The sequence below is a fragment of the Podarcis pityusensis genome, assembly GCF_964106645.2.
Source record: "Podarcis pityusensis genome assembly, chromosome: 16".
Classification (NCBI taxonomy): Eukaryota; Metazoa; Chordata; class Lepidosauria; order Squamata; family Lacertidae; genus Podarcis; species Podarcis pityusensis.
In genome coordinates, this window is record NC_138041.1 from 14,834,773 (window position 1) to 14,972,589 (window position 137,817).

The following is a 137,817-nucleotide window of genomic DNA, read 5'->3' on the forward strand; positions in this document are numbered from 1 at the left end:
GCACTCTGCGTATGCCCAGGCACTCTCTTTTCCTTCTCATTAGCGCATTCTTCCACCACCAAGGGAATCCAGGACGGCGAAAGCGAAGGATTGGGACACCACCGTCCACCCCCCACTCCCTCTTCTGTCCTCTCCCTTTTCACCACCACGATTTCATTCCTTTCCTGCGGGCGCCTGGATGCACGAACAGGGCTGGACGGGACGGGATGAGCAGTGAGGCGGGCCCGCCTCCTCTCGCCTGATAGGCTCCGCGCCCTCCTCCCTCGGGCGCGATTGGCTGCTCCGGGATAGGGATAGGATGGGCAGAGGGTGGCGCCGCTGATGCTGGGCTGATGCGGGCGGGCAGGTGGCCGGGACAGGTGAGCGCCTCCCGCATCCAGGCGCCTCCAGGTAAGCCTTCCTCCGGTGTGTCCCCTCTCCCATGCCAGAGGATGCCGCCGCTGTTGCTGGCGGGATCTGGAGGGCCGGTGGGTGGGGCAGACATGCGCGGGTCCCTCTCGGGATGCACCCAAGCCAGGCAGGGGACTGTGGTCCCCGCGGGGGAGGGTGGATTTAGGGACCTTCCCGAAAGGGCCAGCCCAACCTGAGATTGGCATCCTCGCCAGCAACGCTTCCGCTGGGCTGGGAAAGGGCCCCGTCTGGAAGCGCAGCGCCGTCGGTGGATGCGGAGCTTAGGCGCAGCAAGGACCGGCGGAGAATGAGGCAGTTGCCTTTTCTACAGAAAAGACGAATTTTCTACAGAAACATGAGGACTAGGACATTGCTCCTTTCTTTTAGCGGAAAGGTGGCGGTAGCTCAAATGGGAGGGCGCATGTTTTGCACGGAAAATGTCCCCGCACCCACCCCGGCCAGGTTCAATCTCTCTCTCTTTCACACACATTTGAGGGTGGCTGCTGGGCAGGCAAGATGGGGACTGATCCAGTATGGCAGCTTCCTATGAGGGTTGGATCCTGCATCCAGACCTGCAAGGCATCTGACATCTCCCTCTTTTGAAATGTATTGAGGTCAGCAGCAGAACTGTCCTCCTCAGAAGCGCCACAAATTTTGACTGCCAAAGTACAGTGGTACCTCGGGTTAAGTACTTAATTCGTTCCGGAGGTCTGTTCTTAACCTGAAACTGTTCTTAACCTGAAGCACCACTTTAGCTAATGGGGCCTCCCGCTGCTGCCGCGCCGCCAGAGCAAAATTTCTGTTCTCATCCTGAAGCAAAGTTCTTAACCCGAGGTACTATTTCTGGGTTAGCGGCGTCTGTAACCTGAAGTGTATGTAAGCTGAAGTGTATGTAACCTGAGGTACCACTGTACCTTGAATTACCTCATAATGTTGTTGGCCTCAGTCTGTTTCAGGAAACAATGGGCGTGTGTGCCTTTTTTGGGGGTGGGTGAAGTCAAGCTGTTGGAAGATTATGGTGCCTGCTGTGGCTCTATTTGGGGGTGCAGACACTTTGGGGGTGATGCAAATGGCACAGATTTCAAGCATGCACCTTGTCAGGTTGTTTAATAGTTCTTGAAGATACACACAAAGGCCATGTTTTTCAAAATACATACAAAAGCCATGTATTTCAAACGTTGGCAGTTCTCTCGCTTATGAGGACAAATCTGCCACAGGCTGTTGGATCCGGAAGATTATTTGTTGGAGGGTTGCTTTCTCTGCTGGAGACAGGGAACTGGACTGAGAATTTGAGACAGAGACTACAAAGCAGTTAGCATGTTCTTAATGCTAAATTACGAAACTGACAGGACTCTAAAGGAGAGGAGGAGAAAGGCCGATTCCTTCTGGAAGCAGCAAATCAACCAACAATTTCACAGGGATGAGGCTTCAGTTGAGAACCAGTGTGTTGTAAGGCATTTAAAGACATCCCAACTAAGCTTGGAAATTGTAATTTGCTAAGGGTGCTGGGAATTGTAGCTCTGTGAGGGGCAAACTGCAGTTTCCGGGATCCTTGGGCAGGGATGCTTTAAATGTGTGGTGTGTTGGCAAACCTAGACCATGAAGGCCTAAATTCAAATCCCTAATTGGCCATGAAACTCTTTGGATGACCTTGGGCTAGTCACACACACAAAAATACCATAGTGGACTCCTAGGAGGAAAGGTGAGGAATAGGATGGGTGTGTGCTGGGGCTCACGTTTCCCTTGTTCTAACAATGTCCAGATGTGTCTGGAGGGCTTAGTGGTGAGAGAGCAAGCACTCCCAATATGCTCAGAGGCACTTGATCGTAACTTTGAGAGGTGTGCTTTGGTGCCAGAAATGGGTGGTGAAGCTCAACCTTGGCAAGCGCCAACTCCAATTTTGTGCAGCCGGAGACTTGAGGGGGGAGCTTGACACACTCTTGGGCTCATGACCCCAAGAGGTGGGGTAGGGGGTACACTTTGCACTTGTTGTTTGAAATAATTGCACCAAATATTTATCCTGAGTTGCAGGTTTTCTGGGAAAGTGAAGGTGGACTTGCCAAGCACTAGTTTAGAATACGAAACATCCTTCCCGGTTATGATGGTTGCCTGGGAAAGAGTCTGGAGAGATGCTGCCAGCCAGTGGAGGCAATACTGAACTCAATGGGACAACAGCCTGACTCTGCCAAAGGCAGCATCCTGTATTCCTATGAGAGGTGCTCACGAACCAGTAGCACTTTGTATCAACTGGAGGTCTGTTCCAAAGGGTTCAAAATGCTGCACATACCTTACAACAGCCCTGTGAGGTAGACTAGTGGCAGATGTCTAATGGGACAGACATGACAGTCTGACAAGCATGCCCTTCCTCTGGAATCCCAGCCTCCAGCTGGCCAGCTTTTGTTGGCTGTGCCCTCCTGGTGATTAATGTCTAAAAAAAGAAGGGGACCTGGGCGGAATTACTCCATGGCCAGGCAGCCTTGCATGTAAGGCACAGTCAGTTAGAAAGAATGTGGCTTCTGTTAACAGGCGATCCAAATCAGCTCGACCATCGAAACACACATGGGGGGATACTCAGAGGCTTGTCTCAAGGGACTCTGTTTGGTCTTCATGGATTCTTTCTCTAGGTCTGTGTGTGGTTGCTGAAGACCGGGGAAACTTGCAAGAGGAGGTTTGTGGCCCAGGACCTGCTCAAGAGGACAATGGATCGACTGAAGGTCCCCCGCACCAGAGAGCTGGAATTTGGAGGCGTCCTAGGTGAGGGGAGAAGGCTGAGCTCAGGGTGGGTGTGTGCAGGCAGAAGAATACTGTTATAGATCGGGTGCAGGGGCTAAACCTTAGAAATGAGTAAATGGTAGGATTTTTATTATTTGGGAATGCGATACAGGCTGTGGAAGAATTCCTGAGCTATACTATGCCAAACGACCTGACCAAGCTTTGGGCCGTTAAGAAACAATACAGGGTCATTGATGGCCATTATCAATGCAAGAGAACTGTCCTTCTCCCCGCCCCCCCCCTTGCCCTGAGTTGTGAACAGAGACTGGGAGTTCGGAAGGTTGCCAGGATAACTTGGTGTTGTATGACAAGAAAAGATAATTTTTAGCAAGGTGTGCTGGGATGAAGAAGGGGAGAGAAGAAAGACTGGGATCCATCTTGGGCAGGCTGGCTGAAGGCTGGCTGGGAGAGATGTCTTGGACTCCAGGGCTGCCCTGCTGTGGGGGACAAGCCCCTCTTGAGATGACCATGCTTTAAGATCTGGACTCCCTCCATGCTGACTGAAGGTGTAAATAGGTGAATAAACCATATTTCTTAAAGCTACAACAGTCTCCAAAGGGAGCCTGGGTGATGCCTGGAATCCCATGGACTCTGGCTACCGCTCGGCAGAGAGAGGGGGAGGCACTCAACCTTTGTAACAATACCTTTCTCTCATCCCTCCCCAGAAATCCTCTATTAGGGAGGCTTGGGAATGGTGTGAGCAGGGGATGCAGGACTCCTGGGTTCTGTCTCTTCCCCTTTCTGACCGCTCCATCTTTTTTCATCACAGGGGCTGCCCTCCTTATCGTCCTGATGCCCACCACTGTCTTCTACCTCCTGTTGACTTGCAGAACGGAGCAGGCCAGCCTGTTGAACATCCCCTATCCTTTGCCCACCCTCCGCTCCCTGTGGGACCCCCGGGACTTTGCCCTAGTCTTGGCCTGGGTTGGATTGCAAGCTTTCTTATATATGCTCCCGATGGGGAAGGTAAGGAGACCTCCACACTCTCAAGGGATTTTCCCTGGCTTCTGCCACGGACTCCTTCTTGCCTGCGCTGCAGTAAGGTTCTGCAGCCTGGCCTCAGTTTTCCTCATCTGAGCAATGGGGAGAAAGGCTAGCTGGTCCTACTAGTAAAATGGCAGAAATGGGGAAGTGACATCACAAAACAGCAGCTGCCCTTGGCGACAGAGGGACCCTTGAGTCGTGGGGAAAGGCCAAAGCAGCTCTCTGTCTTTTTATTTTCCCAAAGCACGTTTTGAGCATTCCTCTCCCACCAGAGAGGCTTCCTCCTGGCTCCATATAAAGCAGAGTTTCCCAAATGTGGGTCTCCAGCTGTTGTCGGACTACAACTCCCATCATCCCTAGCTGGCAGGACCAGTGGCCAGGGATGCTGGGAATTGTAGTCTGAACCGTTGGGAAACTGTGTACGTGCAGCTACTCACACAGAGTCAGTTAAGGTTTGGTAGACAGCCAGAAGGCAATCTGAAGGAGTAAGTCTGCCTGGTGATAACAGAGACATGGGGAGAGCTCCCTGATTGGTCAAGCTCTTTGTAGGGAGTGATAATTAATGGTTTACTAACTGGAATGTGTTAGTTCAGTATTCAGAGCTCAGTGTTCAGAGCTCTGTGTGTCAGTGTAGGAGTTGTGAGTCGTGTAAGAGAGAGCTAGAAAAAGATCTGTGTTCTGATCCTGTAAATAGTCCACTGCATATAATAAACACCTAACTACAAGTTCCTGGTTCCTGCTTCGTCTATCCTGTTTGCAGCCAAGTTGCCAATTGCTTCCGTGGATTCTGTATTTACTCTGCTAGGTCTGGCTAAGGTCCTGCAACTAGTCAGAAAGATAGTAAAGGACCCCTGACCATTGGTCCAGTCGTGGCCAACTCTGGGGTTGCGGCGCTCATCTCGCTTTATTGGCCGAGGGAGCCGGCGTACAGCTTCCGGGTCATGTGGCCAGCAGGACTAAGCCGCTTCTAGCAAACCAGAGCAGCGCACGAAAACGCCGTTTATCTTCCCGCCGGAGCAGTACCTATTTATCTACTTGCACTTGGACGTGCTTTCGAACTGCTAGGTTGGCAGGAGCAGGGACCGGCAACCAACCGCCAACCTTCTGATCGGCAAGTCCTAGGCTCTGTGGTTTAACCCACAACGCCACCCGCGTCCCAAGTCAGAAAGTTGCAAAATACCAAATAGGTTTTGCCAATATTAACAACAGCTGGAGACCCAAGTTTGGGAAACCCTGATATAAAGAAAGCACCCCGCTTTCAGGCAGCCCTGGCAACATAGACCCCACCACTGCTTTCTGCGTCTGTGTGTGTTTTCAACAGCTCACAGAAGGGACCCCCCTGCGAGACAAGACCCGGCTCCAGTACCGGATTAATGGTAAGTGCCCCCCACCCTTAGGAAAGGTCCCCCAGAGGTGAGAGAGCCGCCAGGGGTGCTGCTGGTGGCTCTCAGCAATGGGGAGGGGTGTGGTGCTAAGTGGCTTTTCAGCGTATCCCAGTGTTTCAAGACTGAGAACATTTTATTAAACGCCACCTTGTGATTCTCCCCAAGCTTAGCCATATCAGTATCGGCTTAGGAAGGCCGGGGGGGGGGGGAGGCAGGAGGGATGATAAATTGATGTCTGGTCATTGTTTGTTTGCCCCACCCTCTTTCTCCCCCTGCCCCACATTTCTCAGGGTGCCATGCCATGGTGGTCACAGCGCTGGTGGTTGGAGCTGGCCTGGCGGCTGGACTGCGCCTCAGCTACATCCACGACCATTTCCTGCAGTTGGCCTTCTCTGCCTCCCTTGTGGCCTTTGGACTCAGCGCCCTCCTGTACCTCAAGGCCTTGCTTGCCCCAGAGGCAGCCCTGGCCCCAGGCGGGAACTCAGGTGAGGTGCGAACCCTGACACTGGGCTCCTTCTGGCTTCCTTTGCCAACTCCACCTCGGCAGGGACTAGCGACTTGATGGGCATGGCCAAAACCCATCAAATGTCCCATGTCTGGTGCAAGCTGGTGGTGGGGTGGCAGGAAGGAAAAGGAAGGGGAGAAAGACTGAAGCCGTTATCTCCTCACGTGAATTGGCTCGCAAAATCGGATAAGGACCGTCTCCCGGGGATGATATGTCATTTAGCAAAAATAACAGAGAGGCCTGCAGTCCTTTTAAGGCTCATTCATTTCTAGAGGCAGGAGTTTTTGCGGAAAAACGTCTACCACATATGTAGTATTATTCTTGCTGGTATTATTATTATACGGCAACGGTATAAAAATCGCTACGTGTAAAAAATGATAAAATACCCAGGGGGCGCAAATTGTTATTCCCAGTTGGCAATTACCTCTTTGTACATGTAATTTGCATTGTTATGAACACACGGGAAAATGCGAATAGGCCGGAAAGGTCTTTGGGAATGCAAAGGGCTAAGATCACCCAGGGAGCTTCATGGCTGAGTGGGGATTTGAACCCTGGTCTCTCAGGTCCTAGTCTGGCTCTTTTACATTGAGACGTGGTGACTATAAGATCAGCTGCAGAGCATTCTGGGAGGCTGTGTGTTCTTCCTCTGGTTTCTGAGCATATACAGTGGTACCTCAGGTCACAGACTCCGCTAACCCAAAAATAGTACCTCAGGTTAAGAACTTTGCTTCAGGATCAGAACAGAAATCACATGGCGGCAGCAGGAGGCCCCATTAGCTAAGTGGTACCTCAGGTTAAGAACAGTTTCAGGTTAAGAATGGACCTCCAGAACGAATTAAGTTCTTAACCCGAGGTACCACTGTATGCTGAAAATTTGGGCACAACGTTCTGCCAACACTTCCCTGCTTCACGGGGGTGCAGCTGCCTAGAGGGGTGTGTCAGAACCACCTCCTCAAAGTGTTTTTGACGGCAATTTCTCCTGCTTGCCTCTTTCCCCATCCCACAGGAAACCCCATTTACGACTTCTTCATGGGCCACGAATTGAACCCACGGATCTATACCTTTGACCTGAAGTTCTTCTGTGAGCTGCGCCCGGGTCTCCTTGGATGGGTAGGCATCCCTGGGCTGGTAGCAGAAGGCAGGGTTGGGGAGCAACCCCTTTGTGTTGGTGTGGCAGCGCCAAGGAGCGCCCCTCCCCCCATACTGGAGGGTCCGGATCGCTGGGGATCAGGCAGCCAACACAACTGGGATCCAGTATGGTGTGGTTGGAGTGCTGGGTGCGGACTGCGGAGATGCGGGTTCAAATCCGCCTGTAGAGCAGGTGTGGGGAACCTTTGATCCTCCAGATGCTGCTGAACTACAACTCCCATCAGCCCCAGCAATGGCCAATGATGACAGGAGTTGTAGTTCAGCAATATCTAGAGGGCCGAAGGTTGCCCATCCCTGCCATAGAGCTGGCAGCAACCTTCCCTAACCGGGTGGCCTTCAGATTGTTTTCACGTCTTTTGGGGCCATGCTCTCGCAGGAGCTAAAATGGGACATCCCAGGAGCCAATCAGAAGCCAGAATTACAGAATTCTGGGGTGTCCTGCTTAAAACAGGACAGTTGAGGGGTACCGTATTCCACAAGCTGTAGCTAATGGTGATGAGGATAATACTGCTTTTCCCCCTCTGCCACCCGCTGCTTCCCTGCTCTCTCGTAGGCCCTGATTAACATGGCCATGTTGGTGAAGGAGACGGAGCTGAGAGGAAGCCCTTCCTTGGCAATGATCCTCGTTAATGGCTTCCAGCTTCTCTACGTGGTGGATGCCTTATGGCACGAGGCAAGTCTGGCAGAGGGTGGGATCTGAACTGGCTGGCCTGCCGGCCTGAGTTTTGCAAGGAGCCTTAATTCTTCAGTTTCTGCCACGGAGATGCATCACAGGAACTGCCAGGCTGAGTTTACAAATGACACCCATGTATGGGTTTTTTTGGTGATTTCCTGCACTTCCTTCCATAAGGACTAGAAACTTGCTTTTGTCTTTTAAAAAAGGAACAGAAGCAAAAGCAGTGGTTTCCAAACTGCTCCTCTTCCCTAGTGCTGATTTCAGTCAAGCCTCCCAGGGGCTCAATAAACCTTCTTTTGCCTGTTTGGCTGTTAACAAAGAACACAAAAAGAGAAACTGACACAACGTGTGCGTGTCGGGCTGTTTTCATCCTAGTGGACCTCAATTCTGCTCATGTTTCTCCTTCTGAATTTGGGGTGTGCCCCTGGGGGAGAGGAAGGCTTATTTTTCCTCCCTAGTACCTGCTTCCTCAAATCACCTGAACCTGTTTGACTGTAGCCACTTCTCTGAAATGCACCCGCTCCCCAGTGTGTGGCTCGCAGTGGGTTTGTTTAGTGGGGACTGAGAGCTGGTGGATTTTCCTGGGCCAGATTTAAAAAGGCAAATTTTCTTCCTTCCCAAAGGAGGCTGTTCTCACCACGATGGACATCGTCCATGACGGTTTCGGCTTCATGTTGGCTTTCGGGGACTTGACGTGGGTGCCCTTTTTGTACACCCTCCAGTCATATTTCCTCGTCACCCACCCGCAGAAGCTGAGCCTGCCCATGGCTGGGGGCATCACCCTGTTAAATGGTGAGTTGGGCGGCAAACAGGGCCTCTGAGCATGCACAGAATATATTTTCTTCCCCTCCAAGCTTCAGCAACTTTATTTTCTTTTCGTGTCAGGGGTCTAATAACGTAACCAACTTGCTCTTAACTAAGCTTCCAGAATGGTAAGGGATATAAAGCCTTAATTGATAGTAAACAGTGGGGACTTTGTACATTTAAAAACAAACAGGCAATATTCAAAATTTCCACTGTGTCAAAGATAGGTAGCCCCTCTTTGCAGAGTGCCCCTACCCAGTGCCTAAGCTGAGGTGTGGATGATGCCTGCTACCCAGAAACAATTATTTCCTGAGTTTGGGAGGGCCAAGGGAGAGGCTGTGCATAGTGCTAAGAGAAAGAAAAGCAAAATTAATGTGGCTTGAAACATATCTATGGAAATGTGCATGTGTTAATCATTTTTCTTCATAGCCCTGTCCCTTCAGTCACCCCAGAGCTCAAACTCTCTGTCTGTCCACCCACTCTTTCTCTCTAGCGTGCTCTGCCCATTCATGCCATCTGACTCTCCCCCCACCCCCTTCTCAACCCTGCAGGCCTGGGCTACTCCATTTTCCGTGGCGCCAACTCCCAGAAGAATGCCTTTCGCCGGAATCCTGCCGACCCCAAAGTTGCTGGTTTGTCCTCTTTTGTGGCTTGTGGCCTGTTTGGACCCTGCTGGGAGACACACAAGCTGTGCCCTGCGCCATCACAACCTTTGGCCTCTAATGTTCCTTTTCTTAAAATGTATAGCCGCGGCTCACGCGGGCAAGTGCCTCAGAGAAGCGCCTGCATTTAAAATCCAAATGTCATCGCTTCTGAAGAGGAGTGGGTGCATGGGTATCGTCTTTTGTCTGTGGGAGGGAGGTGGAAAATTGGGCATCCCTGTTTTCCTCCCTGTTGTGAAAACAGAGCGTGGCTGGCCTGCTTTTGCAGGACCTGCATGCCTTGTGAACCTCTTGTGAACCCCTTTGTTCTCACAAGAGAAATGTTGTTTCCTTTCAGGGCTGCGAACCATCCCCACGGCCACAGGACGGCGCCTGCTGGTGTCCGGCTGGTGGGGGTTTGTGCGGCACCCCAACTACTTAGGAGACCTCATCATGGCTTTTGCGTGGTCCTTGCCCTGCGGTAAGCGGGAGCCTCTCTCCCCCTCCGTCAGTATCCAGACCACACTCTGTAGGAAGAGAATCTCAGTGCCCGGCCCACTCACCAGGGTCACACAACACCATTACAAGCAATTACATTACCTTGCACATAGTGTGTGCCAAGTTGCCAAAGACACAGAAAGGAGGACGGGGAGACAGCATCCCCTCAGATAGACAGAGCTGCTGTGCTTGTTTAAAGAAAGAGAGAACCTATATATGTCAACGCAAATTCTGAGGGTGCAGAGTTAAGCAGTGTCCGTTTTCCAATGTCCATGACTCTCATGGCCTTTTGAGTAACCACTGGGAGGCTCTCAAAATCCTCACTTTGGAGAGAAACAAGCAAAACACGAAGAAAATTAAATATACCCCTTATAATTTCATGTTATGCCCTGCTAAATCCCAGAAAGAGCTTTCCCATCATCTTCCAGCCTTTCAAGGCTTAACCCAGGGAGTGGGAGCCTGCAGTTGGGCTCCCACATCCTCATTCCTGACCATTGGCTATGCTGGCTGCTGCCGGGGCAGATGGGAGTTGTAGTCCAGCGGTGCCCAGTGGGGACCCCTGCACTGGCCCCCATTCCTCGCAGTAACCCACCAGGCAAAGAATGGCATTTCATTTGAAACACTATATGTATGTTACACAGGAGTTAAAGGTAAAGCATTAAGATCCAGCAATTAAGATTACAGCAATACCTCTGTTAGGTAAAGGTAAAGGGACCCCTGACCATTAGGTCGAGTTGTGACCGACTCTGGGGTTGGGGCGCTGGCGTGCAGCTTCTGGGCCATGTGGCCAGCATGACTAAGCCGCTTCTGGCAAACCAGAGCAACGCATGGAAACGCCGTTTACCTTCCCGCCGGAGCGGTACCTATTTATCTACTTGCACTTTGACGTGCTTTCGAACTGCTAGGTTGGCAGGAGCAGGGACTGAGCAATGGGAGCTCACCCCGTTGCAGGGATTCGAACCGCCGACCTTCTGATCGGCAAGTCCTAGGCTCTGTGGTTTAACCCGCAGCGCCACCTCCGTTAGGCCAGTCTAAATATTACAAAATAGTTTGGAAGCTTTCAGGGTTTCCCCGCCCAAACTGATCAGGCTGGATCTTAGAAGCTGGGTTTGGGGTGAGGGGAAAGAGAGAGAAAAGGCTGCTGGTGCCGAGAGACCCCTTTTCTTTTTCTCTTCCCCACCCCTAAATGGGATTCTCTGTGCCTCCTTGCACTGAAATCTGAAGTGGTTCCTCTGTGTCCCAATAGCCCACCCTCCCCAATGGCTTCCCCATTCTGTTTCCTCTCCTCAGGCCTGACCCACATCCTGCCTTACTTCTATGTTCTCTACTTCACCATGCTTCTGATTCACCGGGAAGCCCGGGACGAGCACCAGTGCCTGAGGAAGTATGGCCTCGCTTGGCAGGAGTATTGCCGCCGCGTCCCTTACCGGATCTTCCCCTACCTCTACTGAGCCATCATTTGACAACTCAGCTCTCACCCTGCTCACCACAATGGAAACCACCCTTTCTGCCTGCCTGGAGAAGCCCATGCCCACACAGGCTCAACCAAGGAGAGGAATGGGTGCCACGACTGTCACTGTGGGGTCACAACCCCCCTCCCCACCTCCAGGAGCTGTGGGGAGGGGGGGTCCTCAGCCTGCTGCAGCTTTGTTTCCAAGACCCACTCAGACAACATGGCCTGCTTCTTTCAGGAAATGAGAGGCTCTCTTGCTTCCTATCTATTGCCCGTCAGGACATTTCGATCTAGAAATCGCCTTCTTTTGTCAAGCCTGAATTTGCAAAAATTTAACCCACAAAGTCACGTGGGCAAACTCTGTGTTGCTGGTTTTTAAAAAATCCTTTTTCTGTGCAGACAGCAAGAGCCCAGATTACACGACTGGAATTACTTTGTCGATCTTCACATATTTATTCTGTTTCTGCAATGCAGCAGACCATTGAGCTACATCAAAGACATTTGGCAAGCTGCAACCAACTGGAAGTGCTGCTCTGACCCTTTCTCTGGCCTCTGAGATTCCACCGCAACTCGTTTTGGAGCAATAAGGACTAGAAGCATTTTCAGTTAATTAAGGAAACTTTTTTTAAAAAAAAATCTGAGATCTTTGGCATGCACAATTTCTGTGACCAGTGCTACTAACCTGTGGAAAAGGCAGATTCCTGTTTATAGGAAGTTAAGGAAGCTGTACTGAGAAACCTGACATATTAAACAGAACTGAATTTATTTTGGGATGGGGAAAAATAGCTAACTCCGCTTTTTGACTATGGATGTCACTAGACATTCAGAAAGTGACATAAAAACTCTCAATCTGGATTTGGAATGATTTCTAATCAACCTTGGATTTTGGGGACTAGATTTTAGTAAGCACTGATTTTGGTAACACAGCAGAGGTTCAGGTTTATTAAAGCAGCTTTTGAAAGTCAAATGTTTCTTGAACAGCAAATTAACACCAGGGAACTTTCTGAGTTTTTGTCAGGTTTAACCATTTCGGCTAGGCTAGGGGAATGTTTGCAGTCAAGTCTGCAGAATTTCAAATTTATGCAGAATCTTAATTTAGGTCTAGTTGGGCGCTTCATGTGTGCATGGAACAGAGAGTAACCTTTTTTCTCTGTCGTTTACACACACACACACACACACACACACACACACACATACACACATACCATTTGCTAAAGAGTCAATGGAAGCATAACAGGGCAGTAGAAGGAATTGGAGCACACCAAAGTTGTCTGTAGATGCTGGTGGGTTAAGGATTAAACTGGATTTCCCTGGCTGGGTGGGAAATTAGGGGGGTTATTTCCTTCATTTTTGAAAGGGGTGGGAGAAATGAGCAAATGTAACTTATTTTAATAAATAATATATTCAAACCTCTGCGGGGTTTGGGATGTAATTTTGGCAAAGCTGCTGCTCCACACTTCTTTGAGGACATCAACAGTGAATGCAGAGTCCATACAACAGATATTACCAAGAGGGTATTTTCTCCGTATCATGGTTGGATACAAGAAAGTTGCCAAAATGCTGTAATTTCAGTAATGACAGTGATGGACGGCTAATTTCCCTCAAATCAACAGATCACATGTTCACTCATTATTTTACAACATGGAACACACCTTTGTGTTTTAATATGCTGACTCCAGATTATTAAACTCTAAACCCGTTGGCTGTTAATACTTCCGCTAGGTGTGCCTTAATCCTAAAGCATGTTCTCAGAAGTAAGGCTCGCTGAGTTCAATATCCATTCACACTTTGTAAGATTCTTCAATCAGGGCAGTCTGGAGGGTGGCTACTCAATGTATTTACTAGAATGTAAGCTCTACTAGATACAGTGGGACCATCCTTATCCCAACTAACCACACATAGGATTGGGCCACTGATTAAAAAATGGAACAAAAGCAGCAAGAAAGTTCACCAATTTATTACACAAGCAGCCCCCACAAGTGCCTCTTGAAACCCAAGCCTCGCTCCATTTCAAGGTGTTAACGTGAAGTGAGACAGAAAAGGGTCTAATCTTGTCTAATCCAATATGTGATCCAGTTTACAGAGTATTCAATTTCCTGCTCCAAAGCCTAATCTGGTTTCAGCAGGAGGACTCTCCCCCCAGCTCCCTCCCAGGCCAGCTGGTGAGCATCTGACAGCTGTCAAAGTTCCTGAATTCAGTCCAGTTCTTCTATCAGGGGCTTCTTAGGAGGAGGCACTTTGGCCCCCCACATCTGCTCCAGTTCCTGGCTGACAGCCCCCACCTCCTTGACCATGTCTAGGTGGGCGTGGTATTCCTGCTGCACCTCCAAGGCCAGGAGACTCAGAGTCACCTCATTCTCATTCACCCAGGAGAGCAAGAACTCACACTTCTTCTGGGCCCCAGAGATTCTGGCTCGGTCCTGGGCAGGCAGCCGCCTCTTCCCTTTGCTCAGCAGTCGGGCCATGTGGGCGAGGGCAGCCAGGCTGAACCCCTTTTGCTGGGCCTGGCACTCCCCCATTAAAATCTGGGCCACGGCCACCATCACCTTGGCATTGCCCAGCAGGCATTCCGGGTATTGCCCCATTGCCAGGGCCTGGAGGGCGGCTTGTAGGGCCTCGGCTGTAGAATGGAAAACCTGCTTGGCCCCTAGAGCCCCAGAAACGTCAAGGACCGTCTCGCAAAACTCAGGGAGCATCTCTGCCTCGTCTGCCTCTCCATTGTACAGCGCCAAGGCGTAGGCATAGGCATAGAGAACATTGGGCAGCTGGAAGCGGACCAGAGGTGAGGTAGGAGTACGAGTCAGGGAGGCCAGCGGAGGGATGGAGGACGGCAAAGTGGGCACTGCTTGCTGTCGAAGCCTCCGGGTGCCGGTGGGAGAAGCCTCTTCTGTGTGGGTGGTAAGTGGTGGGTGTTGCAAAGAAGCCTCTGGGTGCCAGTGGGGCTCCGGCTCCTGAGCATCCCTGGAGTCCCCCTGGAGCTCCTGGATCAGGGCAGTGCCATCGCATCTCCTGCCCCCCAGCCACCAAGGCTCCCAGGCAGGCAGGAGTCCCGAGATCTGTCCGCTGCTCAGCAGCCGCTGGAAGTGCTTCCTCTGGCCGGGGCTCAGCTGCTCCCACAGCGCCTCCTCTTGCTCCACGTCGGGGTTGAGGCCTAGCGAAAGGTCCTCATCCCCAGGCTCGCGTAGCTCCTGCAGCCGCAGGAGGGCCTCTCTCAGGCGGCGCTGGGAAGCTTTGTCCCCCCGAAGGCCCCGGAGGCTTAGCTCCAGCTCGCGGCTCTGGAAGTCCTGGGCGCAGGAGCCGTGGTCCCGGTAGCAGGGCACGGAGCAGAAGCGGAGGTGGCACCGCGGGCAAGTGTAAGGGGCTCGCCCGGCCTGGCAGTGCCCGCAGGGAAGGTCCGGCGCGGGACTCGAACCCGCGGAATCCATGTCGGAGAAGAGGCAGCCGAGGAACGCCGAGCGCGTTCGGGAATTTCCGGCAGCAGCCTGTGTAAAGGGTTTCCGCGTTAATACCTTGCTGCGAATCGGAAGTTTCCGTTCATTCTCGGGCCGGAGAGCGCCGAGCCCCAGAAGGCTGTGCGCGCGTTCCTTGAAAACTGGTTTCCGCGCAGACGCACGCACGTATGTAAATCTAGCCACAACAGTGCATTGTGGGAGGAAAACCGGAGAACATATCGGGGACTTTAGGGCATCTGAAGACATAAATCTACCGATATTGGATATGGAGGCATTGCTGTTCTACCAGAGCGGTTTATTGCACCTACTTTGAAGAGATCACCATATCGTACATAGCAGAGCCAAAGAGTGCCCAGGAGGTGCTTGAGCGTTCTTAACTCATACTTACCTGGCAGGGGAGACACCATGATCATGAAGGTGGTTTTCCCAGGGTGAGGCTCATCCATTGCACTGCGGGTGTGCTGACCCCTGCGATTTCCCCAAATGCGGGAAACTCGACTGCATAATTTGTGGTAGTGGGGGACTGCGTTCGCGCTTTCCCCTGATTTTTCAGTAATAAAAATAGTTGTAGTGTGTCGTGTCGCTTTTAAGCTTAGAAGTGCCTTTGAGCGCGGAGGCTGTGTAATATCCATTTAATATTTTTATAGCGCTCATATCCAGAATGGTTGGCGTTTAGTTGGCGCTGTGCTACACTGCTTTGAAATGCGGGAAGTTAGCCACGCTGGTTTGAGATACAAGCATACCTGTGGCTTGAGATATAAGCATACCTGACTTTTTAAGTGGGTCGTATATTGTTCTTAATGGTGGAGGCTGGTTCATAAGGCGAGTGGCATGTTGCCCCACCAAGCAGAACGTTCAGCATGCCCCATCTACTTAACTGCCTTCTGATTTACAACCAGGGTAAGGAGGGGGTCACTTATCAATTTCCTCCTCCTTAATGGGACTGTTGCTCCTTGTAGTAGATCTCTGCTGCAGGGAGGATGGGGGCAGGGGACACAAAACCTCCACCTGCAGTTTGGCCTCCCTGCCTTCTCCAATACCCAACAGGTATTGTGCAGGTGTGTGCCAAAATCCTGAGCTAGTTACAATATGCGAAGAGCAATTTTCACAGGGTCCAAAAATGTGAGCTGGGAGCAGGGGCTGGACAAGCTCTTGGGGGGGGGGGCGTGGCAGCTCCTTCAGCTCTTTGAACAATATAGAATAAAAATAATTGTGCACCAGTTAATTTGTTGTCAACAGTTCAGCTTAATGTTGCACTTGAATGTTTATGCCTGCAGACATGGAGCAGTAAGCAGAAGAATGTAACTTCCAGAGACCTCAAAGGAATGGGGGTAAAGTGTGGTAGTGAAGAATCAACACTGTAGAAATTTACAGAGAGAAATAGGCAACACCAGTGGGTGGGCAACAGGGACGACTGGAGCAATTGGGAGAGGGAGGAGCAGCTGGCAGCATTTCCAGGTCCAGCTTGAGCTTAATTGGCAACATGCGTTTCCTTGCAATTTCTGAACCCACCAACTCAAGCCCATCTTAAATAGCTAAACACATGCCATCAAGCAGAGGTAGTAGAGCAGGTAATGTAATCTGCGTTCCCCTTCTTCAAGAGCAGCATTTTTAGCACTACCATGCTACTACAGTGGTCAACCTGTGGCTGTCCACTTTGGACCATGGCCAGGTTCCTGTCTCCCCTCCAGTAAAACATCCCTTGGCAGGAAAAAAAAAGCATGGCAAGAACAAGCCAGAATCCTTCTCCATGATACTTGTGTTGGAAATATTTTCTGTATGAAAGCAGCCCATCCTGTGAGCCCTCTCCAATGACCGACTTAAAAATACATCACTGTGTTGGCCATTGGCCCTCCCCCTCCATTACTTTCTTGCTTTGTGAGCTCCTAGTGGAAGTGATTTGTCAAATAGTAGAGGCTAATGCGCTACATATAAAAACCAGCCGTGGAAATATGCCATCATGGAGGGGCAATGGAGAGCTTGCCCATTTTAAATGCATATATGCTTACTTCTTATTTTTATGAAGTGACAGTATTTCCCTCTAAAAACTCTGACCCTGAAAAAGGAACTTCCCTCTCCCAAGACTGATTTAGTAATCCCCGAGTGATTGGAAAGAGGACATTGAGCACTTTTCTACTTGCTTCGCAGTCCTCTCCACTCAGCTGTGCTGTGATGGGTGGGTTCTTGAATGTTTTTGAAGTGGGTAGACCACAATCTTGAACCCGATATACAAATTTTAAAAATAGCTAAACGGAGGCTTAGTTTGGTCAGAATGGAGTATATTTTCAGAGTTAATACTAAATACAATACTATTGGCTGAAAATTTGTGCCCTGAGATTTTTAGACTCATCTACCCGTGTACTAGGGGACGCGGGTGGTGCTGTGGTCTAAACCACAGAGCCTAGGGCTTGCCAATCAGAAGCTTGGCAATTCGAATCACCACAATGGGATGAGCTCCCATTGCTTGGTCCCTGCTCCTGCCAACCTAGCGGTTCGAAAGCATGTCAAAGTGCAAGTAGATAAATAGGTACCACTCTGGCAGGAAGGTAAATGGCGTTTCTGTGCGCTGCTCTGGTTCGCCAGAAGCGGATTAGTCATGTTGGCCACATGACCAGGAAGCTGCACAAGATGAGCGCTACAACTGCAGAGTCGTCCATGACTGGACCCAACGGTCAGGGGTCCCTTTACCTTTACCTATGTACTATCTGCAACCAAAGGGGCACATGGGTTGCCAGATGTGAAATACACTGGCATTATTTTCAGCTCTCCTACACCACTTTGCAACTTTGATTGCCCCACTTTCTCTGAATCGACTGCAGTCCTCGGGCTCAAGTGAAACAAAGCCCCTGTTCCCAATAAGCAAGAAAAACACCCACCAACACCAGGTCCAAGCTAAGATCAGATTTATTAGGTAACTGGGTGCTGCTTAGGAGTTGGCATTGGGGCCCTTCTTCTTGCCAAAGCCTGGCACAATGTTGACAAAGCGGCGGTTGTATTGCATGCGCCTCTTGGCACGGCCAGTCTTCTTCTTCTTCTTCTCTTGCTTAGCAACCTGGGAGAACAAAACCGAACAGGCATCAGTAAAAGATCCACCTGAATTTCAGCAAGGAATTCAGCCCACCGCCATTCACCCTGCCCTGCAGCCTCAATTTCCACTATGCAAAGTCTAGCCCCTGATACGTAACTCCCAGAACCACACCCTGAAAGCCGGGCAGTTGACAGCTCTCCACCCAGCCCAATCCTACCTGAAGACATTTGGGCACTTAAGTTATGGACTGGGCCAAATTCAGCAGCTGCTAGCTCAAGAGCATGCCGGGGTAAACTATACTTCATGGATTTCTGCCTGGACTGCAGTCCAGGCACTCTTATGCTGATGGGGCTTTGCGGCTCCGAGTCCTCCCACACAGCAGAAAACTAAAACAGGACTTACCTTTGGGGTCTGGCCTCTCACTTTGCCAGCACGAGCCAGGGAGCCATGGACCTTACCTGAAGAGGAGAGAAACACAAAAAGATATCAGGGAGGCCACTGGAGGCACCACCACAGCTGACAGAAGTGACCAGAGGCGTGTGGGCTAAAGAAAATCTTGTCAACCAGGACCTTTGTTGATGAGATTATATTTGGGTCCAGGGAGAAGAAGCTGGCACAGCCCTTCACAGGAGGGCTAAAACCCACCCGCTGGCTAGGCTATTGTTTGAAAGTTTACTCTCCACATTCTTTACACAGGGCAGAATCCTGACTTCTGATCACCTGCGGCAATGCAGTTGCTGGCCTTCTAGCAACCCAACAAGCCTCAACCCAACTGCCATCACTTTGGTACCTGCCCCCCCCCCGCCACAAATAGTTCTGGGGGCTCCATACTTACCACCCAGCATGCGTGCAGCAACCTCCAGTGTTGTGAGGTCACTGATACCACACTGCCCAATGACTGCATCATCTTCCAGGGGAGTTCCACCAAGGAGGATCACCTGATCCTCAGGAACAATGCCCTCCAAGGACTCGATGTGGGCCTGGGGAGGGGAAGGGAGAGATGAGTCACCGAAACACCCCACCGCTCTAACTGCAACAGCAGGGAGGATGACACAAAGGCCACGGACAAGGAAAACGGAATTGAGCTGGAAGGACCCATCGACAGCCAACTCCTCAGTAGCCCTTGTGTGTGAACTTTCCACTCCCTCAAGGAAAAGGCAGCAGAGATGGGGCAGGGTGTGTGCCCAACCCTTCCCTAAGAAAGCCCTGGTGAATTTTTGTAAGGGCATGTCTGAAACGAAGCAAGGGAAAAATAGCAGTAGAAAAAGCAGCAGGGAGGGGAAGGGTTAAGCACCACCACCACTCTGCTTCGCTTCTACCAACACTCCCAGCTGTATCAAGGTTCCGTTGAATGTGTTTGCAGGGGCCATGCTTTTTATTTGTTAGCTAACGAAGGACAGTCTCCAGGCAGCTTACAATCAACTATTAAAAGTATACAAAATGATTTAAAATGTCCACCAAAATGTAACATTGATTATGGGGGGCGGGGAGAGTAACAATAAAGCCCTGCTTGTCTCAGCCTCTTTCCCAAGCTGCAAGGAAGAGAAGCCACTACACACTGTGTCATCTGTGTCTTCAATGGACCTCAAGGTGTTCTCTCATCCAGGCACTGACCAGACCCAGATAGGCCTCACTCACTCAGCCTAGGGTTGCTGCCTTCAGACCACAGATCTGGTCCTAAGGCCACCCAAGCCTAGAATGAGCTGGAAGGACCTGAAAGTCTGACCCAAAATATCCCCTTCACCACCCCCAGCAACTGGTAACACAAGCAGATGGCTGCTGGGCCGCTAAGAAATAGCCAAAGCTCCAAGTGACTTCTGCAAACAAAGTTAAGCTATAATGAAAGGTGGCAAAACTATAGATACAAGTGTTAAGAGCCTCAGACCAATCTATACAGGGGGGTAATCCCTTCCCAACTCCAAATACAGCGACTAGAGAATAGCAGAAGCAACACTCACTATCGCTATGCAACAAACCAAGTACAGTGAACCTGGTGAGGTACAGCACTCTTCGCAAAGGCTGCTAAGGGGGGGGGGAGGTCTTTTCTTCTCCAGTAATAGGAAATTAGCCAGATTTTCTTCATATTTTTTTGAATATTGCTATTAGCTGCCTTGAACACCAATAGGTGGGAAAGTGGGAAAATAATTTAGTAAATGGCACAACAAGTTAACTGTTCCTTACCTTAAGGTGAGCTACTGTTTCCTGCCCGGACACCTCAAGGGTGTGCAGATTCTGAGCACGAATAAAGAGTTGCATGGTTCCACCTGTGCTGAGGAGAACAGCAATCAGATTAGGGCGCAAAAGTATAGCATTTCCTCCTGAGGATTAGACAAATTCATGAAAAAGAGGTCTATTGATGGCCACAAGCCACAACGGCTATGCTCTGCCCTCCACAGTTGGAGGCAGCAATGCTTCTGAATACCACTTGCTGGAAACCACAGAAGAGGAGACGGCTATTGTGCTCAAATCCTGCTTGCTCATTTCCCACAGGCATCTGGTGGGCCACGGAAAGAACAGGGTGCTGGACCAGATGAGTTATTGGCCGGATCCAGCAGGCTCTTCTTACTTCTTAAGCTAGTACCACTGGCATTTCCCCACCTATCTTTTAGACTAGGAAACTCTCTCTCCATTCTGTAAAGCAGACCTCAAGGTAATGCTGCTGTTCAGGAACAAACTCAGAACATGAGATGTGGCTCACAAGCCTCTCCATTCAGCCTGCTATTGGTGCTCATCCTGGCAACAACTTAGCTTCCATCAGGATACTGCTGGAAGGCCCCTAAATTCTTTGTTTCAGGGACTCACAAAATTGTCTGTGTGTATCCTTCCAAATATGGTGCAGGGAACAGAGTCCACTAGGAAATGCCAACCTGAACACAGTTCCTCTCAAAGATTATCGCCGCCCCCCATTTGAACAACACACAGTGCCATCTGCTGGGCCACAAACAGCTCCACACACAGAAACAGAGATGTCTTGACCTACCCATTGCAAAGTGAGAAGGTAGCCATCCCTAATTCTCTTTCAGAGAATCCTGGTCTCTCTCTCTCTCTCTCAGAGAATCCTGGTCTCTCTCTCTCTCTCTCTCTCTCTCTCTCTCTCACACACACACACACACACACACACACACACGGCACAGCATTGCCATGTTAACAACCATGCCTCCCCCTCTAAAGTCCTGGGAACTGCAGTATATTAACAGGAACTGTAAATCTACCGTTCCCATGTTTATTTGTGGGGAGCCATGTCTGTTAACGTGGCATAAATGTGCTTTAAATGTATAGCGGGGATGTGACCAAATATTACAGTTCTGAAATCATCTCTCTTGTATTCCTTCCCACACATTAGCAACCAGGCTTAACAATATGAATACCAGCATCCTGACCTACTCCCCACCCACCCACCCACCCACCCTTCTCCCTACAATTCCTATCTGCTTTCTACCTTATTAAGCTCTTTCATCTCTTCCCCACACCCTGCTACCCCTCCATTTATCTTTCTATCTTAAAACAGGACCCAGGAGGTTCAGACTCTTAATCCCATTCCTCCACTGCGTTCTCCAGGAATAGCCAGGAGTTCATTTAGACAGTGTGTTCCCCCAGTTACATAAAAAGCACTCAGGAGTCCTGGCTCTTATCACTCCCTTACAAAAAAAATACTAATACAAAAAACCCCAAGTACTGTATTTAATTACCCACGCCCAATCGTTATGTCCTTAACCTCGCTTACACATACCCCAACCCCACTCTACCTCCACGAGAAGAGGGATTACAACCGGTTATGCACTGCCTATGTTTTAGTTGTTTCTATTTTGTCTGTAAGATGCCTTGAGTCCCCTGTCAGGGGGGAGAGGCAGAATATAAATAAGTATAATGCCCAGGGAACGTTGATTATGGGGCAACAGGAAAATCTAGTCACTGCATAAATAAAGGTCTCCTGCGATGCCTCTGTACAGCAACCTTCCTTATCTCCTTAAAGCCTCCGGCAAAACTCATCTGGATCATTCCTAGTCCCTACTTTTTACTTCAGGCAAAGGATGTGCCATTCAAGTAACCTTCTCTCCTCGCTTCCATTCCCTCACCCCGTTTTTGCCTCGGTGACCTGTCATGCTCCTTCTTTAGGAAGCAGAATTCACACATAGGGGGTGATATAAGAATGGCAACAAGGCAAACCCACCCCCAGCTTCGTTTGCTCCTCAGGCTTTTAAAACTGGCTCCATGGCCTTTGCCTGCCTGCGCAGCCGGTCGCCTCTCAGTCTTAGCGTGAGAAGAGCGTTGCTGGCCGCGTTTTCCGTACGGACTGACACGGGGTGCTTCTCTACGGCCCCCGCGGAAGCCGAGGCTACGCTGGAACAAGCGTCCCGCTCCATCTCCACGTGCTTCACGGGGCCCTGCGAGCCGCGTGCAGCCAGGGCCAGTCCTGCTCCGAGTAGGCCCATTGGGCCAAGGGCCAGAAGTCAGCCGCGCTCATTCACTTCATGGAGTCTACTTCCGAGTAGGTCGCATGCGGGCTCCACTCCCTGCCCTTCCCCAATTCCCCCCTCTCCAAATAGTAGGCCTGGAATTGAGGGCCGTCTCAAGGGGACCCAGGAGTCCGGGGGACCCCACCCCCACCATTTTCCTTTTGATTACCCTCCCTTCCCGTCTCACCCTCAGTCGCCGATCCAAGATGGAGCCGGGAGAGCCGAAGAGTCGCCGCCGCTCCGCGCACGCAGACGAGGGAAAAGGAAAGAGGCAGGAAATGGGGCGGGACTACCAGGGCGCAGGCGCAGTGGGGTCGGGTGGGGGGTCGGTGTGGGCGTTGGCGTCTCTATGGTTGGTTCGGCTTAGTGTTCTCGCGCGGCCGGGCTGGCGCCGTCATTTTGTCTCTATGGTGGCGCCGTGCCCTCTCTATGGTAGAGTCGCGTTGACGTCATCAATCCGCGCTTCTCCTCCTCCTCTCAGGATGGCGACTTTGGCTTTCGCCTTAGCCAGAGTTGGGCTGCGGAAGGGGCCGTTGCTGGGAGGATGGCGGCAGCGACTCTTGGCGGCGGCTCACACGGTAAGGGGACTCGAGCACAACTTGAGGGAGGGAGGGGGCGGGGGGACAAGGAAGGAAGCGGCTAGGGATTGGGTTGCGAGACGGGCGCCGCCGCCGCCGCTGCTTCAGGGCACGGACAGAAATACAGCGGGTAGAGCTTCCTCTCCAAAAGAAAAGGGCATTTTCGGGCTTTGCAAATCCGTGTTTGCTGTGTATTGTGTAAAAAATGAGCGGTGAGGGTGAGGGTAGTGGTTTTTACTTTATTTGACATCATCTGGGATACTGAGTAGGGTCTTCGCAGTGGGAGCCCTGCTCTCCCAAATAGCTTGGCTATTAGAATGGACTAGTGGGAATTGTAAGCCAGCAACATCTGGTGGGGTGTAGGCTCCTGACCAATACTTCATAGACTATTATCCTTATTTGTTTACTCTACAAGGAGGTCAGGATGGTAGACGTGGACATCTTCCTATCTCTTCCTTGCCTCATTTTTTATTCTTCTGGGGTGCTTGTTAGGCAGAGTGGCTCAAGTTGAATTTTGTGATTGAACTCAGGTCAGTTGCATTTAGCAGAGTGACTGTGGAACCATTGGAAGTTTTTAAAATAATATGCTTCAAATGTATATAGTGATGGAGAGAAATAGCAAACACTAGCAGTACTAGCCCCCAGACAGAATCCATGCATGGCCCCACATCATATAAATTTGGAGTGTGCTGGGCTGATTCTCCCAAACCAGCTTCTAATTGACTGTTCCAAAATTAACCTTGTTTTTCCAGTCTCCATCTGCAGTGAGTGGCTGTAGCAATGTAAACTACCGGTATTGCCTAGAGGAGGGTCAGGTTTTGTTCAGCCAAGGGCAGGGTTCTTTCCGGATCTGGAGCCAATAAGCACGCCAGTGGATGAAGAATAAGCAATGCTTTATTTGCGTAAGGTTAACAGATAGCAGCAGGCATACAAAACACAAATTATAGCATACCAGACAGGAGTCACACACAATCTCCCCTTCAGCTGCCCAGAACTCCAGGTAGAGCAGCAAGAGAGACCCTGGCCGACACACTCACAGCATCTGGTACCTCAATCTGTGAAGAAGCTCACTGAGCCCCTTCAGCCTACAGCTTTTATAGCCAACTTTGATTTGATTGATTGCACCTGGTTAGCAGGCAGCACTCATGACCAGCCCGGGACACCGGGTGTGACTAATGTGGAGCAGCTGAGAGTCTCCAACTCAATTCACTGCAACTGGGTATCCTCCCCACTAGCCAATCAGCACTTAGAACACAGGGGACCCAGGAAACTCCTGACACAGGTGTGTGAAAAACAAATTATACTATCATGAATCAGCAAACCTTAAACCTTACAATGGTCTTCTGCATTTCCCCTACAGGGTGGGTGCTTCCTTGCTGAAGGTCTTCAAACAGAGGCTAGGAAGCCATCTTTTAGGGCAAGCTGTTGAGTGATGTTCTAGCTCTGGATTTCCCCATCAAGCAGGGGGTTGAATTAGGTGGCCTTGCAAGATCTCCTTCAAACATTGTGCCTATTCTGTCTGGTCAAAATGGTTCAATTAGACTTATAAAAAATGTTTTAGGAGCATTTAGTTTTAGTTCCCCCTGTTAGCATATGATTCTCATTCTCCATAGCTGAAGTGATTTCTCTCTGACAAATTTATCTCTGCCATTATTATAGCAGAAAAATAGTAACGATATTCCCAAGCAAAATTCTTGTAAGTTGACTAACGTTTTTCTGTTTCAGAGGCAAGCTTCAGCAGAAACCAGCTCTACAGAACAGAAATATCCAGGGATTATTGAATCTACCAATGAATATAGGTTTGTGGAGAGACTTATACCTCCCTCTCGAGTACCAGTACCCCCGAAACACGACAGTTATCCCACCCCTTCTGGATGGAGCCCACCTCAAGGTAAAATACAGGGGAAGGGGTAATTTGATTGCTCTAAGTAGTTCAGAGTCTTAGGTAAGGGCCCAATTAGACTCACGAGACCATTTTGGCCCAACCAGGTCTAACTGCCCTGTCCCTGGCATCATTTATGGCATCATGTGTGGGGTTGGTGAAGACCTGGCTAAGCTGAACGAGGGTTTGCAGGCACCACAGATCAGGCTGTTTGGTCTGGTTTGCAAAGGTCTCAGCAAGAACCGTGTGGTCAAAAGTCATCTTGATGTCAGAGAAAGGGTCAGAGCTCACTGGTAGAGCATCTTCTTTAACTGCAGACGGTTCAAGGTTCAATTCCCGGTGGTATCTCCAGGTAGGCCTGGGAGAGTTCTTACTGAAATCCCGGAGAGCAACTCAGTGTAGACAGTAGTGAACAAGATGGACTGACTTCATATACAGCAGCATCCACCTGCCAAACTTGACCTGTGATAGGTGAGGGAGATAGCGAGATGCAGTTGCCCACCCTTAGCTTTTGAAGGGAAGGGGTCCCTGAAAGAGTTTGTACATGTAGTATCCTTTCGGCACCCTAGGAAGTAAAGTTTGAACTAGATACAGAAGGCAGCAGAAAGCACATCACACCATTCTGTCACTGGAGATAAGCAAGTCTGGCACTAGTAGGTGCCTGTACGTGACAGTTCATTTATTGCACAAGGTATAAACCTTTTAAGTCAGTACTTCTACCTGCTTCTGATTCACATCACCCCTTTCCCTTATTCTCTTGCTAGAACCTCAAGATGTTTTGTGGCTTTAATTAATTACACAAATTAGGAATGTTTATAAAATTAGTGGAGGGTTGGAGGAGGAAGGGGGGCAAGTATACCCAGCTCTCTGCTTTGTGCTTTGATTTAGTTATATAAATGTGACCATCTGTAGATCCACACATTTTGCTTTCTCCTACACTAGACCCACCTCCTGACCTTCCTTATTTTGTAAGGAGGTCGCGAATGCACAATATCCCAGTTTACACAGATACTACCTTCAGAGGGTGCAGGAAGATGACGGTCATCAGAAAGATTGAAGGCGATATTTGGGTAGGTGTTATTCACATTGCATACTGCACCCCATTGGTTTTTCTTATACTAGGATGACAAAATAAGTGGATTATCTATGAATAAAAAGGTAAAGGGACCCCTGACCGTTAGGTCCAGTTATGGCCGACTCTTGGGGTTGCAGCGCTCATCTCGCTTTATTGGCCGAGAGAGCTGGCGTACAGCTTCTGGGTCATGTGGCCAGCATGACTAAGCCGCTTCTGGCGAACCAGAGCAACGCATGGAAACGCCGTTTACCTTCCCGCTGGAGCGGTACCTGTTTATCTACTTGCACTTTGACGTGCTTTCGAACTGCTAGGTTGGCAGGAGCATGGACCGAGCAACGGGAGCTCACCCCATCACGGGGATTCGAACTGCCGACCTTCTGATCAGCAAGTTCTAGGCTCTGTGGTTTAACCCACAGCGCCACTCGCGTCCCTATCTATGGATAGTTCCAGGTTAATCCGGAGCAAGTGGCTGTGATCTTATTGGTAGCAGAGAGTTGAGGATTGTTTAACAACTACAACAGTGGTGGCTGTACTGTTCTTAGCCAGTGATTAGGAAATTGAGGTGGGTTAATCATGCTACTTTCTGACCTTTTTTTCATTTCCCCCCAGGCCCTTGAAAATGAAGTGAAGGAATTCATCACACAGCTGTCTGGGCGGACAGCAGTCACCCAAGTGAATGAAGTTTCCTGCATGATTCGCGTCAAGGGATTTTTTGAGCAGGATTTAAAAAAGTGGCTGTTGGACAAAGGCTTTTAAATAAATGAGAGATATTCTCACTAGTTTATCTTCTTGTAAGGTCCACTTTTCTAATAATGTTGATCAGTAGGGTGGGAATAATGAGCGGGGGGGGGGAATTATTTAGGCCTAGAGGTTTGCATTTGTACTGCAGGAAACAAACGGCTCTTTCAAGTGTGCTGAGCAAGCATATCCTAAACATTTTCCACTTTCGGCCAAGTGGAACTTCTAGATGCCTGCCATAGAGTTCCTTGTTAGGGAAGAGCACTTTTGCTAAAGAACCTGATTTTGCTGGATTATTCTGCCTGGCTTTATTCTTCTAAGGTGAGCAAGTAGGTTTTAGAACCAATTGTCAAACTTAGTCTTCTTCCAGAGCAAATGATCCCTTGTACACAATTCCTGTTCCAAGGGGGGTTGTTGAATAAACAGTTCTAGCCCATCTAGTTGCAGAGTTGAGTTTGAATGAGAAGACTGCAGCAATCATTGCCTGTTCCTACACTGTTAAATAAAGTAACCAGGCAAGCAGAACTTGTATTACAAGTAGAAATAAAAGAAAAGCCACAAATTTGGCTAAGCACTATGCCAACCCATACTAGAATAACCCCCTGAGCACTCCCCTCTCGCAGGAAAATGGAGGATGGTAAAGACATGGTAATGAATTCCTGTTTATGTACAGTTAACAACACATGAAATGTACAGGAGAAAAAGTTTACAAAAAAAGGAGGACTCATTTTAACAGACACCAATTCTGCCTCGTAAAGCCTGCTAAGAGAATCCCGCGGCAGACAAGACGTAGTCCTTGGTCACTCCATCATCCAAAGGGTCTCCAAGGAGGACTGTGGCAACCTCCCTTGTGTGGTAAACAACAACAGCTCTGCATGGAATATGTGATTTCAGATCCTCCACATCTAAGAAGTGTCAACATATTCCCCTGAATCGTGGAAACACGAAAACTGTGGCTCGTAATAGGTGGTGGGCCAGCTCAGTACATACAAAGCTTTTGCGGGGAGGGAGAATCAGTTTTTCAGATGGAGACAGTTAAGTTTCTCTACAGCTGCTCAGAGAGGCGGCAGCAGCAGCAGCTAGAGGTCATGCCTGGACTTCATGTTGCTTCTATCTGTGGGCCAAAAAGCTGCAGCTGCCACTCAGTCTCATGGATGCTGTGGGCATCTTGGGCCAATCAGTTTCAGGTCTGTTGGTAATACTGATTGTAGTTCCATGTGTTCTGGTACCCATAGCCACTATAGTTCTGCAAACAGAGTAGATAAAAAAATGAAGCAAATAAATTTATTTATTTCAATTTTGCCAAGCGGCTTTAAATAAATTACATTATTTATTTTGTGGACAGCCTTCCTTCCGCCCCAACAGCAAAAAGTTCCATGGAAGGCTTGTTCACACAGAATGCTTGGCTCAACAGGCCTAAGCTAAGCTGCCTACTCAAACTGGCCCAAATTAACTCTGTTCAACTGGGTTGTGCAAACCACCTAGCTGGCTCAAATCAAAAAGCTACCTCAGTAATGTGTCAAGCTAACTAGGAACTGGTCCCAAGAGTCTGTTTCAGCCACCTCTGCTATGTCTATAAACTCATTCTAGAAGTCTCTTGCAACTCACCTGGTACCAAGTGTTATAGTTATAAGCTCCTGTTGTGCTGCTGTTGCTCACATCTGCTGCCATCAAAGGGGTGATGCCTGTTGTTGCAACTGCAAGGCTGCCGCCTCCTGCAGCAGCATCCTCAAGTCTCATCCTTTTTTCATCGGCCTCCTCAGCACTGCACGGAAGTTTAAAAAAGGGCAGTCAGCATCCTGGAAGGGAGTGGGCATCTCTGGCTGCCCTAGAGGCCTGGCTTAGCAGGGGCAGTCAGGAATGTAATACGTGCATTAGGGGACTGGTGTTCAGCTGGTATTTCAGGACCTCATGCTGGGTCACAGCAACATAACTAACACTAATGTCTATGATGCCACAGACACCCTCCCCCTAAGATCTTAAGGGGGGGGGGGAGAGAAATAACCAATGGCTTTTAAGACTGTAAAGAAGGTGCACAGAGAGATGTCTCAGCCAGGAAACATCACTAAATCCACTCGTTATGAGGGAGGGGCCCAAGTCTATAGAAAACCTTGGCGTGCCTTAAAGCAGTGGGAAGAAACCTTGAACAGTTAAACGGACAGTACAAAGCTCACACAATGGTGAGCTTCTATAAAGCCTGGGTTTTTATTTTGCAGAAGAGCAAGAAGGAAGTTTGAGGGAACAGAATTGGCAAATAAAGCTAAGTGGGGTGGGCCTGTGACAAAAACACAAATAAGATAAGATGCCCTGGTGCACAATCTCCACCCTGATCGCCTTCAACACTGCAGGGTTTTTTGTATGACGGTCAGGTTGTTTTTTTTAAGTTAACCATTTTAAAAAGGAAAGAAACCCTGAACCCCTGAGTGAGGGAAAGTGTCATGTAGGGAAAACACAGTACTTCTGAACCATTTAAATCATATGAATTATCGGCACAACAGAGCTCTAGGAGAGACCAGTACTGTTATCCCCATACTGCAAGTGAGGGAACCGAGGCAGAGAACTGTGGCTGGCCTTAGGTCATCTTGTGAGTTCAAGGCAGAGGTGAGATTGGAAGCAGGGTCCTGTGCCAGACTAGCTTTCACAGTAGACATGCAGCCCAAACTTAATCCATCGTACAAAGTACATTGCACCGATTTCAACAAAAGTCCCCCTAAAGTACACGTGCAGAGGTCCACAGCCTCAGTGAGGAAGACTGTGTTGGTCACCTCCTCCTCCTAAACAGACAACAGAGGCCAAACAAAGGCCAAGGACCTCAGTGGCCAAGGAGTTCCTCACCCATTCTCCAGGAGCCTCTTCCTCATCACTTGCTGGTTCAGTAGTTTCTGATGCTCGTCATACGATGTCAGTAAGCTGCCAATGCAAAAAGGAGAAGAAATATTGGGAGAGAAAAAAGCTCTGTTGGCACATGGCTGTCATGAACTGGACAGACAAAAGCCTGCAAGTCTGGCCCCCTTTCACTGTACTCCTCTCTTTGTTACCTGTTGATGCTGGACCCAAAGTCCTCAAGAAACTCCACCCTCCGCTGGGAGAATATAATCTTGGTCTCCAGAGGGAGACCGCTGGTCAGGGCTCGGTCGAAGCTACTCATGGTGTTGCCCTCATTTTGCCGGACGTCAGCACTGAACTCCATTTCTAACAGATTGGCGTAGAGCTTGGCATTGTCCTGCATCAAAGGAAAATGCAGCAGAAAACATCACTCAGAAAAGTTGGGGACAAAACTTGGAAGGAAAGAATCCAGGCCATCTCTGTCTTTGTGTTCAGCGCAAAGGAAAACCTGCAGCTCAAAATAAAGGGTTGGCAAAAATTGGCCAGCATTACGGTAAGTCTATCTAGGTGGTCCCAAGGAAAGAATTTGGGATCCTGTAGAAAATGCTTTTTTATTCCTCTTAAGACAGCCAGGATAGGCAAAGGCAAGCAGAACTGAGCTTTGCTTTGACCTTGAATTAATGTCAACTAAGGGACTGGCTCTTCTGGATAGAATCCAGAAGAGACCTGCAATTAGAACACCATGTTTTCCCCTTGGTATCCACTCTTGAGAACAGAGCATTTTAGAGCTAGCTATCTAACCAAACTCTCATCAGCTTCCTTAAGAAATGCCTTTATTGAGCTGCGTTTCCAAGTAATGCCTCCTGTAGGATGCAAGCAGTTCACTGCTGTTCAAAGGGATTGCTTTATTTCACACCTGAATGATGCAAGGAGGAAGCTTCAGCTACGAAGCTCCAGAACTTTGTGCATGACTGAGTGGGCTGAAACTTTTAACATTTTCAAGAAAGATTAGATACATTCAGGGCTGATCTGCACTTCCCACCTCAAAGAGGAATAATTGCAGGAAGAGGCAGCTGTTTACACATACAGCAGTGGCAGACATGCGGTAATAAGCCCCACCACACTTCTCTTGGTGGCTCTAGGAGGTGCCAGGGACCCCCAAGGAGGGTGCACACACATGACCGTGCGCAACACTGACAACCAGACTTCTAGAAAGCCACACTCAAATCTATCTCAAATCTCTGAAATGCTGTGCAAAGTGGAATCAGAGAAGTTGAAAACTATACCAGTCCCTCACTTTTGGATGCCGACCTTCAAGGTCCCCATCTCCCCACTCCCCCTTAGCAAACGCCCAGTATTTTTTACCGGATCCTTCTCCAGTGCCTCCAAGAGTATCTTCCGGGCTTTGATCAGGTTCTTCTGCACTTTCAAAACCTGCCGGGCTAGTTTGACAGAATAGAAGGAAGAGACAGGCATCCCCTCGTTCTCCCGGATGGCTTCCATCAGGAGGGCCTCCGCCGCTTCCATGTTCCCCAGCCGGCGCTCCAGGCTCACCCGCCGCAAACGCACCATGGCCAGCCCAGGCACACAGTCCTCAAAAGACTTCAAGATGCGCCGGGCTTCCTCCACCTCTCCTGCATGGGGGGTGGGGTGGGGGGGGTGGGCAGAGTGAAAACACCTGCATTCGCTGTGCTGAGAGCTTAGAAGAGCCGAGTTCAAATTACTATCCTCCAAGAATCCGTGACAACTTCAGCAAGGACAACGAGCAGGCATCCTCCTGGCCATTCGGAGATCTTCCCCACTGCCCTGGCCCCTCCTGGCCCAGTTCCCCTGGAGTTGAAGGGAGCGAACTGTGTACCATTCACCCCCCACCCTGCCTATGTCAGCTGCCTCTGGGAATCTCAACAAATATCCTACAATGGGTTGCATCCAAAGCAGTGTCCCACCAGCACAAAGATTTCCGCTTGTACAACAGGACTTCTCCCCACACCCCTTCCTTCTGTTCTAGGGGTTCCCCCAACTGCCTAGAGCAGATTTTGAGGGGAACATGTGTGCGAGGAGTCCTGTTGTGCAAGTGGAAATGTTTACACTTACAATGTCTCTTTCATGGCACACCATCTGGACATTGACAAAAAAATTAATCTTCCAATCTTTTCAAGTTCAGTAGAAATGTTTGGCTGGTGAAGAATTCTGTGAACCCTGAAAGGCAACCCCTGGCCTAGGCAGCTTATGGCTGATCAACAGAAGATTTTAGCAGCATGGGACGAGCAGCTCCTTGGGCTAGAAAACTGAGGGGGGTGGCAAGGCAGTGCACCTTATTCTCCTCACCTTGTTTCTCCTCAAAGGCTGCCCAGAGGAGGTGGATGTTGGGCTTCCGAGGGAGGTGATAGCAGCAAGCTCGCTGGAAGACGTTCCTGGCCCCAGCTACACTGTGGTTCTCGAGGTACCTTGTGTACTGGATGGAGGGGGAAAGGGAACAGAAGAAGCAGAGGGTGGTATGGAAAGCAGCTTGGATGCACACCTGCGATGGCAGCTCTGGTCAGAAGGAGCTTAACCCAAAGAGATCACGTTCTGTCACTGTGTTTCTGAAAAAGCCAGTGCTAATTTTTTGCCCCATCATGGCAAAGCTGTTGCTTGCCTCCTCCTCCTGTGTGGGGACCATTCTGTAATCTGGGCAGACACCAATATTTTATCCATCTAACTAGAGCCCACCATGGGGACACCCACAGCGAGACAATATGCACATTCTGGAGGAGGAGGCCTAACGAAACAAGAGGCTGTTCATAAAGGGAGGAGTTTAAACCACAGCCTCTGGGACTGCCTGAAGGGCAGAGAAGGAGCCGCTTCCCTCCTCTGCATGGGGCAGTCCAGGGGCATTCAGGGGAGGAAGCACATCTTGCCAACACACACCTTGATCCAGAACTCCTCATACAGGGCGCAGGCAATGACGCAGCGCTCAAAGAGCACGATGGTGCGCTCGTGCGAGCCGCTGGCAATCTCAAAGTCCAGGTAGTCCCGCCAGTTCCGCAGCTGGGCTCTCTCCAGTGGCTTTACGTGGAAGTAGGGCCTCTTGATCTAAAACAAAAGGAGGGGAGGGGGAAGGAGCTCAACGGGAGAGGCAAAAGGAAAGCAGGGAGATAAATTCCCCAATCCTGCTGGGGCTGAGGTCCAGAGAGAGGGGGACCTCGCACACTTTTTCTGGCTGACGCAAGACAGGCAAGGAATGGAGAGCACTGGCATCGGTGCACATCAGCACTTCAGCCTCAAAGTAAAAGCTGTATGTCACACTGGCAGGGCACAGGATCCATCCCCCAGCTCCGCCATATGCAGCCTATTTGGCAATTCAGGCCTACAGAAGCACTCTGCCATCCGTCACCCCTTTTGGCTTTGCATGAGCCCTGGACAACTTTTCCAAGCATAAACCTCAAAAGGCAGGGGGAGGAGCCTCACAGTGTCTGGCTGTCAAGCAAGTGAACCCCAAGCTAACAGGAGAAAGGCCCAAGGAGGCAACACAGGCAGGCCTGGCTTTTGAAGCTTCTCAGGCTCATTCCGCAGCCTTAAAGGCAAGAAGCCAAGTGGCTTGTTTTTTAGAAGCAGGGAAGAACTGAGCAGAGCTGCTTCTCCCACATAACCACAGCAGAGAGACTGACAGCTGCTAGCCAGGTTCTTAGAAAAAGTTAAAACCCTAAATAGAAAGCACTGACCAAACAGTGGTTCAGCTATACAAACCCCTTCTTCAAAATTCCAGCGCTTGCTGACTTCGCTCTCATTCTGGGTGTAGATATGCTGGCGAATAGAAATCACAAGCTCCCGGATCCTGTCCTGGTCCAGAGGTCCCTGAAATCCAAGAGCACAGCTCAGCCACTGGTCGCACAAGGCATGGAAGCACTCAAGAAAGAGCCTTAAGAGAGCCTAAATGCACATGGGCAGCTCACGAACAAGACGCGAGACGTGAACCACAGCAGCCATTTTGTTCCCAGCACCAGACACTTAAATGGTATACTGCCTCTAAGGATGGAAGCTCTCTTTCTACCCACTCTTTCTCTTTCACTGAATACTGTAATCAGTATGCAGAGCCCAGGAAGGCCCACCCAAGTACCAGAGAAAGCAGAGCAGCCAGCCACACTGGTACCCACCAGCACTTGGCTCCCTTCCACCATCTCCTGCTTGGCTTCTGTCTTCAGTGGGACGTCCTCTCCAGGCGGAGCCTCCTCGGCCTCCATTTCGGTGGCCTTGGCCACTGTCTCGGAGGCCATCTTCGACTGCAGCCACAGCAGCTCCTCCGTGGAGAGAATCTCTCTGGGGGGATGGCTGGTCACGTGCTCCTTGAACCTGCGTTAAGGGAAGAGAAAGACAATCCTGTTCTTTGAGAGAAAGGTGGAGCAGGCAAGGCAAGGCAGGGTGCCCACTCTGGAGCAAAGGGGGAGTTTGGATGCTGCAGAGAACTGGGGAGGGGACAGTGGTCTGGCACTGTGCCAACAACAGAATGGTGCCCCACAGCAGCTAATAATACTAAGCACTGATTCAAGACCTTAAGTTGACGATGCCATAGATGTTATCTCAGTAAAACCTTTACCACAAGACTGTTAAGGGAAGTCAGAAGGATTAGACCCCTAAGGCAGCGTTGGAAGGGGGAAGAGTGGGGAAGGGAAACAGAGCAACATACCTAAGCCCGTCACATGAATTACATTTTCAATATTTATTTACAACACAGTAGGAAACTTCCCTTACAAAGTATCAGAGATATCCAATCACATCCACAAATATCTAGTCTCTAAAGGACAGTCACGTCTGCAAGTCTTTTCACAACCTTTAACTGAATTTTGGGTGCACCCACTGCAGATAACACCACTTTATAAGCCAGCACCTTCATAGCTTTGCTCAGGAAAAAGCAGAGCCTGCAGATCATTCTCTCAGGCATTCCTGGCTGAGGGACTTCCTTATTCCCCCCACCTCAGTTACATGAGCTCTCTCAGGAGATGGGACCTGGGAGGCAGGAAGTGTCTGGGTGGCCTCTTGCCCTCCACCCCATTCCCTAATCTGTATTATGGGTATATTTTGGCAGTGCCAGCTGTGCATGTGGAAGACACACTCAGCCAATGAAGCTGAATGGGTGTGGCCACTGAGAAATCATTTCGCGGCACAACACAGCCTACCTCACAGGGCTACTGTGAAGACAGAGAATGAAAGTGCCATGTTGCATAGCGATTCCTAAGGTGTTTTCCGATTCTATGACTTCAAATGCTGATAAAAGTTTGAAATACATCCATCTTGGTGGACAGGTTGAGTTGTGCAAACTGTGAAGTGCCCACTTGGTGCAGTGGAGAGGGCTGGTACCAAGAGCGGTGAAAACCTGATTCAAATTCCTCAAAAGCCTCACAGGGTGACCTGGAGCCAGTTGCTCTCTCCCACGGCCTAGCCTACCTCATAGGGTTGTTCTGAGGATAAAAGTGGGCAGAGAAGCGGGGGAGAGAGAACCATGTCTGCTACTCTCAGCAAATTGAAAGGAAGAAGGACAAATGTATAAATCAAGGATGACTGTATCAATAGCAAAACATGGACAGGGTTCCTTCTTTGGAATTTCTCTCGTTGGGGTGTTATGCAGGTGGGGTGCATCGCTACATCCAGGGCTCCCCATCCTGAAGTGCTGCAGCTGCCCCTGCCTCCTGTGGGCATGTTTAGCCACCTTCCTTCTCACACAAACCAACACCTCACTTGGGAGCCTGAAGCTCTGACGCTCACACTGCAGCTCTTGAACAAAGTGTGGAAGCCCCCCCCCCGGTAGCCCCCCGCAAGACTTACTTTTCCCAGTGGTGGCTGTACAGCTGGGTGGGGGTGGCCAGCACTCGGTCATAGATGGCGGTGATGGCCTTCAGGTCCCCTTGCTCCCTCTGCCACTCCACGTACATCTCCCAAAGTTTGTCCGAACGGAAATCCACCCCTGCGGCCGCCACTGCCGACTCAAAGGTGCTGCGAGGACCAGAGCACAGGCACAGGGAGATGTGATCAGTATTTGCAAATAGGAGCCATGACAGAATATTGCAGAGTTGTCCTCTAGGAAACCCCATTCCACCCCCACCCATATTCTACTTTTCCAGCTAACAGAATATCATGAGTACCTTGCCTGCTCAGTTATGCTGGCCCTGGAGGTGCTCCTGGAACTCAGCATACAACCACGGTAAGGAGGCAAGGGCACAATTTGTTTGGCTAGTAAGATCTGGAGACCTGCTTGCTATGTATTTCTCAATATTGCACAAAAGGGGCCATGGCACTCAGCATCCTGAGTCTTGTAGGGAGAATCAGGCTTCCAAATTATCACTTCTCTCTCTCTCTTTCACACACAGGGTTACAATAGGAAGTCCCTTCCTCCCTCTGACACGACCTACCCGCAGATTTTCTGAGCTGAATCTGGAAGGTTCATATCCAAGCTGGACTGCAGAAAGGAGATGTAATGGATCCACAGGTCCATGCTGAGGGGAATGGACTGCAGGCCTCGCTGGAACACCTGAGGAGCAACAACAGTAGCAGAGAAATGATTTGTAAATACTTATTCATTTGTAGAGAACTGGGGGAGGAGAGGCCAGGAAGAGTTTTTATTCCCTCCTCCCCATCAACCCCTTGCCCCCAATCCTTCACCCTTAAGATCTTGGATTCCCTCCTTTCCTTTGAAGCACTAGGGGCTGACAAAACCAGGAACATCATGTTGAGGTAGGAGCTTTTGTCCTTCTGGAGAGAGTGAATGCAAAGCTTAATTCATCCCTGCAGAGTCCACCTACCCCAACTGAAGCTAAGAAGACACCAGACACGCAGGCTTTTTGCCTTATCCTGTTGTGTGAGGTGGCTTGGCTCACTTGCAGGAGATACCTGGAGCCTGCTTACTCTGCAGCACCTTTAGGGAGCGTGCAGCTCCCCTATGTCTGGCTAGCGGTGGTCTGAACTGGGTGTGTCCCAGGGACACACACACACACACACAAAAGGAACAGAAGGGGGGGCAGAGGTGCGGAATCCCCTCCGGCCCCTCCTCACCTCCTCAGTCTCCTTGATGAAGTCAAAGCGCCGCTCCATGTCTGCATATTTCTTCCAGTAGCCGTAGCAATAAGGGTACCGCAGGAAGAAGCTGTCAAAGGCTTTGCGGGCTGCATAGATGTGATTCTGCCCAAGTGGGAAAGAGGAAAGAGGTGAAGCTAGGCACACAAAACACAGCAGGCTACTGTAAATGTGAAGGAAAAGGAGGCACCTGCCTTATTAAAGCTGTTATCTTTCATCGGGTAAGCCTCACTCCAATTAGGGACAATTAACTTGCGCTTCAACAGTTAACCACACAATTCAATCCAAGCTTGCAGGTGGACCCCTCAGCTTACCTCTTGCTCTACATACTGCAGCAGCTCAGTCCACGCAGTGAAGTCTAGAGGGTTCTCTTGTGCCGCTCTCCAGTACCGCTCAAACTCCAGCGGATATGTGATGGAGAGCTCCTCCATGGGGGGGTTGATTGCCATGTGCATGACCACGTCGGGAGCAGAGGGCGGAGGGGCTTCCTCCTTGGCAGGCTCAGGTCGCAGGGCCAGAGCAGTGGATTCTACACTGACCCCGTTGCACTCTTGCGCTGGCGTTGCCTCATCTGGGTTTGGGGCCCCGTTACTCGCTGGCTTAGGAAGCACATCTTGGTCAGGACCTATTGGATTGAGGAACAACAAAAGGTAATGAGAATTCTTCCAGTTCTCTCTGAAACCTAGTTCTGTTGCCCCTCGCTTAACAACTGCTAACTGTGCTGTTCTGAAGATGGGCCATGGGAAGGGCAAGGAATGCCCCAACCACCCTGACATTTCCTGGCTAAGCAACAAACCTCCTGCCTTGATTCTGCAAGCAGCACTTTGCTCTCTCTGCTGTGCACATTAATTCTCTCTCCCTGCCAAATATTTTCAACAAATGCATATATGAATGGAAAATGCATTCTCCGATAGCCACTCCAACAGTTCCCTTTTGGACTTTTCTTCACTCAGGCTTGAAAATGAACAATTTTGCCTGTGGTAAGTCACCTCTAACCAAGAGACAGGGAAAAGCTTTTCTATTCAGGGGAGAATCCAGAGCAGGGCTCCCCAGTCTCAGTCCTGAAGATAAAGAAGGTCGTTGGGTAGGTGGGCCAGGAGAAACTTCCACCAAAACATTCAAGAGCCACTGCCTGCTAGTAGTGGACAATTCTAGGGCAGACAGACCAAAAGTCTGACTTGGCAGACGGCAGCAGGACATCTTATAGAAAGCAAATTGGGCTCCATTATTACATTCCTCCCTTAAAAGGATCTCACGTATCTCTCTATGCCCACGTGCGGTGGCTGCCAGGTCCACTCTCGCATGTCAGCCAGGAACGAAGCCTCCATGGACAGAAGCAGTGCACCTGCGAGGGGCAGCACACGCCATGTCGTGCATAGTGAACTTCCCAGGGGGAAACCGGAGTGCCCCCGTTGGAAACTGCGCGCTGGGGTAGAGAGGCACTTGGGGAAAAAGGACTTTGTGCGCGTGCTGGGTTTGGGGTTCTAGTACGTAGTGTCGACCCCCTCTCCGTCCACGCTTTGGAGCCCCGCCCTCCCCACCCCCGGCCGTGACCAACGCAGGCGTGACCAACGGACACCTCTCCGACCCGCCCCCCTCTCACCAGCCTCGGCCCCCGGGAGGCCCTCCCCGCCGGGACTGGCGGGAGCCTCGGGCCCTTCCGCCGCCATCCTCCCCGCCGCCGCCGAACTGAGCGTCTCTGCCTGGGGCCTCCCGTCTGCCCGTCGCCGCCGCCACCACTCCCGCTAGCCTGTACTGCGTCTGCGCCTCCAAAGGACCCGGATGAGATGGGCAGCCTGGCGCGGCCTATGAATTGCTGAGGAGCCTTGAAAGGAGAGCGAAGGCAACCATAGAGAAAGCAGTTCAGAGAGGAGAGGAGGAGGCGGTTCCAAGGGCTAACCATAGAGGGGGAAAGCGGAGGAAGGACCGCAAGCGCTTCTCCCATAGATTTGTAGTGGTAGACTAGCATAGGTGGTCTGATCTGCGGGTTTACTTCGGGCGCTTTCCCCCCCTCTCTTCCTCCCGCCCCGCCTGATGGAATTGAGAGCTGCAGATAGAGCACGGAAGGAAAAGCACAGAACTGCAGCAGCATTGTCGTAGCTAGGGCTTCGTTTTGCGCGAAAAGTGGTTGCTGCTTGTAGCTATTTAATTGCAGTGTTTCATCAGCCGGTGTATTGAGCAGCATCGTCTGGAGACGAAGGGCTAAAAACCGGCGCTGCTCTCCAAAATTATCTGGCTCCTTTTAACTTCGTATTTCAGTGGCGTTTTGCACTCACACACTGTTGAATGAACCCAAACCTTGCCTGTATTTTTTGATTGCCCCATGCCAAGGTTATTCTTTACTGTCGTACAGCTAAGACAAGTTTTGTAAGTTTTTCTCTCTCTTTGCACGTAGTTGTTCCATCTCTTTCGCAGGTAGCGGTAAATTGTCCTAAATGCACACTTGATATTGAATAGTTGAAAGGAAAGTGTATTAAAAAAAAGCAGAAAAACTTTCCCTCCTCAGTTTCATCAGTATCACTAGTATTTTTTTTAAAAAAATATTAAATTGTGTTTTGCCCCGATCTTCATTTTTCTGATAATTGAATTGTTATTGTTCCTGCTGCTTTTACTTGTTGATGGTTTGTTTTTTACGTCTACACAGCTTTGAATGCTATTTTCGTACAAAATTGTCATATACTGGTTTTTATTTTTAAAAAAGGAATGGCTCAATCTCTAGTGCTCTTCAACTCTGTTTTACCTGACACTGCCATCTTCTGGCTATTTCGTAGTACTGCCCCACAGTAGCCACTTCCTGCCCACAGCCAATTTTGGACTTTTAAACCAGACAGGCAGAAACCCAATGGATCTAGTTTTCTATGCCCAACGCTGTACGAAGACTGCAATACAGAAGGTCATTGCTGGGGCATTTTCTGCCTCTCTGCATCTAAGCAAAGATAAATGCAAGCCTTGTCTTACCAAAAACATCCTCCAATTTATAATAGGCCAAATAACCCCAGTTAACTGGCATGGGTGCACTTTGGTAATATGGTGCCTTGAGGTCAAAATTTGCCCTCCCTCCCATTTCTTATTTTCACATTACCAGAGCATAAATAACTCTAGCCAGAGGCAGATTTACAGCAGTGCGACCGGTTTCCCCACAATGGAGGCTGAGCCAAAGGGGGTGCCGCAGGACGTCACAACTACCACAGAACGGAAGGCAAGAGGCGGAGGGTGTGTGTGTGAATTTTGGCCTTGCACAGGGTGCCGCTGAAAATTGAAAGACCAAACTCTGTCCCTGCTCTGGTCTCTTGTGTGTGCTTCCTTATGAAAGCCCAGGGCTGGCACAGCAGCCCAAGCTGGTAAAATGCAAGGCATATGGGGAACAATTAGCCATCAGCCACCCATGCAGGTGGATCTAGACCATGGGTAGGCAAACTAAGACCCGGGGGCCGGATCCGGCCCAATTGCCTTCTAAATCCAACCCGCGGATGGTCCGGGAATCAGCGTGTTTTTAAATGAGTAGAATGTGTCCTTTTATTTAAAATGCATCTTTGGGTTATTTGTGGGGCCTGCCTGGTGTTTTTACATGAGTAGAATGTGTGCTTTTATTTAAAATGCATCTCTGGGTTATTTGTGGAGCATAGGAATTCATTCTTTTTTTAATTTTCAAAATATAGTCTGGCCCCCCACAAGGTCTGAGGGACAGTGGACTGACCCCCTGCTGAAAAAGTATGCTGACCCCTGATCTAGTTGCAAACCCATGCTACCATCCTGATCTTTGATGTGGGGGTCAACCCTGCCCAGAACAGGCTGAGTTCCCAGTTTGTCAGAAGAGCTGCAGATGGAAAGTGCTTGCTTGGAAGAGGACGCTTCTTCCCACATGCACCACGAAGAGATCTGAGTCTGTGGGCTGGCATCTTCACCATACAGAGCAGACCATGAGGAGGAGTCCATCTGTCACTGCTTCTGGAGGAAAGAGCCTGGAGTCTGGGCGGCCTGTGTCATCAACTGCCAGGGGCAAGAAAGGAGTGCCATAAACGCCTTTACATAGCTCCCTATGCCAGGAGCTGGAACCAGGCCTCTGAACACCCCCATTTTTCAAAAAGAATGGTCCAGTGCATAGAGAAACATGAAGTCTGGATAGCTGGACCTGCTAGAGCGACCCCTGAATCCTTCCACTATGTGTTTGCCCTGAACAGGGCTGGGCGATATCTGGTTTTCAACATTTCCACGTATCACCAGCTAAATACTGCTATATAGATCACGATGTCTGAAATAAGAACAGAGATGTGCAGAGGCAATGCCTGGCTTCATGTTTTCCCCGACATTGTGATTTTTGCATAGCACACACCCCATGGTTTGCAATATATTCCTAGGTCAAAATTTATGAAACTGATATCACAATATGGACTTCAAACGGGTTTTGGATGATATATCAATATATCACCGAGCCCTAGTTGCTGGTATTCAGTGTTCTCATTACAATGCAGGAGAATAGAACAAGGGGCGAGACCTTGGGGTTGTGATAGTTAGCTTTATGAAGATGCCAACCTTGAGTGCGGTGGCAGTGAGAAAGGCAGATTCCATGCAAGGGATTATTAGGAAAGGAATTGAAAATAAAATTCTGGGGATCATAATGGCCTTATACAAATCTATGGTTCAGCTGCGTTTGAGATACTGCGCACGGTCACCTCACTTCAAAAAAGGAAATTGTAGTGTTGGAAAATGTTCAGAACCCAAACCATCAAAGGGGTGCAGCCCCTGCCCTATGAGGAAAGGTTGCAGCATTTGACACCTTTTGGTTTAGAGGAAAGGCGGTAACATGATAAGAGGTTTATAAAATTATGCTTGCTTCGTTTTTTCTGTCAAAGCTATCTTAATTCATATGCAAATGAATGATAATTCCCCTGATGGATTGATTAAGCAGTCATAATTCATATGATCAGCTGGGCAAGATTTCCTTAAACAGGTGCCTGCAGCCGGAGAGGCTCCGCTGGGGCCCCGAAGGTCTATGTGCGCGCGGGTGTGTATTTACGGTATATAGTATAGCCTTTGCCAACTTGGCGCCCTTCAGAGGTTTCGGGCTCCCACCAGCAGCACCCTGTTGGCGAAGAGTGGTCTACAGTTTTGTTTTGTTTTGCTGAGGAGCAAGACCTCCCGGTGGCGCTCTGCACATGCCCCGAGGCGCCCGAGTCCGGGAGCGAGGGCGCCCCCTTGCCGCGACTCTGGGAAACGTCGTCGCGGGGGAAGCGGGCGGCGCCTCCTTCCTGCCCTCCCCAGAGGCCGCTTCTCCGCCCCGCCCCGAAGGCGGCGCCTTCTCCTCCTCCTCCTCCTCCGCTGCCGCCCGGCCAGCTCCTGCTCCCGCTGCTGCTGCTGCTGTTCCGCGCCGGCCCCGGCTCGGGCTCCGGCGGCCGGGCAGGGAGGGCGGGAGGATGAGCGGCGCCTTGCGCGACGTCTCCTTGCAGGACCCGCGCCGGCGCTACGAGCTGGTCCAGCGCATCGGCTCCGGCACCTACGGCGATGTCTACAAGGTGCGCCAGGCGGGGAAGGGGAAGGGGGAGGGGGGGAACCGGACGCCTGGGTTCCTTGGGAGGGAGAAAGCGCGCAGGGGTGCGCGGCGCCCGGGGCGGGGGGAGGCACCGGGACGCCTGGGTCGTCCTTCTCTCCCTGAGGGGGAGACTCCACCCCCAGCGTTGGGGACTTCTGGCCCGGGTGGGGGCCGCGGGACCCGGACGCCTGGGTTCCTGTCTGGGTGTCCCCCTCCAAACCCCCGAGAGCGGGGTACGCCCTTTTAGTGGGAGACTCGGCGTGCGGGGTTGACTTGGGGGGTCGGGGTCCGGTGTTCATGTCAGGTTCGTGGGTCGGAAGCCTGTAGGTGCGTCTTGGGTAGGATGTCAGCGGGGGGGGGGCGCTCCCTGTCGGGACGCCCCCCCCCTTTTGGAGCTCCTGTTGCACCTCCACCACCATCCTCAACCCCCCCCTTTGGCCGTTGCGGGACGCTGGCCTGACTGGACTGCCACCCAGCTGATGGCCTTGGGGTCCCAGAGGACCAAGCAGGCTGCTATTGGCTGGCAGGGAGACTGGCAAGATCAAGACGGAGAGATCAAGCTGGGTGCTCTTGGAGTAGAGAGTGAGCCTACCTTCCAAGGATGCTGTTGCTCCCCGGAGACACAGTCCCCTTCTAGATGCCGGCTCACCCAGTCGCCCCCCAAGTCAGAGGGTGATGTAAGGACAGGGAGCAGGAGTAAGCCTCCTGGGAGTTTTGGTGGCTCTTGCTGAGTGAGGCCCATCCAGGCCGGGTGTCTGTCCTCCTGCGTCTTTTGCACAGCACCCTTCAGCCAGGAGAGTGGGAGCTGGGCGCCTCCTTCCACCTAGTAGAATATTTATTCCGCTGCACATAACTGAGCGATGGGATTTCCCCCCATCGCCACTTCTGTGAGCTTTAAAAGGAAGGGACTTGGCCTAATCAGTGCTGATGGCAGAGGCACGTGCCTGGCGCTGGCTGCTGCTCAGGATTGGTGCTGCCCTGGCAGGAGATGGCTTGCTTGTTCCACTTCCCAGAGGGAGTTGGGGTGCTGGATTTGAGGTGCCCCCTTCGGTCTGATCCAGCACCCAGGCTTTTACTCCCTGCATGTCATCTGACTGTAAGCATCTCTTTGCATTCTGTACCCCTCCCATTTATACAATGGTTATAATTCAGTTTTTGTTGCAGTACAGATTGCTTTGGGATTGGGGGGGGAATGCTTCTCCTCCAGGTTGGTGGCTGTGTTGCAGCTGGCAGAGATTTGCTGCCTTCAGTGGTAGCATTGGGGCGGTCGCATGTCCAGCAATCCAGCAGACTTGAGAGACCTGCTTAAAACTGGGCTGCTCATGGACAGAAACCTTGCCAATAAGCTCCCGCAGGTTGCAAGACGTTGGTCACAACATTATGTTTGCTGACTGGGAACAGTTATGGACCACAGGTATGAAATTTACGGCATGTAATGCCCTAAGAGAGAATATTATGAAAATGATATACAGGTGGTACATAGCCCCAGTCAAGCTTGCAAAAATTTACCATTTGCCTGATAATAAATGTTGGAAATGTAAGGAAATTGAAGGTACATTTTTTCACCTTTGGTGGACGTGCCCAAAGATTAAGGCTTTCTGGGAAATGTTATATAATGAATTAAAAAAGGTATTTAAATATACCTTCTTGAAGAAACCAGAGGCCTTTCTCCTGGGCATAGTCGGCCAATCGGTGTTAAAAAAGGATAGAACTTTCTTTATGTATGCAACAACAGCAGCAAGAATACTCATCGCAAAGTATTGGAAGACACAAGAGCTACCCACACTGGAGGAATGGCAGATGAAACTGATGGACTATATGGAATTGGCGGAAATGACTGGCAGAATCCGTGACCAGGGAGAAGAGTCGGTGGAAGAAGATTGGAAGAAATTTAAAGATTACTTACAGAAATATTGCAAAATTAAAGAATGTTAGGGTGATGTTGGATTGAAATTAAGTGGCTTCTAGCTGTACAGGCTTTAAAGTTATATATAGATCAAGATTAAGGATTAGGATTAGAAAGGTTAAAAGAATGGAAAATTGGTTTTTAATAGGTAAAAATTTAATGTTATATTATATTAAGATTAAGGATTGGGATTAAAAAGGGAAAGGAATTGCTGGACAAACAAACTGAATTGGAATACAAAAGAGGGAGGTATGAGGAGGTCCAGAAAATAAGTAAATTCAAAAGTAGTGATGAAAAGATGGAATTGTTTTTAACTGTTTTTTCTTTCTTTCTTTTTTTGTATTTTGTATTGTGTATTTTTCTTTCTATTTTTAAATTCGTTTTTTATTGATGTGTATCTTTTTATCTGAAACTTTAATAAATATCATTTTTTTAAAAAAATAAGCTCCCGCAGGTTGCTAGTCCTCAAACCCTTTAGCTCTCATACTTTCCTGTTTAATTCCTATTAGTTATTTGACATATATATATATATATATCAGATTGTGTACAGTTTCTTTGCATAGCACCATGGAAGAGGTTATTGGACACTGCAAGGAGGACGGTGGGCTTCACTTCTGAGCTCTTGTGGGGCCCTCAAGGGATTGTTGGACTCCCATCACCCCAGATTGTTGGGCACGCAGGCTGATGGGAGTTGTAGTCCATAAAACATCTAGGGGGCGTCACATTGACTTGCCCGTGTTTTGGCAGTCCGTAGTATGCCCTAGCAGTCATAACAAAAATATTCTTTGGTGATGAGTCGGCTGCTGTTTTTAATGGCTGGTTGTTTTAGCTGTTGTTTATCTTGTTGTAAAGTTGGCTGTTGGTCTGCCTTTTGTGTGTGTGTCATGCTGATTTTATGTGAGCTGCCTTCTGTTCATTTGCAAAATAGTGAGTGGGATGATGAGGATGACATTATCAGTACAGTCATACCTCGAGTTGAATGCGCTTCGGGTTGAGCGCGTTACTTCCGGGTTTCGCCGCTCGCACATGCGCAGATGCTCAAAATGACATCGTGCACATGCGCGGTAGCAGCGAATACTACCACTGTAGTACAGTGGTACCTCAGGTTACATACGCTTCAGGTTACATACGCTTCAGGTTACAGACTCCGCTAACCCAGAAATAGTGCTTCAGGTTAAGAACTTTGCTTCAGGATGAGAACAGAAATTGTGTTCTGGTGGCGCGGCGGCAGCAGCAGGCCCCCAGCTAAAGTGGTGCTTCAGGTTAAGAACAGTTTCAGGTTAAGTACGGACCTCCGGAACAAATTAAGTACTTAACCCGGGGTCCCACTGTATTAACAAAAATTATCAGGACGTTGGGATGCCTCCTTCAAGCTCCTCACAGGTATTTGCGACAACAGGCCCTGACTGACCTGATGGTCTCCAGCTGTTTTGGACTACAACTCCCATCCCTGCTTGCTGGGGCTGATGGGGGTATAACTCCAAAACATCTGGAGTGGTGCCAGTTGTGTGAAGGCTGCCTTCCCCCCTCTCCCCACATGATGCCCTTCTTGTCCGGACATCCCATTGGATAATGTTGTGATCCCTTAATGGAGGTGGTGAGGGAGCCAGAGGTCATCTAGCTCAACCCCTTGCTGAGTGGCAGCATTGTTCGTCCACCTACTTACCCTTCTATGGGAACCAAGTCAGATAGATCTGGGTGGCAGCTGTAGAAAGGGTTTGTGGGACTAGACAGCTGTGGGTTACCACATGTCAAACCACATTCTAAACTCTGCAGAAATATTTTCCCCCCCTTTGATATGTATTGATGTGCCTATTACTATCATCGTTAATAAATTTGCATATCGCCCTATACCTGTAGATCTCTGGGAGGTTTGCAACATGAAATTACAATATAAAAAAGATAGAATACATAATAAAAATAAGAACAAAGACAGCCCAATAACCCCCTCTTCCACAACACATTTTAAAAGGGCATTGGACGTCAATCAGCCAAAGGCCTGGCTGAAGAGGAACGTTTTCTCCTGGCGCCTGAAGGGTGTACAATGAAGGTGCCAGGCGAACCTCCCTGGGGAGAGCATTCCACAAACGGGGAGCCACTGCAGAAAAGGCCCATTCTCATGTTGCCACCCTCCAAACTGCTTGTGAAGGAGGCACATGAAAAGGGCCTCAGATGATGATCTCAGGGTCCAGGTAGGTTCATGTGGAGAGAGACAGTACTTGAGGTATTGCTCCAGGTAGCTCCAGTCAGTACAGGATTCTTCCTTCCCCTGCTCCCTTCTTTTAATTTCCACAGCCCTGCTCTAAGGTAGGTCAGGATAAAAGATAGTGACTCGCCTGGGTGAGCGTGACTGTTGAGTTGGGACTTGAACCAGGACCTTTAGGAATCATACAATCGTAGTGTTAGAAGAGGGACCCAAGGGTCATCTAGTCCAACCCCCTACAATGCAGGAATCTAAGACGGTGCCACACTGGCTGTCCTCCTGCCCCAAACTCAGTTACCTTGGGCTGCAAGGGAGGGGGACGCCTGATCCTGAATGGGCCTAAGCCATTGTCCTAGGTTTGGTATTGCTGCACCCAGAGTCCCATTTCTGACCTTCACACTGGATTCCTGGTAGCCTGCCTCAGAAGCTGCTGTGGGCGGGAGGTGGGGTGTCTTTCCATTCCTGTAGGCCCCCAGGAGCCTGGAGAGAAGCAGCGCTCCTGCTACACTTCCCCTCCTGCCAAATTCAAGCCCTGCCTTGATCCAGCAGCCTGCCTTGCGCCCTGGAGTCAGGCACATTGTTCTGACCCCAGCATGGCATTTCCTGAGATTCTTGAAGCCAGAATGGCTTCCAGCTGGGAGCCAGGACTTCTTGGTTCTGTTTACAGCTCGGAGGTGGGCTGTAGGAACAGGCTAGGAGCCCTGGTGGGGATGCCTGAGCCCCATCCACAACTCTAATGCAACAAGGGGTCCTCTGAATGGTGTCCTGGAGAGATGGAAAGAAGGGTGGGAGTGGGCAGATTAGGAGAGGGAGAAGTAACCAGTGGTCAGGGATGATGGGAATTGTAGTCCACAAGCAGCTGGAGACCCAAGTTTGGGAAACCTTGCGATAGAGCCTGAGTTGTGGATTCGAGCCCCACATGGGGCAAAAGATTCCTGCATTGGACTAGATGACCCTTGTGGCCCCAGTTGTGGCGATCCTTGGTGGCAAAGGCGCTCTGCGCATGCACAGAGGATGCTGCGACTCTTAGTCTTTGTGTTTCGGGGCTGAGTTCAGATGTGGCCTCAGTGGTTCACGAGGGCAAGGCTGGCCAGCCCTGCCATTGGGCAAAGCGGGGCAGAGTGAGGCAGCCACCTCTGGCAGAGGACGCCAAGTTACACCCCAGCAATGTCCCCTGTCTTGTCTCACCTCTCTTTGTCAAGACTAGGCTGGCTTCTCTCTCAATGGTAGTTTTGTTTCAAAACTAAACAGACTAGGCAGAGGATGTGGAAATCCCAAAGAGTCTTTTAAGATCACGAGGGTCCCTTTAGAAACATGGCTTCCCGCCTCTCTTCCCAGTGGCTGATGGCTTTTTTTTTTTGCCACCTGTTTTGTGAGGAGGAAGCCGCCTTTGTCCAAGAGAGAGGGGGTCACCCTGTCTCTTTCCTCCCCGGCTTGTCACGAGGATTTTTGACGTGCGCCACTCCCTTTCTGCTAGGGGAGCCCAGCTCGGCCAGGATGGCAGGAAGTTGCCTCACTGCCAACAGGATGATTAAAAGGACTGAGCTCCTTCCGAAAGAGGGGGCTTTGGTGGGCATGCTCTTCTTGCCCTTTGACCTCCAGCCCATGACTCCTTAAATGGCTGTGGTTATTCAGTGTCAAGACATATGCACTCTGCACGTGGTCAGGAACCAGCTGGGCCTTGCTAGGAGTCTTAATAGAATTCTGTAATCATTCTAGCAGGGGCTTTAAGAGCTGATATTGTAATGATTAAAGGAACCTTGTAAAAATATACGGACTGGTTATATCTTCTGCAAATTGAAAGATCAGTCCGAGTGGCAGAAACAAGAGATGGGGTGTCATCCCGGCCTACTTTCTTTCGCTCCCACCAGTAAAGGTATCCTTAAAAGGTTTATAGCCCTGTTGGTGTGTCCTGTTCTAGGTAATTACGGAGTGTGGCTGGGGTGCTGTTTTCAATGGTGATCCTTCTTGGAACACACTATTATATTTTATTATTGTTTTACGCAGGCAGATCTCCAACCAGCCCTCACTTTTTGGCGTCATGACCGTGACAATGGGAATTTGGAAAACTGGGGTGGGCGGAGTGGGGGGGGGGAGGATTTCCTGTGAATTCTGTGTGGAAGAACAAAGCTGTTTGCGGGGTGGGGTGTCCCGCTTGTTCACACCAGGAGGTGCGCTAGCTATGACATGTTTGTGTGTCAGGCCACTAACTAGTGCAGCAGTTGGCGGGTGGCTCAGGAATTGCCTAAGGCTGTGGGCAAGGGCGAATGGCGCTTTTTGACTGATTATCCCCCCTCCTCTCCTTGCCCCCTGCAGGCCCGTGACACGGAGACTGGGGAACTGGCCGCCATTAAGATAGTGAAGCTTGATCCAGGTAAGCTGGGGTGGGGTGGGGTGGGCTGGCTGCTTCTTCAGCAAGGTGGGACTTCACAAGTCTTCTTTCAGAACTTGTTGGATGGTTTGGGAAATGTGCTGGGTCAGAGGCAGTGTGCAAGACTTATAGAAAAAATTGGGGTTGGCATTTAAGCGCCACTCTCTGTCAAGAGTCTCTGTGTCCCCTGCATCCATTATTGGTCACAGAAGAATGGATGGAGGCAGGATTCATTTTTCCTGTTGCAACAGAAGTCCCTCCCCGTTTTGTTAGGAGGTGACGCCCCAGAAAAAAGGTGTGTGAGAACTTTTGAAGACTTTAGAAATTGCCCAGCCCCTTAGCCAAGGACCACCCAAAAGCATCATACAGGTGTCGCAGAAAGAGGCGGTCTACAACAGAAATTTGGGGGATGTGGCATGTCTCCCGTCTGTCAAGATACCTGATAATGTTTTACCCCAGTCCACAAATACAAATACAGTGGTACCTCGGGTTACATACGCTTCAGGTTACATACGCTTCAGGTTACAGACTCCACTAACCCAGAAATATTACTTCAGGTTAAGAACTTTGCTTCAGGATAAGAACAGAAATCGTGCTCCGGCGGCGCGGCAGCAGCGGGAGGTCCCATTAGCTAAAGTGGTGCTTCAGGTTAAGAACAGTTTCAGGTTAAGAACAGACCTCCAGAACGAATTAAGTACTTAACCCGAGGTACCACTGTACAGGTACAAGATCCAAATTAACGTATAATATTTAAAAACAATTCAAAACAACTGCACCCACCAGTTAAAGCAAGTACAAGAACCATTAAATACATCCAGCAGTACGTCTAATTGTGCTACAGCAGGATGCTTATTAAAAAAGACATTTAATATACCTGCCATTAAAAAAAAGGTGTTAAAATTACACCTTAACATGCTTTTATTCATTTATTTTTAAATCTGACGTTACCTACCTGTAATGTCTGAAACAGAGGTACTGGTAGCCAGCTCCCCAGGTGTGTCACGCACACCACGTGGATTTTTAGAACACTTTGGAATTTGAAGCTGTCGGATAAAGGGCGGTAGTGACAGAGAGGCCCTTTTGGAGCAAAGGAAATGGTTTGTCCTTTTTCCTCTCCTCAGGGGATGACATCGGATCCATCCAGCAGGAGATCACCACGCTCCGGGATTGCCGCCACCCCAACGTGGTGGCCTATTTCGGCAGCTACCTCAGGTGAGAGGCTGGACCCTTTGGAAAAAGGACTGGAATCAGGATGGCAGGGCGGCTGAGGTGTAGTGATGTGGTTGCGAAAGCGTAGTCAGAATTGTGGGGTGGCAGGTTTGATGCTTGACACTTAGTCCCTGGTATTTGGCATGGATGGATTCAGACTTGGTGGGATGGAATTGCCTTCTTTCCAAATGAAGAATGCACCTGTGGAGGACTTTATTTTCCTAACTAGGGCTGTCAGAGGCAGAAAAATCAACCACGTATTTTATAGGATATGCTTGAGTTGAAATTAAGCAGGAGGCGGCCCTCAGAGTGTAGAAACTGAACTCATCCAGAATTCCTTGCCCAAAGAGAAATATTTCAGGCCTTGTGGATGGAATTAGCTGGCTCTGTGGTGACGTTTCATTTTTGTGTGTGTCTTGGGAATGGATGCTTATGGGATCTGAGTGGAATATTCCAGGGGAGCCCTTCAGGAGATCAGTTTTCTTGTTGCCTCAGGGCAAGATATTCCTTTGGGCGCCCCTTCAAAGGGTGGCAGGTGGGAGAAAGAGGGGCCGCTTTGGGAGCTGAGGAAGGGGGCCATTCCCACAAGCTTCTTTCTTCTCCCTTTAGGAATGAGCGCCTGTGGATCTGTATGGAATACTGTGGAGGGGGATCCCTTCAGGAGATCTACCACAGTGAGTTTCTACCTGTTTTGCTCCATTGTCCTCCTCTGAACTGGAGATGCCAGCAAGGCTTAAACTTGGGACCTTCTGCATGCAGAGTAGATGTTCTTGCCGCTGATACCTGGCCCCTCCCAGACTTGCATTGCCTTGCAGAACTGGAGATGGGCTGAAGGAAGGAAGGACACTGGCGAGGCACATGACCTGGGCATTTTGTCTTTATCTATCTTTTCCACACTTAGATGCCCTTCCCTTCGGACTCTCCCCCTCCCCCAACTTTTATTGTGTTCTTTGAAAGAGAGAGAGTTGAGCACCAACCCCAGGGTCTAGGAGAAGGGTCCTTGCTCAGTGACTGAGCACCAGCTTTGCTCACAAAATGCCCCAGGATGAATCCCCAGCAGCATCTCAAGGGAGGGCTGGCAAAGTAGCTCGGGCTCAGCCAGACTATAGCCCCAGGGATGGAGAAAATGCCAGTCTGTGGACTGTACATCAACCACTCCCTCTCTTGAATGGCGCCCCTCCCTGGCCACGCCCCCTTGCTTCCCCCTTCCTGGGTGGCTTTGGAGGCAGGGGAGTGTGTTCATGTGGCCCCTGGAAGGCTGCTTAGGAGGGAATGTGGCCCTCAGGTTGAAAAAGGCTCCCTGCACCTGGTGTGGACAATATTGTGCTCACAGTGTGGGTGTATTCCTGGAGCTTCACCGTTGGGAAAAATGGGTTGCATCCACACAGTTCTACTCAGAGCAGACATGTTGAAATGGACAGACCCAAGTTGGTCATTCGTTTCAACAGATCTACTCTGAGCAGAGCTGACGTTGGATCCAGCCCACCGTTTTTGCACAACTCTCTGGCTGGGCATGAGGACCCAAGTTGAGCAGAGGCTCAGGGTGTCCCTTGGCACTCCTCTTCTTTCATTTTCCTTGTCCCCCCCAAAAAAACCCCACCCCTGTGTCTTCCCCTGCTCCTCTCCCCTTGATAAAAATCAGCCCCCCTGCCATGAGGTCCAGAAGGAGAACTCCTGGAGGTGTTGGTGTCTGCATTAGGGTCCAGTTTGTCCCTCGGAAACCGGTCTCTGCTCCCCTTCCCCCCTGCTTTCTATTCTGCCTGCCGTTGTTGTCGTCACAGACATGAGGAGAACACACACACCCCCCTTGACAAAATAGGAAACCATCCTGCCGCCGGTCTGTCGTAACCGGTACTTTGCTTCTGGTGGGTTTTACTTCCCCTTTTGGCTCCCTGCAGTTAGTTTACTTACAAGGTGGAGAGCAGCCTCTGCTCAGCCTCCCGTCTCCACGTCCAGCAGAATTTTTAAGAGATGGCATAAAGCGTGGAAAGAAGCTCCTGATGGCTGATGTGAAGCCCAACGGCTCTGCCAGGCCTTCCAGGGAGGTTTGGCCTGAGGAGATTCTGAGAGGAAGTGGGGCCTAGGAAAACAATTAACACGGTGGGGGGAGTAGACAAACAGACAGACACAATAGCACCTGCTTCCTCCCCTCTCGGAGGAGGGCACTGTGGACTGTTTATTTCGCAGGGTTGGCACCTGGCATTCTTACCCTTCATCCTGCAAGAGTTTGAACCAAAGATGCCAACCCCACCCCCACACACTCTGGGGCCCAACCACTAACCAGACCCCTCCCAGGTCCTGAAGGCAGAGAGTGGTGAGCCCTGCTGGGCCGTCGCTTGAGACGGCTCATGAAAGGAAGCCAAGCCACGTGTTTCAGAGGCAGAAGCCCAAGCAGACAAGGCCATAAGCCCATCTCTCCTAAGCAGGGCTGTGTAATTGAGGAGCATCCCTGCGCCCCCCCCCCGAGTCAAAACAGCCATCTCCCTCATTCCCAGACACAATTCTCTCTCCTAGCTTTAAATTTCACCTTAATAAGCAAAGCCCGCCTGCTTTTTGCTCGGGGAAACCCAATTGCCAAGTCTACATAGGCAAAAACCCGCTTTTATTAGCGTTGGGGTGGCAGGCGACATGAGATGCAATTGACCCACCTTTTCTGCTTCTCGCCTCCAGCCACTGGTCCCCTCTCGGAGAAGCAGATCGCCTACGTCTGCCGGGAGACCCTCCAGGTGAGTGGGTGGGCGGGGCTGAGCTTGCAGCACGTTCAGACCCGTGCCAGGTGGGTGTGGGCAGCCTGCTTTCTTTTTATTCGGTGCCAACAAAAGCCAGAGTGAGCAGGTGCGTGTGACGTGTCAGAGTGCCCCGTGTCTGCACCCGGGGCAGGAGTCAGTCTCTGCCTGGTTATTCCGTCTCCCCTCCCAGCTCAGGTGTGGTTGCAAAAATGTAGGGTTGTCAAGAGAGGCGCCTTCAGAGCTTAATTGGAACTTGGTGCTAGGTTTGGATCTGCAGCATAAGAAACACGCATGGTGTAAGACATGGGTAGGCAAATTAAGGCCCGGGGGCCGGATCTGGCCCAATCGCCTTCTAAATCCGGCCTGCGGACGGTCTGGGAATCAGTGTGTTTTTACATGAGTAGAAGGTGTCCTTTTATTTAAAATGCATCTCTGGGTTATTTGTGGGGCATAGGAATTTGTTCTTTTTTCCCCTTCAAAATATAGTCTGGCCCCCCACAAGGTCTGAGGACAGTGGATCGGCCCCCTGCTGAAAAAGTTTGCTAACCCGTGATTTAAGAGGTCCCTTGAGCATGTACGGAGTGGTTTTTGTGTGTGTTCCCCCCCCCCATTTCTTCACTGTGTACACCACAGCTGGCTTTTCAGCAATCCAGGATTAGGAAGAGGCTTTCTGGGAAAGATCCCCCTCACAGGCTTTCCACTTCTCTTTATCCAAACCAAGTCCCGTGGCTTCTGCCCTCATTTCCCTCCTGCTCTGTGACTTTGCGGCATCATACAGACGGACGCTCCACACCTTTGACAGGAAGCCCCATTTTCCCGCTGGCTGCTCTGTTCTTTTCCTGCCTTCCTGCAGCTGAGAGAAACTGCTACAATGGCAGGGAGTGGAATGTAGGTCACTAGCTCTTTGTGTGTCTGGACTGAATCTCTACAACGAAAGGCTGCAACGTCTGGGGAGTTTTTAGTTTGGAAGAAAGAAGATGGGTGCAAAACATAGAACTGAGATTTACCAAATTATGCGTGTACCCGCCAACACTAATCCAATGAAAATAGGGATGTCCTATAGCGTAATGATAGGAATTTTATTATTTATACCCCGCCCATTTGACTGGGTTGTCCCAGACACTCTGGGTGGGCGGCTTCCAACATACTGTATATAAAAACATAACAAAACATTTAAAAACTTCCCTATACAGGGCTGCCTTCAGATTTCCTCTAAAGGTTGCATCGCTACTTATCTTCTTGGCTCAGGGGTTGCATAACTCCATACCCTCCAACATTTCTCCAATGAAACTAAGGGCATCCTAAGGAAAAGTGGGATATTCCGGGATCAAATCAGAAACCAGGGGAGTTCTTCTGTAAATCTGGGACTGTCCCTGGGAAACAGGGACACTTGGAGGGTCTGGCACGGTGCAGGGGCAGACTTTGGTACCCCCAAATGGACCTCCTCCATTAGGGATCTTCTCAATTTGGCACCCCTGGGCTCAGCACCCTGTGCAGGGGAACTACGCACACTGCCCTAAATCCTGCGCTGAATGGTGTGAAGGTGGATAGAGATAAGTCCCCCCACTCCTTCTCTCGAAATGTGAGAACCCAGCTTCCTCCAGTAGGCGGGGTACCCTCTGCCCACCCAGTGTAAATCTGAGCTTGCAGTTTGCGCCTTGGCTAACAGCAACACTTAGATCTTGCTTCGTCTTCAGCACAGCCAGGCCTAGCTTGACGCTTCTCTTTGCTGCCTCTTTTCAGGGCCTTCACCACCTGCACACCAAAGGGAAGATGCACAGGGACATAAAGGTATGATTTCCCTGCGGAATCCAGGGCTTGGCTAACCTAGGCTCAGTCACCTGGGCTCAGTCGCCCTTTGGGGTTGCTTTTGTCAGCCTCGGAGGAGGAAGGCAAGGCTGGGTGGGAAGGGAGGGGAGCAGTCTGTCTCCCCACCCCCACCCCATTCTGCTTTGGCAACAATAGCTGCACTTCTCTTTCCTTTCTTCTGTCTCTTTTCCAGGGGGCCAACATCCTGCTTACGGCCAGCGGAGACGTGAAACTCGGTCAGTTCCTCTTCTCGGCTTGCTTTCTTGTGGCAAGCCTTTCCTACTTCCAGCTGCCACTCCCAAAATCTTCCTCTAAATATCTTCATCTGTGGGTTCCCCTTCTCTAGACCATCCATAGTGACCATGCCTTGACTGGGTGTGCCCCAGGTTTCTGCACTTAGCGGGGACCTCCAGATTGGGGACTGCAGGGGTGGCTTTGGTCTACCTGTTCACATCCCTCTGGCTTTGCTCCAGATCGATTTACCTTATTTTTCTCTGTATAAGATGCCCCCATGTATAAGATGCCCCCGACTTTTGGGGACCCCAAATTTAGAAAATGGGCATATGCGCTATCTGTGTATAAGACACCCCCAGATTTTTAACCTTATTTCAAAGTAAAAAAAGCCCCTTCGTCTTATACATGGAAAAGTACGGTATTTATTTAAAACAGGGACTCTGGCTGTATCTCGCCATCTTTTCTAGGGGTGTGGCGGTGGCTCAGGAGCAGAGCTGGGGTGTGGCATGCCAGCTTCAACCCCCCAGTTTGGCATTTGTTAATATTGTATTTTGTTCGTTCGGTTTCTGTGAGATACCTGGAGAACGTAGGCTGCCGTGCAGCCTTACAAATGTAGGACATAAATCAATAAATGAAAATATTCTTGGTGGGTTGAGGGCTGCGGGCCCAGGGATATTTGAAGGGTTTTATTTGGGGGGGGTGTAGGGCCTGGCCCACAACCCTACTCCTGTGGAGCCTGGATCGCTCTGGCCCACCACCTGAGTAAGGAACGTTTGCCCTTCTCCTTTCTCAAACCACCTCCTTCCTTCCCACAGCGGATTTTGGGGTCTCTGCAGAGCTGACGGCGTCTGTGGCGAAGCGGAACTCCTTCATTGGGACCCCCTATTGGTAATGTGGGTGGGGGGCAGTGCTCTGTTCCTTCCTCTGCACCCTCTCTGTCTGGAGGGTGAGCTGTGGGGGCCATGTACCCACGTACCCAGTGGCCTTGAACACTCGCTGCCCCAGTCCTTCGGCCTGCAGCATGGGATGGTGGTTCTGACCATCCCTGCAGGCTTGGTGTATGTGAAGCGCCTTCATAGCCTTGGCTGGCGGAGGGGAGGTGTTGCCTAGTGGGCAGAGCTCTCCTCACAGGTCGGCAGTTGCAGGGAGGACCGCGGAAGACGGGCCCTTCTCTCCTTGGACAGCCGCAGCTTCAGGTCCGTGCAGGCCACCCTTTCCCAGGGTGGCTGTTTGGCTCAGCTGTGCCCCTTCTCGTCCTCCCAGGATGGCGCCAGAGGTGGCTGCAGTGGAGAAGAAAGGAGGCTACAACCACCTGTGCGATATCTGGGCCCTCGGCATCACGGCCATTGAGCTGGCGGAGCTGCAGCCGCCCCTCTTCGACCTGCACCCCATGAGGTGAACTCAAAAGTTAAGCCTCAGTTGAATGTGTGTAAATGGGGAGTTGCCTGTATTTACTGAAATCTTTCTATATGGCCGCATCATAAAATATCAGGGCAGCCAACAACAATAAGAGCCTTTTGACAGTGGAACGGACTCCCTTGGAAAGTGGTGGACTCACCTTCCTCGGAGGTATTGAAACAGAGGTTGGATGGCCACCTGTCAGGGATTCTTTAGCTGTTATCCCTGCATTGCCACAAGGCTGGACTAAATGACTCTTGGAGGACCCTCCCAACTGTACAGTATTGTGTTTCTGTGAATATGTATACAGTCGTACCTTGGAAGTTGAACGGAATCCGTTCCGGAAGTCCATTCGACTTCCAAAATGTTCAGAAACCAAGGCACGGCTTCCGATTGGCTGCAGGAAGCTCCTGCAGCCAATCGGAAGCTGCGGAACTTGCGTCGGATATTCGGGTTCCAAAGAACGTTCGCAAACAGTGGTACCTCGGGTTACATACGCTTCAGGTTACATACGCTTCAGGTTACAGACTCCGCTAACCCAGAAATAATACCTTGGGTTAAGAACTTTGCTTCAGGATGAGAACAAAAATCGTGCTCTGGTGGCGCGGCAGCAGCAAGAGGCCCCATTAGCTAAAGTGGTGCTTCAGGTTAAGAGCAGTTTCAGCTTAAGAACGGACCTCTGGAACGAATTAAGTACTTAACCTGAGGTACCACTGTACTCACTTCCAGGTTTGCGGTGTTCGGGAGCCAAAACGTTTGACTCGCAAGGCGTTAAACTTCCGAGGTACAACTGTACAATGAAATAGAAATCACCTTTAGAAATGGCACAAAAGGATATTTAAAACGGCTGGCCCATGAGCTGCAGAGGTCTGTCTACATGAAAAGGTATTCAGGAGGATCCTGGAAGTCAAAAGCGAGAGGGTGCCCGCCGCATCTCTGCTCGAGCATTCCATAACGCAGCACTAAAAGCCCTTCTCCCAGTGAGGACCGGCTGAGGCTCTGGCTAGCAGTTCACCTCTGGATATCTCAGTGATGGAGCTGGGATGCAGGGGTTCAGGTGGTCCTTACGGTATCCTGGGCCCAAGTTGCTCAGGGGTTTGTTACATCAAAAGAAGAGCCTCAAGCCTCACCTGGCTGCAACAGGAGCAGCCAGTGCAGGGGTTTTAGCAGAGGTTTCCCATGCTACCAAGCTGTCTGCCCCCATCAGCAGTTTAGCTTTTGGCCAAAGGGCAGCCCCAGGTAGAGTGGCTTGCAGTAGTCCAGCCTCAAGGTTCCCAGGGCATGGACTCCAGCAGCCAAGTTATCCTAACCCTGACCCAACTGTCTCCCTGCCTCCCTGACATCCAGCCTGGTGCCAGAGGAACAGATGGCACGTTGGCATTGAAGAGAATCTGGCAGCGCCATCTGTTCGCGAGGGCCCTTTTCCTCAGCCGCTGCTCGTATCCTGCCTTTAACACTGTCAAGGAGAAGCAGAATCTGCCGATCAAGCCACTGTGGATGCTGTTTTCAGGAAAGCATGTGTGCAAGCAAATCCCTTGAAGTATTCCTTTCTTTAAAAAACAAAAAACGTGGGTGCAAAAACGGTTACCCTTGCAGGAAACACTGCAAGAATTGTGGTGCTGGAAAGGAGCCCCGAGGGGGTCATCTGGTCCAGCCCCCTGCAGTGCAGGAATCTCAACTAGATTATGCATAACAGATGGCCACCCAACTTCTGCTTAGAAACCTCTAAGGAAGGAGCATCCACCACATTTAGTAGGAGTCCGTTCCACTGTCGATTAGCTCTTACTGTCAGAAAGTTCTTCCTGATGTTGATTCGGAATCTCCTTTCTTGTAACTTGAATCCATTTGGGTCCTAGAACCCAGAGCAGAAGGAAAAGCTTGCTCCATGTGACGATGGCAATCATATCTCCTCTGTGTCTCCTTTAAACATACCCACTTCCCATGGCCGTTCCTCAGCCTTAAGGCTTGGTTTCCAGACCTTTTATCGTCTTGGTCACCATCCTCTGCACATGTTCCAGCTTGTCAATATTTTTATTTATAGAGATGAAGCGGGTGGAAATAACATAAAAATAGCAAAGGAAATAATTAGGTACCCGGCTGACTGCCTTCGGCTGCAGAGGGGGTTGCAGCCGGTGACTTGAGTCCTTTTCCTGGCCGTCCAAGAGGGTGGTGGCTCTACAGAGCTTCGAGGCCCCACACCCACCTGAAGCAGCTTTAGGCAAGTGTGGGGAGGGAAAGGGGAGCTGCCCCCACTGTCTCCTGTGAGGTCCCAGCCTCGGTCACAACCACCCAGCTCCAGGTTTCTGGGAGAAGCGTGAATGGTGTCGCTAACCACACCTCTGCTAAGAAACAGCCTGATTGTAGATCCTGTGAGGACAGGCGCACAAAGCGCGCGCACATACAAACATGCAGGCTTCTGGTGGGCGGGAGGATTAAGCAACAGGAAATGCCACACGGAGGCCTCTCCAGTAAGACTGGCTTTGCCTGCTCTCAGAGCGGTGTGTGTTTTGTGTGACGTGCCGGCTGTCTGTTGACATTGGTGCCCCACTAATAACAATCTCAGACCTGACCTACTCAGCAGAGTAAGTTTGCGTGCAGGAGAGAAGCATGGTCGGAACCTGTATGTAGTAGCCCTTTTCTTTTTCAAAGGCAACTGTGTGTGTGTGGGGGGGGTAACTGGACCCACAACGGTGCAGAAAACCAGGCCCAGATTTCTTGAGTGACCCTCCTAGCGGTTAGCACAGGGGTCAGCAAACTTTTTCAGCGGGGGGCCAGTCCACTGTCCCTCAGACCTTGTGGGGGGCGGACGGACTATATTTTGGAAAAAAATATGAACGAATCCCTATGCCCCACAAAGAACCCAGAGATGCATTTTAAATAAAAGCACACATTCTACTCCTGTAAAAACACCAGGCAGGCCCCACAAATAACCCAGAGATGCATTTTAAATAAAAGGACACATTCTACTCATGTAAAAACACGCTGATTCCCAGACTGTCTGCGGCCCGGATTTAGAAGGCGATTGGGCTGGATCCGGTCCCTGGGCCTTAGTTTGCTTACCCATGGGTTAGCATGTTTGAACATCAGGCATAATCAGCAAATTTGGGGGGGGGTGAGGTGGGGACAAATTTGGGACAACAGAGGCAGGTATTGTGCCTTTTTTAAAACACGCAGGAGGATCGAAGCAGGAAAGACGATCCTTGTTTTGTCTTTCCCTTCAGGGCCTTGATGCTGATGTCGAAAAGCAGCTTCCAGCCCCCCAAGCTAAAGGACAAGGCCTGCTGGTGAGTGACTGAGCAGCAGGGCTGTGCAGGAGGGCAGACCTGCTCCCTCTCCTGGGTTTCGGTTGTGTGTAAAGAAGGCTGGATCTGACCACCTTATGCCAATGAAATGCAGTGTCACAATGGACAGGTCGGTGGACTGGGTTCAGATTCCTGCTTGGCTACAAATCTGTATCCTCGAACCACTTGTTTTCTCTCTTAGCCTCCCTTCTCAGCGTTATTGAGAAGGTACAGTGGGTGGAGGACTAGAAGAAGCTGCCTTTCACAGAGTCAAGCTATTTCTCCATCCATCCAACTCTGACTGGCAGGTTGACTTATCTGGTTGGCTGCTGGTTGTCCTCAGCAGTGGCGGAGGAAGGGGGTGCGGCAGGTGCGGTCTGCCCCGGATGTCACCACTGAGGGGGGTGACAAAATGCCGGGCGGCACTTGCCGCAGGGCCTGCAGCACGTTCAAGCCGCGTGTCTCTCCTGGGAGAGACGCAGTGGCTTGGATGTGTGCAGGCGCTGCCTTGCCCAAATGGTCCGTCCACTGCCTCCACCCCAGCTGTAGGGCGGCTGAGTGGGAGGAGGCAGGCAGACTCCAGAGGCCCCACGGTGCGCGCCATCCCTATGGACGGCGCCCCCACCTCTGGGCATGCCGCCCTAGGCGCCTGAGCGGCTTCCTCCACCACTGGTCCTCAGTTGGGGGTGGGAGGGGGGCGGCTGCACCTGAATGACAGATGCTGGAAATCTTAAGGGTGGAGAGTTCTGTGGCTGTTGTGCTTTATCCAGCTGGAGGGCTTCTTTGATCATCTGGCTACTGTGAGAAAGTAACCAGTAGTAACCAGTAGTGATGGTTTCAGGCTGTGATGGAGTTTGCTGTTGAATCCCAGCTGCTGGGGGCATTTCTGGGATAGGGCTGCTGTTGTTCTCATGCCCTGCCTTCCGGTTATTCAGTTAGACACTCGACTTTTTAGCTTGTCTTATGTTCCCTTTCTCCCTTCCAGGTCGGCAGATTTCCACCATTTCCTCAAACTCTCCTTAACCAAGAACCCCAAAAAGCGTCCCGTGGCAGAAAAACTCCTGCAGGTGACTCAAGATGGAAGTTGGGGTGGGTGGGCTTGGAGAGGGTGGAGAACGACAACTCCATCCTTAGAGATAGGTACTTCCTTCCAGAGAATTACAGGAGTGTCTTTTTTAAAAATGCCCAAAATTGTGCTTTTTTAAAGCGAAATCTCCAAGCAAAATTATTATTTTTACCTGTCTTTTTTTTAGGAAAATTGCCAAAAATCAACACTTCTGATATGGGCAGCCATGCGCCCGACTTTCCCCAGACATTTTATCCCGAATCCTGGCTATGTCCTGGAAATTCTGGACGTATGGCAGCCCTACTGTTGCACTCGGGTCCTGTTTGGCAGCTTCCCACTGTGGCATGTGCTTGGGCACTGTGGGAACAGAATGCTGGACTAGCTGCTCCCCCTCCTGGTGGCCTGATCCAGCTGCTGCAGGGCTCTTCTGTTATCCTTACGGCAGACACTTTAGTTGCTGTGAGAGCCACAGTTTTAATTTAATTTCCCACAGTGCCCTGGTGTTGTCCTTCTCTGGGGCATTGTGGGAATTAAAATCTGGATCCAGCTGCCCAGGAGAGGTGCCAGGATGGGCTGCAGCAGCTGCCCAAGAATGCCGCCTGCCAGCCCTGTGCCTCGCGGGCATTTGGGGGAACCTTGAATCCTCTTCTCCTCTCACCTTGTCTTCCTCTCCACCAGCATCCTTTCGTTAGCCAGCCATTGGCTCGCGTCTTAGTCATTGAGCTACTGGATAAAGCCACGAACCCGGATTTGGCAGCGGCTGCCCTGGTGGATGATGGAGACTTAGAGGTATGGTCCCCAAAAGCTGTGGCAGAAGGGAGTGGGGAATGTGCCATAGACCCAAGCCATTGACTGAGCAGATTTGTTCTCTCCCGAGAGCTAAAGAGTAGAAGCTGCCAAGAAGCTTATTTTGGCTAAATAGAAAGAGAAACCTCCTAAGAATAAGAGCTCTTCCACGGTGGAGTCATAGGCTGCCTTTTGGGGGGTGGCGGCTCCCCTTTGCTAGGAGGTTGCTCAACAAAGGCCCAGCAGGAATGTTGATAGAGTTGCAGCAGTCTGCACTGTCGAAGGGGGACCTCCCAGAGATTTTCCAAATCCGACCTCCGATTTTTTTCATGCAATGCATATAATTAACTTGCGGGACTCACTGCCACAGTATATGCTGCTGAACAAAATAACTCAACACGATGGCCAAAAACAATGGCACTAAACACTATTTAGAAACTAATATAAATGATCAGAAATTACAACTAAAGTCTCTAAATCTTCACCAGTCACGGTAGAATAATTCAAAAGTTCAATATATACATAATCTGTCACCAAATCGCTGGAACAGAGCTTCCAGATAACCAATCTGTTTTGTTCAATGCTTCACCAGCCAATCTTGATCAATTCTTCATCAGCCAGACCTGTAAGAATTAATATGAGAAGGATGCAGTTCAATTTCTTAACAAGCTGAAATTACAATATACATGCGATGAAACCTGCGTCTGTATAAAATTAGAAAAGAAGGGTCCTAGAATTCCAGACAATTTATCGAAGTCACAACGTGACTGTCTCAAAGAGCTCTCTAATGAAGCTAACATCATTATGAAACCAGCAGATAAAGGAGGTGGCAAGAGTTACCACCCCATGGGCAGAGTGTGGGCAGTTGGGGGCTACCATGAGGCCAGAGCTGTTATCTTTTATGTTCTGGTCCTAAACACCTCTGTTTAGAAAGAGAGACATGGGAATCTTCTTTCCACTGCATCACACCAAACTGGCCTGTCTAGCCCAGTGTTCCCAGCCCTGCCTGGCAGTGGCTCTCTCTGGGGTCTTTTCCCAGCCCTTCCTGGAGGTGGCAGCAGGGATTGAACCAGGGACCTCTGCATGTGGAGCACATGCTCTCCCATGCATTGGCTGAGGCTGATGGGAATTGTAGTCCAAAGCATACAGAAAGCACCAGATGGGTGAAAGCTGCCCTGGAGGCTCTTTGTTCCGACTGAGTTCTTAGGCATGGTTGACTTTCTCTCTTTAAACTACTCAGGCTTATGAAGTTTTTCCTGACAAAATCCGTTCCCATCGGCCACACGGGCCAGTCGAAGGGACCCTTGCAGAGATCCAGTGTAAGTTCCTCCTCTCCCCCAGCTCCCCCTGCCCACCCGTTTCGACCCTGATTTCTCTCTCCAGTGGGGCTTTAAATCAGCCTGATTTCTCTCCAGACTCTCCCATGGCATGGGAAGCCCCCTAGTGGAAGTGGAAAGCAGTTTGGGGCAGGCGATGTTGGTGAAAGTCCCTTCTGGAGATGGTGGGTGAAACGTGTACCAGGAGCTTAGGATGATGTGGAACTGAGCAGAAGTGTTTACCTGACCTCACTGGAGCAGGACGAAGAGGTGGCAGTCAGGTTGGGATGGTGCAAACTCCATGGCAGGGCCAGTCTGGTGTTTCTGCTGGTGTGTTTGCACTGTGCCACTCTCACGGCCACCTCTCCTTCCCAGTAAGCATCAGCAGCCTGCCTTCCAGGAGGTCCGGAAAGTGCCTCTGCCCCCCCCCGAAGTCCTGAGCTCCTGTGGGGTATCCTGCAGGGACACCCCCTCTTTGCCCTCCAGTGGCCGGGTAGGGTATAGGGAGTGTTTTCTTGGGTGAATAGCATGAAGCCGTTTGGGCCTTGGTGGTGGTGGGGAAGTCCTGCTTCTGAGCAAAATGCCTGATCTTTGTTCTTTTGCAGTTAATCAGGTCAAATTCGGGCCCCCACTGAGGAAAGAAACAGAGCCTTGGTGCAGTCTGGTAAGAGTGTGTGTGTATATGTTTCGGAGGGGCAAAAGAGTGAATGGATTGCTTGCTTTGGTCCCAGGGTGCATTTGAGGAGGGAAATTCACAACGGAAATGCTGACAGGGGGTGGGGGTGGCAAAATTCATCCATCGAATCATAGAGCTGGAAGGCACCACAAGGGTCACCTAGTCCAACCCCCACAAATGCAGGAATATTTTACCCAACCTGGGGCTTGAACTCACAACCCTGAGATTATGAGTCTCATTCTCTACCAGCTGAGCTATCCCAGCTGGGTGATTGCCCCACCTCGCCCGATATTGCCTACTCTTGACTGTTGGTGACTTTCCAGGCCCTCAGGAAGGTAAGATGCTTCTTGCCACCCACCCCACCCCCCACCGCCGCCATTGCTCACTCCCTGCTCCTTCTTTCACTGGGTATTTTTGGGGAGTGTGTGTGCGTCAAATTATTCTAGCCTTAAGATTAAACAGTAATTTTTGTGTGTTTTGCAGAAGGAGGAGGAAGAGGAGAACTGGATGGTCTTAGGAGATGGAGAGTAAGGAGCCTGGGAGACGGGTAGGGTGATGGGAGGTGGGTGGGAGCCCCTGTTTCTCATCCCTCCCCACCTTTGTGAAACAGGATGGCCACCTTTTCCTTCTTGCTGGGAGGAAGAGCTTAAGAGCGACCGCTTTTTCTCCCCCAGCAGAGATGGGGAAAGCAGGGCCTGTTGAATTCTGCCTGCTTTGCTGCTATTAAGGGGACAACCAGAAAAAGGGCCGCCTTCCTACAAGGAAGGGGGTGGAATTTAGGGAGTTAGAAATGAGGTTAACATATTTGGGGCAGGGGAGGAGCAGGAAGGAGGCAGGACTGCTGCACAGGTGTGAGATTTCCTGATGGTACTTTTGGTGCTGTTTTTCTCCTCTTTAGGAGCCTCCTTCAGTCGGTGGAAGAAGCACTAGAGGAAAGGTATGCTGATGCTTGGGTGGTGGTGGAGGAGGAGAACTTTGGGAGCTGCTGCCTTTCTATGACTCCAGGCTCTTTGTACGCCTCTGGTCCTCTGTTATTGTCTCAGCTCCGGCAGGCAGAGACAGAAGAGGTGGAGCTGCCCTTCCAGCCAGGCCCCATCCTGCGGCTCTGGCACTCCAGCTCCAGACAGGCAAACTCAGCCCCCTCTCTACTGTGAAGTTTTTAACTCCTCCTGCCCTGACTTCCAAGGCATTTAGGCTGGCAACTGAAGAACGAGTCTCTCTGCACATGCGCAGGCACTCTGTTCCTTGCTTATTGTGGAGCTTTGGCAGTTAGGTTCCGGAGCCAAGTCCTGGTCTGTGTGGGCTCAAACCGAGCCCCAAATATTCCCCTTTCAAGGCAATATCCCCCCCTTCTGTTCTGATGAGTCCTTTGTCTCCTGCAGGAGCCTCACCATTCGCCCAGCAGGCACCACAGAGAAGGTACTGTTCTTCATTGCATCTATCCCATTACCCCCCCACAACCTCCCCACCCTCAGTCTCCCCCACTAAGAAGCCCTTTCCCTTGCTTTATTCAGGTCCATGAGGAACAGCGGCCCAGCAGCACTGGGGAGGGGGACATGAGCACCATCAAAAGGGGGCCCCTGTGGGATTTTCTCAACCTGGAGCTGGCCTATAAGGCTCCCTGGGAGCTTGAGGAGGGCCTTGACTTCCCAGCCCCTGAGTGTCAGAGAAGCCAGAGCCTGCCAGGTGAGGAAGAAGTGGAGCCACGTGGGTTGCGGTGAACACAGATGGGCCCCAAAATGGGTTTGGAGTCTTCCCCCTTCTAGGAGAGGGGATTTGTGTTCTGAAAGCGGAAATCCACAGAAAAGAGCTGTGAGAAAGCACGCTGGGGAGTGGGGGGGGGTGATGGAGATGGCACAAGCGCTGGCCAATAGGCCCTGTGCACAGAACTGGCTTCTGGTGCAAGCTGGTTTCTTCTGAGCTCAGTTGGTTCTTCACCAAAGGGCTATCTAGTTTATCCCGTTTTCCGATGCCCAGAGCCCAAATTTGCCCAAAGCGGCTCAGGTTTTGCACCGAGGAAACCAAAGTCTGTGACACATATAAATGATGGAAATGGAGCCACTTCTCCTCATTCTACATGATTCATTCCAGGTTTTGCCAGTGCTGGAAAAGGGAAGCTGCACCTCTTCCTCACTGGATATCTTATTCAGCCCCTTGTGATATTTCACCAGGAATTGCCCACATGCTGTCAAGCATATATTAGGCACCTTGAGCAGAAACTTGTTCCCTGCTTTTTCACCTCCTTGAAAGCTGGGATTCTTCCAGGTGCTGAATTTTCACACCATCTTGAATTATGCTCCGTTTGAATGAATTCAACCTTTTCCAAGACCAGCTGTGAAGCAGGGTTTAATCTGGTGCTCTGAAGGCTCAGGTGACAATAACTTAGTTAGGGTGGCAATAAGGATTAAACCCTGCTTCGTCACATCCTCCTAAGATCAAATAGGCTACAATCCTATGAATGCTTGATTACTCCTGGTGGAACTTACTTGTGTGTAAACATGCGTAGGATTGCTTTGTGAGATGCCACAGGTGCCCCCCTTGTTTTTCTGCTATAGTAAATAAAGCCACTAAAGGTAGTTATTAACCAGAGACTTTAAAAATAATAATAATACCAGACTGCTCATTCTGTCATCTGCAGTGAACATGGAAAAACAGGCTACTAGCCTCTGAGCTAGAGATGTGAAGGCCTGGGGTGTGGGGGAATGAAAAACTGGGAAAGGGGGAACCATTTCGCCACACATTTTTTTTAAAGGAATGGGGGGAGAATGGGGGAAATTGGAGGGGGGGGGACACCGGGTTTCCCTCCCGATGCTTCCACTTTCCCGCAGGCTTTCACAGCTCTTCTCTTACCAACTTCCCTTCTACCAGGTGGGCTGGTGGAGAAGGGGAGGAGGAGGTGGCTTGGGGGGCCTTCTGCTCCTCTTCTATGGCCAGAATGGGAGCCAAGTGGGGCAGAAGCTTCCTACCACCATCTGCTTGCCCACTTCTTCCTTGCCCGCCTCCAGGGAGTTCCATGACACCCACGGCAGGATGTTAAACACAGACCCGGATTTCAGCTTCCTATTTTGCTTCTGCATTCCGGCGCATCACACACCCAAATGTTTTGGGTGTGTTTTTTAATTAAAAGCAGCCTCCAGAAGCCATAATTCTGAGAGGAGGAGGAGAGGCAGTGAATGTATGTGTTTTGGGAGGGGGGCAATAGTAGTGTTTAACTCTTTCCCTACCACCCTTTTTAAAATGCATTGTTTTCTGCGGCTGCTCCCCTCGCCCTTTTACAGGATTCCTAAAGGATGCTTAGCAGGTTGTTGTTGTTGGGCAGGGGGTCAAAGCTGGGGGCTTCATTGCATGTATTTTTTAAAATGGATTTATATCCTACTTTTTTAAAACAACAACAACAACAACAACACAAAGCTTCATGGCAGCTGAGAATCAAATCTGATAAACCAATAAATTACATACAGTAAAAAGATAAAACCATGCAATAAAACGGCATAGTAGAAAGAAAGCAAATCTGGCAGCAGGGAGCGGAACAGATAAAATGAAATGGTTGGCAATTAAAACCAAGCCGGTACAGAAACGGAGTAGTAGGAGGGGCCTCGGCAGGGAAAGGGTTAAGCAGCCATCCAGGATGGCATCTGTGCAGTTGGGTGGGCTAGTGGAATGCAGCAGAGAGGGGCTCCATTTCTGACCCCTTCTTAAATCTTTTAATTTGTGCTGGTGTGACGGCGGTGCTTGTCTTTCCCCCACAGACAACGCAGATCTGAGCGATCCTTCAGATACCTCACAGACAGGCTCCCCCAAGCCTGTGGACTCTCTCCTCTCCACAGAGTGGGCTACCATGAAGAGGAAGGAAGAGGCCACTGTAAGTGGGGGCGGGTGGGGACAGAAGCACCCCAAAATCTCCAAGCAAGGAAGCCTGGGATCAGAGCAGATAAATCAACTGTTAAAGCCTGTTTCTGGTGGAGGAAACAGTGGTCTTACGGAACGTGGCTGTAAAGGTTCTAGGGGTTGCTCGTGTGTAAGCCGGTGCTTATCTCCCCGGCTGGGTGCAAACACCTGGCTGGGTTGCCTAAGTGAACCTTTTCTGTCCGGACAGCCACTCACCCGTGGCTGACTCAATCGCTGGCAGAATCCGTCAGTGGGCGTTTCTTAAACTTCTTCCAGCAAAGAAGCTCTTTGACGCCTAGTCTCCTCCTACTCTCTCTGCGCGAAAGCCTTCTGCGCAAGGAGGGCGTGGGCAACGGAGGACCCCTATTCTCCCCGCTGGTCCCAGGCAAGGAGTCATGGGACCGCCTCGCCGCTTCCCCCATCTGCCCCCCTTCTCCACTGGTGCTACGCTGATTCTCTTCCCCAGAAGATGGGCTGCTTCTCCCAATCCCTGGACGTTCTCTGGAATCCCTCTGGCTTTTGCTCTCTCCCTCCGGCACTGATGGCAGTTCCCTGACAGTGACCTAGCTGGCTAAAACCTTCGGAGAGAGGGCCAGCAGGAGGGGCCACTAGGTTTGCCCCTCCAAATACAGTGGTACCTCTGGTTACGTACTTAATTCGTTCCGGAGGTCTGTTCTTAACCTGAAACTGTTCTTAACCTGAAGCACCACTTTAGCTAATGGGGCCTCCTGCCGCTGCCGCACCGCCGGAGCACAATTTCTGTTCTCATCCTGAAGGAAGGTTCTTAACCCAAGGTAATATTTCTGGGTTAGCAGAGTCTGTAACCTGAAGCGTATGTAACCTGAAGCGTATGTAACCCGAGGTACCACTGTATAGGCATTTTGTGGGGTGCAGTAAGAGGGAAAGGTGGGGCTTGGGAAGTAGCAGGACATGTCTGGAATGGCTCTTTGACACTCTTGCGAAAAAGCCCCCAACGCTCCTGTTTCTCATGAGGAGTGCCCTGCCCCACCTGCTACTGGTACGGGGTTGAAGGTTGCAATCCTATTGAGGGGAAGGGGTCTGGAGTTAACCCAATATGTTGGCATCTTCAAATAACTACACCTTTTCTTTCTCTTTCTTTCTTTCTTTCTTTCTTTCTTTCTTTCTTTCTTTCTTTCTTTCTCTGGTGACTTCCCCCACCTCTTCTTCACCCCTCCTCTCTTGCAGAGGCTACTGTGTCATGGGTTGCCTCCCACTCCTAAAGTCCACGTAAGTCCTCTTCACTGGGCAGGGGAGGGTGGTACATGCATCAGCAAACTGGAGCCAGGAGAGTAGGATGGGGCAGGGAGTTCACAGCCAAGGAATTTTGTAGGTCTCAGTACAGGAGCCCTGGAAGTGGGTCTCCAACTCCCCCCTGCAGCTTTCTGTGTCTTCTCTTTTCCAAGATGGGGGCCTGTTTCTCCAAAGTCTTCAACGGCTGTCCGCTGAAAATCAACTCGGCTACGACGTGGATCCACCCAGAGACACGAGGTAGAACCCACACGTTTCCTGTGGAAGCTTGGCACCAGAGATTGGCAGCTGGTGATCTGACCTCCCCCTCTTCTCCCCCCCACCCGTAGATCTCTACCTAGTGGTGGGAGCTGAAGAAGGCATCTACACACTCAATCTCCATGAGCTCCATGAGGACACGATGGAGAAGGTGAGGATCCTGGAGAGGGAGGAGCTGGGGTGGAGGGTTCTCAACACCATGGGAAGCAGGGTGGATCCTTGTTTCCACACATCCCATGGGACCAAGTTTGGGCCTGCCCACCTGTCTTATCACCTGACATTAAAACGATGCCAAATTACCCAGTTAGAAATTGAGCAGCACCAGTAAAAAAAGCACACCTCTGCTCAGCACCAATGCTCAGTGGAAGGCATTGGTCAAGGGGCTGCTGGCTGAGGCAACATGGATGCATGGCCTCAGCCTCAGTGGTGCTGTCCGTGGTCCTGAATTGCAGTTGTCTTGATCTCCCTCCAAAGGGCCAAGAGCTACCTTCCCTCTGCACTTTCCAGGCATGACCCATGCTTCACAGCTTTGTTTCCAAATGCTCTTATTTTTGCTCCAGAGCTTCCCCCACAAAAAACCTGCTCTTTACTGCTGAGTTGGAGCAAACAGCAATCCATGGAAAACCCAAATTGCTGTTTGTTGTGGTTCAGGTTTAAAGAGCTGGTTTTTGTGAGGAAAGCTCTGGGGTGAAAGAAAGAGAACTCGGACAAGGAGCTTCAGAATGTGGAGTGGCAGGTCTGGGGCAAAGCTAAGCCCTCACTTGACCCTTGCCCTGCCTGCCAGGAGAACTAGGAACTTCTGGCCTCTCCTTGCTTAGGCCTTTACCATGACCACCACCAGAGGTGGACATCCCCTGTGGATCGCAACAGGAAGGGCAGGTGGGTGGGTGCGTTTGGTGGCGGTCAACTCAGGAGGCCCTTTCATTCATCGCTCAGAGATGCCCACGAGAGTGTCTGTCAAGATGCTGAGGTTTCTTATCCCTACAGGCTCTTCTCTTACGATCATTGAATTTTTTTATTGTTTTTGGGTGGCTCCTTTAAAATATCTATATATATAAACACTATTCAATCTTCATTAAGTTCCTTGTATCTAACTTGGACACACTCATTTCATGCCACGAAAATGCAGCGATGGCTCAACAAGCGACTGATCTCTCTCTCGCCACTTCTCCCTCTCTCTCCTGCTTTGTGCCATTCATCCTGCCCCCCCGCCCCCGCCTGCTCCCCTCCCCCAGCTCCTTCCACACAGGTGTTCTTGGCTCTACTGTATGAACAATGTGCTACTGACCTTAGCTGGTGAGTGTCCAGAGACAGAGCTAGAACCACTCCCCTCATTTCCCCTCTTTTTGCCTTGCCCATCAGGTATCTGGGTCGATTTAAGGGGACTGGGGGTGAGCTTCACACGTTGGGTTTAGAGGGGCAATCGGGTGCATGGCTATAGGATTGAAGAGTCCAGAAGGTCTCTGAATATAAAAAAATAGCACCTGCTTAAACTTCCATTTTGCTCCGGCAAATGATCCTCCCGATTTTCCCGCTTCTGCCTTTGCAGGGAAGTCCTCCCAGCTCTCTTCCCACAACCTTGTGGGTCTCTTTGAGCAGCGGCGCCAGCTGCAGAAGCGGCAGGTCCCCCTCTCCATCGCCACCAACCGGCTGACAGAGCGGATCATCCCCAGGTGGGGAGAGGCGGGGAGGGAGGGACCCCCCCATCCCCTGCCCCACTTCAAAGAGAGGAGAGTAGTAAATTCTCTTCTCCGCCCCCCCCCATATCCGATCCTAGTGTTGGAGGTATGGCTGATTTCTCCAAGCTGCTTCCCAGGGAGCTGCTTGCGACTGGAACTGAAGCTGGGAAGGGTTGGCTGTGGGGTCCTGGGAAAGATGTTGGGCAGGCAGAGGACCCATGGGAGCAACGAGCTGTGCAAAGCCTCAGATCTCCACCCTGTGGTTTCTGGATGCCCCTGGGCTTAAGAGGCGGCCTGTACATTCCTAAGCCAGCCTATGTGATGCCCAAGAAGAGGACCCTCCCTGGTGACTTCAAGTGACTCCCACCTGAAAGCCCCCCCCCCCTGAAGTGCCACAACCAGGCAATGCCAGTGGTATTGAGGCTGGTGGACCCAGTGGGTTTGATTTCCTATAAAAGCAGCTTCCTGAGTCCCTCCTTAATAATTCCTTTATTGGGCCTCATGAGGACTGGAGTCTTACTTCATTTTGGGGGGGGAAGGACTATAGCTCTGTATTAGAGTTCCTGCTTTGCAAACAGAAGACGGTCCCCTGCTCAGTCTCAGACAGACTTTTCAGTTAAGGACAGACTTGGCGGGGAGGACCCGCCTTTGCCTCTGACCTGGTGAAATTCGCCCCCCACCACACACACACACACCCAGGCCTAAATCTGTTCCTTTCTCTTGACAGGAAGTTTGCCCTCTCAGCCAAGATAGCTGACACCAAAGGATGCTTGAAGTGCCGTGTAGGTTAGTTTTCTGGAGAGGGGCAGGCCTGTTGGGAAATGACAGTTGGTGGCTGTGTGAGGGAAAGAGGAGTTTTGGGGACGTGGAGGTTGGAGGAGATGAGGGGGAGAGGGAGTTTTTATATCCCATCTTTCCTCCAAGGAGCTCATGAAGTCATATGTAATATTATTATTATTATTATTATTATTATTATTATTATTATTATTAATTAATACCCTGCCACCCTGGGTGGCTTCCAACAGAATATTAAAATACAATAGTCCATTAAACATTAAAAGCTTCCCTAAACAGGGCTGCCTTCAGATGTCTTCTAAAAGTCTGGTAGTTGTTTTTCTCTTTGACATCTGGTGGGAGGGCGTTCCACAGGGCGGGCGCCACTACCGAGAAGGCCCTCTGCCTGGTTCCCTGTAACTTGGCTTCTCGCAGTGAGGGAACCGCCAGAAGGCCCTTGGCACTGGACCTCAGTGTAATTTTCTTCTTCCCCGTTCTCCCCTCACAACAACCCCGTGCTGTTCAGTGGAGAATTGGATATTCAAAATTTGACTGATATTTGGGTCACACCAGTATTCTGCACCCCAAAGCCAAAAAGGGAGCAGCTTTTCAACTCTGGTCTTATGGTGGAGGCGACGTTGTAGCCCTGTGTTACGCCAGCCTCCTGGAGTGTTGTGCTTTTTTGAGAAATGCAGTTGGGTGGAATTGGAGTAAGCCGCATTGAAAGGGGGAAGTGGGTGATTAATGGCTTCCTCATCCATTGGAAAAAGAAAACGGGGTGACTCTTGTGGGTGTGCGGAATTTGATGAGAAACACGGCATGATGAGAAAATAGTAATCAGTGCCTCCCCCAGAAGCCCTTTAGCAGTCAAATTTGCAGCTCTCCCCAGCACTCACTTGCATTTCCCTAAAAAACAAGCCAAGTCAAAAGCCCAAGGCCATATGTGAGTGAAATTCGGCTAAATTATGCCCTGGAGGAATTGTGGGGTGTTGTGCCTTCCAGATTCAGAGCAGCATTGTTGCAGGCCCAGCAACAGTCACATGCAACCAGCTGCAATTTTGCAGCCTTTTGGAGCCTGTGTGAACTTGGAGAGCCCTTCACACAACATGTTAAACCGGAAGGCTTTTTGTTCGCTGAAGTTAATAACGCAAGCGGGGTAGTGTTTTAGCGCAAATTAAAATGCAGCTGTTTTATTTTGAAAGATAAACACACTGCTAAAATGGCACTGCCCAAGTGCCCAAGTGTAGAGGGCATGACAACAGGCAAAACCCACAACATGGCACAGCAACTTCCTTGCCGGCAGCCCTGTCTCTGAGCTGCTCAACTACTCCATGCTCTGCTGCATTTCTTCTTGAAAGGACAGAGAATTGCACTCTGAATTAGTTTTTCTCAAGAGACAGGGAGAGGCGCCATGAGAAGCAAACCCCTTTTCTGCTGTCAGCTGCTGCTGGGCAGGAGGCCTTGACCAAAGAGGCATCAGGAGGCTCTTCAGGGGGAAAGGGGGACTTTGGGGAGGTTGACACCCCCCCCCCCGGTTCTTCTGTATTTCAGTGCGAAATCCTTACTCTGGTAGTACCTTCCTCTGCGCTGCACTCCCCTCCAGCCTGGCCCTCCTGCAGTGGTACGAGCCTTTGCAGAAGTTCATGCTGCTGAAGGTAAGTGGGTGCAGGGCCAGGAATGGGGGTGCAGGATGGGAGGAGGGACCCTCCCCCTCCCCCTCTGGCATTCCAAAGAGCACCCAAGGGAGCAGGCAAGGAGGGCATGGTTGGGCAGTGTCAGACCTGGTTCCTGCATCCTCTCTCTCCTCTCCAGCACGTCTCTGTGGCGCTGCCCGTCCCCCTGACCCTCTTTGAGCTGCTGGTTGTGGAGACGGAGGAATACCCGCAAGTGTGCTTGGGGGTGACCGGCACCGACCAGCCAGGGGCGGAGCTGCATTTCAGCACCCTCTCCCTCAGCACTGGCCTCAGCACCTCAAGCCCTTCAGGTAAGAGAGAGGGAAACCGGCATGGAGTCAGGGAGGGGTGGGGCACGGCCCCTTTAAGAGCTGCTGCTTAGTACTGTTAGGCCTCCCCCCTCTGCTCCCCTTATCAGGGAACCCACAGGAGGGCAGACGGCTCTTGGGCTCAATCCTGCTTGTGCGTTTCCCAATACAGTCATACCTCAGGTTACAGATGCTTAAGGTTGCGTTTTTCAGGTTACAGACCGCCGAAACCCGGAAGTACCGGAATGGGTTACTTCTGGGTTTTGACGGTCCCACATGCGCCAAATCGCATCCCGCACAGATCACGTTCGCAACCTGAGCGTCCACTATACAGGTGTCTGGTTGGCTGCTGTTAGAACAGGATGCTAGACTAGATGGGGCCCCCATTGGCCAGATCCTACAGGACTCTTCTTACATATTTTTTTTTCTTAAGGAAGGGCGAAGGACAAAAGCCAGGTGTGCAGGAATAAATAAACACATAATAAAATAAAATAATCTCTGCCACAGATGCACCCCATAGGCCTGAGTTGTTTGTTGTTACAATGGACCCAACCCCAAATGTTGGAGGATATCCTGGCTCCTCTAACGGGACTGATCCTATTTAAGGTTCCAGCCGCTAAGTTTCCAGGGCAGTCCCCTTCGTGGAGAAGATGTTGGAGTCTCAAGCAGGCCTAATGCCCCCCCACCCAATACCAACTTTTCCATTTCTAACACACATTCAGCATTTAATGGCTCCTGGAAACCATTGACTACGCTCAGGGCTGTATGGGGTTTGCCCCCTCTGGCCTTTTAAAAAGTTGTTTTGTACTTCTGTATATGCCTCAGCATTCATCCGAGCATGGTGACCCTGTTGGTACCTGCCTAACTAAGTTTGCAAGTAGAATTTTTGTGTGTGTTGAATAAAATTAAGTTTTTAATCTTGACTTTCCACTAAAGAGCTCAGCGCAGCAGACATGGTTCCCCTTCCAACCGTTTTATCCTCACAACAACCCTGCGAGGTGGGTTAGGCTGAGAGATGATGACAGGCCCAGGATCACCCAGGATGCATGTGAAGAGTTCGGTTCTGTGGGGCAGATTTGACAATAGGTGGTCAAAGGCAAAGTAACCAGACGGCAGCTGGCTGGACTGGTGCCAGAGATTGCATTGCCTGGCAGCTGCCAAGGCCCATGGCTCAGGAGGTGACCCAGCTGCCAGCAAAAGCTGCCATATAAAGAGAATCTTCCATCTGGCTCAGAATTGCCTGCAGTGACTATAGCAGGAGCTGTCCAAGGTTTTAGGCCCTACAAGGAGATGCCAGCGGGGACTGAGCCTTGGGAGCTTCTGCATGCAAAGCAGATGCTCTACTATTGAGCTGGTCTGCCCTTTCCCTAAAAATAAAATAAGATTCTAGTCCTCAAGCTTCCGAACAAGGGACTGAACTGAATAGGAAAGCAGTCTGTGCTTATTAGGACCAGTCAAATGTTGGGTTATGGAAAATAGCAGGAGAGATTGATTTTAATGGGGGGGAGGATTACTGATTTAAAAGTAAGGATTTGTGGGCTGACAAAGTGAAGAGTAATTCTTCTTGACATTAGGGAATATGTTATAGTTAAGCAAAAGTCTAGCAGGAACCAGAAATGAACAGCCGATGGGTAATAAAGAGGAAGAAAATTGAAAGGGGGGGGGGAATCAAAGATAAAATGCTAAAGTATCATTTTTGAAATGGAATTTGGAAACATATTTAATATTGAGCAGCTAACGAGGGTGGGAAGTGAACCATCAAGATGGCAGGGTGGGAAGTCACTTTTAAATTTGTATTGAATTTGAATGTGATGTTAAATTCATTAAATTTTTTGAAAAGCAATAAAAAAAAATTGGCAAAAAAAAAAAAAAGGAACGTAGGAAACCGCCTTATGCTGAGAAATCCATTGCTCCATCTGGCTCAGTACTGACTGCACGGACTAGCAGTGGCTCTTCATGGTTTCATGCAGGGGACATTCCCTGTCCTGTAAGGAGAGGTCGATGGAGACTGAGCCTGGGGCAGTCTGCATGCCAACCACCTCCTCTTTTCCCACTGACATCTCGCCCCTCTTGCTCCTCCTCCCATTCCTCTGAATGTGGCCCCCAGCTTCCCCCACCCCTGCTGCGAGGGCCAGCCCTAGACTAGCCTCCCATGCCTCTTTCCTTGCAGGTCGGCCCTTGGTCATGGCCAGCCACGTGACGCAGATGGACCGAGACACTGTCCTGGTGTGTTTTGAGCGTAAGTCTTTCCCCAGTTTGACCTGCTCCCTTGGCCTTGGTCTCCCCGCGGTCTGCCTGCCCCTCCCCTCGCTTGCCTCTTTGCCCTTTGGCCAACGCTGCCCCTCCTTCTCTCGTTCCCTCAGGTTGTGTGAGGGTGGTGAACCTCCACGGCGCCCCTCAGGGAGCCCTTCCTCCAGAACTCACGTTCCACTTCCCTATCGAGACCATTGGTAGGTGAGGGTCCCTGGATGGGGTGTGTCGGGTGGGGTTTGAGGCCTCCCAAACGGGTCGTGGATCCTCGAGTGCCTTCCCTCTGGCAGTACAGTCATACCTCATGTTACGTTTGCTTTAGGTTGAGCGTTTTCAGGTTGCGTCCCACGGCGACCCAGAAGTACCGGAAAGGGTTACTTCCGGGTTCCGCCGCTCGCGCATGCAGACATGCAAAATGACATCACACGCATGCGCAGAAGTGGCGAATCGCAACCTGCGCACGTGCAGACGTGGGTTGCGTTCCTTTCAGGTTGTGAATGGGCCTCCGGAACGGATCCCGTTTGCAACCAGAGGTACCACTGTATTGGATTTGGGAGGTGGGCTTCCTGATTCCTGAGTTAAGAGGCTCTTGCTGTGACAGCTAACCTCTGAGGGGGGCCTGTTTGCTCACTTGTGGTCTCCCCATTCTTGCAGTGTGCCTTCAGGACAGTGTCCTGGCCTTCTGGAAACACGGCATGCAAGGCCGAAGCCTGGAATCCAGTGAGGTGAGTCCGGCCAGCCTGGGGCAGAGGGGCCTGTGGGCATCAAACCACCAGCCTGACAACAGGACCATCAGAGTAAACACGAGTTAAGCTCCGTTGGGCGGTGGTGAGGTGCTATTTTTCCTGGACTGTGTGGCTTCCGTCTGTGACATTTGACGTACAGAGGATAGCTCAGCTGGTAGAGCATCAGACTCTTAATCTCAGGGTTGTGGGTTTGAGCACCACATGGGACCAAAGATTCCTGCATTGCAGGGGGTTGCACTAGATGATCCTTGTGGTCCCTTCCAATTCTACAATTCTATGTATACCCTGTTGGAAACATGCCCAGGAAGGCCGCCAACTTCCCAAGACTCCGGGGTGTCTCTCTGGTGGTCCTCCCTGGCTGTAAATTACCCTCAGTCCAGAGAGACTGGTGATAAGCGACCCCTCCCTCCTGAGAGGAGCACGCTCGTCTTCTGGCATGTCATTGCAGAAGAAAGAGTCAATCGTAGTTCTAAAATTACTTTATTTTACAGTCTATATGTACAGAGAATCCATCAGCATGTCTGTGCTCTTTGAGCACCAGTACAGAACAGCAACACTTTCAGAAGTGAAACTAACTTCCAACAGTACTCAGACTTCCTGTCTCACGCTCTCTCAGACACTCAAATTATGCATACAAAACACATTACATCAGTACCACTCGCTGGAGCAGCTTGGATAGATAAAAATCCTATATCCACCCATTCAGGAGGGTCCTTAGCTCAGTGACAGAGCATTTCCTTTGCATGCAACACATCCCAGGTCAAACCCTGGAATGCTGCCAGTGTGGGACCAGACTGAGTTAAATGGACTAACAGTCTGACGCAGTATAAGGCATCTTCCTATCTCTGACCGCCGCCTTTCATGGTTTAAGTGGTGCGTTTCTGCTGCATGGCTTAGTGGTTTGTTGGACTAGAGATGGGCAGGCCTGGGTTCAAATCCTCACTCGGCCATGAAACCCACTTGGATGGCTTTGAGTTCTCATAGGAGGTGGTTGTGAGGATAAAGTGGTGGGTTGGGGATTATGTGCAGCAACCCTGAGCTCCTTGGAAGATGGGTGGGATATAAATACAGTTAATTTTAATCATCATCATTAATAGAGTAGAAAATGTGAGGTAATTAATAGGAGCAGTGGGTTAATTCTTTTTCCTTTTTTAAGAAGTTAAAGGGTATTATGGGTTTGATAAATGTGGCACCTGACATGGGGATTTCCAACTCAGTTGTCCCTTCCTTCTGTAACAGGTGACGCAGGAGGTGACGGATGAGTCCAGAGTGTTCCGGGTCTTGGGAGCTCACAGGTGAGGAAATGCCTCTGAGGAGGAAACCTCAACATTTCTCCATTTCCCACCTTCCTGTTGCCATGTCACATGGAATTCAGTGTTCCCTCCAATCCACATACGTTGCTTTTTGGCTGAGTGGGTGTGTTCACAATCCACACCAAACTGCAGTCCGGTGCTCTGTAGAGGAGCTGGAATAGCCTTTCTCCGCCTCTCCCTTCCTCCTCCTGGTGCAGCCAGGACGCCAGCAGAGTTTAGTTTTGCAGCCTCCTGTCGTTCTGTTTGAACCGCAGGTTGTGGTTGGAAACGAGCTCTGGTTTCGTCAAACAACGCATGGTTGGACATTCTCTTGGCTTGTTTTGACCACGGCTGGCGTTTGCTTTTATCCGCAATCTCTGCGGTTTAACCCACAGCGCCACCCGCGTACTTCTTGCCAATGCCCTGGCTGTGCCAGCCCTTCCATTGCCTGCCTGGCATATGCCTGTACATGGGCTGTGCTGCTCATTCTTCTTGCCTCCTCTCTCTCCTCCCTGCCAGAGACATCATCCTGGAGAGCATCCCTACAGACAACCCCACAACACAGAGCAACCTCTACATCCTGACGGGTCACGAGAGCAGCTACTGATGACCTCCTTCCAAAGCCTCCAGCCTCTGGGAGGTGGTCACCTCAGCCTTGTGGGGATGCACTATTGTTGGAGACACAGGGCTGCAAGCCATGCCTGCTGATGGCAGAGATGATTGCCAGCATGTGTGTGTGGCAAAGACGGGTTGGAAATCAGAAGAGCCCCCACTCTGCTGCCCCATACACTGGACGCAACCTCGGTTTGGCTCCAGAAATGCTCTTTGCCCGTCGTCCTCGTCTTCCTGAGAACCTGCTGTGCACAAGGATGGGAGGAGCTCTTTCCTCCTGACTTGGGCCAGCATCTCCTGAGAAACTTTTGCAATAATTTGACCACTAGCCATTTGGAAGAATTTGCAATCTTTCCTGGCTGACACCTTGTGCCTGCTTGAATGCTTCCCTCCTTCCCTTTAGGAGTTGCGCTCCCGTGATGCTGCGGAGGGGTGCCAAAATCTGCTGCCGTGTGAAGACAATCGTTTGTTCCTTTAGCACTTGAGCTTTAATTTAAAGGTCTTTCAGGGCACTTTGAGATTCTGGCCTGTCCCCATTGACTGGGGGGGTCGGGCAACATTTGTTTTGTGGCTGGACAACTGAGTGGACAGATGCTGAAGATGGGCAGGGCTGAGTGATGATGATGAAAGAGGTGGGGTGTATATGGGCGTTTGGTGTGTGTGTGTGTGTGTGTGTGTGTGTGTGTGTGTGGTTGGGTGTCATGCTTGTTGATTGACCAGGTAGGAAGAGTAACTGCCTCCCTGCATGGATGGTTGTTGTTTTGGGTGAGACAGTGGTGGCTTAGGTGGCACCTGAGCTCATCGCCCAACAGAGCCTCCCAGGTGCTCCAGGCCAGTTCTGTCCATCACTGTAATTAATCCCCATGGAGGACTGTGAAAGGGGCTGTGGAATCTCTAGTGGAATCCACACCTTTGCAAAAAACTACAGTTCCCAGGGGCCTTTAAAGAGAATGCAATGCAAGCCAGTTTTGAGAAAGTTTACACTATGGTGGCCCAAACCAGACAGTATGATAAATGTTTGCTTCTTGCATTGCTTGATGGCCTGTTTTTTTTTATAGGGGGTGTAATCAAATGCAAACTTGCATGTCATGTTATGTGGGGTGTCTTTCGTCCAGCATGTCATGGCCTTACCTATAGTTGCTATCTGGAATGCAAGGAGGAGGAGGCCTGAATCTTTTCCCCATGAACCACAGCCCTGATGAAAATGGTCCCCAGCCACTTCTTGGGGGAATAGCAGCTTCTCTCACAGGGTAAATAGCTGCCTGCAGGATGGTGTGGCAGGATGGCTGGGGAAAAGGATCCTGATCCTCAGCTGTTCACTTTAAAGTGCAGTCACACATTTAATGTACTGTCTGGGGTTTTGGCCTCCTTTTAGTAGCATGGATGTTCACTCTGAGGCAGGTGGTGAAGCCCCAGCTGGGCCACGTGTTATGGGTGTCCTGCCCTGGCGGTAGGTTGGCTGAATGACTACTGAGTGCTGCTGCTGTGGTCCTCCTGCCAGGCATGCTGATTCAGCTTGCCTTGGCAGCAGAGGAAGGCTGCACGAGTCACTTCAAGGGAGGTTTGTGTGTGTTTTGGGGGCCCTTCTTTGCTGCCTTTGAAGCCCAGAAGAGACTCCCCATCGGAATCACAACTGTGGATCATCAGGGCTGACCGCAACTCCACTTTAACTTGGATGCCAAGAACTTTTCTTCCCAGGATGCCAATATCTCTGTGGTTTTTAATTGCTAAAGCTGGAATTTATTGTCTGAGAACAGAGGGGAGAAAACCCAAACTTGAAAAGAAAATTGCTATTTAACGTAAGGGTTTGATATTAAATTGTGGTATTTTACTCCCCAGTGGATGTGTGGAATTAATGGATCTGACTTTGTTAAATTTTGAATTGGGAGTCTTTGGTGTGGTGTTTTAGGCCAATCTAGACCCAGAAAAACTGTCTGTGGACAAACGTCGGCTCCTTTGGCCAGTAAAGCGAGATGAGTGCCACAACTCCAGAGTTGTTCGCAACTGGACTTAACTGTCAGGGGTCCTTTACCTTTACCTTTTTAATTCACTGAAAGAGCAGGGACTTCCTCCCATTCTCTTTCTGTGATGCTGATGCAGTTGGTTAAGAGGTTGGGAGGGCTAAAAAAGAAGACATGGCTTCTCTCTGTGTGTTTCGTAGTATGGGATTGGTATTGTAATCTGTCATAAGCACCCTGTTATGTGGGGAAAGGTAAGATATAAGCTAACAAATAATTTAAAAAGTTAAAAAATAACTCAGTTCCCTCCCTTTTCATTTGCTATGTGTTTGCAGAGCTTGATTAGCTGGGGACTGGCACTAGGGGTAGGGGAATGCCAGTTTTAACTTACTCTGATGTTGGGGGTGATTCCCTCACCTGTGAACTTGCTTGATCTGCTGCCATAGGTCCAGGGGTGGAGGCTGAAGGACACAAGTGACAAATCAGAGCCACGGCAGAGAACACTTGGAGATTCCCAGTGCAAATTCCCACATGTGTATCCCCCAGAGGAGGAGGAGGAATGTGGCTCAATGTCCCCCCACCCCCTGGTTCCAGCTCCCATTCCTTGCACACGCTACAGCAGAGGGGTGAAGCTGGAATCAGCACCCAGGCACGCACTGCTCCCTCCATCCACCCATCCATGCACATATGTGCATCCGCACAAAAGCACATCCACATTGCTTGCAAACAAAGAGGCAGACTGTATTCTCTCTAAGGGGGGGCACCCTCTTTCCATCTGAGTGCCTCTTTCCTGGCACTCTCTCCTCCACCCCCCCACCACAGGCCCACCTCGCCCCCCCTTTCCCCCCTACTTTAGTTACAGGAAGTCACGGCATCAAGATCAAGTCAAAAGTTATTGCAGTGCTAGGCACCAAATCTTATCTTCCTGGTGCAGACATTGCCTCTGGTTGTTTCCTCTTGTTGCTGTCTTCCCTCCCATGACACAGAAGTGCTGGAAGGCACAGGGACAGCCAGCCAAGCACGCATACACACACATTTACACTTCCAGCTGGCAACACACACCACAAGGACTCAGCGGCAAGAACACACACACTCCTCCCAAAAAACAAAAAACAACAACACCCCAGTCTTCCTCACTGGTGCATGGAATAACTCAGTCAGCAGCATGATCCCAAGGGAATGGAGTGATCAGAACCGTCACCTGGAATTAAGTTTGGGGTACCGTTCTTAATTTCTACAGCCATGGGGTAGCATTCCCACCCCCACTGCAAAAGCCCTTCTTCCTAATCCCAGCTGTGTCTTGACTAGAAGTGACTCTTCAGTGGCCATGGACAGTGGCCCATCATTCGCACTTGTCATAGTTAACCCATGGGTTGGGAGAGGGGTCTGCTTCACCAGCATGTTTCCTGCAATAAATGTGCCAGTGAAGGAGCTCCCAGCAGGACTGAACCATACGCCTTGGCTGTCCCATCAGTGATGTCTGATGATTGACAGGTGGTTTGGGAGGGACAGGCCTCACTGGCTAAATTGGACCCCCTGATGGATCGAGACTAGCCCACAGAACGAAGTTCTCCACCACCTAATTTGGGGAGGACCCAAGTGTAAAAGTGCTGAGAAGCACTTTCCTGAACAAACCCTGCACACTGATTATGACATTTTAAAAAACCTGCCAGAAACCCCCACAGGGTTAATGAACATGCAGGTCTGCCAGCCTAGGGGTGGCCATGATATCACCCACACCATCTGAGTGTGTTGCCAAAAAATGTCAAGAGGCAGCCCCTGCTCAGGTGATCAGTAGTAAGGCTGGCACAGGACACATAACAATTTTATCATTTATACCCTGCCCATCTGGCTGGGTTTCCCCAGCCACTCTGGGCGGCTTACATGTAAATCACATCCCAGAGATTTAGGAGATCCCTTAAGATTGGCTGCAGCCATTTGCATATCACTGACCTATTGGCACAGATGGGGGGCCTTTATCTGCATACTATCAGTTCATGTCTGAATTGGTAAGTCTCATCTGCCAACAATAAGAAACGGCCCAATACTGTGGAATTCTCTGCCAACAGAGATTCAGCAGACATCTGTTTCAAGTTCTGAATGCCCGCTTTTTTGTGCCGTCAGGTTTATGCAGGCAATTAAGAATACACCTTTGCATAAGTTAGTGGATTTCTAACTTTAACTTTTTTAATATGGTTTTTATTGTATGGTTTCATGTGCCATTGTTGTAAAATGCTCTTCTTTTTTAAATGAATAGCAGTGTATAAATAGGATTATAAATAAAATGGCCATATGATTGACAGGTGGGTCTTCCCCCACCCACCTGTCAAACCTCCCAGCCCCATCCTTTGCAAACCTCCCCATGTGAACAGTAAAAAACTGTTCCCATCAAATGGGAACCAGTTTCCCCTCCTGGAGCCAGATGCGCTCCCTTCCTGCAAGCACTGGGAGCAACTGGGAACACAGTTTAACGCTCCCAATTCTTCCTTTGAAGCACTGTCCTTTCCCACATGGGCATGTATGACATCATGGAAGGCATGAATGACGTGAGGTGCAGGGCAGTTGGGTGTTCCCAAAACAGCCTAGTGGGCCCCGTGGGGCTCTTGGACTGGAAGTTCCCCACTCCTGCAATAAATACAAATACAGACATATCATAGGCCACTGAATGAAGGTGGGTTTTTTAAAATCAAGCCACGACCATACTTTCCCCTCTAGCCCCGCCCACTACTCGAATGTGGCCCCCGAGAGCTTTTCCATGAGATAACGTGTGGCCCTTGAACTGAAATGGGCCTCTATCTTTGGCCTTGACTTAAAAGGCGAGCCTCCCAGAATCCTTTGAGGACCCCGCAGGCTCAAACTCCTGCTTTTCCGAAAAGCCTCTGCGCTAGACAAGTGAGCCATTTCAGGTCCTTGCTAATAAACTCTCTGAACCGAAGGTTCACCCCACCCCGGCCACCTTAAACTGTTATCCAATGACAGATAACGAGCTCCTTGACGTCATCCCTTCTTAACGTCCTTCCCGCAAACGCAGAAAGCGTAGTAACCCGAGAGGCTGGGGGGGGGGTGTTCAAGTACAACCAATCAGAGTTCCTCGCAGTTTCGAGTCTCACACTTTTCAGCTACGTTTCCCGCCCACCGTGCTTCACAGCCAATCCATGACCACGGCGGCGCGGTTTATAGCTGAGCGACAACCGACACATCCAATCCACTTCAGACCTGCCTTTCCGTTGCCTTCCTGCCAATCCCTTTCCCGCGAACGCGCCCTTCTTCCAATCGCCTCACGGCGCGGGCTGAGCGACACGAACCTTGCCCAACGGGGTGGTGCACGGGAGCGCGAAGGACGGGTCCTGCGACCAATCGCCGCCTCCCGCCTTTGTGAGGGGAGACTTTGGCGTGGAAGGTTCGCGAAATCGCGGCGGGCGCCATTGCGTGTGTCTCTCCGTCTATGGCGACTGGAGCGAACGCGACGCCGCTGGGGAAGCTCCACCCGCCCCCGCCGCCGGGCAAGGCCGGCTACCCGCTGCCTCCGCCGGGCCTGGTCATGCAAGGGCCCCCGCCTCCACCGCCACCGCCGGGCCCCGCGCAGGCCCAGCCTCAGCCCGCCATCCCCAGCCTCATGGCGGCCGCCGCCTTCCCCTTCGCCGCCCTCCCGCCGCCACCGCCGCCGCCTCCTCCGCCGCCGCCACCACCACCGCAGCAGCCCCAGCCGCCTCCCCAGCAGCAGCAGCCCCCGCCGCCGCCACCGCCGGCCCAGCAGCAGCAGCAGGCTCAACAGGCCCAGTATAGCCAGTACCGCTTCCCTTCGCCCCCGCCGCAGCCTCCGCTGGGCCTGGAGCAGCAGCAGCCCCCGCCGCAAGGCCCGCAGCACCTCCACCACCTCCAGCAGCAGGACGAGGGCGGACAGGCCGGGGCCGGGAACCAAGGCAAGTCGGAGGGAGGAATGGCAGGCGGCCGCCAGCGCCGCCTAACGTTTTATTACTATTAATTGATTGCTGTTTGTATGAATGCCTCGCTGTCCAAGAGGCCCTCTTTCTCTTTGAAGTAGGCTAGGTTGAGAATGGAGTGGAGGATACTTCCTCCCCTGTCTCCATGCTATAGCCCCGCGAAGCAGGTCAAACGCACAGGGGGAGAGACTGGCTCGAGAGGCATCCTTTGCCATCACAGCAACCCTGCGAGGTTTGGCTAGAGGGGTGTGAGAAAGTGACTGTCCCGAGATCGCTCCCGAGGAGGAGCGGGGCCCAGAGGCTGATCGCCGGTCTCCAAAAAGACACTCTCCTGAGCCGCCACACCGCGCTGTGTGTAAAACAGGCGACGTGGCCCTTCGGGGTAGGATTGCCACGTGGTTCCTCTGCAGCTTCTAATGGTAGTTTCAGTGCTCCTTATTTTAGGGATTTTCATGTTCCTGTTACAAGCATAGGTTAGGGTTTCTGGTCAAATGTAATAACTCAATTTACAAGAAAAAGAAACCAAGTTTAACTCATAAAGAGCTAGCTGCACATCAGAGAACTTAACCAGATGTCACCGTTGAAGCCAGATAGAGGGATTTTGAACTCCCCTTCATCTCATTTCCTTCGTGTTATGTTTACAAACATGATTCTAGTAAGCGTGACATTAAACACAGGGAGCTAGAGAAGGATTGTTGGAGTGGATTGAATGAAAGAGGAACGAATAATAAAATGCTGGTGTGGCTTTATTACTGTTAATAATAATAGGACTGGGAACACCCAAGTTTCAAATTTCCAAGCTCACTGGGTGGCCTTGGACTGATCAACCTACCTCTCAGGATTGTTGTGAGGTTAAAATGGGGGGTGGGGGAGAAGAATCAGTGTGTTATAAAAACAAATATAATGTGCTTGTTATGGTTTGAGAGAGGTTTCTAGTTAAACAGTGGACAGGGTTTAAGGGAGCTGTGTAATCTGGTGTGTTGGTGCCTTTGAAATAGCTGACGTTTCCCTGTGGATAAGGATGGACAAAATGCAGCCTATTTGTAGGACTGTTAAAGAATTGCGTAATAAAGCTTCTGTTTTTCTAACTCATATCATTTTTAAGGGCAGTTAATTTTACCCTGATTTTAATGTTCTCCAGGAAAAATCATTTTCAAAATTTTGGAATAAGACAAAAAGTCTTGTAAGTAGATTGTAATTCTGTGGAAAATGTTACACATCTGAAGGAACTGTCATTCATGTAATTTTGCAGTGCTTCATTTGGTGCAAATACTGTTTAATAATTAAGCAGATTATTTGAGATATGTACCAGGGTATGTGGAGAAATAAGTAGTAGGCGCTCATGTTCCAAATGTTTGCTGATCTAGAACTAAATAGTACTGTAGTAGCATTGTGTCCATAATCTGGGGTGCAAGGCTACTTTGTGTGGTGTTTCTGTATCCCTTTTTGAACTATCTTACCAATAATTTTTTCTTACCTTCGCAACAGTTTCATCTCTGAGAATATATTACTGTACTTCGCAGTTTGACTTTGAATTGTGTATTAATGTTGAAAGGGCATGCAATTCTTGCTTTCTTTTTGGAGTCTTTAAGTAAGATTAATTAACTGCATGCTCACCTAAAAGCCACAGGCATTAGCCAAGTTATAAAAAGAAGAAAAGGCTTGCTCAAGAGACACAGCATGCCTAAACTGAAATGACTTTGAAATCCAAAGGAACTAAAGAGTTGGCTCCCAGATTGCAAGAGACCCCATTGTCCATTTTATCTGTGTGGGAGCTTGATCATTGAAAGAATAGAGATGGTTTTGTTACGCTGTGGGCACTTGTGATATGCTTTCAGGACCTTGTCACTCTTTCCACGACTTCTACTACTTATTATTATTATTATTATTATTAATAATAAGAATAATAAAATTTGTATACCACCCTATACTCACAGGACTAATTTGTTCTGTTAAAATTGTTTTTAATATTGAATTTTAAATTGCTGTAACCCACCCTGGGACCTGATAGTAAAGGGTGGGGTAATAATAATAATAATATGCCATGGTGGGGAACTTGAACAATGCTAACTAAGGCTATCTTAAAGCCAAATTGAACTTTGACACATATTAACTATTCCTTTAAAGAAACCTATCTGTCTGCAGATTTTCCCAATAAAAAGAGGAAGAGGAGCAGATGGAACCAAGATACCATGGACCAGAAGACTGTCATCCCTGGAATGCCCACAGTTATCCCTCCTGGGCTTACCCGTGAACAAGAGAGAGCTTATATAGGTAAATACTCGTTCTTTTCCTGTTTTCATTTGTTCATGTCAGTACTGATCCAGACACTATTTTTGGTTGTGTGCGTCTGAGGCATTTAAAAATTGTGCTTTTAAGGGCTCAAGTTGTTCCAGCCTTGTTTTCATTTCTTAAAATAGATGAATATTCATGTCTCTGCTCAGAGTGAATTGTGCGCCATCCTAGCTCCTTGTACTGTTTGGGTGAAAGCGTGTCCTCCACAGGCACAGTAGAAAAGCTAAAGTCCTTTGAGGTGCTGGGGAATGAAACTTGCTGACATTTACTTAATTGGCCATTAAAATCTAATCAGGAGGGTCTCTTATTAGCTTCACAGACTCCCTGCTAACAGAGAACACTAAGAGTCCCTTTTCAAGCTGTATTGTTGGAAGCAAGTACCTCTTTTGCAGTGGAATATTGTAAACTAACATAACCATGGTTCCCTTCTGACTTTCTCTTATGTTGCTATGCTAATTCTTTAAAGCTAAAATTGATATTCCAAGGTGGTGAAGATGGTTGATGCCACTCAAAAGCAGGGAGAGCCCCCTAACTTCTGGTTTTTGATGAGTGGGCTTCGCTAGGTTAGTTTGTGGATCTGTACTCACGTACACAATTGCTGGGAAAGAGACACTGTTTGGTTCTGTGGGAATCATGATGTTGGAACTGTTAACTGTGAAAACTGGGGAGTGACAAATGATACTGTATTGTATGTGGAACAGAGAATGTTATTTGCATTATTTGTATTGAGAAATGTGGTGTGACTGTTTATTTGTGACTGTTGATCAGTACTCCGACTGAAATCATTCTAGTGTGCTCTGGTGTTACATTACATGGTACAGTCCTTGCCTTCTCAATAAACCAAGGTTTTCCCCTGAACATAAGGCCATTTAATAACTGTTCATCTCATTAGGATTGCACAATAAGCTTTAACTCCTTTCTTATGCATAAATCACTGAGAATTTTGATATATAATGTATAGCTATCCATAATACTGCTGAGAGCTGCTTTACTGCTCTAAAGGCTTGCACAATTTTCAAGGTTAAGTCAATGTTTATACAGTGCAGAATATTCTCTCTTGAGTTGGTCAAAGTTTCTGTATTGAAAAGGTGTGCCACTTAATGCAAGTTGGAAAAGCTGGTTGTTACCTAGTGCTCTGCACTGCATTCCTCAAGAGTCAGTTTTCTTAACATTTCTGAAGTTGTTTTTTTATTTTTAATTTACCTCTACCTAGGCTTTGCTTAACCAAGCTACACTACCTGATCCCTACCTTATATTCTTATTAACAGTAACTTGGTACTAATTTAATAGTTCTTACAGATCTGGTAGAGAATCGATGTGGGCGAAAGAATGGTTGGCTTGAAATGATCAAAGAGAGCAGCCCGCTGTTGAACCATTTGGTTTAGAAATGCATTAAAAATAAATTCTGATATGTAATTGAGCAGCTCTGTCAGACTCTGCTAACAAACAGCTCTGTCTGTAAATGGATAGAATTGGGTCAGAATTCTCAGTCTATGCGAAGATACGAGTGCTCCACTTGCTTAACTAACTGGTATGGTGAAAATGGGCCTTGTAGTCCACAACAAAACTAGGTAAAGAGGCAGAGGAACGTGTGACCTTTATTGAGTCTAAATACTATCACAAAGGTACATGCACATCTGTAATAAGGGAGTGAGGAAGGCTCCTTCTATGTGAAAGAGAATATACCATTAATATACCATTAATGTGAGAGATGAAATACCAGTGTCAAAAAAACGTAGTATTACAGCATTTCAATAAAGGAAAAACAATTTTTGAAAAACCAAAGCTTTGCTTGTGAACAAGCTCTGGAAATAAGTTCCAACATGTTCTGAACTTCGCCGTGGTCAACTCTATTGATTTCAACAGGTGATTGATTTGCTTGAACCTTTTCAAATTATGTTTACTTCAAGGAGATCAAACATGAAGAAGTAACGAGATTAGAGCTTGTTGAAGGTTTTTCATGTTACTTACTTAAGATGAATAAGTGGGAACAAAGTTTGAGAGAGATTCTACAGTAGAGCTAGACACTGCCTGGCCTGGAGGAGAAAAATTGGCTGATGAACTTAGGCTGTTTTCTGCATTCTTGGAAATGTATTTGCTAAGGACTGCAGGCTTTCTCAGTTATAATCCACATTGAGAAGCCTTGGTGACACACAAATGATGTTCATAATATGTCTTGTGTGATCACCAGTAAATAACGTATTTGTTCCTTCAGTTCTCTCATGTCTCCATAACATAATATTTAATGTCCAATAGTGTTTCAGCCCCACATTTGTTTTCATGTTTAACATCAACTGAAGAATCTAGATCTTTTCAATTATTGATTAGATAAGGTTTGCCAATGCCTAAAATAATGAAGGAAATCTTTTAGTACCAATTTTTCTGTTGGTTTTGGCTCACACATGCAATGCATTATATTTTGATGTATATACAAAGCTCAACCACCTAATATCTCATTTGTAAGATTGTGGCTGGAGAAACTAACAGCTAGTTGCATTTTCTGGCATTGTTGGATTTAATTTTAAGGGATGTCACAATAATATAAAAATACAATATTAAAATCAGTTAAGATAGTTTACAGTTAAATGTATTTAGGGCTCATTCTATTATTTTATCTTGGGCGTCAAAGGCCAGGGTAAAGAGGTGCATTTTCAGGGGACGACAAAAGATATACAGTGAAGGTGCCAGATACATCTCTGAGAAGGAAATTCCACAACTTAGGGGCTGCTACAGAGAACGACCTCATCAGGGCCATCATGTCTGAACTTCTGAGGGTGGTGGAACTACCAAGAGGGCCTCCGTTTGCTGAACACAACACCTGAGAGCATCTTTAGGGAAGGAGGTGGTCTTGCAGAATTTGGGGGCCAAAGCTCTTTAAGGCTTTAAAATGCTAATGTGAGCACCTTGAATTGGGCAACCAATTCAGCTCTTTAAAGGGAGGGATTATGTGCATTCTAAATGGAACTCTAGCCAGCAATATGGTCACTGCATTTTGGACCAGTTGAAGTTTCTTAGTCATCTTTAAGGGGGCAGACACAGTAGAGTGCATTGCAATAATTCAGTCTGGAAGTTATTAGAGCATGGAGTGCAGTGGTTAATTCATCTCAGCCTAAAAGGGGTCATAGCTGTGCACCAGCCAAAGCTGGAATTAGGCATTCCTAGCCACCAAGGCCACCTGAACCTCCAGTGACAATCCAGCAGTTTACCTGACCCCAAAGTATGGGTCTGCTTCTTCTTGAGGATTCAGCTTCAGCTTACTGACTCAAATCCAGCTTCAATTCATTGGCTTGTGTTTTGGCTCTTTATAGCATCTTCCAAAGTTACTCTCAGTTATTTCAGGGGAATCTCCCAATTTGACATGGCTCCATAGCCAGCATTATTTGTGCTTGGCCCCCCCCCCCCTTTGTGTGCCAGAGACCTATGGAAAGAGGGATTGATGGTGTCTCATCATATTAGGCTTTGGAGCAAGCAGAAGTGGCTGCTTTTGTTTTTCCCAAAGCTCAGTGCAACATGGAGAGCAGCCCTCCCTCTCCTGTATACAGAAACCCTTTTCCACCTCCAAAGCTCAGCATGAAATAGAGGCCTCCTCTAAGATCTCAGCAATTCATGAGAAGCTGGGTTGTGTGGTGTTGAGTAGCCTTCTCTCACCAGGCCTGCTGCGCCCTGGAGATAGGTTTTGTCAGGCCTGGATTATCTGCATCTTCTATGTTCTGTTACATGTATAAGGAGTCTCTTATTAATATGGGTGTGGGTGTACCTTTGCTTAGTAGTGATTTGGCTCGTAGTCTACAAACCATTTCCTCCATTATAGCCTGACCGATGTCTGGGAGACTTGAACAAAGCTGCTTCAACAAGGGGCTTCGGTTCTGAATCCCAAACCAGTTGCTGCTCTGCCTTTGATACTCTTCACTAGTTGAGCAAATACTAATCCTTGTGCTATGTTGGATGAACCAGAGTAAATATTTTTTTTATTCTGGGTGTAAAAATCGACTGGTACATGTTTGACATCTGTTAGTACTGGATGTTCGGTTGTCTTTGTGCAGTATTGGATAACCAAAAAATTAAAGCATGCTTTCCTTTAATTATGCAGTTCAGTGTTTAGTGTTTGCTAGTTAGCAAAGGGTTACATAATACATGCAGAAGCATGGCCAATATGACAGAATCTCAAGAAAGAGACAACGTCTGCTAATCGGGTATGATCTGTGCAGTTTCAAAGTTCCATCTTAGATTGACCAATGCATTCATAACAAAGCAAGATGGTTCTGATGTTTTAAAAGAAGTGAGCATTGGTGATGGCCATGCTTCCTACTAGAAGTCTTTGTCCAATGCCAATTATAGAAAGTTGGGATGATTATCTTTCAGTAGGCTGGAAATAAGATTCACAAAGATTAGATATTTTATTTTATTTTTTGCTAACTCTCAGATGAATGCTTTGCTTCCTGATGTGTAATGTTTTTTGAATACTTGCTAGAAATAATGAGGGACTGTTCTGGAATCCTGATGAACATATTTGACTGAAATAACATTGTAGGGTCTCCTGATCTTTATATTGATGAAGTATCAGTCATCCCTTGCAAATTCTCCAGTTCTTCATGCTTTGATGTTGAGATTTGAGATGTTTTTTGGTAACATTGTCTTTTTTCCATCCTTTTTTCTTTCCTAACCTGGTTTCTTCCAGTGCAACTGCAGATAGAAGACCTGACTCGTAAACTGCGCACAGGAGACCTGGGCATCCCCCCTAACCCTGAGGACAGGTTGGGAAACAGTTTTAACCAGCTGACAGTAACATTTTTTACCTTTTTCAATAATTTTTTGGTGGCATCATAATGTCAGTTCAATGCAATTTCTTCCTAATGAAATGTCTTCAGTGGTCTAATTTGTCAGAGATGGTAGCTGAGATCTTACTTGCTAGGGAAGGTAAAACCAGAAAGGGATAAAGGTTCCATCCTTGCTTGAGGATTTCTAAGTCTGTAGTTTGCAATTATTTAACCCGACCTAAGAAAAAGATACATACATGGTGGCCAACTAATTTTAACCTGTTCAGTGCTGGTCTTGGGCAAGTGTCCAGAGGTTTTTCTCGCAGGTTCACACTGAGGAATCCTCAGCACAGTCACTGAGTCTGAGCAGCCTGGAAACTTTTTCTGACAGCTGATTTTACAGTACTTTACAAGTGGTGGCTGAGCATGGTTTTTAAACCAGATGGGTACTAACCAATTTCTTTGGTAGCAGCTACTACACAGCATTGGCCAATATCTTGGGATTTGGGGCCCAAGCAGTACTGCACCTGCAGTATGCCGAATTGGACACCTGTGGTTTTGTTGGGCTTTCAGTGTCATCCAACAAAATAACTTCTGTGTTTGATTCGTTTTTAAATTGGCTTGTAAACATTAATTTCTTTATCAGAAGGTATAATCAGGAAATTGTTGTGTTATAGCATGTTGCACAACTTGTAAACTAATTCTTGTTCTTGAAGTGGAATACACTTTCCCCTTAAATTTGGCCCAACTGAAACAGTTATTTGGGACCGTAAATAAACATGGTGAGGCTGCTAGTAGTTTTGGATGCCTTGCAAAAGAAAAGAGCTTTCAGCTCTAGTTCTTGGGGCCTGATATTGCCTATTTTAGTTTTAAAAGTACAGTTGAGGAATACCTTTTGGACTCCCATAATGGGCTTTGGGTTAAACTTGACAGGTGAACTCATTCTTGGTGGGAGCAGATTTATATGCCTTATTTTTGTGCTTTAGAAGAGTAACATGAGGTGTTGGGTCTTAATGTAACAGAAGGTTAATACAGAATGTGGGGTGGGAGTGGGGGCTGCAGTTACTGTCATGTATACATAAGATGTTCTTGAACTGAGACCATACTGGCTAAAATACATGATGCCATTAACATATAGTAAAAGTGAATTACCTCACTTGCTTGCAGAAAGACAGCTCTTACTAAAGGCATGAAGCTATTAGATACATTCAGCGTTAAACTTTTCCTGAAGGTTTAATCTTGGAACCATCAATTTATTAATTACCCATGTCTTTGTGTTTAAAAGGATCTACTCAGCTAGTGAATGGGTTTATTTTAAACTTATTAGTGAATGCTGACTGGGGGAGATAAAATTGTTCACATTGCTTTGGGACTGTTAAGCCTTCTCAGGTCCTAGAAACGGAGGTGTAATTTAGATGTGATCACTCCTTACAAAATCTGACCTTTTTATTTCATATTCTTGTGTTGATGATTCACTTCAGGCTGAGAAGACATTGGGATCAACTGGCTCTAATCAATCCTTTAACCAACTAGAAAGAAAGATTGTCTAACTAAAATCCCAAGGTTTAGGTTTCTGATTACTTCAAGGATGTATTTTTTTGATAACATGACCAATATCTCTTCCCTTCTTGCAGCTAACTCTAAATTTTTATTTCAATATGTTTGGAAAAAGATCCATAAACTTAAGCAGAATTCTAAGAGTGTGGCTTTTTTACCGCAAGCGCAGCTGTGATAAATCAAACTGACTCTCTTTAATTTTAGTTATAACATTTTTATTTGTTAGAACCTCTGGGCATCTAAACTACATGGAGAAAGCAGGTCTGTCTCTAGCGGTTTACAGGCCCAGACTGTGGCATGAGAAGGGTGGGCTTGTTGAACTTGTACCCACCCCAGTTCTCTAACTCTTAAACACAGTAAACAGGTTCAGTCGGCCTTGATGCAGCCAGCAAAATGGAGGTAAAGCCAGGACAGAAGCCTTGACCCGTCCACGTGGTGCCAGTGAAATAGACATAATTTGTATTGCCAGAAAGGGTTTGATAGAAGCTTAACCTGTCTTGTTACTTTTCTGATGTTAAAAAGTCCAGGGTTAACATGAATAATTCTTTATTGATTTACCTCCTGCACCAGGGTTCTTTCTAATTGTTTGCCTCCATGGAATAATGAAGTTGGAAAGTTTGTTCTTTGTGTGAATCAACTTTCTCCATCTTCCCTGCCCCCCTCCCCTTTTTTAACAACAGGCACACTCATGGCAGAGCTGTTGTCATGGCTGTGTGTGACCCCACTCCCTTTTCTGCACCCCTCCTTACCCAATAAAATACCCCAGTTTTTTTCTTCCTGGTAGCAGGCAGTGGTTTGCTACAGCCGCCTTGTCCATGAGGCATTAATGGGCATGAGTGAGTTTACACCTTCCTTTCCTGTGGTCTCTTATTTCATTTTATTTTTCTAAATTGTGCTAGAGTTGAGGGGAAGCCTGTACTTAATAAATAGCCTCAAGGGTTCAGTTGCATGAGAAATAACTGGAGATTGTTCCTCTGCAGGTCTCCTTCCCCTGAACCGATTTACAATAGCGAGGGGAAGCGTTTGAACACCCGTGAATTCCGTACACGCAAGAAACTGGAAGAGGAGAGGCACAACCTGATAACAGAGATGGTGGCGCTCAACCCAGACTTCAAGCCACCAGCTGATTACAAGTAAACTGGGGGAGAAAGACAAGTTTGGGGTTAGGGGTAGCTTCTTTCTTGCCCAGCCTATTACTTGAAATGGATCTAGCTTGCCTCACAGTCACTTTGAGCTTGCTTAGCAGCATTTCACATAAATCAAAACTGAGTAAAAGATATTTCTTAAGAAGACTCAGCAAATGACATTATAGTCAGTCAAATACCGTTAAAATAAAGAATTGAAAGGTCTTCGGCAGTCACCTAAACACATCTGGATATCTGACAAATTAACAAAGAGGAGAGCTCAGAAGGTGAGGCAGTGCAGCTGAGGAGACCCTGCTCTGCATTCTCACTCACCAGATCCTGAAAGGTGGGGGCACTGTCAACAGGGTGTCTGAAAATCTTAGGTGGTCTGGTTTGTATTTTATCAAAATTAGCAGCCACTGTAGAATCATTTGCTCAATAACCACTTTGAGGTTTTTTAAAAAACAAGTAGTAATAGCATTTTTAATAAAATAAATGAACTGATTATGGCCTCTCAACTGGTGCTATCCCAGGGCCTCTTTGTTTTGAATTGTTTTCAAGGGTTGTCAGTTTGAGCTTGGCAGGGGTTTGTTGTTGGGGACAACCACGCATGACACTTGCTGTGTAATTCTTCGCAGACCTCCAGCAACTCGAGTGAGTGATAAGGTGATGATCCCACAGGATGAATATCCTGAGATTAACTTCGTTGGGCTTCTGATTGGACCCAGGTAAGAGCATGTGTTTCTTCCATGGAGGGTGGATAATTAAGAGTTGAGAAGTGACAAATCCAGAATCACTGGAAGGTTTTGGGAAATGGTCTTGATGTCAAGAGGTGGTGATGTAGAATGTTGGATATGTGAGAATTGCTTTAGCTCGTGAAGTTTTTCCTCTGATCAGATAAAATGTCTAGTTTAATGTGTCACTGTTGAGCCTTAGTAAATTCAGCAAGCATACTGTAAATTTTCTGCTTCTCCCCACAATATTTTCTGAATGATTAAGACTTTAATTATGAGGCAAGGCTGATCCTTGGAACCTGTTTTGTAAACCTTGTACAGTAGCAATAGGATTAGGTTCCTTTAGCTATGTTGTTTCCTTATCACTGAAATTTATTCCCCCTGCCTTCAAGATTGCAAGATAGCCTCCTAGTTGTTTGTTTGTTTCTGAAGCTGTTAGTGGTGGGAGTGCCTTTTCTCTTTTGAAGACACTCAGAGTGTTGGCTGTTGATTTCAACTCTTGGATTTGGGTTCTCCCCATTCTAGAGGGAACACATTGAAGAACATTGAGAAGGAGTGCAATGCTAAGATTATGATCAGAGGCAAAGGGTCTGTGAAAGAAGGGAAGGTGGGCCGGAAAGATGGCCAGATGCTGCCTGGTGAGGATGAGCCACTTCATGCTTTGGTCACAGCTAACACCATGGAGAATGTGAAGAAGGCAGTGGAACAGGTAAAGGACACAGAGGGCCAAGCAACAAAACACTGTGTGATCCTCCCTGTCTCATGCATTGGTGGGTGTTTTGGAAGTTTCCTGCATGCCCCCTGGAAGGACCATAGTAATCCAATCCGACCAGTGATCCAATCTTAATGATAGAGCAACATGCACTCCTCTCCTCTACTAGATCCGTAACATTCTGAAGCAAGGCATTGAAACTCCAGAGGACCAGAATGATCTGCGCAAGATGCAGCTGCGGGAACTGGCCCGCCTCAATGGGACACTGCGTGAAGATGACAATAGGTGCGTATTGGTCAGTGCCCAATTTCACCCACTGGAAAGGAACTCGAGTCAGTTACCAATCTTTTCTTATTACTGTCCCACTTCAGAATTCTGCGTCCATGGCAAAACACTGAGACTCGCAGCATCACCAACACCACTGTGTGTACCAAGTGTGGAGGAGCTGGCCACATTGCATCAGATTGCAAATTTGCCCGGTAAGCCTCAGCTGGGAAGGCCTGAAAATTGCACTGCTTGTGCTCCAGAGCAAGGAGCAGGGCATCATGCCTGTGACAAGGTGTGAGCATCTGCTTCCTCTGAAGTGTGAAGATTTAATGTGGGTGTTTTATCCCTGGAATAGCTCACTCGGTAGAGCATGAGACTCTTAATCTCAGGGCCGTGGGTTCAATCCCCATGTTGAGCAAAAAGATTACTGCAGTGCAGGGGGTTGAATTAGATGACCCTTGTGGTCTCTTCCAACTCTACAATTCTATGGGTGCCTTAAATAGCTTCTGGTAGAAGTGAAGATACCCATAATTGGCCAGGAGGGGAGGATTACTGTCCAACTCAGGACTTGGGTGTTTTTGATATTGCAGTTGGAATCTTGGCTTCTGTCTGGCACAGAGCCTCCAGTAACTGTCTTTCTCCTTCCAGGCCTGGAGACCCCCAGTCAGCCCAGGATAAAGCACGCATGGACAAGGAATACCTGTCTTTGATGGCTGAGTTGGGAGAAGCTCCTGTCCCAGCATCGGTGGGATCATCTTCGGGACCTTCCAATCCACCACTGCCAAGTGGTCCAAGACCTTCGGGGCCAGGAAACAACCAGCCACCTCCTGTGAGTAGTCATGGGCTTCTCTAGGTAGAAGGTCTTGGTGAGGGCAGATTGGAAGTCACGGGAGTAGATTCTTCAAGTCTTTCGAAAAGGAATAATAGGATTGAATTGAGCCAGTGTGGCTGGCAGGACATCAGAAGAGTTTGTTGTGGTCCAGGAAGACTGTTTGTGTTATGTGGAAGTAAAAAGTGTAACATCCTTGGACGGGTGAGGGTGTCGTTAATTTTGGCATGGCTGCAAAGGTAAGTTTTAAAACACTTGAGCACTGCTTGCTGAAATTTCATAATCCTGTGGTGAGGGGTGAGCAGATATTCCCCTTGGACAGGGGTTAGGATTTTGATACTTTGCACTGACCGATGGGCAATTCACTTCTAGTGCAGAGTGTACATGGCCTGTGATCTTCCTCGCTTGTTCTTACCTCATTGGAATAACTGCTCGTTTCCATCTCTCTCCTAGAACCGCCCGCCATGGATGAACTCTGGTCCTTCTGAAAACAGGCCCTTCCATGGCATGCATGGTGGTGGCGGAGGTGGAGGCGGTGGAGGAGGAGGAGGGGGACCTGGAGGGCCTGGTGGCCCTCACAATTTCCCCCACCACATGTCAAATATGGGAGGACATGGGGGTCACCCAATGCAGCACAACCCCAACGGTCCTCCACCTTGGATGCAGCCTCACAACCCACCAATGAACCAGGGACCACATCCTCACGGTCCCCCTGGGCCCCATCACATGGGTAAGTACAATCCAGAACACCACGGGGAGCCTACTGAAGAGGGGGGGTGAGCCTTGGCGATCTTGGGAATGGGTAGGGTCAACCTCAGTACAGCCTCATGGGCTGATGAGCCTTGCCCTTCCATAGCCCAGTCTCGTTTATTTTTGCTGGTGGCTGACTTTGTCATGATGACCTGGGCTGGTGGAGGTCATCAATTCCAACTGTTGCTAAAGCTATGGTCTCTCATTCCCTTAAGATCAGTACCTGGGCAATGCGCCAGTGGGCTCTGGGGTCTATCGCCTCCAAGGAAAAGGTGAGCAACCTGTTTGTTTCTTTTTCAAATTGAGGTGGGGGCACACAAAGCATGTGTGTGGGTGTTACCCGGTTCTACTTAACTGTTGTTCTGGCTCTGACCTTGCAGGTATGATGCCGCCTCCGATGGGTATGATGCCCCCTCCGCCCCCTCCACCCAGTGGTCAGCCTCCCCCGCCTCCCTCTGGTCCTCTTCCCCCATGGCAGCAGCAGCAGCAGCCTCCACCCCCGCCTCCCAGCAGCAGTACTCCCTTGCCATGGCAGCAAAGTGAGTAAGAGCACTTCTTTTAATTTTGCACCTCTGTGACCTGCCTCTGGGCAAGCTAAACGTGGGTTGGTGGCCACCGGCCAGTTCTTCCCTCTCTCTTCCTGTGCCTTGCTTGCACTTGGGGGAAGTTGTTGACCTCTAGCCTGGCCTTCAGCACCTGCAAGAAGCCTCTTTCCCCCTTGATTTGCAGCTACATGTTTATCTGAGCTTGGCTCCTCAGGAGGTTCCTCAGTTGTCCACCCCTCTCCCTCCAGGGCCTGACTTCTCCTTGCCTTGGCCAAATTTTGGGGGGAAAGTTGGCAGAAAAGCTGGCATATCTTAAATCAGGAGGGAATCACCTTGGTCAGTGGGGATTGGAGCAGTATCCTAGCTATGGGTTGATTATTGATGGGCTGGGTCTTTTTCCTATTTGGAGAAGGTCGGACCGGCCATTTCCCTGCTTGATGCGGGGCGGGGGGGGAGCAGCTTGGCTCCGAGCTCTTGGGGTGACCACTTGGTGTTTTAAATCCTAGATACGACGACCACCACCACCACGAGCGCTGGCACCGGGGCCATCCCTCCATGGCAGCAGCAGCAGGGAGCGGCGGCGGTGGCAACTTCTACGGGGGCCCCACAGATGCAAGGCAGCCCCTCCATGGTGCCTTTGCCTCCAGGGGTCCAGCCTCCGCTTCCGCCCGGGGCCCCGCCTCCTCCCCCGCCCCCGCCGCCTGGCTCCGCGGGCATGATGTACGCCCCTCCCCCTCCTCCGCCTCCCATGGACCCTACTAATTTTGTCACCATGATGGGGGTTGGAGTGCCAGCCTTGCCACCGTTTGGCATGCCCCCTGCTCCCCCACCACCCCCACCACAGAACTGAAGAATGGTTTTTCTATACAGTTTTTTCTTGCCAATCTGGAGCCAGGAGCTGGAGGGGAGACTTCTGAAACCCAGCCAGGAGCACATGAGGAGTGTGTGTTCCTCTTCCCCCTCCTTACTCTGTACTTAGAGAGGTGTGTGACTCTTGTCAGAATCCTTTTTTGATGACTGACTGGTGTACTTCAGTAGCAGAACTTGCCCATCAGGACACTAGTGCTGAGTCTCTTCCCCCCATCCCACAAAGTGAGGTCTGCACCACCATCCTAAAGTTTGGGAAAGTCCTGTGAAACTGCCAGGTCTAGCCATGGTGGTAGCAACGGTGGCAAGGCCCCTTCTGTGTTTAGATGCAGCTCTGCCTGCCTTGCCCTCTGGGGTGGGACAGTGGTTTTTGTTCATTTTAAGTTCTTCTTACAGAATTAGATCTTTAACCTCATCTAAGAGACACAAGTTTTCCATGGCCACATGTATCTCCCATCACGGAAAAGTCTTGTCAGTAGAGTTAAAGAAGCAAATGGATTATTTCCGTAGATTTCTTTCTCTGAAGCTGGACATCGCATGCACTGCAGTTGATATGGGGAGTGCCAGTTTTCTCCCCTTTTCTCCATAGCAAAGGAAAGGCAGACTTCACAGGGTGGGCCTTCCTCTGAAACTGGGAGTGGGGGCTTTAAGGCCCTCTCCCCTCCTCCCGTTGAGTAGTTAAGATGAAGTCACAATTGAGAGGGCATCTTCATCTCTTTTGAAGCCCCATTTTGATATTGTCCATCTGCCTAGAAACTCCTTTCTTTTCTTGTTACATGCCTTGAGTGTTTTGTGGTTTGGGGTGGACCCACCCCTAGATTGAATGATTTTTGTTGACAATGATGTGTGTACAAATGCTTCATTCGATCTCCTGTAACCATTTTCTTAATTGCTTTTTGTGTAAGAATAAAAGAGCAGTGAAAGGGAGGTTCCAATTAAATGCAGCTTTTAAAATAGTTCTTGTTGTGCATCCCTTTCCTTTAAAGGGTGGGGGGAGCAGAGGATTCTGTTTCGGGTGTTTGCTGCTGCCAGTAGGTGGGGGCCAAGTTCTACAACATCAGCTAGATGTGTCCTGAGAATACTCTACTGAGCCAGAGGACTCTTCCCCTGTATGCTACTGGGAGTTATCAGTGAGTCACTTCTGCTTGGAAAAGTTGTACCAAATGGCCCTCATCCACTGTCAACTCCCACTCTTGCCAGTTGCTGTTCTTGTCCACTAGTAGAAGCATGTGGACAGTCCAGTCAATTTCATCTTTGAAATTACAAATCTCCTTGATCTGCCTGAATGTGTTGGCGTGGTTTCCCTCTCCTTTTACGGATTTCACTTCCTCTAAAACAGTTACAACTTTGGACAGGCTTGAGGCCTTCTGGCTAGCTCATTAATGCCTGCCAGTGGCTGGTGTGTGTGTGTGTAGCATCTGAGGCAGTGGGGTCCTTTTGAGCAGTCCCCTCTGCTACTGCTGCTTTGGTGGCTCCAGCGAGTGTGAAGTCTGTCCTCTCCACAACAGATTCCTGCAGCGTTTCCACCCATTCAATTTGCTGTTGGTGTCTTTGTGCGTCACCTGAATACAAAAGTGCTCCAAGCAAGAACATTCTGTTCTGAGGCTTAAGGAGTATGCTGGTGTCCCCGGGTTAATCAGCCGTTTTAACAGCATTTACACTGCACAGAGACGGCAGTTAAAGCCAGTTGCGAGGGATGCTAAAAATGGTGATGCATGCCCACCATTTTTGTTCACTGTTGGGATGCTGTGTTCCTCCTTTCTCTCCCACTGCCCCCCACCCCCAGACTTTACTTGGAAAGAGACATCTTGGTTAAGAACTGGCAAAGCTGTTTGGCTGTACACTTGCCGCTACTGTTCCCCCATGAATATAAAGATCTCCCCACCCTGTTTCCAGTCTGCATATGAGGGTCAGAATATCAATTAGGAGAAAAGCACTGGCATATTTAACATTTATTTAGGTGGCTTAAGGTGGTATTAAGCCAACTGCAAGACACTCCTATTTCATAACTAGATGGCTGCTCTCTTGTCAATTCTGAGTTGCAAATGGGAGTATCGTAAACCACTTCCTCTTCCCATTGTGTACTTTAATATAATCCTGGAAAGAAACTTTGTTGGGATATGGGGAAGAAACAAACCCAGGGAGCTGAGCTGGGGAGCCGTTGCTGTCGTATTGGTGGGGGGTGTCTTCCACCCAAGCACAGGAGTTGAGAGGTAGCTTACCTCCCAAGCAGGTTAAAAATGCACAGGAGATAAAACACCCATAAGTGTCCTGGAATCCACACTTTGCTCTTAAATGGGAATCTGCACAGGTGTGGCCAGACTTTCCTATGGAGACAGTTTGCTCCAAGCTACCCAGGTTGTCTAGTGTTCTGCCAAATCCTGGCTGCAGCAGCCATGTGGTTACATAATTGTGTGAGATCAACCCCTCTGTAAGGGAGGCCTTGAATGCAGTTTCTATTTGTTCCTAGAAGACAAAAAATCAAATTCCAGGATCAAACCATAGAGAGAAATGTAAAAAAATTGTGATGCAGATTTTGTGGCCCATTTGCTATCTTGATGGGGACCTGCCTTAAAGCTGACCCTAGGGTTACAGAAAATGGGCTTAAATGTGATTCTGCACACCTGTGCAGAAGAATCTGCCCTCCAAGTCAGATGGGTCGGGCAGGCATGGCTTGTGGGTCTGCAATCCTTAAGGGGTTGTGTAGGCTTCTAAACCGATCAGGTTTCATCTCCAGCCAAGTCACCCAATGCTCTGTTTAGCTTTATGCCTGACCTTTGGGCGAAGCCTCATGGCATGCAGCTCACTCCTTGCTTTGCTCTTTAACTGCTTCATGCATCTGATATAAGATTCAAGTTCCCATCTGAAAGCTCCTAGAGCTTGAAAGAAGCAGTTCACCTAATGGCCTGTCACCTTTTGAGGTGGGTGGTTGTGAGATTCACACCGCAGAGTCAACGTTATCTACTGGGGACAGAAACTGGACTCTGAATGTGCAGAGAAATACTGAACTCTCGGACCAAGTAATGCTTAACCAGCAGAAGTTTGAAAACCAGTTGCTTTTCAGTACCCCCCCCCCCACAATTCGTGCCCATTAACTTTTCAGGCCATCTCGGTGTAGTACTGTCAGTGTAATAGGTTTTGCTGTGTAAGCAAATTTTGCATAACTTACTCTGACAGTATGGGGGTAACAAGGTTGCTGAGTGCTTGAGTCCTATTTTTCTTTACTTCTCCTGCTCCCCCTACCACTCCTTATTTCTGGTCCTCCTCAGACTTTCTAAAATACTGCCATGTTTATTTATGTAAGCATAAAGAATACTGCTCCCAGAGAAGAAGCTACACTAGTCTGTAGCATCAAAAAGAGGCAGGTGCTGCTGTAATGACTGATAATGGCACAATTTTCATGCCCACTTTACCAGGTGCTCATCAAAGTTTTCCTCAGTTGGCAAATCTACATGTGCACAGTTCCCAGAGGTATTGAAATCTTCATTTTAAACAACATGCCGGTCAGAGGCAAATGATTCATCTTGCCAACTATTGTAAAGCTTAAGGTAACACACATTATCTAAGGCTGAGATTCTTGGTAGGCAGAGCTGCTCTCTTTCTCCCCATCTTCCAAGTGGTTGAAGTGGGGGCTAGGTGTTGTCTGCTTTTAGAGCAACTGTCCCAAAATGCTGAGTTTTGTATAAATTACGCAGATTTGCAGCATAATGCTTGTTTTGCATAATCTGGGAGGGAGGGAGGACTTGAGACACTGGGCTTCCTGCCCACTGGAATTTTTCCCTAGCTAGCTCTGGCAGTGAAGGCTCAGTGGGTTGGATCCAGACTTAAGTTAGTTGTGCTTAAAGGTAAAGGGACCCCTGACCATTAGGTCCAGTCGTGACCGACGCTGGGGTTGCGGCGCTCATCTTGCTTTACTGGCTGAGGGAGCCGGCATACAGCGGCCAGCATGTGGCCAGCATGACTAAGCCGCTTCTGGCGAACCAGAGCAACGCACGGAAACACCGTTTACCTTCCCACCGGAGCGGTACCTATTTATCTACTTGCACTTTGACGTGCTTTCGAACTGCTAAGTTGGCAGGAGCAGGGACCGAGGAACGGGAGCTCACCCCGCCGCAGGGATTCAAACCGCCGACTTGATTGGCAAGCCCTAGGCTCTGTGGTTTAACCCACAGCACCACCTGCGTCCCTATCATAGTTGTGCTTAGTTCTCGTTTAAATGAACGGGACAACTTGGGGAAGGCCAATACTTCATTTCAGTGGGACCCAAACTGTTAGGGCGCAAGGCTCACCAATCTTTTCGATGCAAACCTTAGTCATGACTACTGCTGTGATCTTAGGCACAGTTTGATGGGACTGAAGCATTCAACAAGCAGAGGGAGCACCCTGAATAAGGAGCTGAAGTTTTATTTGCAAAAAATAGGTCTGGACACCTCACTGGGGGATGCTTCAAAATTCAACCACACAAACACACACTGCCTTCCTGATCTAAAGTATTACTTGGGGCAATGTGCTTTTGACATTATTAGAAATGAGCAATGGGGGAATTTTATATTGGCACCATGGATAACATGGGCAAAAATCTGAGGTTTGCGGTTGATCCAGACAGTGGTCTTGATGTGCTCTTGTGTCTTTGGGCTCTGGGGCTGGTGAAAGTGTCTTTCCTCCTACAATTTAGGAAGCTCAACAGTAGCCTAGACCTGGGCTCACATCCCTCATCAGCCATGAAGGTGACTGGCTGTTCCTGGCCCGGTTACCAACAGACCAGGCCTTGTCCTCCAAATCCTCCAAGTTCATGGCACTGGCAAGTGCCGCAGATGACGCCATCGCTCCTGCTGTGAAGACAACCCAAGCGCCGTGCATGCCACCCCTCCCTGTGTTCATCCTGCATCAATGCAGATACGCCCCCGATATTGCAAGAGAAGCAGGAGCTGGCTGGCTGGCTTGGCTGATCAGCTGGTCAGTCTCGGAGACCTCATCTCATCAGCTAGATCCAATAAAGGAAAGTCAAGAGCAGGCTACAGCCCCCACCTTCTCTGGCTGCAGGCGCCAGGTGTCATAATCCTGTTACTTCTTCAAGCTCAGCCCCAGCTAAATTTGGGATGCCTTGCACAGCAGGAGGTGAGCAAAGTGCACCTGTGCCAACCAGGACAATGTCGGGTGGAGAGGTGAGCAAGAGCCATTAGCTTTGCAAGGGATGAGAAGAGCTGGCCACTTGCCCTTTCACGAGAGGAGGCTGCCTGTTGTCCTTACCAGCCCATCACGGCCATTTCCCTGGCCTGGGTGTTGTGTGCTGTTAATTGTCCCTTGCATCAGCTCCTCTTTCTCTTGGCATAGTGAGGCATTTATTAGTGCCCGAAAATGTTTCCAGATGTGAACAGGTGTGACATTGGTGGGTTTGATGCCATAGCACAGATGCAGAAAGTCATAAGAGTCCGACAGGTTCCTGAAGCCCATCTAGTTCAACCTCTGGTCAGTGCAGAGAACCCAGAGCTAGAACGGATGGTGACACAGCCTCTGCTTGTTGACACCCCTCCCCAGTCAGGGAGAGAGCCCACCCCCAACTAGGTCACTGGTTGTCAACACCCTTTCCTCACATAACTTGTTTCCATGCCCTTCTCGCCATCTTCACTGGCCGCCTCTGGATCTGATGTGGTTTGCAAATTATCCTTGTTAAAAGTGTAGCATATGAAACTGGACACAGTCTTGTGCTTGAGATCTGATAGTGCAGAAGATCTAAATATGACTCCTCATGGCTTGGGAAAAAGACACCTTAAAAAAAGAATTTAGATTTTATATATTGCAAGTAGTTCATAAAAGCAACACAATGACACAAAAACTACAATAACAAGGTAAACTAAGCAAGTGGGAAAGAGTGAACATCATAACTCAGGAGATAAGAAGTTATTGTAAAGAAGTAAACTGTCTTCTCAGTTGTTAGTGATCAACGTTCAAGCTGTTCTGTGTTGTCTAAATAACCAAAGTTTGTTGTTCATAAAGTTCCATGGGTAGCCGGAGGATGAAGAATGCCATTGGATGCAACTACATATTCAATAAACTTGTACCATGCATATGTAAAACTTACCTGCTTCTGGCCCCTTTCTTTGTGCTTTCACCTTAAAGGTTAAATATTCCTTTCAAGCAATTTGCCAACATTCCTTGTACCAAACAGTAGGTTTGAATGGGGTTGCTTCCAATGTCTTCCAGTTACTAACCTAGCTGCCACTATGCAAAAAACTATTAAATCTTTAAAGAGGATAGTTTGATAAGAATCATCAAATATTGATAGTAGAGCTAATTGAGGGTTCGTCTGTATTTTTTTAAAAATAGTTATTTGAGCTACAGTCGTACCTTGGATCTCAAATGCCTTGGCTCCTGAACAAATCGGCTCCTGGACGATTGAAAACTGGAAGTGAGTGTTCTGGTTTTTGAACAATTTTTGGAAGTTGAACATCTGACGGGGCTTCCGATTCGCTGCAGGAACTTCCTGCAGCCAATCAGAAACCATGCTTTGGTTTTTGAATGTTTTGGAAGTTGAACAGACTTCCGGAACAGATTCCATTTGACTTTCAAGGTACGACTGTATTTTGTTGAAAATGAACCAGAAGGTGAACGTTTTTTTACAGGACCACCATGTGTGAAAAAATGTACATCTCTCTCCACAGTTTCTCTCTTTTGCTACACTTCGGGGTGCTCCCTTGTCGTGATTTCAGCTTCTGCTGCTTCCCTGTTGGATCTTTTGTCTGCTTTTGCAGGTTCCCCTCAGATCAAGAAGCAGCAGCCTTCTAGTGACTCCTGCTCAGTGGTGACTTGTCCCCATGGTCCCAAACCAGGCAGATCCAGGATTAAGATCCCATCTTTGAGGGAGATTTTTTTTATTGTGGGGGGAGCTGAGCTGGAGGGCTGAAAGTGATGAAAGCACAAAAGGCAGAATCAAGGGGCTGCAAGTAGCTCACACCCATTGATTTTGATGGGTCTACTCTGAGTAGGGCTAGCATGGGATACAGCTGCTAGGTTTGGAAACCAGCAGTGCTGCAGTGGAGAGCCAGAAGGGGAAGTGAAGTGGCTGAAACAGGTGAGAACACTGTCTAATATTTGGTGGCAAAAGCTGGCAAGACTACATCTCCCAGGATGCCGTGGGGGCAACAGGGCAGAACTGAGCGACTGGCCTGAAGCTGTGCTAAATCTGGTGCAGCGGTTGCTGCCCCTGGCCAAGTAACACAACCTTCCCCTGAAAGCTGCTATATTTATAGGGATGTGGATGGCCTTGAGTGGCAGGCGCAGGCTTCTCTCAGCTTGGCAATAGCTTGGAGCCGGAGCAATTGCCCAAACCTTGCAGGAGAGAGACAGAACCCAGGGCCTCTACCTTAGGGCAGCCTCAGGCTTGCTGCTCTCGACTTCCCTTCAGCATCTGTCAAATGGGCACATGCACTGCTGACAGAACAGGACCCTTACAGTGAGTCACACCATTGGTTCATCTAGCTCAGGATTTTCTACACTGGCTGGCAGCGTCTTTCCAGGGCTTCAGCTGGGACAAGTCCCATCCCTACCTGGAGATAATGCCAAGGATTTAACCTGGAACCTTTTGCAAACAAAGCAAATCCTCTGCCATTGAGCTACTGCTCTTCCTAACATGATGGGAGATTTAAATGGCAGCTCCTGGCAGAGGATTGCTGCTGCCCTCAGTTTGGGGGTGGGGGTTCACCAGATCACTATCCTGCCAATTGACCCACACAATCCAGGCATCTGCATCACCAACAGCAGCAAGAGGGAAGGAAGTGATCATCAAAACGTAACTTGGAGGCCAGGAAGACCAGTGGTGTCTAGCAAGTGAACTGCTCCAGGTCTAGACAAAAGTTCAACCAACTTCTGCAGAATCCCTGGAAGGATCCACTGGAAGAAAATGTTTCGGGAGAGGGCCATAGCCCAGTTGTAGTCAAGCACAGTGTTTGCAGGCCATAGTTCCCAAGCTGAACCCCAACCAGCATCTCCTGGTGGGGCTGGGAAAGATTCCTCTCTTCCTGAGACTCTGGACAGCAGCTGCCAGTCTGTGTAGGCAATACTGAGCTGGATAGACCAATCCAGTTTAAGGCATCATGATCCCAGTGAATGGCGACCCCAGTAAGACTGGGCTGTCAACCTCCGGCTATCCTTCAGCACAAAGCTAACAGGGGGAATCTGTTGTGTCATCATTGACCCTGGGAGTGGGATGAAGAGTGCTGAGGGACAAGTCGTGGTTTGCATTTTGGGACGGGGAAAATTTCTGCCCATTCCTGGAGCCACTCCTTTGCTGCAGCTGCAAAGAGCAAAGCCAGGATTCAGTCCCCGGATGGTTTGTTTGTAGCAGTGTGAGGGATTGAGAACATTGACTGGAGAGATTAGACTGGTAACAAGATTAGAGAGAGAAATTGAGTGAAATTAGGTAGACTGATGATAAGGATCAGGGGAAAGAGAATTAGGAGGAAGAGCATTAGAAGCTCAGATAAAAGAGGATTACAGGGAAAGCGGGGAGGAAGAAAGAGGTGGGAATCAGTTATAGGCGGGCAGGAGATTTACCGGGTGTTACAGGGGTTTTCACAGTAGTGTGTGTGTGTGAGTGAGTGTGTGTGTGTGTGTGTATGTAAATCAAGCCCTACCCCCCCTGCCCCCACCCCCCCACCTCTGGACTGTTGACAGCAACTCCCCAGCTATTTATTGAATAATCTTAACTGCTTGGGGCTGGTTGTCGGCAATAGATTATTGATAATCAGTGTAGTCTCTTTTAGGGAAATTAAAAGGAAATTAAATGGGAGAAAAATGGCCTAGGGACAGGAGGGGCTTGGTGCTGCTGGCATAAAGGTGGTGTGGAGCTCTGCAGGGTAGGGAACAGGAGACAGGAAGCACAGGCAGTGTGTGAATAGCAAGTCCAGGGCAGAGGCGAGATACAAAGTGGGAGACTTGCAAATGTATCAAAACCAGGTCTTCTTTTAAGTTGTGCATGCAGGGTCACCTTCCTGAAGCACCCCATGCCCTGCTCCTCACCTGCTCCTATGCTGTTGCTGAGTCTTGTCTTTCGCAGTCTGAACATTGGCTGTAGCTCCTCTACAGCTTCCCTGTTCAGTTCTTGGGTATCGTGAAAGGGAAAGCTTTAAGATTCTTTCCATGCTATAAGGGGGCTTGGATTTGGGTCTAGTTGGTTTGCCTTTTTCATACGTTTATTTTACTATAAATTTTCCCAGCATGCAGTAAAGACAGGCTTGAAAGTCACTGCCTAAACAAATTCTGCATTTGCAACAGGACTATTGTAGCAATACAGATCTACCTGCTTACCATTACCTCCAAACATTTGTCAGCATCTGGAATTGGGGCTTAGGTCTGTGGATTGGGGGGGGGGGGATGCATTGGTTCAGGGGAGACACAAGCCCTATTGCACACCCACCTCAAAACCAAGCAGAGTGTAACCTCCCCCCCCACCCGCTCACCGGTCATGTTGTTGTCAAGACACCCACTCAACACCATCCATGCCAGACGAGGCCCAAAATAGAAAAGAATGTTGCTGGGCAGTTTTCCTCCACTGATCTCTTCGGGGGTCGGCAGGGTGGCTGAGTGGCACCTGCTTGTCATAACTCAGGCTGGGGAGGGAGGATTTTGAGGCTTTGCTTGCCCAAAAGGGAGGAGCTGGGCAGGGACTGTAGGGATTGCCTTGATCAAAGTGGGGTTCATCTCATTCAGCATTTGGTTGCTCTCCATGTGCCTCTAGAAAGCTCAGAGCTCCGCCCCCCACTCATTAGGATACAGAAAAGTCTCAGGAACCCAAATACATAGTCATAGAATAATAGAATTGGAAGGAACCCTGAGGATCATGTAGTCCAACCCGAAAATGCACAATAAGTGCAAAAGCAGTCAATGGACAGGCAAAATGACAGCAATGAATAAGCCACAGGCCCTGAAACCTCTACTGCTGAATTTTATTAAAATGTCTCAAATGGTCTTCTTGGAGGAAAGATGGGATATCAGTGTGATAGATATAGATAAATAGATAGATAGATAGATAGATAGATAGATAGATAGATAGATAACCTGCATGGACTGCAGTTTATAAATGCAGAAAAAGCTTTTGACAGAGTGATGTGGAGACATTTATTTCAAGCAGTGTACAAAATGGGAGTGGGTTCTACTTTTGCCTCCTGGATTAAGTTGATTTATTCGAATCCTACTGCCTCAATATGCATAAGTGAAGCAAATCGAGAAACCTTCACATTACCTCCATAATAGGATCTTTGGCCAAAGCTAATAGACCAGAACAAAGATTTTCAGGGATGAAAAAGGGAATCTAAAAAGAAAGCTGTATGCAGATGATCAAGTGCTAATCTCAAAAGATGAGAAGAATAATTTGAACCTCTTGTAAAGACGCTAGACAAATTTGGACAAATCTCACGCTATAAGTCAGAGTGGTTTGGCTGTCACTTGCAAAACATTACAAAATATAAAACTGCATTCTGCCCACAGAAAATATCAGGGGCAGGACTGGCTTTTCCCAGCATAAAATGATTTTACAATGCCTAACCATTTGAAAATGTGGTTGGCTGGGTTGCCATTTGTCCTCTTTTTCCAGGACACACGCTCTTTTTCATGGGTAGAACCATCCATAGCAATCCATAGTTAAAAGTAGAAGTTGGCAAATATGTCCTCTTTTTCACTCTTCAAAATATGGCAGTCCTAAACACCACCATTACAAAATTAAAACAAAATGAAAACGACTGAAATAAAAAAGTACACTCTGGAACATCAGTTAAACTATTAATTCAAATTGGGGTAAGGAAATGTGTTAATTGAATTAAGAGCAATGATAAAAGGCCTTGTCAAAACATACCATCAAGTTGTGTGTGACAGAGGGTTCTCCTTTCATTCAGTAACTTCAGGCACGGCATATAATAAGCAACTTATTGAGAATGTTTGGGGCATTGATAGATAGTACAAATTTTGAATCACTGGCTTTTAGAAACAATAAGCTGAAAGGAACCTCAGGGACAAATGTATAATATAATATAATCATATAATTGGAAACATTTCAGCACAAATTCCAATTAAAGTGGAATGTGGATATGCACAGTAATATATCTTGATAAAAATGGACCTGGGCTTGGAAGAACACTTATAAATTTGCATAATGCCTAAATATTTTTTCATATATAAAATCATGGCTCACTGGTATTTTAACCCCTTCCCCCCCAACTGGAGTGAACATGATATATGCAACAATAAACAGCCCGCAATGTAGATGCAAAACCCTGCAAAGGCAAACATCTTCCACATCATTTGGGAATGCTTGTATTAATAGAAGCAAAAGGTACCTCGGGATAAGAACTTAATTCGTTCTGGAGGTCTGTCCTTAACCTGAAACTGTTCTTAACCTGAGGTCCCACTTTAGCTAATGGGGCCTCCCACTGTTGCCGCACAATTTCTGTTCTCATCCTGAAGCAAAGTTCTTAACCCAAGGTACTATTTCTGGGTTAGCGGAGTCTGTAACCTGAAGCGTCTGTAACCTGAAGCGTCTGTAACTCGAGGTACCACTGTAAAACAAATCTTGGCCAGGATCTCCCCAGAGCTCCATTTGTAATATTAATATTTGAATACCTTCCAACCAGGAAATGACAGCCGATGTACAGGCAGCAGCAAAATGGTAATCCGCAAAAACGGGGGAAATTCCTCGTCCTCCACAGGGAAATTATTGGCTCTGGGAGGTGCCTAAACTCACAAGGTTGGTGATGAGAGAGAAGGCAGGAGAATGGAAGGTGTCTTGATTGAAAAAAATGGAACTTGGTTGTATTCTACTTGCATCAGAAAGTGCAAGGGAAAATAAATTTGTATCTGCTATTTGGAGGCATTTGGGGGAAATTTAACCCTTAATATAGCAGACTTTGAACGAGCAAGCAGTGTGGGATAAAAAACCTGTATATATTTAGCTATTTATCCCATCCTTATTTATTGATATCTAGCAAGGGAGGTTATTTGAAACTCAAGTACTATCCCACGCACAGTCTTATATTGCCTTATGAATAATAATAAGAATCCCAATTCCTGCATTGCAAGGGGTTGGACTAGATGACCATTTGGGACCCTTCCAGGGTTTCCAACTTGAATAAAATATTGGGGGGGGTGCAGGTAAGTCCCTCCATGCATAATCAATCACTTTACACAGCATATGCACACTATTTGAATGACAATGTCCATCAGCTTGGGGTGGGGTGGGGCTGGCCCATGGGCACAGCCAGGGGTTGCAGGGGTCAGCTGCCCCCCAGCAAGTAAAAAAATAATAATAAAAAAATACTTGACTAACTGACCACTTGCATTGCGGATAATTTGGTTCTGCCCCCCCAACATGAAGCCTGCCCTCTCTAAAATAAATCCTGGCTACGCCCATGGCCTGGCCCCCTCAAATATTTTATTGGGTGTGTGTGTGTCAAAGAGATCCCAGCTCCCAGGGACCCTTCCAGCTCTTCTGTCACTGCAGTACAGGTTCTCAAACGTCTTGGTACTCAAACAATTTGGAACCCAACATGGCAAACCCAGAAGTAAGTGCTCCAGTTTGCAAACTTTTCCCGGAAGCTGAACATGCTCCATTTTCAGTGCCACACTTCTGTTTTGAGTGTTACGCTGAGGTCTGTTTTTGCTATTTATTTTGCACTTTTGTTTTTGCAGGTTTTTTTGTTTTGTTTTTGTGACTGTGTGGAACCCAGTTCAGCTACTGCTTGATTGATTGTGTGGCTGCAGTACAGTGGTACCTCAAGTTACATACGCTTCAGGTTACAGACTCCGCTAACCCAGAAATAGTGCTTCAGGTTAAGAACTTTGCTTCAGGATGAGAACAGAAATTGTGCTCCAGCGGCGCAGCGGCAGCAGGAGGCCCCATTAGCTAAAGTGGTGCTTCAGGTTAAGAACAGTTTCAGGTTAAGAACGGACCTCCGAAACGAATTAAGTACTTAACCCAAGGTACCACTGTACATTATTTATTGCTTTCAATTTATGGAATAATGGTCTCGTTAGTAAAATTCATGTTAAATTGCTGATTTAGGGGTTGTTTTTAAAAGTCTGGAACGGATTAATCCATTTTGCATTACTTTCTATGGGAAAGCGTGCCTTGGTTTTGGAAAGCTTTGGTTATGGAACGGACTTCTGGAACGGATTAAGTTCGAGAACCAAGGTACCACTGTGGTTCCCGATTCAGAGCTGCAGCCTCTGGGCTCTCTGTCCCCATGAGGCGTAGGAGGGGCGGGGGATTCCCTGGGCGCGTGGGCGGGGTCGAAGGCGCGAGGGGGCGGTCCTTCCCCCCTCCTGAATAATGCAGCAGGGGCCGGGGGTTTAATAGCGCCCCAGGGGAGGGGCTTGGGGCGCATTTGCTGGTGCCGAAGCAGAGAGCGCAGCGCCCCCGGAGCCCGCCCCGTCGAGTCCTCCTCCTGCCATCTACCTAGCCGGCCGCTCCGCGCCACTCTCCCTGCCGCCAGGATGTCTCGGCCACTGTCCGACCACGAGAAGCGCAAGCAGATCAGCGTGCGGGGCTTGGCGGGCGTGGAGAACGTGACGGACCTGAAGAAGAACTTCAACCGGCACCTGCACTTCACCCTCGTCAAGGACCGCAACGTCGCCACCCCGCGCGACTACTACTTCGCCCTCGCCCACACCGTCCGCGACCACCTCGTCGGGCGATGGATCCGCACCCAGCAGTACTACTACGAGAAGGACCCCAAGGTGGGAGAGCCCGTCTGGGAAGGAGGAGGAAGAGGAGGAGATCAAAGGAGCGCGGGAGGGGGGAGAGGTCCGGAGGGGGGAGGGGCTCGTGGCCCCCAGCCGAGGGAGGACCCTGGGCCCATAGGAGCCCCCCCAAATATTTGAGTCCCCCCACAAGTTGATGGGTACTGACATTCAAATGGTATGGGTGAGCTCCGTCATGTGATCAATATACGGGGCGGTGCTTACTTGCCCCCCCTACCTGGGCCGGTGGAGGGGTGTGGGTGTCCGCTCAGGGTTGCTCCCCCTCCAAAGTCGGCTGGGGGAGGGAGCAAGGAGTTTACTCCTTTCCTTCAGTGAGACTAGACGGTGACCTGGGAGGAAGGATTGGGGAGGGGAAATACTTTTTTTGGGGGGGTGCTCCTTCAAGTACTTCTGTGGAGCGTCTGCCTCCTGCCTGACCTTTCGCACTCCGTGCCTTCTTCGAACTGGTGTCAGCCTCCCCCCCCCCCCGCGCTCCTCCCGGTGTCTTATTCCGGACCCCCCCCCCGCGTGCCCTTTGCATGTCTGGGTTCCAGCAAGCTCCGTCCTCTCGCTCCCCGTGGCTCCAGGTGTCGAAGCTCCCTCTCCGGAGGGCGGGGCGACGGGGGAGGCGGGGTATCCAAGCCAGTCTTCGGTCGGGGGTATTAATAGCTGCTTAAGACGCTTCCCCGCCGCCTGCGGGAGAGAGAGGCCACCTGCTCCCATCCGCGGGTCAGGATGGAGGGCCAAAAAGCCCTAAGACGCCCACCTGAAGCTTGGAGAGCAAAACCCCTTCTGTTTGGGGGTCTGTTAGGGGGAGAACTTCTGCATGCCAAGCAGGTGTTCCACCCCAAGGCTCCAGCCCTTCGCTTTGAGCTCTGCAGGCCTCAGGTGGTAGGTGAGGGAAAGAAATGCGACCCCCCCTCCCAGTTTCCATCCAGTAGTATTCAGAAACATTGCTGCCTTCCGCCATCATGGCTAGCAGCCATCAACAGCCCCCCACTCAATTAATATGTCTACTCCTCCGTTAAAGTCATCCATGTGGGTGGTCTCCTGCAGCAGGGAGTTCCATAGTTTATGTTCTGTGTGGATCACTAAGCTGACCTGGTTTCAGGTTCAAAGACCAAGCAAAGCAGCCCCCCCCCCAACTTTCATTCCGCATACCCAGGCGCATTTGAACATCCAGGAGATCTGCCCCACCCACCCCAATTTCAGCCTTCCAGAGATTGGGGTGGGGGTAGGGGTGGGGTCTCCAGGTATCTGCCTCCCTCTCTGCATCACAAAGGGATGGGCCTGGCCAGGGGAGGCAGCTCCTTCCCGTCCTCTTTAAATTTAGCCCAGCCTGACATTTGCTGTGAACTTTTGCCATTTAATTTCGGGATAGGCCTGTGTCAGCAGCACCAAGGCTCCGGGGGAAGGACACCAGATACAGCTGGCAGCAGCAGACCCAAGATGGGCCGGTCTCGGCTTGCGGAGCTTGGAAAGGTCAGCCGGCCGGTGGAGGAACAGCAGCAGCAGTGGTGGGCCTTGCGTTCTGGTTCTGGAGGGGTACCTGGCCGCAGGTTCCTTCTGCCAGAGGAAACACCTTTACTTTGTGATGCCTCCTTGCCTGCTGCTCATTCCCAGTATCTCAAAAAGGGGCTTAGTTTGTGCTGGCAACCACACCAGTGCTGTGGCTGAGTCCCAGGACGTAGAATCAAAGAATGTGAGAGTCTGAAGGGGGGTCTGGGAGGTCATCCAGCCCAACCCCCACCTCAGCGCAGGGTGCAAGCTGGACTTTGGTATCACTGATGGCTGGTTGCCCAATTTCTGCTTAAGTAGCTCTAGCAAAGGAGAGGAAGGGAGAGGGAGCACTCACGACCCCCCTGAGGCAAGACTGCCCCACTGGCCGAGGGCTCTTCCTATTAGGAAAGTTGCCTTGATGTTTAGCCAAAATCTGCTCTTTCCCTGCAATCTCCACTCTTTGGTTCATGTCTGCTAGCTCTCCAAAGAAACCCATATTGTGCTCCCCCCCCCCCCCCCATTTACAGAGAGGGGTTTAAGAATTAGAGACGTATGAAACAACAAACAATAGGAGTGCCTCTGAGAATGCTCAGAGTGTCACAGTCATTCCTGAGGACATGGATTCATGGAGTGAGAAATGTCAAGGGGGCTCGATCCCACCCAGAGCTCACCAGGTGACCTGCCCTGGACTCCGGCTCTGCTCATTCCAGCTGTGTGGAGGAGGCTGGATCTTATCTGTCACTGGTGGGAAGTCATTCTCACGGAGCCACGATGCTGCTGCTGCTGCTGCTGCAGTAAATTTACACTGATTCTTATTTTAAGTTGAGGACCAAAGTGGTCAGAGGACAGGAGAGATTTTGCTCCAAACCTCTACTCCAGGAGTGAGCAAACTTTTTCAGCAGGGGACCGGTCCACTGTCCCTCAGACATTGTGGGGGGCCAGACTATATTGGGGGGGGGGGAATGAATGAATTGCTATGCCCCACAAATAACCCAGAGATCCATTTTAAATGAAAGCACGTATTCTACTCCTGTAAAAACACCAGGCAGGCCCCACAAATTACCCAGAGATGCATTTTAAATAACAGAACACATTCTACTCATGTAAAAACATGCTGATTCCTGGACCGTCTGTGGGCCAGATTTAGAAGGTGATTGGGCCAGATCTGGCCCCCGGGCCTTAGGCTGCCTACCCCTGCTCTACTCAGTCACTCTGCCCACTGGGCAACCTTAGTCTCTCTTTTAGCCTAATCTCCCTCATAGGGTTGTTGTGAAGATAAATTGAGAGAGAACCCTGCAAACTGCCTTAAGCTCAATGGAGAAAAGGCAGAATATAAATTATTATTATTATTAGTAGTAGTAGTAGGGAGCCTGCAACAAAATGTTGCAGTGTAGTGTGGCATGTGCTGCACTTCAGGTTCCAGCCGATCAACTCTGCCATTTTCCAGCACCTTCTCTTTCCTTCCTCTGGGTCCCCGCCCCCAATAGCATTCTGATTATATCATGCACAGTTCTTATTTGGCTGTGGTTATGTTTGTTTCTTTGTTTTTGCAGAGTGGGGTCTCTAATAAATGTTTTCTGTACTTCTGCAAACTTTGCATTTCCCCAACCCTGCAGATACTTTCTTAGTTTGAATGGTTGATGACCTTTTGATTATGTAAGGGTCCATACCCAGAGAAATCAAGCTAGCTAATGGTATCTGCGGTACGCATGTGCATTCAAGCAGGGCTGAACTCACTGGAGGAATGGTAGGCTGTAGATCACATGTATAAATAAATATATTAGTGCTGCTAATGGTTAGTAAGTCGTGGTAGTAAGCCTGGGCACCAACAAAGGTCCCTTAGATGGAGCTTCTTCTTGAGGAGATGAGTATTTTGTAAGCACTCAGCTGGAGAATGCTAAGAGTTTGGCTGGTGGCAGGATGTCCTATCCCAGGCATTGACCACACTGGGAATCCTGCTGTTCAGAAATGTTTCTGGTTGCACATTTAGTGCGGGGAAATGATCTGCAATGAGCACTTTAAGTGGAGCGACAGAATATATGTAGGAGTAGGAAAGCAGGGTGCCTCTGAGCATGTACAGAGTGCCTGTCTCCCCCCCCCCCAACAGCACCATCTAGTGCATCTTCACTCAGAAGCAAAGTCCTTCTGCGTTCATTCCTCACCCCGGGCTTACGTGCTAGCGCATGTGCCTAGGGCTGCAGCCTCAGTAACTCTACCCAGTTCCCAAAATATCCAGGAATCGAGATTAGGATAGCATTGCAAATAAACTCACATTTACTAGCATTGCCTGCTTCTCTGCCGCCGGACTGTGTCAGCCAGCCATTGAGAAACAAATTAACACTATTTTTGCCCCCAAAGAAAATGTGCCCTAAAACTGAGCAAACATTTGTAAAGTTTTGCTGCCTGTTCTATCTATCTCTCTATCTCTATCTATCTCACATTGCTTTTTGAATATCTCAGAGGCATTCCTTACTGGGACACAGGCTGATCCAGATGAGGAGAGGCTGGGCTTATCAGGAGGTGGGATCTGCTTGCCAGATTGAAGCCCCTCTAACAATGCTGACACAATACTACATACCGTATTTTTCGCTCCATAAGGCGCACTGAACCATAAGGCGCACCCAGTTTTTAGAGGGGGAAATCAAGAAAAAAAATATTATTCCCCAGCCCCAAAGAGCAAAGAAGCCAAGACAGCGAGCGGGATCCATCCTGCTGGCTGTCTTGGCTTGTGCCATAGCCGCATGCAGCCTCTCCCGGCCGGAGAGGTTGCATGGGGCTAAAGAGGAAGCCAAGACAGCGAGCGGGATGGATCCTGCTTGCTGTCTTGGCTTCTTTAGCCGCATGCAGCCTCTCCGGCTGGGAGAGGCTGCGTGCGACTATGGCAATTCCCCCACCTCCCGCAAAAGCTTTAAGGAGTGCGCAGCTCCTGCGGGCTTTTCTACAAGGAGGGAGAAGGGACTGACTGGCCGCGTCAGTCCCTTCTCGCTCCTGGGGAAAAGCCCGCAATAGCTTGTGTGTGGCTCTTGGGGGCTTTTCCTGCCTGCCTCCCCCCTGCATTCGCTCCATAAGATGCACACACATTTCCCCTTACTTTTTAGGAGGGAAAAAGTGCGTCTTATGGAGCGAAAAATATGGTAAAGATAATACATTGATGTGTTGTTTTCTAAAACTTCAGAGAGCTTTGCTTACATTATCTCCATCCTTATAACACCCTTTCCCAGTCCACCCCTGTTGTTCCCCTGCATGTGGGCTGAACCCAGCCATGGCTGGTTGGCCCCCCAAGTACCATGTGGCTGAGTGTCCTACCTCACAGAGGACAGTCCTCTTCCAAGTTCTGTTTAAATCTAAAAGAACTGCAAGAAAGGAGAGTAGCTGGGCAGACAGTGTGTGGAGGCCTTGAAGCCAGTGTGGCCTAGTGGTTAGAATGTCTGATTGGGACCTGGAGGACCAATGCTCAAATCCCCACTCAGCCATGAAGTAGTAATAATAATAATAATAATAATAATAATAATAATAATATACTTATTCCCCGCCCATCTGGCTGGCTTTTCCCAGCCACTCTGGGCAGTTTCTAACAAAAGCTTCCCTAAACAGGGCTGCCTTCAGATGTCTTCTAAAAGTCTGGTACTGTAGTTGTTTATTTCTTTGACATCTGGTGGGAGGGCATTCCACAGGGCGGGCGCCACTACCGAGAAGGCCCTCTGCCTGAAGCTCTGTGGGGAGTGACCTTGAGCTCGGTCACTGCTTCTCAGTCTAACTTACCTTACAGGGTTGTTGTGGGAGTTAAATGAGGAGACGAAGTACCATGTATGTCACCTTGAGCTCTTCCTGAAAAATAGTGGGATAGAAATGCAATCAGGGCTTTTTCCCCCCAGCCAGAACTCAGTTCCGGCACCTCTCAGGTGGGTGCCATTGCCATTATAAGTGGGGTGTTCATAGTGAGTTCCAGCACCACCTCCTCCTCCTTATTATTATTAAAATAGCACTGAATGCAATATAGAGAGCAACCGAGCAGGCACATAGGCTGGCTGGTCTGTTGTCGGTGAGATGCATTACTTTTCTATGTAACTTACAATATTTCTAAATTTGCTCCTATAACATCCAAAAAGAGATGTTGCCTTTGTCTCTCTCTTTGCAATGCAGAAGTGGCCACACGGCTACCACCTAAGTTCCTGGTAGAATAGAGGGGAACTGTCAGGAGAGGGACCTGTAGCCCTTTCTTGGCAGGCAGGCGGGCAGAAAGGGCCGCGGTTGATCCCTGGCATCTCCAGGGGTGAGTAGATAAAAGGTCTGTGTGTCACTCTGGAGGCTGAGGTGGACAAGCTGCCTGTTCTAATACAAGGCAGGTTCCTGTGCTCCCAGGAGGGACCACTGGCACACAGCAGGGGCTGGGTTCAGCCCCTGGGTAGGGCTGGAAAAGACTTCTTTTTGTAAGGCTGGAGAGCTGCTGTAAGTTTGTGTAGACCAGAGGTAAGCAATGTGGTACCTCTCATCAGCCCCTGCAGGCAGCACAGCCAATGGCCAGGGATGATGGAAGCAGCGGCAGACTTGGGTCTTTCAAATTCCCACAGCACCCTGTGCAAGGCCAAAATTTGGTCCCTCCAACCTCTTGCCTTCCATTCTGCTCAATTCACTATGTTGTAGCTGCGGCGCCCCCTAGGCTCAGTGTCCACTGCGAAAGTACTGGTCACACTGCCCTAAGTCCGCCTCTGATGGGGGCTGTAGTCCAATAACACCTGGAGGTTATATGGGTCAATAGCATGACTCGCTGTGTCCCTATGTAAATCAGCCTTTTATCCAAAACTGCGAGGACTGGAGCCTCCTTTTTTTTTTGTTTAGCTAGATCAGCCAATAGCCTGATTTGGTATAAGGCAGTTTAATAGGGGCTGTGTGGCTCACATCTGCTGCTTTCAGCCAGTGGCTCAGGCAGGCTTTATATATTACAAATTTCAAATCATGAAACAGAAATGCAAATTGTGAAATAAGGCTGCAGTTCTAGACGTACTTACCTGGGATTAGCTGTGTTGATCACACTGAGTCTTTATTTCGGAGCCGACATGTGTGGAATGATACAGTCAATCTGGTATTGATGAGCTATAAAACAAATGGGCCATATCCGCTGAAGAAGAGGGCTCATCATTATGCCAATAATGAACAAAGCGTTTTAAAGATAAGTGATTGTGCCCTTGCTTGCCCCCTGCACCCCATCCATGACTTGCTTTCTTCACTGGCAGGTGGACCAGCTGCAGGAACTGTTGGTGCATCAGGGAGTTCCAGCAGTGTTTAGTTCATGTCAGCGGCATGTCTCGAGTGCCCCCAAAGCAGTGGGGCTCTTCTGCTGCTCCCCAGAGCCCCTCAGCCTGTAGGGAGCGGGATCCTGCCTCCAGTCTTGACCACTCATACCCTCAAGGAATTTGCTTCTTCCCACCTGCGTGGCAAAGTCTCGCTGCCACGAATGAGGCACAGTAAATTGAGCAATGGTGGTTTAGGCTTTGCTTCGCAACAGCCCCTCTGGAAAAGTGAGGCATGTTTGTTATGTCTTGGTGAAATAAGATACAAGAAAATGGTCACCCGGATACGTTACTGGGGATGATGTAAACTATTATGGAGTTATTATATATGTCCAATTATATACAGTGGTACCTCAGGTTACAGACGCTTCAGGTTACAGACTCCGCTAACCCAGAAATAGTACCTCGGGTTAAGAACTTTGCTTCAGGATGAGAACAAAACCTCACGTTAAGAACAGTTTCAGGTTAAGAAAGGACCTCCTGAACGAATTAAGTTCTTAACCTGAGGTACCACTGTATCTATTTTTTCCTATGAGTATTCCTTCCCACCCGTCAATCTGCCAGCCACCTTTTTCGGGTACTAAGCTCTAGTTTACTATAATACTTATTTCAAAAAGAGTTAAAAGTATTGTTCTCAGTGCCATATTTATATTTGCGGAACTAAAGAAAATCTATTGTGTTTCGAAACAACAAGAAGCCGAAGGTGACCAAGGCATAACATCTTGTTCAATAAAAACAACACAATGGTGATAAGAACAACAATCCAAATCTAATCCTCTCCGTGGGAGACAGCAGCGCACAGTTTCTTCCCATAAACACAACAGAAGCGCACAGGTCCACCTTTGCTCCTCTCTAACTCCTCCTCAATCTTCTTCCTCCTGCAGCGCATCTACTACCTGTCTCTGGAGTTCTACATGGGGCGCACTTTGCAGAACACCATGGTCAACCTGGCCTTGCAGAATGCCTGCGATGAAGCTACCTACCAGGTTTGGGGACTGCCAAGGGGCCTGGGGTGTGTGTGGATAAGGTGGTTGGTGGTGATGGGCCAAGGAGGCTTGGGAGATTCCTGAGGCTGGGGGCTTCCTCCCACCCCCACCTGAGCTAATTCAACCCCCTCTCCCCTCCGCACCCTCCTTTTGTCCAACAGCTCGGCCTGGACATGGAAGAGCTGCAGGAGATCGAGGAAGATGCTGGCCTGGGTAACGGAGGGCTCGGGCGCCTGGCAGGTGAGCCACCAGAGGAGGGGCTGCCACTCGGTGGCTGAGCCCCTGCTTTGCAAGCACCTCTCTCTCCCTGGCAGCATCCCCCGGTGGGGCTAGGATGACCGTGGCCTTCCTGTGGCTGCCGAAGATCTCGGGAGCGCACTCATGTGTTGACGGTCTTCCTCGTCCTCCCAACATGGCTGTCCCATGGAATCATAGAATGGGAAGGGACCCCGAGAGGCATAGCTGTCAACCGTCCCATATTTGGCGGGAAAGTCCCTTATCCCAGCACTGTGTCCTGCTGCTGTCCCTTACTGATGATGTCCCTTAAATTTCCTGGGTTTCAAAGGAAGCAGCTCCTCTCCCTCTCTTCCTGCTGGCCAGGGAGGAGGGAGGCTCCAACTGTGTTGCTTGGCTGCGTTGCTCACCCAATAAGGAGTCTAAGAACGACTGGGGGGGTGGAGCTTGAATGCCTTGTGCCAATCAAATTGGCTGCATTGCCTGGGGACTCGCCTTTGCTCAGCGCTTCCCAGCAGAGAGGTGATGGTGGTTTTCCTTGCTGCATCCCCTTTGCCGGGTTGCTGCGCTGTGGGAACCACCGCTTGAGGCTTCGTTTGGCTGCTGGTTGGGCTTTCTGCCTTTGGCTTGGAGGGGCTCAGAACACACCTGTGCTTGGAAAATACCTTATTTTGGCTGCTGATCCCTTATTTTCGAGGCTGCTGGTCCCTTATTTTCAAATCTGTAAGTTGACAGCTATGCCGAGAGGCATCTATCCCAACACCTGCAGGGCAGGAATCAGAGTTAAGGAACCCCTGACAGTGAAGGGGAGTCCACCAGCTCCTGATGGAGTCCATTCCACTGTCAAACAGCTCTTACTTCCAGAAAGTTCTTCCTAATGTTTAGTCGGGATTTCCTTCTTTGTCACAAGAGTCCACTGATGCGGGTCCTCCCCTCCGGAGCAACAGAAAACAAGCTTGCTCCTTTTCCCTTGCGTTTGCCAAATTGATGTTTTTTGCCATTTTAAAATTTAATAATAATAATAATAATAATAATAATAATAATTTTTTATTTATACTCCATCCTTCCCGGTTCAGGAAACCGGGCTCTGGGCAGCTAACAACAAATTTAAAACACTTAATTGATGCAAAAAACAACAACAACAAAACCCAGCATAAAATACAGTATAAAACGTGAATAACAATAAATTCAGAATTTAAAAATCAATTTAGGGGGGAAATCCATCCAATAAACATTAGATGATCACCAGGGCTCGCTGGCTAAATTAGTCCTATACTGACATATCCTGTAGTGGTATTTCCAATGCTCTGTATTTGGACACTTTTAATGTTTGCTGTAAGCCGCTATTAGGCCCAGCAGCCCGTTGTGTGGAAGTGGCATATATTTGAACTCAACCAATCCATCCATTCCTGTGGAAGCCCTAGAGGAATGCAGCCCAAACCCCCTTTGGCTCCGCTAACCCTTTCCTTTCCTTCTCCAACTAGCCTGCTTCCTGGACTCCATGGCCACCCTTGGCCTGGCAGCCTATGGCTATGGCATCCGCTACGAGTTTGGGATCTTCAACCAGAAGATCTGCGGGGGCTGGCAGGTGGAGGAGGCTGACGACTGGCTGCGCTATGGGAACCCCTGGGAGAAGGCCCGCCCAGAGTACATGATCCCTGTGCACTTCTACGGCCGCGTCCAGCATGACCATGATGGCGTGAAATGGGTAGACACCCAGGTCAGTAGGAATGAGAGAAGGGTATCGGAAGGCGGGGGTAGATTTGCTTTGTATTCTTGTGTTCTTATGTGGCTTAACCGTCCTGTGACCTTTGGATGAAGAGTGGCATAGAAATTTTATAAACAATGATAATAAGGATTCTGCCTCCCCAGTACAAATATGGTGTGCGTGTGCTCAGATGTGCACAGATGTGCCCTGGTGTTGCTTGCAGGGGCCAGAAATGGTGCTGAGCTCATAGGTGGGGAAGCCAAGGCTTCTTTGGGCCCATTGCAAGGAGCTGAATTGGCACCTCTGAAGCCTGGAGAGACCATGGACCAAAAACTCAATAGGTTTGCTTTTTGTTGCATTTCACGTTCTGCCAGTGACTTCTTCCACGGCCATCAAGGTTGGGTCTGCTCTGCTCTCTTCCTCCACTTCCTCCTCCATCGGTCTGCCTGCCTTCTTGCCTCCCTCCTTCCTTTCCCTTCTGCCTCCTTCCTTGCATCCCCCCCTTCCTGCAACTCTTGCCTCCTGCTCTTTCTTCCTTCCAAGCTCTGCTGGTGCTCTGCCCACACTTTAAATAGCACCACCAGCCAACTGGGGAGGGGGCTCTGCAGGGCTGCTCTGACGGCCCACACCAGCGGCCAGATTCCTGTGCCCGGAGCAGCCTGGGCAGTGTGCAGCCGAGTGGGTGAGCTCCTAGTCGCTTCGAGCCAGAGTGGAGAGGTGCAATTTTTGTACACACACCTTGGGCTTGTGCCCTTGGCAGTGGCCAACCAAGGCAACCTCTAGGTCCCCCCCCTGCTCCTAGGCCCTCTCTTGCAGGAGTGGGGGTCTTGCTGCTGTGCCCCTCTTCATCCCAGGCAGTCTGACCAGGTTTGCTGTCTGGTCGTGGGTGCTCAGCAGGGGCCCCCAAGGCCAGTTCAAAACCTTCCCCCTTGCCTTGCAGGTGGTCCTTGCCCTCCCCTACGACACCCCCGTCCCCGGCTATCGCAACAACGTCGTCAACACCATGCGGCTGTGGTCTGCTCGGGCACCCAATGAGTTCAACCTGAAGGACTGTAAGTGGATTGCAAGCAGCAAGGCCTTGTGTGGCTCAGCAGGCAGAGTGTTTCCTTGGCATGCGAAAGGTTCCCTGGGTTCAATCCCCACTGGCATCTCCACATGGGACAGGGAACATCCCCTGCCCCTAGAGAGGCGGGGCCTGTAAGTGTAGACAGTGGACCCAATAGGCTGACTCAGTGTGGGGCAGCTTCCTGCATTTCAGATCTGGAGAAAGTGGACAGAGAAAAGTTTTTCCTTTTCCTAACACTCTGGACATCCGAAGAAGCTGAATGTTGGATTCAGGACAGATAAAAGAAAGTCCTTCTCCATGCAGCGCATAGCTAAACTGTGGAACTCCCTACCACAGGAAGCAGTGATGGCCACCAATTTGGATGGCTTTAATGGACAAATTAATGGAGGAGAAGCCTATCGATGCCTGCTAGACAGGAAGCTCTTTCCTCTTTCACTCCATATATCTGTCTCTCAGTGTGTGTTTGGCTACCGACAAGAACTCTGCAGCATTTGTGGGTGCAGGCCATCCTTAGAGGTTTCCTTGCACCTCACTTAGGGGAGGGGCCATCATAGCTCAGTGGCAGAGCACCTGCTTGGCATGCAGAACCTCTGCTGGCATCTCTCCGCTTAAGAAAAGAATCGGGTGCCAGCAGGTAATGGGAAAGGCCCCCCTTCTTCCTGCCCGAGACCACCCTGGAGAACCCGGGCGTCATGCTCTAGGCTGCACGACCTGCTCTAAGGTCCCATCTCTTAGTGAGCTCACCTGCTTGGCATTCAGAAGGTCCCAGGTTCAGTTCCCACCACCAGGTCAGGCTGGGAAAGCCCCTGCTGGTTAGAGCAGGCAGCACTGAGCTGGCTAGAGAAACAGGCTGACTTATAACCATAGAACTATAGAGTTGGAAGGGACACAGGTGGTCATCTAGTCCAGCCCCCTCCAAGGCAGCTTCTGACAGCTTTGTATAACTTTTGCCCCATTTGAATAGATTGCATCCATCGTCTCTCTCCCTTTCTCTCCCAGTTAATGTCGGTGGCTACATCCAGGCAGTGCTGGACAGAAACCTGGCTGAGAACATTTCCCGGGTCCTGTATCCCAACGACAACGTAAGTTCTGTAATTTCAGTTTCCTGATGTGTGAGAGAATGTTCCAGAAATGTGCAGGTCTATTCAGGGAGTTGTGGGGAGACTAATGTAGAGGCTAGACTTGCATCTGATACTGCACAGGATGAGAGCGAGCAGAAGAAAATAAAAGTCTGAGGTGGTTTCTGAGCCCTCTTCTCCTATCTACGCTGGCTGAAGGACCACACCAAGGTGCTCCCAGTTTGTGGTCTCCAGTATTCCCTGGGACAGCCCAGCATAAAAGTGGTGTGCCTTCCCCGAGCCGCTGTTTTCCAGAGCAGCAGTGGGAGTGAGATGAGGGGGAGAAGGAGACAGGGACCAGCTCTACCATTGGACAGCAAGGGGCAACCTCCCCAGGCAGCAGGCAGGGCAGCAGAGCTCCCCCTCTTGTTCTTGAGCCCCCAGCCAGTCTTCTCTCGTGCCACCTGGTGTCAGGAGCTGGAGTCAGGAGCAGGTGAGCATTAAAAAACACTTGGTGTCAGTGAAGTTAGCTCTTTATTCAAAGAAACCAAAACAGCGCAGGCCTCGTGATCACAGCAACCCTTCCCAGTAGGTCTTGTCCCAATGAGGCAGTTGCAAGGACTGAAGGACCCTGCCTTCCCACCACTTCCAGCAATCTCAGACTTATTCACCTTGTCTCTCTTCGCTCCGCCCTCTTCGTTTCTCTGTGTGTTTTGGGAGAACGGGGGCGGGGGGGAGGGGAGCTGGTTGCAGAAGTAGTGGGGAGACTCCCTGGAATCTTCAGCAGCCTGCCTCTTGGCCCCCCTCCCAGCTTCCTCTCCTGCCTCTGAGGATGGATCTAGACACATCAAAAAAACGTTTCAGGAAAACACATAAACTTTATATCACGTTGCCGAAAGATGGAACAAATGCACTGTGAAATGGTACACACTGGGAGCTCCACTTCCAAAGAACTTTCTGTTTTCCACCTCTGTTGCTGCTGTTCTGCCTGTTGGTAGAGTGGGAGTGATTAGAACCCAGGACTCCTGGCTCCCAATGGGATCCTGGGCAGCACCTGTCAATTTCTTGAGAGACGTGGACAAATTTCAGAAGGGGAGCCCCCTGCTAGGGTTGCCATACGTCCTCCTTTTCCAGGACACATCTCTTTTCCAGGTCTGGTTGCCATACGTTCCCTTTCCCCCCGAAGATGTTCTCTTTTTCAGGAGTAAAATCTGTCCAGGCAGATTTTTAAAATTTGGCAAAATGTCTGGGGTTTTTTTGTTTGTTTACAGTACCCCAATATTTTTTTTCTAGTGCATTAGACTCAGATCTAAGACACCCAGCTAAGCTAGTCTGCCACAGAGAATCACAACAGGGCAGCATCTTAAACTATCTACATACTGTACTGTATAAGTCTCTTCTCTTGTGGCTGAACTGAAAGGACATTGACTCAGCAGCAAGATATTGGGGAGGAGTCTGAGAGGGTAAGAGGTAACAGCCCCCTGCCCTTAAGGACAGTCCATATGCACAGTTTAATAAACTTTTCTGTGCACACTTACGTTCACAAAGATGTGAATATGAGCCCAAGTACTTTCATGTCGCAAGCGAGGGAACAATATGTATGATGATGATGTTGTTGTTGTTGAAAGTTAAGAATGCTGTTACTAGCAGTATATCACAGCTTCTATAGCCTACATACAGTAGGGGTATTTAAATGAGAATCATCATAGCGTTCCGTAGTTAAAAGCAGAAGTTGGCAAATGTGTCCTCTTTTTTGCTCTTCAAAACATGGCAACTCAGTAGGTTGTGGGGCCGGGCAGTCATCTTGCGGTGCCTTAAAAACAAATGTGGCTTTTGCTCTTAAGTTGCCACAGTGCTCATCTTTTTGCTTATGGTAATGGGGGAGGGGGGCTCCCAGCAGTTACGTTTCCTTCCTCCCCTGCCTTCCTTGTGCTGACCTTTGGGTTCCCCTTGCCTCCCTCCTCCGCAGTTCTTTGAGGGCAAGGAGCTGCGCCTGAAGCAGGAGTACTTTGTCGTGGCCGCCACACTGCAAGACATCATCCGCCGCTTCAAGTCCTCCAAGTTTGGCAGCCGCGATCCTGTCCGCACCTCTTTCGATGCCTTCCCAGACAAGGTAGCGGGGCTGGTTTCTCTGATGGGGGCTTGGAGTGCAGGCTGCCCTGGTGTTTGGGGCCAGCATTGTTGTCAGTCGCCTGCCAATGTCTCCTCCGTGCCTGTTGCTGCTCCTCTCTGTCCCTTGGGCTCAGCAGAAGTGGCAGCCGGTGACAAGGATCGGCAGCTGGCCTCCCTTGCTCCCTCGCCTGCCTGTTTTCACTCAGCAGTGTGCAAAGGCCAGAGGGAGAGCCAGGTTCATCTGGAAATGGGGGGCTCCTGGCAGTTACACTTCCTCCCTCCCGTGAGGACTCTGCAATGGGGTGGGAGCAGGGCTAGATTAACCATTAAAAGATAAAGGTACCCCTGACCATTAGGTCCAGTCGTGACCGACTCTGGGGTTGCAGCACTCATCTCGCTTTATTGGCCGAGGGAGCCGGCGTACAGCTTCCAGGTCATGTGACCAGCATGACTAAGCCGCTTCTGGCAAACCAGAGCAGCGCACGGAAATGCCGTTTACCTTCCCGCCGGAGCGGTACCTATTTATCTACTTGCACTTTGATGTGCTTTTGAACTGCTAGGTTGGCAGGAGCAGGGACTGAGCAACAGGAGCTCACCCTGTCATGGGGATTCGAACCGCCGACCTTCTGATCGGCAAGTCCTAGGCTCTGTGGTTTAACCCACAGCACTACCCGTGTCCCTTGGATTAACCATTAAGGCAACATAATCATTTGCTTAGGGCACCAAGGGAAGGGAGGCACAGGGCGGCCTTGATTTCTCCATTCTGACCTCTCTACCTGATTCTCTTTCCTTGCCTCCTCCAGGTTGCTATTCAGCTCAATGACACCCATCCCTCCCTGGCCATCCCAGAACTCATGAGGGTTTTAGTGGACATTGAGAAGCTGGACTGGGACAAGGTGAGGAGCTGCTGGACTCTAAGCAATGGTTGGTGCCAGAGCAGGGTGGACGGATGCAGAAATCCTTCCCCACGGAGCTTATTTATGTAAATAATGTCTAGCCCGCCTTTTCATGAGGCAGCTTATGACTATTTAAAACGACAATGAAGTCACAATCATAAAATGCATTTATATGACCCGAGCGCTAAATGAAACAGGACCCAACAGCCAAAGGAAACTCTGACAGCAGGAAGAGGAATGTTATGTTAATGTTCTTGTTTATTTATATGCTGCCTGTCAGGCCAAAACCCTTCCAGATACACACAAATACAGATACACACAAAAATACAATCATGCAAATGCAAATGCTACAAACGATGCAAATTCAAAACCTTTCAACAGTATAAAAACCAAACACATCAATGTTCCTGCTAAAAAGCCAAAGAACTTTCCCTACAAAAAAAAATTAAAAAAAATTCAGAGAAGACAAGAATATTTAAGAAGCATCTTCATCTTGTGAGTGTCCCAGGCAGGGGTCAGGCAAGGCAGGGGGAAACTGGTGGCCTGGGTGGCTTGAGCACTCTCTCGCTCCAGCACCCATTGTTTAAAGGAGCCCTGCACTCGGCAAGTGAGGCTCGCTGGCAGGCAGGCAGAGAGAGGGAGCCAGACAGGTTTCCCATAGGAGGGACGCCCGGAGAATTGGCTCTTTCCACATAATCCCAGGACAGCTCCTTGCAGCTGCTCCGATGTGAGGGACAGGCTCTCTGGGGGTGCTCAAAGAGTGCCTCTGCTTACCCCTTCCAAAAACGAACACAGGATCCAACACAGACCCCTTCCCCTTGGTAGCTCTGGCTGAAATGAAACCCTGGGAAAGGCTCAGGTCCCGCAATCCTACCAGGTGGGCAGAGAAGCCACAAAATCAAAAGCCTGGTCAGGCCTGGACCAGCAGGGCAGAAAGGGGTGTGGTGGGAGGGTGGCTTTACTTTGGGCTCCTTTCCCAACAGCTTTTCTAAAAAACATTGTTGGTAGTAGTGGTATTGAAAGGGGTATATTGGCTTGTGTCCATGTCCTCCCGTTCCAGGGGCATGTCAAGGAAACAGGAGGCAGTCCTGTTAGAAACAAGCTTTTAATTGGGTCTCCCTTTCACGGTTGTGCTCCTCCTCACCAGGGATACCCAAGGGGTTGCATTGTGGGGTGGGGTTCTCTTATCTGCTTTCTCCATCATTGTTTTCTGGTCACTTTTGAAGACCCTGCAGAGCCACCATCAATCGGTCAGGCAGCAGGATCCTCCTGAGCTGGTCCAGCTTGGCTCAAGGGCTGCTGCTGCTTCTCTCTCTCAGTCTCTCTCTCTGTCCCTTCTAGGCCTGGGATGTCACAGTGCGAACTTGTGCCTATACCAACCACACCGTGCTGCCAGAGGCTCTGGAGCGTTGGCCTGTCCACCTCTTTGAGGCCCTTCTGCCCCGCCACCTGGAGATCATCTATGAGATCAACCAGCGCTTCCTCGATGTGAGTTCAGTAGCCCCGGGTGGGAGAGAAGGGAGGCCACTGGGGGCGGGTGGAGGGGGGTGAGGAGTTGGGTGGAGCCTTCCCTGCACCCTCCCCAGGACTGGATGAACCATTAAGCAAAATAAGCATGTGCTTAGGGCATCGAGGAAAGAGGGCACCGCAGAAATTCATCGTTGCTGGATTTTTAACATGAATGGTCACAAATTTGCTCGTCTGAGCATTCACTTTCTCCGCTGAAGTATATTAAAAAATCACAACAGAACAACTATTGCAACAAAGCAGGCTGGATGATACCTTATCTTACTATGTATAAAAGCAGATATGTGATGTAAGATTTGTTTTTGAAGATCTGATCAAAGGTTTTGCAATTGGAAAAAAATAATTACCGTATTTTTTGCTCTATAAGACTCACTTTTTCCCTCCTAAAAAGTAAGGGGAAATGTGTGTGCGTCTTATGGAGCGAATGCAGGCTGCGCAGCTATCCCAGAAGCCAGAACAGCAAGAGGGATTGCTGCTTTCACTGTGCAGCGATCCCTCCTGCTGTTCTGGCTTCTGAGATTCAGAATATTTTTTTACTTGTTTTCCTCCTCCAAAAACTAGGTGCGTCTTGTGGTCTGGTGCATCTTATAGAGTGAAAAATACGGTATTTTCAAATATAAATAAAGTGCAAGTACACAAACATTTTTTCCCTTCTTACTGTGGGTTCCATTTCATTTTGAAAAATAAAAATTACATTTTGCAGGTTATTATTGTTCATATTTTGAAATAGGTATATATGAGGGCACCAAAATCTTTAAGGTGCATAGGGCCTCTAAAGGTCTTAATCTGATGCTGGCCCTTCATCTACCTCTGGGGAAGGAGCTCGAGGGCTGAGTAAGGAAGGCACCCCTCAGGACACTTCCAGTCAGTGCCTGAATTGTTGGGCAACAGAAAACTGGGGGGCTTTGAATGAACACACTCCTATCCCCACTGTTTTTGCTAAATCATCTCTCTCTCTCTCCAGTGGCATTTTAAAAGCAAACTGGTCAGGGGGGTTTGGTTCCACTTCCTCGAATTCAGTGTTTCCCAAACTTGGGTCTCCAGCTGACTACAGTTCCCATCATCCCTGACCACTGGTCCTGCTAGCTAGGGATGATGGGAGTTGTAGACCAACAACAGCTGGAGGCCCAAGTTTGGGAAACCCTGCTCTAATTCAAGCCCTGGTTCTGTGCTTGGGCTTGGAGCAGAGATGGCGGGGAGGGGATGGGCCCTATAAATGGGAATGGGTGCTAATGTCTTCTTTGGGGTGCCCTTCTGTCCCTGCAGAAAGTCTATGCCAAGTTCCCCGGGGACCTCGACCGCATGCGCCGCATGTCTATGGTGGAGGAAGGCAGCGTCAAGCGCATCAACATGGCCCACCTCTGCATCGTGGGCTCCCATGCTGTCAATGGCGTGGCTCGCATCCACTCTGAGATCCTGAAGGCCACCGTGTAGGTACTCTGCCCCACGACAGGCAGGCTTCACCCCCCTTTCCTTTCCTGCCCTCTTCTGGTCCCGTGACACATTGTTGGGTGGCTGTTATGAACATATGAAACTGCCAGAGTGTTGGTCCGTCAAATCCCACAAGTGCCTCTAACTGCAGTTCTCCTCTTACTCCTCTTCCAGGTTTAAAGACTTCTATGAGTTTGAGCCTCACAAATTCCAGAACAAAACCAACGGCATCACCCCCCGTCGCTGGCTGGTCTTGTGCAACCCAGGGCTGGCTGAAATCATTGCCGAGGTGAAGATAAGCAGGATGAGGCCCTCCCTGCTGGCTTTGCTATTTCCCCTATTTGGCCAAATGCAAAGTCTTGGAGGTTTCACTTGAAAAACAAACAAATAATTTTGGGCCGGTCGGCTCCCACATTTGATTCGCTTGCTAAAATATGGACGTTTAGTCTCTTCAATGGCATTTTAATGCAATATTCTCAATTACAGTTGGATTAAGCCTGTGTGTGTGTGTGTGTGTGTGTGTGTGTGTGTGTGTAAAGGTGGAAGTATTGATTTTTTGAAATCTGTTGGATATAAAATGCCATTGTATTTCTTAACTACCCCTCCACTTGGCATTATAGAATCAAATTAATTTTTGCATCCATACCTTTGAGTTTGTCTGCTAGTTTTCTTCTGGCTTAAGGGACCCCTCCTCATGTGGAAGCCCAAATCGGAGATCAGATGGCCAAACTGGGCCTGCCATTAATTGCTGTGTTCGGAGTGTGTGTTTGTGTGTGTGTGTGTGTGTGTGGAATTTAACCCTTTCTCTCTCTGCCTCCCCAAAGACTGCTATTTGCATTTTAAGGGAAGCTTCCTCTCAGTTTGCAGGTTTCCATAACAAAACACATGCCCATCAGCTGCACTCCTGCAATTAACTGTCACATCCCATTTGGTCCTGAGATGAGCTGGCTGTGGCTCTTACATGGCACATCAAAAAGACCCTCTGCATGCGGCTTGGTGGTGCTTTTGATTATTGTTTCACACCTTCCCTGATCAGAGCGTTGAAAACCAGGGATAGGTTTGGCCTTGTGTGAAGCCTTAGGACGCTCGTAAATCTTACTGTTCGGACAGGAAGGGTGAGGGAAAGCGGCCAGCACAGAGGGGAGAGGAGGGAGTGCCTCTCCTGGTTGCTGTTGCCCCACACTCCACACTTCCTGGGGGGCTTGTGGTGAGTTTTCTCTTCCCATTTCCTCCTCCAGCGCATTGGGGAAGACTACATCTCCGACTTGGATCAGCTGAAGAAACTCCTGAACTTTGTGGAAGATGAAGGCTTCATCCGGGACGTGGCAAAAGTCAAACAGGTGAGGAATAAGGGTTCCATGGGCCAGGGCTGGGCTGGTGGTAGTAGTTTGGAAAACAGTCAGGAACTGGGAGCTGAAAGGCCAAACATTCAAGGCACACACAAGAGCTCAGGTAGACTGTGTTGCCCAAGGGAGGCTCAACTGCCAAGTAAGGAAGTCCTTTTATCCTCCTTCCTGCCCAGGATGAACCAATGGGCAGCTGGGGTGGGTGGAGCCGCTCTGGAGATTCCTTCCCCGGGAAGAAGCTGCAATTATCCAACCCACCACAAGGGGCTGTGGTCAGCAGTACCCTGACACTCTGTGAGCGCATGTATGTAAACTGTAACAAGCCTCTCGTGTCATGCTGGCGCCCAGAAGACCCCCCTCCTGCCTGTTTGGCGGACTGCCTCCTTTCCCAAGGGAGAGGCTGGATTCTTTGTCCTTCACTGGAATTCAGTGGGAATCAAGCTGATGCTCAGAGGTGAGGGTAGGGTTGCCACCCATCCTGTATAATATAGGATTGTCCTGTATTTCAATGTAAAATGCTGTATTGATTCAATACAGGACGTAGTTCGTCACGTATTTCTGTTTTGCCAATTCATATTCTCTCTCTCTTTTCTGTTGTGAGAGAATGGCGGCTGTTTTGGTTGCGTGATTTCGCATTGCACTGCAAAAGTACCCAAAAGTACTTTTTTCACACACACTGCCCGCAAATGCGCATTTGGAGGCAGTGCACAGAATCGTGGGCCTGGAACAAAAGCAATTTTTTTGGGGGGGGGGGAATTGACCCGCAAAATCACATGAGATCATGTCAGCCCAAACGGCCTCTGTGCTCTTTTGATAAAAAAAAAATGGGATGTCCCGGTCCAGGACATTTGCGGGCTATGCAGTCCCCCACCCTGTCCTGTTCTGTATTTGGTGCCCCCCGATAATGTGCCCCCCTCTTTGGCAGAAGAGAGTCACTGGATAGGGGGTTGGGGGGATGTAATGCAGTTTGAGAGTCTGGAATCAAAAGTCTTGCTCTAGTAAGCAGCAATATCCCTTTTGTTAAATCAACTGATTTTACAACAGGATAAAACGCTTTGGGCCCTGTGGTGTTTCTCTTGCGTCCGCAGTTGTGTTTTTGTGGGTGTGCTCTGGGAAAACTCACACCCCTCTGCCTTCCCTCCCACATCAGGAGAACAAGCTGAAGTTTTCTGCCTACCTGGAGAAGGAGTACAAAGTGAAGATCAACCCCAACTCGCTCTTCGATATCCAGGTGAAGAGGATTCATGAGTACAAGAGGCAGCTGCTCAACTGCCTCCACATCATCACTCTCTACAACCGTGAGTAGGGGGCTCTGCCTATTCTGACCCCCTTGATGTCCCCTTCCCCTGGGGGAAGTGGGGACACCCACCCACAAACTCCTAATTTCCGCATTTTGGGACTGGTTGGGATTAGGGTTGGGAACTGGCGGCTCCACGTTGATTCCAGCCACCAGGGAGGGGGCTGAGTTGAGTGGACACCAGCCCCCCCCCTCTCCTGGAAGGGCCGAGAAGGGGGGCGGGTGTGCTGTAGAGAGAAGGAGAGTCAGGAGCAGTGCTATTTTTCTAGAAAAAGAGGAGCCGGAACTCATCATGAATGCCTCTGTGCTGGTCCCGGGGGTAAGGTACCTTGGGTGTAGCAGAGTCCACACGAAGAGGGGCAAGGTCCGAGGCAGAGAGCCGGGCGGGGAACAGGAACGCTGGAACAGGAGGCTGTGCAGGGAACAGGAACACCGGATGGTCGGGAACAGGAGGCCGAGCAGGGAACAGGAGTACCGGATAGTCAGGAACAGGAAGCCGAGCAGGGAACAGGAGTACCGGATAGTCAGGAACAGGAGGCCGAGCAGGGATCAGGAACACAGGAAGGTCCGAAGCCAACAACGACGTTGCTCCCGCAACCTGGGGCCGGGCTGACTGGGCTTTTATCCTCTTCTAAGGCCAGGGGCGGTCCCGGTCCCCAGGAGCCCCGCCTCCTCTGGCCTTAAGGCGAGCACTCCTCCTGGGGGCAACCAGTTCCCTTCGCCTCTCTGCCCTAAGCCTCTGCAGATCAGGAGAGGCCGAAGGGTTACTGGGCCCTGGAGGAGGCTCACCTGTGGCCACTGAGTCGTCAAGCCCCTCTGGGGCCAGAAGGGCTTCACCTGGGGCCAGCTCCTGATGCACTGCCACAGGTGCAGGCTCTTCAGCATCTAGGCCTTGCCCCAGTTCAGCCGGCCCTGGAGGCGGGGACTCCTGTGCAGGCTGGGATTCCTCTGTTTCATCCTCCGAATCGGAATCCCAGGCCATCACACCATCCCCCCTCCCAGGCCCCCCCCTCAACCGAGGGTCCGGACCCGGCTTGCCGGGGTACGTCGCGTGGAACTCTCGGAGGCAGGCAGGTGCGTGGACATTGGCCGCTGGTTCCCAGGAACGGTCCTCCGGTCCGTACCCCTTCCAGTCAATGAGATACTGCAGCTTTCCCCTGCGGTATCGGGAGTCCAGGATGCGTTCCACCTCGTACTCAGGCTCTCCCCGAACCAACACTGGCTGCGGTCGGGGACGGTTCGGGTGGAACTCGTCGGGTGGGGCCACCGGACTCAAAAGGGACCTGTGGAAGACCGGGTGAACCTTCAGGGTTGCGGGTAACCGGAGACGGAATGCCACAGGAGAGATTTGGTCTACGATAGGGAACGGGCCGGTGAAGCGGGCGTCCAACTTCCGCGAAGGTCGAGAGGGGTGGAGGTGGCGAGTGGAGAGCCAAACCAGGTCACCGACGCGAAGTTCCGGCCCCACCTGGCGGTGGCGGTCGGCCTGGGCTTTGTACGCTTCCTTGGCCTGGTGCAGTTGCTCCACCAAAAGCTGTTGCTGGGACTGGAGCTCTTGAAGCCACTCCGTCACCGCCGGGACCGCGGATGCCGGCAGCACCTCTGGAAACAGCCGTGGATGATAACCATAACTGGCCTGGAACGGGGTCTGCTGGGTGGACGCATTCACCGCGTTGTTATAGGCGAACTCCGCCAATGCCAGGTGGTCGACCCAGTCATCCTGCTGGTAGCTGCAGTAACACCGGAGGTACTGCTCCAGCACCGCGTTCGCCCGTTCCATCTGGCCATCGGTCTGTGGGTGGTAGGCTGACGAGAGGCAGACCTCTGTCCCGAGGGTCTGGTGTAATGCTCGCCAGAACCGGGATGTGAACTGAACGCCCCGGTCGGACACCACGCGCTCAGGTAGTCCATGCAGGCGGAAGACATGCTGAAGGTACAGCTGAGCAGTTTCCTTGGCTGTGGGTACAGATGGACAGGGAGCGCAGTGCACCATCTTGGTGAAATGGTCGGAGAAAACCAGAAGGCAGGTACAGCCACGAGACGAGGGTAAGTCCACTACAAAGTCCAACGAAACTGTGTGCCAAGGGCGCGGTGGAACTGGCAATGGCTGAAGTAGGCCGGGGGGTCGCCCGGTAGGTCCCTTGGCGCGCCGGCAGACATCACAACCAGCAACGTAGCGAGCCACGTCAGCCTTCAGGCGGGGCCACCAAAACTCACGACTGACCAGATGGGTGGTCCGATACCGTCCAAAGTGCCCCGCTGCTGGGGCATCATGGGCCATCCGGAGAACCTCCAGCCGCAGTGGCCCTGGCGGGATGTACAGACGACCGTGGTGCAGCAGGAGGCCCTGATGCAGGACCAGCCCCGGATACTGTGGGCTGGACCCTTCAGCCAGCTCCCGGAGTCGTTCCTGGGCCCAAGCGTCGACCCGCTGCTGTTCCCGCACCCGAACCTGCAGTGGCTGCGCCTCCTGGGTGGCCAGGAATGCAGCCGGAGGTAGGATCGTGGTGGGTTCTGCTTGCTGTACCGTGTCTGTGTTGTCTTCAGGTTTCCGGGACAGGGCATCCGCCTTCTGATTCTGAGAGCTAGGGATGTAGCGGATCCGGAACTGGAACCGGGAAAAGAACAACGCCCACCGGAACTGTCTTTGGTTCAGCTTGCGGGTGGTCTGGAGGTACTCCAGGTTCCGGTGGTCGGTTCTCACCTCCACCGGATGTCGTGCCCCCTCAAGATGGTGGCGCCAGACCTCAAAGGCTACCTTGATGGCCAGTAGTTCCCGCTCCCACACAGTATAGTTACGCTCCGCTGGTAGGAGCTGGCGAGAATAGAAGGCACAGGGTAAGAGTGGCGCTTCAGGACCAATCTGTTGAGACAAGACGGCACCGAGAGCCGTACTGGAAGCGTCGGTCTCCACCACAAAGGGTCGAGAGGGGTCAGGATGTTGTAAGATTGGTGCCCTCTGGAAACAGGCCTTCAACCCCTGAAACGCCTCCTCTGCCTCCTTGTCCCAGGAAAACGGCGTCTTTGGGCGCAGTAGCCGGGTCAACGGGGTGGTGCGATGAGCATAATCAGCGATGAAGGTCCGGTAGTAATTGGCGAACCCCAGGAAACGCTGCAGGTCCTTGCGGTTCCGGGGTGCCGCCCATTCTTGAACCGCTGTCACCTTCCCCGGGTCCATTTGCACCCCATCTGGAGAGAGCCGGTGACCAAGGAAGTCCACAGTCCGCTGATGGAACTCGCACTTGCTGAGCTTTGCGTACAAACGGTGCTCACGCAAGCGCTGCAGCACGGTCCGGACATGTCCCTCATGGCAAGCCGGGTCACGGGAGTAAATCAGTATGTCATCCAAATACACCACCACGTACTTGTCTAACAAGTCCTGAAACACGTGGTTGATGTAGCGTTGGAACACAGCAGGCGCGTTGCACAAACCGAAAGGCATAACCAAATATTCGAACTGCCCGTACCGGGTCCCAAACGCTGTCTTCCACTCATCCCCGGCTCGGATCCGAATCAAGTTGTAGGCCCCCCGGAGGTCCAGCTTGGTGAACACCTGTGCCCCTTGCACCCGCTCCAGCAGCTCCGAGATAAGGGGCAAGGGGTATCGGTCTGGGACGGTAATTTTGTTCAGGGCTCGGTAATCATGGCAAGGGCGGAGTTCCCCACATTTCTTCTTAACGAAAAGCACTGGTGCCGCGGTAGGCGAGGTGGAAGGCCTAATGAACCCACGCTCCAGGTTCTTGCGCAAGAAGTCCTGCAAAGCCTCGCGCTCTGGCTCTGTTAGGGAATATAAGCGACTCACTGGTAAAGGCGCTCCGGGTTGGAGGTCTATGCCGCAGTCAAAAGGCCGATGCGGCGGCAGCTGGTCTGCCCCCCGTTCCTCGAACACGTCCTGGTAGTCCTGGTACACGGCTGGGAGCGTGGGTGCTGCCTCCTCTGAGGGCGCGGCCGCCAGCGTTCCGGATTGAGCATGGGAACATGGGTCTGGGAAGTGCACGGTCCGTTTGACCCAGTCAATCTGAACGTTGTGGGCTTCCAGCCAGTCCATCCCGAGCACCAGGGGGAAGCGGGGCATAGAGGCAATGTCCAAAGTTCGCAACTCCCGGTGCTGCTGGAGACACAGGACCAGGGGCTGGGTCTCCTGAGTAACGGCACCTGAACGCAGAAGTCGTCCGTCAATCGCTTCCACCTGGACCGGTACTGGCTTGTTCCGAAGTGGCACCTGATGATGGGCGGCAAAAGCAGCGTCCATATAGGAGCGGGTTGCCCCTGAATCTACCAAAGCATGGGTGAGGATCCAGGGCCCACCTGGAGGGTATAAACGTACCGAAACCATAAGATGTTGCAAGTCCATTGGTGCGGGCCCATTCTGTACGGTTTGGGACCCCCGGTAGCTAGGGCCATCAGCTACTGGGGTTGGCGGTTTCCCTGCAGCTGGCGTTTCTCAGGGCAGGACAGAGCGAAGTGTCCACTTCCGCCACAGTAAAGACAGAGATTTCCCTCCCGACGCCGCGCCTTCTCTGCGGGGGAAAGGCGTGGCCGCACTGCCCCGAGCTGCATAGGCTCCTCCGTTAAATCAGTTGTGACCGTGGGGCTGCCGGAAAAAGCTGGTGCCGTGAACTGGAAGTGTCGGCGACCCCGGGCCTGACGACGATCCTCCAACCGGTCGTCTATTTGTAGACTCCGTTGAATGAGAGTGTCCAGCGTGGTGGGGCGTTCCATTGTGGCCAACTGGTCCAGTACCTCGTCCGAAAGCCCTTCGAGATACTGGTCCCGCAGTGCCGAGTCATTCCAGGTCAAGTCCTGTGCCAACAGCCGAAACTCCGTGGTATATGTGGCCACCGTGGACTTGCCCTGTTTCAAACGCCGAATCGCCCGGTTGGCTTGACTCTCTTTCTGGGGGTTGCCGAACGCGGCCTCCAAACGATTGCAAAACCCCGTATAGTCTGCCAGCAAGGGGGAGTCTTGCCTGAGTAGCGGCAACGCCCACTTGGCCGCCTGGTCCTTTAACAAACTAATCAAAAAGTGCACCTTGGTGCGGTCGTCAGGAAAGTTCCGGGCTCGCCCCTGAATATACAGCTTGGCCTGGGCCAGGAACATGGGAAAGCTGGCCGGGGCTCCATCAAATTTCTCAGGCAAAGCCACTGGGTACTTGCCAGGAGCCGGGGCGTCGGCCCCAGGAGCCGGTAGGGCTTCCAAGCGTTGCTGAAGTGCCACAACCGCGTCGCTGAGCTGCTGCACGGTGTGAGTCAAGGCCTGGTTCTCCTGGGCCAAAGCCACCAGTGCAGCCGCCTGTTCAGCCATGGCCTCTGGCTCTTCCCGAACGCACCCCTACGAAGGGGAAGTGCGGGTGTGGCGGGAGCAAACTGTGCTGGTCCCGGGGGTAAGGTACCTTGGGTGTAGCAGAGTCCACACGAAGAGGGGCAAGGTCCGAGGCAGAGAGCCGGGCGGGGAACAGGAACGCTGGAACAGGAGGCTGTGCAGGGAACAGGAACACCGGATGGTCGGGAACAGGAGGCCGAGCAGGGAACAGGAGTACCGGATAGTCAGGAACAGGAAGCCGAGCAGGGAACAGGAGTACCGGATAGTCAGGAACAGGAGGCCGAGCAGGGATCAGGAACACAGGAAGGTCCGAAGCCAACAACGACGTTGCTCCCGCAACCTGGGGCCGGGCTGACTGGGCTTTTATCCTCTT

At 49.8% G+C, this 137,817-nt stretch overlaps 8 protein-coding genes across 16 annotated transcripts in view; 5 read left to right on the forward strand and 3 right to left on the reverse strand.

Annotated features, from left to right (window-relative positions):
* The first annotated feature begins 284 nt into the window (after positions 1-284).
* TM7SF2 (transmembrane 7 superfamily member 2) lies at positions 285-11,392 on the forward strand. Of its 2 annotated transcripts, XM_080984426.1 has the most exons (11): positions 288-390; positions 3,015-3,144; positions 3,932-4,128; positions 5,468-5,522; positions 5,822-6,016; positions 7,043-7,146; positions 7,739-7,858; positions 8,485-8,653; positions 9,217-9,297; positions 9,665-9,787; positions 11,095-11,392. In XM_080984426.1, the coding sequence occupies exons 2-11, from the start codon at positions 3,090-3,092 to the stop codon at positions 11,253-11,255; spliced, it is 1,260 nt and encodes a 419-aa protein (XP_080840552.1). In that variant the 5' UTR covers positions 288-390; positions 3,015-3,089; the 3' UTR covers positions 11,256-11,392. The 2 variants fall into 2 exon arrangements, with proteins under 2 accessions (XP_080840551.1, XP_080840552.1); XM_080984425.1 differs by lacking the exon at positions 3,015-3,144 and having other exon boundaries at positions 285-390.
* A 1,806-nt stretch (positions 11,393-13,198) lies between these two features.
* Positions 13,199-14,822, reverse strand: ZNHIT2 (zinc finger HIT-type containing 2). Its single transcript, XM_080984424.1, has one exon. It carries the CDS (start codon positions 14,680-14,682, stop codon positions 13,453-13,455), a length of 1,230 nt encoding a protein of 409 aa, XP_080840550.1. The 5' UTR covers positions 14,683-14,822; the 3' UTR covers positions 13,199-13,452.
* A 2,773-nt stretch (positions 14,823-17,595) lies between these two features.
* On the reverse strand, positions 17,596-22,512 carry FAU (FAU ubiquitin like and ribosomal protein S30 fusion). Of its 2 annotated transcripts, none has more exons than XM_080984429.1 (5): positions 22,382-22,512; positions 19,919-20,001; positions 18,573-18,717; positions 18,140-18,195; positions 17,596-17,761 (listed from the first exon to the last, which is right to left on the reverse strand). In XM_080984429.1, exons 2-5 carry the CDS (start codon positions 19,991-19,993, stop codon positions 17,636-17,638), a joined length of 402 nt encoding a protein of 133 aa, XP_080840555.1. In that variant the 5' UTR covers positions 19,994-20,001; positions 22,382-22,512; the 3' UTR covers positions 17,596-17,635. The 2 variants fall into 2 exon arrangements, with proteins under 2 accessions (XP_080840555.1, XP_080840556.1); XM_080984430.1 differs by having other exon boundaries at positions 19,919-20,006; positions 22,382-22,475.
* Positions 22,513-22,614: 102 nt separating this feature from the next.
* Positions 22,615-26,512, forward strand: MRPL49 (mitochondrial ribosomal protein L49). 2 transcript variants are annotated; one of them, XM_080984427.1, is made up of 5 exons: positions 22,641-22,772; positions 24,133-24,189; positions 24,498-24,663; positions 25,597-25,724; positions 26,339-26,512. In XM_080984427.1, the coding sequence occupies exons 1-5, from the start codon at positions 22,677-22,679 to the stop codon at positions 26,483-26,485; spliced, it is 594 nt and encodes a 197-aa protein (XP_080840553.1). In that variant the 5' UTR covers positions 22,641-22,676; the 3' UTR covers positions 26,486-26,512. The 2 variants fall into 2 exon arrangements, with proteins under 2 accessions (XP_080840554.1, XP_080840553.1); XM_080984428.1 differs by lacking the exon at positions 24,133-24,189 and having other exon boundaries at positions 22,615-22,772.
* A 601-nt stretch (positions 26,513-27,113) lies between these two features.
* LOC308464831 (pre-mRNA-processing factor 39-like) lies at positions 27,114-38,099 on the reverse strand. The gene is made up of 14 exons (XM_080984423.1): positions 37,944-38,099; positions 36,655-36,965; positions 36,320-36,445; positions 35,680-35,798; positions 35,096-35,263; positions 33,430-33,625; positions 33,023-33,130; positions 32,204-32,368; positions 31,622-31,748; positions 30,659-30,927; positions 29,506-29,690; positions 29,303-29,377; positions 28,076-28,232; positions 27,114-27,713 (listed from the first exon to the last, which is right to left on the reverse strand). The coding sequence occupies exons 1-14, from the start codon at positions 38,008-38,010 to the stop codon at positions 27,651-27,653; spliced, it is 2,136 nt and encodes a 711-aa protein (XP_080840549.1). The 5' UTR covers positions 38,011-38,099; the 3' UTR covers positions 27,114-27,650.
* A 3,397-nt stretch (positions 38,100-41,496) lies between these two features.
* MAP4K2 (mitogen-activated protein kinase kinase kinase kinase 2) lies at positions 41,497-78,068 on the forward strand (the record flags this gene model as incomplete). The annotated part of the gene is made up of 32 exons (XM_080984415.1): positions 41,497-41,853; positions 48,296-48,353; positions 49,472-49,562; positions 50,169-50,233; positions 52,230-52,285; positions 54,032-54,079; positions 54,291-54,333; positions 55,147-55,219; positions 55,595-55,726; positions 58,951-59,013; positions 59,996-60,077; positions 60,755-60,865; positions 62,103-62,181; positions 62,784-62,842; positions 63,338-63,381; positions 63,753-63,791; positions 64,237-64,273; positions 64,369-64,540; positions 66,604-66,716; positions 67,949-67,990; positions 68,167-68,251; positions 68,341-68,420; positions 69,505-69,565; positions 69,819-69,942; positions 70,676-70,734; positions 72,274-72,377; positions 72,535-72,706; positions 74,874-74,942; positions 75,067-75,153; positions 75,608-75,678; positions 76,939-76,994; positions 77,511-78,068. The coding sequence occupies 32 exons, from the start codon at positions 41,497-41,499 to the stop codon at positions 77,596-77,598; spliced, it is 2,820 nt and encodes a 939-aa protein (XP_080840541.1). The 3' UTR covers positions 77,599-78,068.
* A 4,873-nt stretch (positions 78,069-82,941) lies between these two features.
* On the forward strand, positions 82,942-98,898 carry SF1 (splicing factor 1). 6 transcript variants are annotated; one of them, XM_080984419.1, is made up of 13 exons: positions 82,942-83,484; positions 85,633-85,779; positions 90,479-90,554; positions 93,095-93,247; positions 93,877-93,966; positions 94,498-94,681; positions 94,854-94,969; positions 95,056-95,163; positions 95,600-95,780; positions 96,234-96,510; positions 96,746-96,802; positions 96,911-97,073; positions 97,582-98,898. In XM_080984419.1, the coding sequence occupies exons 1-13, from the start codon at positions 83,007-83,009 to the stop codon at positions 97,835-97,837; spliced, it is 2,286 nt and encodes a 761-aa protein (XP_080840545.1). In that variant the 5' UTR covers positions 82,942-83,006; the 3' UTR covers positions 97,838-98,898. The 6 variants fall into 6 exon arrangements, with proteins under 6 accessions (XP_080840545.1, XP_080840543.1, XP_080840546.1 ...); XM_080984417.1 differs by having other exon boundaries at positions 96,911-97,069; XM_080984420.1 differs by having other exon boundaries at positions 96,751-96,802; positions 96,911-97,069.
* A 12,400-nt stretch (positions 98,899-111,298) lies between these two features.
* Positions 111,299-137,817, forward strand: part of PYGM (glycogen phosphorylase, muscle associated) — a 32,283-nt gene continuing 5,764 nt past the window's right edge. The window contains exons 1-13 of the mRNA XM_080984416.1: positions 111,299-111,667; positions 119,346-119,447; positions 119,609-119,687; positions 121,166-121,401; positions 122,330-122,441; positions 123,455-123,537; positions 125,483-125,626; positions 126,429-126,521; positions 127,863-128,009; positions 129,315-129,478; positions 129,654-129,768; positions 130,718-130,819; positions 131,976-132,123. Of these exons, the coding sequence (XP_080840542.1) occupies positions 111,425-111,667; positions 119,346-119,447; positions 119,609-119,687; positions 121,166-121,401; positions 122,330-122,441; positions 123,455-123,537; positions 125,483-125,626; positions 126,429-126,521; positions 127,863-128,009; positions 129,315-129,478; positions 129,654-129,768; positions 130,718-130,819; positions 131,976-132,123 (1,768 nt within the window). The 5' untranslated portion in view covers positions 111,299-111,424. The remainder of the gene's footprint in view (positions 111,668-119,345; positions 119,448-119,608; positions 119,688-121,165; positions 121,402-122,329; positions 122,442-123,454; positions 123,538-125,482; positions 125,627-126,428; positions 126,522-127,862; positions 128,010-129,314; positions 129,479-129,653; positions 129,769-130,717; positions 130,820-131,975; positions 132,124-137,817) is intronic.

Bases quoted from the DNA above. Each gene is read 5' to 3' on its own strand.
- TM7SF2 (XM_080984425.1), top strand. From the start codon at position 333: ATGCGGGCGGGCAGGTGGCCGGGACAGGTGAGCGCCTCCCGCATCCAG. The intron at 5,523-5,821 runs GTAAGTGCCCCC...CACATTTCTCAG, and splicing joins GCTCCAGTACCGGATTAATG to GGTGCCATGCCATGGTGGTC. The intron at 8,654-9,216 runs GTGAGTTGGGCG...TCAACCCTGCAG, and splicing joins GGGCATCACCCTGTTAAATG to GCCTGGGCTACTCCATTTTC.
- ZNHIT2 (XM_080984424.1), bottom strand. From the start codon at position 14,682: ATGGATTCCGCGGGTTCGAGTCCCGCGCCGGACCTTCCCTGCGGGCAC.
- FAU (XM_080984429.1), bottom strand. From the start codon at position 19,993: ATGCAACTCTTTATTCGTGCTCAGAATCTGCACACCCTTGAGGTGTCC. The intron at 18,718-19,918 runs GTAAGGAACAGT...TCCCCTCCCCAG, and splicing joins AAACAGTAGCTCACCTTAAG to GCCCACATCGAGTCCTTGGA. The intron at 18,196-18,572 runs GTAAGTATGGAG...TCTCCTCTTCAG, and splicing joins TGCTGCACGCATGCTGGGTG to GTAAGGTCCATGGCTCCCTG.
- MRPL49 (XM_080984427.1), top strand. From the start codon at position 22,677: ATGGCGACTTTGGCTTTCGCCTTAGCCAGAGTTGGGCTGCGGAAGGGG. The intron at 24,190-24,497 runs GCAAGCTGTTGA...TTTCTGTTTCAG, and splicing joins CTAGGAAGCCATCTTTTAGG to AGGCAAGCTTCAGCAGAAAC. The intron at 24,664-25,596 runs GTAAAATACAGG...CTCCTACACTAG, and splicing joins TGGATGGAGCCCACCTCAAG to ACCCACCTCCTGACCTTCCT.
- LOC308464831 (XM_080984423.1), bottom strand. From the start codon at position 38,010: ATGGCGGCGGAAGGGCCCGAGGCTCCCGCCAGTCCCGGCGGGGAGGGC. The intron at 35,264-35,679 runs GTAGGTCGTGTC...TGGTCCTCGCAG, and splicing joins TCAGCTCAGAAAATCTGCGG to CACCTTTGAGTCGGCAGTGG. The intron at 31,749-32,203 runs GTGTGTGTTGGC...CCCTCCATCCAG, and splicing joins ATGAGGAGTTCTGGATCAAG to TACACAAGGTACCTCGAGAA.
- SF1 (XM_080984417.1), top strand. From the start codon at position 83,007: ATGGCGACTGGAGCGAACGCGACGCCGCTGGGGAAGCTCCACCCGCCC. The intron at 93,248-93,876 runs GTAAACTGGGGG...AATTCTTCGCAG, and splicing joins AAGCCACCAGCTGATTACAA to ACCTCCAGCAACTCGAGTGA. The intron at 93,967-94,497 runs GTAAGAGCATGT...TCCCCATTCTAG, and splicing joins GGGCTTCTGATTGGACCCAG to AGGGAACACATTGAAGAACA.